This window comes from Phoenix dactylifera, chromosome 13 (assembly GCF_009389715.1).
Source record: "Phoenix dactylifera cultivar Barhee BC4 chromosome 13, palm_55x_up_171113_PBpolish2nd_filt_p, whole genome shotgun sequence".
Taxonomy (NCBI): domain Eukaryota; kingdom Viridiplantae; phylum Streptophyta; class Magnoliopsida; order Arecales; family Arecaceae; genus Phoenix; species Phoenix dactylifera.
The window spans coordinates 374,238-477,634 of record NC_052404.1 but is presented as its reverse complement, the minus strand read 5'-3'; the positions used below and the strand labels follow the sequence as shown (position 1 = coordinate 477,634).

At 39.5% G+C, this 103,397-nt stretch overlaps 5 protein-coding genes and 2 long non-coding RNA genes across 7 annotated transcripts; 3 read left to right on the top strand and 4 right to left on the bottom strand.

The window, feature by feature from the left end:
• Positions 1 to 5,768: 5,768 nt before the first annotated feature.
• LOC120112831 lies at positions 5,769 to 6,715 on the bottom strand. The gene is made up of 2 exons (XR_005514453.1): positions 6,536 to 6,715; positions 5,769 to 6,181 (listed from the first exon to the last, which is right to left on the bottom strand). It is a non-coding gene; the product is annotated as an uncharacterized LOC120112831 (long non-coding RNA).
• A 133-nt stretch (positions 6,716 to 6,848) lies between these two features.
• On the bottom strand, positions 6,849 to 10,155 carry LOC103699689 (putative disease resistance protein RGA3). The gene is made up of 2 exons (XM_039133142.1): positions 7,083 to 10,155; positions 6,849 to 6,999 (listed from the first exon to the last, which is right to left on the bottom strand). Exons 1-2 carry the CDS (start codon positions 10,070 to 10,072, stop codon positions 6,849 to 6,851), a joined length of 3,141 nt encoding a protein of 1,046 aa, XP_038989070.1. The 5' UTR covers positions 10,073 to 10,155.
• A 1,261-nt stretch (positions 10,156 to 11,416) lies between these two features.
• Positions 11,417 to 18,790, top strand: LOC120112830. The gene is made up of 2 exons (XR_005514452.1): positions 11,417 to 11,795; positions 16,567 to 18,790. It is a non-coding gene; the product is annotated as an uncharacterized LOC120112830 (long non-coding RNA).
• Positions 18,791 to 39,221: 20,431 nt separating this feature from the next.
• On the top strand, positions 39,222 to 41,190 carry LOC103695672 (BSD domain-containing protein C22A12.14c). Its single transcript, XM_039132721.1, has one exon. It carries the CDS (start codon positions 39,521 to 39,523, stop codon positions 40,589 to 40,591), a length of 1,071 nt encoding a protein of 356 aa, XP_038988649.1. The 5' UTR covers positions 39,222 to 39,520; the 3' UTR covers positions 40,592 to 41,190.
• LOC120112829 lies at positions 40,602 to 49,207 on the top strand. Its single transcript, XM_039132722.1, has 2 exons — positions 40,602 to 41,031; positions 49,015 to 49,207. Exon 1 carries the CDS (start codon positions 40,646 to 40,648, stop codon positions 41,012 to 41,014), a length of 369 nt encoding a protein of 122 aa, XP_038988650.1. The 5' UTR covers positions 40,602 to 40,645; the 3' UTR covers positions 41,015 to 41,031; positions 49,015 to 49,207.
• A 378-nt stretch (positions 49,208 to 49,585) lies between these two features.
• On the bottom strand, positions 49,586 to 61,803 carry LOC103695673 (RNA demethylase ALKBH10B-like). The gene is made up of 7 exons (XM_039132720.1): positions 60,964 to 61,803; positions 58,292 to 58,422; positions 58,028 to 58,145; positions 51,707 to 51,808; positions 50,991 to 51,106; positions 50,723 to 50,877; positions 49,586 to 50,507 (listed from the first exon to the last, which is right to left on the bottom strand). The coding sequence occupies exons 1-7, from the start codon at positions 61,496 to 61,498 to the stop codon at positions 50,057 to 50,059; spliced, it is 1,608 nt and encodes a 535-aa protein (XP_038988648.1). The 5' UTR covers positions 61,499 to 61,803; the 3' UTR covers positions 49,586 to 50,056.
• A 26,397-nt stretch (positions 61,804 to 88,200) lies between these two features.
• On the bottom strand, positions 88,201 to 99,614 carry LOC120112828 (BI1-like protein). Its single transcript, XM_039132719.1, has 4 exons — positions 99,251 to 99,614; positions 92,000 to 92,113; positions 91,729 to 91,886; positions 88,201 to 88,755 (listed from the first exon to the last, which is right to left on the bottom strand). The coding sequence occupies exons 1-4, from the start codon at positions 99,507 to 99,509 to the stop codon at positions 88,543 to 88,545; spliced, it is 744 nt and encodes a 247-aa protein (XP_038988647.1). The 5' UTR covers positions 99,510 to 99,614; the 3' UTR covers positions 88,201 to 88,542.
• Between the last annotated feature and the right edge of the window lie 3,783 nt (positions 99,615 to 103,397).

The window sequence follows — 103,397 nt, the reverse complement described above, 5'->3', positions numbered from 1 at the left end:
GTGTATATTTATATACAATTCTTTGGAAAGGTCTCTATAATGAATATTTTTTTTTTGTTATATAAGAGAGTCAGTTTTTTTTGTTAAGTTCCGATGGCAAGGGTTTCTTGGTGTACAGCCATCATCATCAGCATCCTAGCTAGGACCCTTCACAGTGTTCAATGATGCAGATTCGCCAGAAGTAAGCTTTTCTCAAAAGCTTGGAGTTTAAACCAGATATGATAGCTTTCTTATCTTCCATCGAGGTCATAAATGCCTATTATATAGATATTCTTCTCCACTTTCCATTATTCTCTAGATATTCTTCTCTTTAACAAATATACCCGCCTGATTTTAGTTCTTGCTCTCTAAAAGAAGCTCCCATGTGCACTGCGCATGCTGTGTTCTTATCTAATAAAACCTGAGCCACCAACACAGCAGAATGTTTGTAGGTCTTTGGTTAACAATAATCTGTTATATCCGAATTTTTGGACTTCCGTTTGACAATCATTAGATCGATAATCCGATAGTTGCAATAAAAGCCAAAAAGATCTTACAGTTTCAGTGTGTATGAAGAGTGTTGACATGTAGTGGTGAAATGATTAGTGCATGCTGACTTACTATGGCTAGTAAATTGAGGTGTGGAGATCTGTCTAGTTTGCTACACAATGGGCTGTCATAGGGTTCCTTCTTGCTTTTTTTTTCTCGAGTTTCTTTTTACTTTTATCTGATTTTCCTTTGTTTTCCTAGGTGAAGATGAGCTACGTGAAGAGGAGAGAGATTAAATAATCAAAAAGATTGAAAGACTTTCACATCTATCGCAGGCAGCCGCTTAGTAAAAGTGTTTTGTATTTGGATGTTTTCCTGTTTTTTTCTTAACCATCATTAAGAAAAAATGGTTTGTTATGTTAAAATCACTACTTGTCCCAAAAACTTAAGCTGATAGAATGAGGTAGATTTATTTATATATTTTATATTTTCATACACTCCTACTCACATGTGGGGCGGACTTTCCTTTTAATGGGTGAGCCCTGTGACATCACCACTTTTTCCAAAAGCTTAAAAGAAAAGTGGTGATTTCAACATGGTATCAGAGCAGAGGTCCTGAGTTCGAACTCTATTTTTGCACTCTTTAACCCCATTATTAAAAAATTTTACATGTTGGGCTCACCCATTAAAAAAAAAGTGGAAGTCCGGCCTACATGTGAGCAAAAGTGTAAGAAAATATAAAATATATAAATAAATCTAGGGGAGCTCACTCACAACACTACTGTAACATGATCTCTAAAGCCTCCCTTGATAACCCTTTCACTGTTTTCGTCCGCTGCTAGGTCTCTATCGTCACTCGAACGCCACCCTTCGAAACAATGCTGACGCCCTTGAAAAGCCCTTCCATGATGCCTGTGCTAAGCCCTTCAGTCTGCCCATCTTCACGATGGGCCCCCTCTTCATCGTCGGCCCAAAGCCTCTCTTTGGCCACGGCATAATGGATGGAGGCGTCGCTGACGCGATAGCCGGATATCGAGTGTGGCTAGATTGGCACTTGTCGGGGTTGGTGCTGTACATATCCGGATAGTTGAAATGGCTATCGGTCGGGGAGGCAATGGGGGAGGCTGCGACGGAGGCATTTGTGAGGGAGGTTGACGGAGAGGGCGAGCGAGGGAGGGAGATATCGCGGAGGGCGAGAAAGGTCGTGGCAATTCCAAAGTTCGCAGGGTCAAGGGGGCATCGCTGAAGGCGCTGGATACATTAAAATGCTAAGGTTGCTGAGGGTGCTGGATATGGCTATGTGTACTATTGGCCTAGTGTACCGCTGATCTGCTACACTAGGTTTAGAATATAATTAGGGGTTGAAGAAGTGGTAGATCTGGATCTAGAATTTTTTGAGTTTTTAATTTGATTTACTAGGTAGAAAATATTATTTTAATCCTTAATTCGCCATATCACAAATTTAAAATTGACGTGCGGTCACGTGACTCTAGAGGACAGACGACATTGAGCTTCGTTTGCATGATTTTTTGATTTTGTGTGATTTCTCAACCTTTTTCTTCTCTTTCTACGAACCAAACTAACCGGAAAGGGCTGCTGCAATGACCCTATTGCAAAGAATCAGTCTTTCTTCCTACCCCGGGATTCATAATAGTGATGATTAACAAAAAAATTCTAGTATTTTTTATTTTATGGAGAAAGTAGAATCAAGAGCATGATAATGTCATTAAGGGGCACTAACTGTTATTTTAGCTCTTATATTGCAGCCATAATTAACAATGAAACAGTAGAAGTCTTAAACAATAGGAGTCCCACATGAGGGGCTCTCTTTTGTATACCAGTATTATATAACTTTAACTACTAAAAAACAACAAAGGAAAAGGTAAAGCCTTCCGGGAAAAATTCGCTTGTTGTGATCCATGTTGATTTCAAATTATTTAAAGTTAAAAATTAAATTTAGCAATCAAACATGATATTGCAATAATATTACAATGCAAAGTTTTTAATGTTATTGCATTTAAAGTATTCCATTCTCATATACATTTTCATATTACAATGATCCAGAATGGTTTCACATCCTAGCTTTTTGTTTCTTTTATGTTCATCTCAAGAATTTGAGCTACCTCCTTCCTTCTTTCTTTGTAGACTAGAAACTATTGGTCAGAAATATGGCGTTACAGGTTACTCAGACCTTTTAGGTCACTCAACGTAATTTCAAGTTATCATCAAGCATAGACATTGGTTAAATAATGATCAAGCAGAAGTGCATTGCTTGTGTGAGCAGTGCAAAGCTGAGGTTCCAAAATTAGCTTCTCTTACAGTGTTGTAGGCATTAACGCATCAAGCTAAGAAAGTATTTATTTTATCTTTTATTGGTTGCTATTTGGTTTTTTGAGTTGGGTATGTTATAAAGGATCATATGACCCTTGGATTACCTTAGCATAAAAGACTACTAGTTATGATGTTAGGATTTTTTTTAATGAAAAAAGGGGATTGCATATGCTACTCGAAGGCCTCCACTATGTTTATGAGTTTTGTTTTTTAATATTTGCATGGCTAAATATTTTCATAAATTTTGAACTCCAGCAAGTATGCATTCGAGGATTTTAGGTACGGGTGGTATGGCACAAAGGAAATAGAGATGATCATATACTCCTTTGGTTTCCTCATCTCTTTTTATCTCTCTAAAAGGGAATGCTCCTTAAAAGATCAACCACCATATTGGTTGCAAGAAGATAAGGAGAGAGAGATGAGACGGAGTAAAGTGGGGGTTGTATTTTATAGAGAGAAGGATGCTGTGCAAATCAAGAATCAAGTAACAAGAGGGTAAAGGAAAGCAGGCGACTCCAGACTTCAGATACCAAGCCTCTCGTAATGGTTTTTATATACAATCCACTGCTATATAGTTTCTCCAGCATTATAATCCAAGGTCCAAGTTAATTTTGTAACCCATAAATTTAATTGAGTTTGTAATTTCTAAATATGTAGCACATTTTGCATGAAGAAAAATTACTGCTGTCCCAAAAACAACTTGTTTCTCTAGTGTTCTATTTTTGAGAGATGCCCTGATTAATGAATCTACAAAAGCCCTCAAATTGAATCTAAGTCCAGGAATTGTGGACATTCCCTCATTTCCATTCAGAAGCATCTTAATCTTAAGTTTCCTATTTATCAAAAAAATTTCATTATTGGCTCACTATTTATTGAACCATATGGATCAATCTTGCAATGATGGAATGTATATTCTATCCACTGAATCATATGAAAGTTCAGCCAACTACACATATGTAATGTATTGTATTTTGCACGTATGAATGGAAACGAGACGGAGGAATGAAAAACATTTTCGAGCAAGTTCGAATTTGCAACAAGAAGAAATGGAAATAAATTGACAAAACATTCCTGGAAAAAAAAATTGTATCACTTCCACTTATGGAGCAAGTTGTCATTGAAAATCTAAGGGTGGATTTCGACTTTTGGGTCTTTGAGTCTACCAGTCTGGATTCAGGTTTTGATTTAATACAACTGTGGCCGGGAGATTGGCTGGCTTTGATTTAATACAAGCTGGTCATTTTGTGTATGATTTTGAGCAACACTAGAACATGAGAAGATAGGCAAACCAGCTGGGATAATACCTAATGGCCATAATCCTACCCTCACAAACAATAAAACAGAAGGAAAAGAGGCTTCTACATCAATCCCCATGATAGGATCTACTCCCATTTCTCCCTCATCAGACCAATCTAATTAAACATATAGCCGTTTTAATACATCATATTATTTAACTTTATGATACATAACACATTACTGAATAAAATTAAGTTATTGAATTGAACTTGGTTATGATATGATAGATTATCTGAACTTAATACATGTGAGACATATAAATTTTGAGAAAAAATCAACTCCATTACATTTCAAAACAGACTCTTTACATGCTGAAAAATTGAATAAAGAAGGATGGTTCAAACCACTAATTAACGGGACTTGCAAGCGAATGAAGATTCCCCCTACATTGCCATAGATTTGGAACAAGAAATCTTCCAAGCTTCATTAAAAAGAGCCTCAAAAGCATTGCCGTTTCCAAACAAAAAGGCCAGTTAAGCAAAAATTAGAAGAAAACGTAGGGTGTGCATGAGAGAGAGAGAAGGTGGGGGTGCTGAATCGTTAAGGTAGCGATCATAGGCCACGAAGACGAGAGAATGTCATGCGCATGCTGAATGAGAAAGGAAGGATATCTTAGAAGAGGTGTAAGGACAAATATTTGCATTTTTGAGGTAGCAATTATGGATTACCATATCACATGTTAGCCATCATCCATTAGTTTACTTGCCTTGGTGAAGATATGGCTATGATACCAAGCATTTGATGTGTCTTCCCTACCATCAGAAAGGCGAGCTAACATAAAACGTCTATTATTATAATAATATATCTAATTTATAATGACAAATTATTTCATAGTGACTTAATTAATATTGTAATTATTGTTATAATAATTTAATAATATTTAATAATAATTTAATAATATCATTATTTTTTTATTATAATTATAAAAATAGTATGATAATTATTATAGTATGATAGCAGGCAGTTCATTGTTTCCAAGGAGGTAACTTTAGTAGATCATGCTCTAAGTTCTGAGCAGAGCGAGCTCACATAACATAAATAGAAATAGTATAATAAATAGAAATAGTGTATAGGAATTCAAAAAATTGCTGGATTTTTATGAAAATCAAATAGAAACAATTTTGGCAACTGTAACTTCAATTGCAGCATTTCTAATTGCAACCTATAATTGAATTACATGCAATAGAGGTGTAGGCACAAAAACAACCCCAAAAGAAAACAGAACATATAACAATAACTCTCTGGGATAGCGAAGCTACATATCCGGAAATATATAAAAGACACAAGAATGAGAGGAATTGTCATGCAATCTACCTTCTAGATTTTACCTCTAGGATCCTCTATCCAGTATCAGTGCCCAAGATCAGAAACAGAGGTGCCAATAACTAAGAATTCAGCTTCTCTTTTTCTTGAAGCTTACCACTTCACTGCTCAGGAAAAAACCAAAGAGTGGCAAGAAAACATTAATGCCTTCATGGCTGCCCTCTTCCAAGAAAATACTCTTTTTAACTCCGTTCTTTTTCCTCCTTCCAGATTAACCAGAGAAGTGCCGAAGCATGTGAGAAAACATCACTAGTAACATTTGCTCATAAAAGCAAACAAGAAAAAAAAAAAAAGGCTAGTGCCAGTAGTATGCTCAATCAAATAGCTTTTGGTACATGAAGCGGAGTGGATGCTGAAATAATTAATAAAGTACATCTCCATCTTTCAATTGTTTTTGGTACATGAAGCAGAAGTACCATCCAAAGTCTTCAAATACAATATCTTTATATCGAAGGACATCAAACAAAATAAGGTTCAGAGAAAACAATCAAAACAACATTAAATGCCAAATGACATCTTCTAAAAGGGAATTAAGCTTTTCTCTTCCTAGTGCCCCTTTAAATGCTTGACAACAGCAAAAGCAAATGTATCAAGAAGATTCACATGGAGACACTTGATCATTGAAGGCCTGGATATATTTAAAAATTTATCAAAGGATTTGTCGTTTCTCCTTATGCTGGAATGAATGCTGAAATGATCCAGAAGAAAGCTGCTTGTACCATGAACGCTCTTAATTCATCCTGAAGCTAAATTTGCTGCTCATCTAACATAGCAAGAGAAAAATAAAATGAGAAAATATGAATGAAAAATTCCAATGTGTATCCCTCCGGTTCCCACTTGACCTCCTATCCCCGAAAAATACTTGTGAGAATCAAAAATTGGTTCCTAATAGTTTATGTGAAAAGTGGTAATCAATGGCATTTCAGGAAGATGTCATTGATTACCTTTAGGAGCTGTTTTAGCGAGCATGGATAAACTGATTTAAAACTTGCCCCCAGATTCCCTCAGTAGGAACAAGAATGTGAGGGAACATAACTAATTGTACTCACTAATTTATATTTCATTTGAGAGAGAGAGAGAGAGAGAGAGAGAGAGAGAGAGAGAGATGGGATTATACCTCGAAAGGACTGGGATGACATTAAAATGTAGATGGTCTTCTAAAGCAAGAAAAGGAAGGAAGGAATGTGCTGAAGTTGCTCCTCTTAGATGATATTTTGGTATTGGGGATGCATGAGATGAGGTCCCAATACGGTCCTCCTCGCTTACACTTTCTCTCGAGGTCGGGGCACCCTTTAATCTCCAGATGTAGAAGGCCGGGGAGTCGTCGTTGTAGGCCTTCTGGGAGTGATGAAAGCCGAAGGCAATTGCTAATAGACAGAGACTGAAGGCCAGTGAGGCCCTGCATCCCTTCTGGCAGAGATGACAAATTTCTACATTGGAAGATGTGCAGAGACTCGAGTGCAGCGAGCTGTCCCAGCCCTTGTGGCAAAGATTCCAAGCCACGAAGCCCCATGATAGACACCTTCTTGAGTGCTGTTAGGTGCCCCAGATCTACTGGCAGAGAAGTCAGGTTTGGGCACCCTGAAATGAAAACCTTCTCAAGAGCAGTGGCATGTCGCAGGCCTTCCGTCAAGGAATTTATTTTGGGGCAGTAGCCAACATACAGTGATATGAGGGAAGCAGGTAACTTAGGCAATTCCAGCAGACCAGCACAATTTCTAATATCCAGCTCTTCCAGGTTTGGTAGGAGCTCTCCATCCCCTGATGATGACGAGGATAATGGCAAAGGTGACGGGCCAACAAACTTCTTGCAACCGCAGATATATATCTTCTTCAGTGAGTTCAAACCACGGAACTCCGTCTCCGGCCAGTAGACCAGATCATCACAATAATCTATGCTCAAAGCTAGGAGAGAAGTAAGGTTCTTCCAAAATGCCAAAGGTGGTGATGATTGCTGTGGTGGTGAAAAAATCCAATTGCAGGATTTAATCTCCAAATAATGCAGGGATGTGCTCAGCCCTTTCGTCTCCTTCTCCTCCTCCAGCAAGGGCGCCAGATCCTCCGATGCGGTAATAGCTAATTTTTCAAGAGATTTGAGATACCTGAAAGACATTTTCTTCTGATTGTCAAGAGGAGGCGACTCTGTACCATTGCTCATTTTATAGACATGAAGGCTAAGGGAAGAGAGTGTCGTCAGACTATAGATCAAGCCCAACTGCATATCAGTTCCTTTCATTTCTAAACTTTTGAGAGATGGTAGCTCTGGCATGGTCATCAAATTTGGGCAATCAATGATCTTAAGCTCAGCAAGGTTAGGGAAAACCAACAGGACCTCTGCAGTTCCTTCAAACTCTGACCACTTCTCCAAGCTCTGCATCGTATGCAACACCAATCTCTTCAGTGAGGGGAATGCTCGCACTGTGTCATTACCTGTATTGTCGTAGATGGTGCTGCCGCAAATGTGCTTGACGTTATGCATGTTAAACAAGTAGAGAAATTTAAGAGAAGGTAGCTGCCATAAAGACGGGAGACGTTGGCAGTCCGTGCAAAATCCCAGGTGGATTTCAACTACATTTTGCAGTAATAGAGAGTCCATCATCCACGTTGGAAAGCTGCCGCCCCCGTATCGCCATACTGTCAGCAACTTTAAGCCACCATGAGGTCTAAGAGCTGCCAACACCTCTTCAGCGTTTTCTGCTGACAAAACATCTTCTTCTTCGAAAGAATGATGGAAACTTCCTGCATAGCAGCCTGGAGGATCCCACTGAGTCATATCCCAGCATAATATTAATGAGCAAAGGTTATGTTTGGAACTAAGATTAGCTTCTTTAGCATCTGCTGCATCCCTCACATTCCTCAGGTTATACAGCTCTAGAAGGCCACTGAGATTTAAGCGATTCAACTCCCTTATACGCCTTCCATCATTATTGCCTACAATATATTTGGTCAATGTTCGCAGGCTGCTCAATTGCCCGATACCTGCTGGCAGCTGCGTCAGATTAGGACATCTGTCAATGTAGAGATGCCTTAGGCTAATCATATTTCTCATGTCTTCGGGCAGCTTACGTAGATACGGGCAGTTTGAGAGTTTGAGAGTTTGTAGATTGAAAAGTGTGCTGGTGCCATCTGGTAATGCTTCAATATCGGTACCAGAGAGGTCGAGGTATCTCAGATGTTCCAAATATGCAATTGCAATAGGCAGTTCTTTGATTTGACATAGTTTCAATGCTCTCAAGGACTTTGGCTTTGATGAGTCCGCAGGAATACTAACACAATATCCCAGGCCCAGGAGAGTGCGAATATTTGGATAATTATTCAAGGTCCTATGAATGTCCAAGTAGACAGATGCATACAGGTGACGGGTTTTCTTTGATATGTCTTTCCACCCGGCAGGGTCCTGTATGGTTAGGCATTCGTCCCCCATAATGGATCGTGCCAGATCGTGCATGAGGTCATGCATCTTGCATGTTGTGTTATAATAAGGTCCAACTTCCTTGATATCCTGAAAGAAAGATCTCCAAGCCAACTCATTAAAAATCTCATGCCCTTTGTCCTCCAACTCCTTTCTTCCATCGGATGGAACGAATCCGTTGGCCATCCATAGTTGAATCAACCGGTCCTTTGTTATCTCATAATCCTTGGGAAATATGGCACAAAAAGCAAAGCATTGTTTTAAATGGGAAGGCAATTGACTGTAGCTCAACCTTAGTGCTGCTAAGATCCTATCTTCACCGTCCTGCATATCCCAAATGTCGCTTTCCCTCACGGACAACCATTCCCTTTCCTGGCTCTTGGACTGCATTAAGCCCCCCAGTGTCTTCACTGCCAGAGGCAACCGACCACATTTCTGGACAATTTCCTTGCCGATGTCTACGAGATTTTTAGGCTCTTCTGCTCTCCCTTCAAATGCTTTCTTCCTAAACAATGCCCAAGAATCATCCTCAGTCAAACACTCTGGGCGATAAGGGCCGAGGGTACCCATTATCGACGATGCCTGCTCACTTCGTGTAGTCACAACAATCCTACTCCCTTCTCCACCAGTTGCTAGTAAAGTTTTTAGCCCATCCCACTTTGCCTGATCCTCGTTCCAAATATCATCTAATACAAGCAAGTACCTCTTCCCACTTACAACTTCTCGAAGGCGGCGTTGTAACAACTCCATGTCTGATAGCTCGCACTCAGCCCCTGGGTCTGAAGCTATTACTGCTTTAGCAAGTTTTGCAACATCGAACTCATCCGACACACAGACCCATATTCTTGGCTGGAAATGTTTCTCCACCCTCTGATCTTTGTAAATCAATTGGGCCAGTGTGGTCTTACCCAACCCCCCCATCCCAACTATGGGAAGGACTGCAACATTCTGGTTGTTATCATGATCAAGTAACAACTTCAGTATTGTTTCTTTATCTTCCTCCCTACCAATGACCTCTGACTCAACAACAAAGGAGTGGGTTTGTGGCCTGCCCCTCTTTTGTGGTTGGGTTTTGACGGTGAAACCAAATTTATGTCCCTCGTCTACTAGTTTCTCTATTTTTTCAACAATAGCATTCAACTTTCGCCCCATCTTAAAACGAAACCAACCTGGATTATGAAAAGAAAAGAAGCTGCGCACCTTTTTTGTCATATCGATCTGAATCTCTGCCTTCCGCCGCATTGCTTCCACATTGAACTCATCCAGTATGTCGTCTGCTTCGTAGGCTGCATTCTTCAGTGATGCCAACCAGCTCTTCACACCTGCTTCCTTGACTTGCCGCTCCTCTGCATCTCCAAGTCTGTCCAGAATTACCGACAGCATTCTTTCCAGCTTCTCTAGCTTCTCATCCATGCCCCACATCGCTCCAAACTGTTGGAGAACCTGGTCGGTTGCCTTCTTGATCACCACCGGTACCAAGGTTGAGAGAAGCACCTCAGCCATTACTCTCCGATTGATTTGGGAACAAGAGTTGATGGATCTGTAGGTAAGAAAGTGACTCGGTGGAAATGCTCTCCCTCTTCCTTCGAGATCTGTAGGTGCTCTAGAAGCTTGTTTTATTTTTTTCCCACCCCTGATTGATGTAAACAGAGGTTACCCAATGCTGGCCCAACCGTTAGTTTAATCAAGTGCTCAGCACTAGAATATTGCAACCACCCGTAATTTCAGCTGACCTGTTTGTTTTATCGAGACATTACCCTCGTTGAGTGCTGAGCATTCGACTCACACAATTTTCTTCCGCAACTTGTCAGTTAATTTTTCAAGTTCAGATCAACCCCCTCCTTGAGTTTGCTGCACTCAGAGCATGTGAACAGCATCCGTCATTGTGCTAGTCAATGAGCTGGTCAGATTCTTGGCCTAAAATAATCACCACATACAGATAAACCAATGTTAAATAACTGTCACCTGCCATTGGTTGTAGCACATCGCACGTTCGGAGAGCTTGTGCACTCTCTTATTTAATTTTTTTCGTACGAAGCAGTGTTTAAATCAATGTCTGTTTTCGTTCCCTCAGCTTTTGGATGGACTCTGATTGGGTTGTCGCACTAACGAGCAGGCGCCCCATGCTGTGCACAGGGAGCTTGGGAAAAGAATTGCCGAGGGGGATGCAGGCCACCGGCGGGGGAGGATACATTCGGAGGTGCGGCGTGGAGCAGCTTTGTTGGATTTTTAACAAGAAAGAGAAATGGAAGATTGTACAATTGAATGGAAACAAAATAGGGGTCCGAATGAAAAAAAAAATCACTTTTTCTCATGTTGTGACATAATTTTCCCGTCTATAGACTGGAGATGGAGTACAGGCAAGTTTGGAGAATAGGATAGGCGAGTAAGCCTTTTTACTTATCAAACTACCATTCAAAAGCAAAAGATATTTTCGGACTCCAGTGAACATAAAAACCAAAAAACTACTAAAATTCATACGAAAAGAAAGATAAAATAATCCCATAAAAATTCAGAATTGGTGACAGCAAGCGTGCTTTGAAATTTGTAGATTTTTTTTGCAGAGTGCCTCATGAAAATTGTTGATAGTTTTTTGGGACTTTGCTCCAAATTCCTATTTGAAAAGGACCTTTTTGCAAAAGGGGCATAATAAGTTATTTCTTTCATGCTTTCAGCTGGGCCCCTCTTCTTTTGGGTTAACAGGTTTTCTTTGGGACCGTGGCTTCTCGGTTCCTTATATAAGGCAGCAAGTTTTTTTTTTTAGGGTACTGTGAGGAAGGACCCTGATCGCCGCCCCCTGCTCTCTTGCTCTCGGTCTTTTGCTCTTGGTGTTCCAGCTTCAAAAGACATCTTCTTCCGCTCGCTGGGGACTCTTCATCTTCAGCCGTGACTCCTCACAGTGGGCCTCTTGTTTCCGTGAACCCTCTTTCTTCTTTGCTGTTCACAGCATATGCAACAAGGGAAGGTATGATTTTGATATTCATTTGATCTACCATTGGAGCCGTAGAAAGGTAGCTTTGCATACTATACTTTTGATCTATCATTGTGGCTGCAGAAGGGTTGATCCGATCAGGTTGTTTTGCCTTATATTTGGTTTATTTTTGCCTCATATTGTGATCATTTGGCAGTCCATATTTTGGGCTTTTATGTATCTTTGTTTGTACCCTATTGGGAAGATTGACATAGTGGATTGCTCCTCCTCCCCGTGGATGTAGACACTTGCTGCCAAACCACGTAAATCTGGTATCTTTGTGCTTGTCTATTCATGCCTGTGATGTGTTTGGTGAAATGCCTGAATGAGAGTAACTGTTAATTGTTAAGCCGGATAGATTAATTATTGTGCCCAAGTAATCACAACAATTAGTATCAGAGCTATGGCTACTGTTGGGCAACAAAATTCATCTAGGGCTAACGATTCGGCTTCTGTTTCTCATTCCACTACCATAAGGCATGAAGTGGCTGTATTTGATGGCACAGGGGACTTCTCACTATGGAAGGTAAAGATGAAATACTTGTTGGTTAAAGAGGGTGTAGCAAAGGCCCTCAAGGGTATGGATGCAATCCCAGGAGATAATGAGGCTGTCAAAGAAGAGATTAATGAGAGAGCACTAGGGACTCTATTTTCGGGCTTGAGTGATAAAGTCCTACGCAATGTTGTGGATCTTCATACAGCTATGGGAGTATGGAAAAAATTGGAGAGTTTATATATGGCAAAATCCCTTACTAGTAGACTGTATTTGAGGGGAAAGTTGCACACATTTCGTATGTCAGAAGGGACTTCACTCAAAGATCACTTGGATGAGTATAATAAGCTCCTACTTGATTTATCAAATATTGGTGTTGAAGTAGATGAAGAAGACAAGGCTTTGATCCTGATCTACTCATTGCCTAAGTCCTTTGAGCATATTACTACTACTATGCTCTATGGAAAAGAGACAATAAGTCTTGAAGAGGTAGAAGCTACTTTGTTATCCAATGAGATTAGATTGAAAGTACAGCTACAATATCAAGTTCAGACTCCAGCTCAAGGACTTATAGTTAGAGGTAGAGATGAGCAGAAGAAAGGTGGACAAGGTAGAAACAAATCCAAAACCAGATCAAAGTCTAGGTCTAGAAGACCAGGTATTTGTCACTATTGTAAGAAGCCAGGCCACTGGAAATCAGAATGTAGACTACTACAGTCTAAGAAAGAGAGGGAACAAAAGGATAAAGGAACCGTCTCAGACTCGGCAACGGTTGCAGTTTCATCAGCAGGTCACAACAGTAATGATAATGATGCAGTATTTACAGCTGCTTGCAGTGTTAGTCATCCTGATACTTGGATTGTGGACTCTGGAGCATCTTTCCACATGACACCCCATAAGGAATGGTTCTCTTCTTTTAGATCATGTGAGGGGGGCACCGTTCTTCTTGGAGATGATGGCATTTGCAAAGTGGAAGGCGTTGGTACAGTTCAAATTAAATCTAATGCAAACACTGTGGTGACTTTGGACGATGTCAGATATATTCCTCAACTAAAGAGAAACCTTCTCTCAGTACATGCTTTCGATAGTGCATGTTTCGAGGGGAGATGAGGTAGAGGATCAATAACTATCAATAAAGGAGTATTGACTTTATTGAAAGGAAAACTGTGTGGGACCCTTTACTATTTGGATGGTAGTACAATAGTTGGACAGGCTTCAGCAGTACAGTCTTCTACTGAGCAGTTGACACACCTGTGGCATCAGAGATTGGGCCACATCTCAGACAAAGGTTTACAGGAGCTGAGCAGACGTGGTTTGCTAAGTGGTCAGAAGGTTGGTGCACTTGGATTCTGTGAGCATTGTGTGTTCGGAAAACAACACAGGGTCAGCTTTTCTATAGGCGTGCACAGGACAGCTGGTATATTAGATTATATTCATTCTGACCTATGGGGGCCTGCCCCAATTACATCCAAGGGTGGATCTAGGTATTTACTCACTTTTATTGATGACTACTCCCGCAAAGTCTGGATATACACTATCAGAAATAAGAGTGATGTGTTTGACACATTCAAGAAGTGGAAGGCTATGGTCGAGAGGCATACTGATAGAAAGTTGAAAACCTTCCGAACTGACAATGGATTAGAATTTTGTTCTACTGAGTTTAATGACTTTTGCAAATCAGAGGGCATTGTCAGACACAGAACCACAGTAGGTACACCTCAACAGAATGGTGTGGCAGAACGCATGAATCGCACACTAATTGAGAGAGTCAGATCAATGCTATCTAGTTCTGGATTAACTAGAGATTTTTGGGCAGAGGCCGCTCACACAGCCTGCTACATTATAAACCGATCTCCAACATCAGCATTGGGCATGAAAACTCCGGAAGAAATGTGGACAGGAAGACCTGCAGACTATTCAGTACTCAGAGTCTTTGGGTGTCCAGCTTATGCATATGTAAGAGATGGAAAGTTGGACCCCAGGGCTAAGAAGTGCGTATTTCTTGGATACGCATATGGGGTAAAAGGCTACAGACTATGGTGCACAGAGCCTAGATCCTAAGGTTTTTTAGTCAGTAGGGATGTGACATTTCATGAGATAGCTACTCCTTTAAGGCAGCTACAGCCAAGTTCTTCTCAGAAGGATCTGGGTCAAGATCAGATGGATAGGACTGTTATGAATATTGATCAGACTATCAGATCACAGCAGCAGCAGGCAAATGAAGATACTTTTATTCTGAATGAGCAGCAACAGCAGACAGATGCAGAGATACAGACTCAGAAGGAGGTTACCATGCAAGGTCAGGATCAGATTGATAGCATTGCCACTTGTAGACCCAGGCGTCAGATCAGAACACCACAAAGGTATGGCTTTGAGGATTCAGCTTGTGTTGGGTTAGTTTATTATGCTCTGAGCATTGCAGACACTATTGGTGATGAGCCGACCACATATCAGGAGGCTATTAGTAGTCCATAGGCTGAACAATGGACCATGGCTATGGTTGAAGAATTACAATCTTTAGAGAAGAATCAGACTTGAAAATTAGTCAGATTACCAGAGGGCAAGAAGGCAATTGGCTGCAAATGGATCTTCAAGAATAAAGAGGGAGCCAGTCATCAGGATTTTAGATATAAGGCCAGGTTGGTAGCTAAAGGCTATTGTCAACGAGAGGGAATTGACTATAAGGAAATATTTTCTCCTGTAGTTAAACACTCTTCTATTCATGTGTTGCTCACCTTAGTTGTTTCTCAGGATTTAGAGCTGGAACAGCTAGATGTTAAAACAGCTTTTCTTCACGGTGATTTAGAGGAACAGATTTATATGCAACAGCCACCTGGTTTTGAGGTTCCAGACAAGGAAGATCATGTATGTTTGCTCAAGAGATCATTATATGGTCTCAAGCAGTCTCCAAGACAGTGGTATCGCAAATTTGATAAGTTTATGATCGACCATGGATACAACATATCTCCATATGACAGTTGCGTATATCACCAGCGGTTTTCAGATGGATCCTTTTGTTATTTATTGCTGTATGTGGATGATATGATGATAGCAGCCAAGGATATATCAGTCATCCAAAATCTGAAAGCTGAGCTTAGTACTGCATTTGAGATGAAGGATCTTGGACCGGCAAAGAAGATACTTGGGATGGAGATCAGTCGTGACAGGCAGTTGGGTAGACTTTTTCTTACTCAGCATGGATATATTAAGAAAGTCTTGGATAAATTTGGTATGTCTACAGTCAAGCCAGTCACTACTCCTTTTGCCAGTCATTTCAAATTATCTGCCAGACTCTGTCCCCAGACTGAGGATGAGGAGAGATATATGTCCAGAGTGCCATATACAAGTGCAGTAGGCAGCATCATGTATGCAATGGTCTGCACTCGACCTGATATTTCACAGGCAGTAAGCGTAGTAAGCAGATACATGGATAAGCCTGGAAAGGCTCACTGGTCAGCTGTGAAATGGATACTTAGATATCTGAAAGGCACTTCTAATTTGGGATTCATATTCTCCGCACAGAGTAATTGCACTGTTACAGGATTTTCTGATTCAGATTATGCTAGTGATTTGGACAGAAGGAGGTCATTAACCGGATATGTATTTACTCTCTCTGGTTGTGCAGTCAGTTGGAAGGCTACTTTGCAGCCTACAGTTGCTTTGTCTACTACAGAAGCAGAGTATATGGCGTTGACAGAGGCAGCAAAGGAAGCTATTTGGTTAAGAGGATTAGTACAGGATTTGGGTCTCGAGCAGGACCGTTTGGATATTAATTGTGACAGTCAGAGTGCTTTGCATCTTGCCAGAGATCAGATGTATCACGAACGCACTAAGCATGTAGATGTCAGGTATCACTTCATCAGAGACTTGGTAAAGAATGGTGATGTCCGGCTTCAGAAAATTTACACTGCTCATAATCCGGCTGATATGTTCACTAAACCAATCACAGCAGTTAAGTTCAGGACTTTCCTGAACTTGATTGGTGTGAGCATTTGTTAATGCCCTTTCGGGCTTGTGGTGAGGAGGAGGTTATTTTTATCAATCCATATTTGATGATAGGTACATGATTTGTCGCAAGGAGGAGGATTGTTGATAGTTTTTTGGGACTTTGCTCCAAATTCCTATTTGAAAAGGACCTTTTTGCAAAAGGGGCATAATAAGTTATTTCTTTCATGCTTTCAGCTGGGCCCCTCTTCTTTTGGGTTAACAGGTTTTCTTTGGGACCGTGGCTTCTCGGTTCCTTATATAAGGCAGCAAGTTTTTTTTTTTTAGGGTACTGTGAGGAAGGACCTTGATCGCCGCCCCCTGCTCTCTTGCTCTCGGTCTTTTTCTCTTGGTGTTCCAGCTTCAAAAGACATCTTCTTCCGCTCGCTGGGGACTCTTCATCTTCAGCCGTGACTCCTCACAGTGGGCCTCTTGTTTCCGTGAACCCTCTTTCTTCTTTGCTGTTCACAGCATATGCAACAAGGGAAGGTATGATTTTGATATTTATTTGATCTACCATTGGAGCCGTAGAAAGGTAGCTTTGCATACTACACTTTTGATCTATCATTGTGGCTGCAGAAGGGTTGATCCGATCAGGTTGTTTTGCCTTATATTTGGTTTATTTTTGCCTCCTATTGTGATCATTTGGCAGTCCATATTTTGGGCTTTTATGTATCTTTGTTTGTACCCTATTGGGAAGATTGACATAGTGGATTGCTCTTCCTCCCCGTGGATGTAGGCACTTGCTGCCGAACCACGTAAATCTGGTATCTTTGTGCTTGTCTATTCATGCCTGTGATGTGTTTGGTAAAATGCCTGAATGAGAGTAACTGTTAATTGTTAAGCCGGATAGATTAATTATTGTGCCCAAGTAATCACAACAAAAATGTCTGCAAGTTCCTGAATGAAGTGGTAGCAAAAGAATAGATCTCTATCGTGGAAAATGTAGACTTGTCATAGAACATCATGGTAGCTTCTTGCTTCTCTTATACATTTGATAGGATCCTTTTGAGCTTATACCATGGGACATGCCATACTTGTGGCCACAGCGTACTTGAATCTAGAGCTTGAGAGAGCAATGGAGCGTTGATTCTTTGTTGCCCAGGATATCACCCCAGACTGAAGACTTATAGCAAAAACAGACGTGCATCTTTTGTCGTCTGCAGAACCAATACAATCACAATCAGTATAAGAAACAAGCTTGAATCCTTTACTTGTCCATATCAAATTCCACAATCCAGTGTTCCTAGGGCATATTGTAGTACTCTTTCAGCTGCACCAAGATGATCCTTTCTTGGATTATGAATAAATCTAGATAACAAGTTCATTGCACAAATAATACCTGTCTTGGAGGGAGTCAAATAAATCAGTCCTCCAATCAAGTTTTCGCAGTACTTCTGGTTTACTTTAGCAAGTCCATCTAAAACAAACTTTTCATTTTTTATTCAAGCGAGTTTTTTACAGGTTTATAACTTGACTTATAGAATGTTATCAATAAATCACAGGCATATTTTTCTTGGAATAAAAATTTTATTAGCATATTGAATAATTTCATCCCTGAAAAGAAAATGTAAAACACCTAAGTTTGTCATTTCAAATTCTAACATGAAAATTTTCCCTGAATTCGTTAATAATTCCCATTAACAAATATCATATAATTAACATAAAAACAAACTAGGAGAATTTTCATACCTTCGGATCTTACAATGGATGTTTGCTCACTTTTACTTTTTCTAAACTTGTTTTAAGGAAGCATCTGTCAATCTTACTATACCGTGCCATGGATTCTATTTTAGTCCAGATAAAGCTTTCTTCAAATTATACACTTGATGCTCCTTCCTTTTTACTTCAAAACCTAGAAGCCATTGAACATACGCTTTTCTTGCAACTCTCCATTTCAAAAAAAATGCAGATACACCTACTATCCCTTTTGTGTTTCCTAGGCTAACACGGTTTTCATGGTATCGATTCCTGCAATAGGAGAAAATGTCTCCATGAAATCAATACTTGGAATTAATGCATACGCTTAAGCAATGAACCAAGCTTTATACCTTTAAAGTGATCGATTAAATTGGATTTGCATTTGTAGATCCATTTGTACCAATGACCTCTTTTCCTTGGGATAGATAATTAGGTCTTCCTATTCTGTTCCTTTCAATCACATCCATTTCTTTATAATTGCATCTTCAAAACAAGTAGATTCCAAAGCAAAACTAGCAAAATCACAAGATTGATATATATATCAACAAGACTTTGGATTTTCCTTACGAGAGATTCTATGTCACTTGAGGATGGAGAATCATGGTCAACAGGCATATAATCAATAGGAGAGGTCTAATTACAAGGTCGAACCTCGCAAGATGAGTCAACATTCTAATCTACAATCAAAGAAGAATTTTCTATCCTATTTCCCAATTCCATGTATCAATTTTGGCGAAATAACATCACGATTGACGATCAATTTTTTATCAACAACATTATAAAGTTTATAGCCTTCTGTTTCATCACTATATCCCACAAAAAATCATTTGATGCTTTTACCATCTAACTTACCCCTTTTTTTCCTTGCTAAGATTTTCTAACTTGGAAAGGAAATATATGTTGTTTATAATAAACGCAAGATTCAAAAATATACCCATCATTCTCAACCAAAGGCAAACCAATCACCAAATTTGTTTTTATATCATATATTTAAACCACCAAAATTTAAAAATGTCCAAATTTTTTGTGCCAGAACCATGAATCACCGCAAGATCTAACATTAAATGTAATCAAGGAGAGTTAAAAAAATGTCAAAGAAAACATTTTTTTATTTACAAATAATCAATTTTATGTGCTTGTTATCATAGATCATGCAGTTATCATTATCAAGAATAGAATAATATCATTTTCTCATCAATTGCCCAAACTAATCAAATTTTGTGCTAAACTTGGTACATGCATCACTTATGAATTAATTTCATACTAGATTTAGTTTCCATTATAAATTTCCCCTTGCCTTAAACTTGAACCTAATTATCGTCTCCTATCCTAAACTGTGATCCGGCAAACTCATCTAGATTCAAAAATCACTATAGCCACTTCGTGAAAACCATATAGGAGATCCATAATTTGTATCATTTGTACACAAAAGTGAGTAAAATTAATAAATATTCTCCGCTATTTTCCACCATCAATTTTTTCTTCATGAAAGTTTTCTTGATTTTTATGTTTCTTCTTCCAACAATTTTTATCAACGCGACCTTTTTTTCCAATTAGAATATTGAGGAACATTGGGGTTTTTCTTTTTATACTAATAATCTTTTTCAATATGACCCGCTTTTTTTGCAATGGAAACACTAGATGGTTTCGTAGATTCCTTCCTTGCAGTTTCTTTGATCATTCGATTTGTCTCTACCCTGAAAGCATGACTTTCCTCATCCTGGCATTTTATTTTTTTTCCTACATATTCACTTTTAGTTCTTTTCTTCGAACCTTTCCTCCATGGAAGTTTCTATAGATCTATTCATTCTCTATTCATGCACTTAGAGAGACTCTTAATATAAGGACAAGTTGGTTAGACATTTAGATTCCTCAATAGTAACAATAACCAAATCAAATTTAAGGGATGAACTTTGTAAAATTCTTCTACAACTGTTTGATCTTTGATATCATCACTAGGGGACTTAATTTTGTTGTACTACATTTTAAAATCCATTTGCAGCCTAATGGAAAGTAGCAAGACAAATTAGAATCTAGGGAGTATCAGGTGGTGATCATGTGGCTGATTGTATGTTAGGACTAAGTATTTTGGACTCATTACCAACCCAACCACTAGTTGAAGTTTGAATCCAACTTGCTACTCTTCTATTGGTGCTTGTGCTTGGGTTTTGTAAAAGTTTTACTTGCGCCTATAAATGTTTAAAATGAACTGGTATATATATAAGATCTGCTAATATGTATTAAGATACTGCTTTCCTTCCTTTTGTTCATTCTCTTATTGCATTTTAAGTATTCAATCGAGTTTTTTTACCAACCCCCTTGTCAGGATTGAAAAATAAAAATATATACTTCAATTGTTTGATATTTATTTTATCATTAATTTTGATTGCATAATATGTAACTTTTCTTCTTTTCTTTGTAGTTTTGGTATTTAAAAATTTTATAATTACTTCATTTGAGAATTAAGTTACTCCATTGTAAGTGTCAAGTTGGTTATACACTTAGACTCAGTGGGAAAGAGACTTGACCCATAAATTTGAATTTGTGGGTTGAGTCATGCAACACTTGAGTTAGTGAGTATAGTTGGACTAACCATTAACTTATTGCTAACTCTGTAGATCAAAAGTATGTTGAACATGTGCAAGCCGAAGTGAGTAGGTGTTGAGATTGGTACAGGCTGAAGGGTGAGGGGTTGGGATGAGGCTAAAGGAAGGATGGAGAGTGAATATTTTTTTTTCCTCTCAAGATAAGTACTACAGTGCAACTAAAAATTTAATCATGTACTTTATTTTTTTTAATGCAGAGGTTAATGTAGTTCCTTTCATTTTATCAAGTGCATATTAAGTTGTAGCCATGAACTATTGGTTATCATGCATAATATTAATTGCTACAAGTACTCAAATGTTTCTTTTGTGTTAACCAAGAGCTTGGATGTAAAGATAGTTTTGCCTTTCATTTAGTTATAGCTAGGTCCAAATATTGCATATCTGTATACATATTTTATAGCATATTTCTTGAACATGAATATTATTTCATTATTTTTGCATGAACCATCAAATTCAAGTTAATTAGAGCATAGAATTCGTATTCAAGACAATCATTTGTTCCTGATGCTGTATAGAAGGCAATCGTTAATATTAATAACTTCAGCATTGTAAGATTTTGTGCCTCTAAATCTATTGTACAACTATTAAATATCTAATTATGAATCTTAATACTAGTTTTATATGTTAAGAAAATTTAATTTTGATTTTATTATTGGGTTCATGTCCAAGTACTCCTAGAGCTAACCTTTTCCAACCCTAGGAGATTTACATGTGGTGCCTAAAGCATCAATAGTTTACAAAGATTTCAAGTCAATATAGGAAACCAAAGGAGCAGCTACTAGGGCTAAAAATGAGTCGAATATTATCTGACCGAATCCGCTTCCATATCCAATTCTAATCAGATTTCGATAGAAATCCTTATATCCAATCGCATTCGAACATAGATATGGATATATTTTATAATTTCGCCAGATATCGGATACAGATTCGGATATTAAGATTTTTTTTTTTTTTGATATCGGATATAGATTTGGATATCCGATTAAAATCCGAATATCGGATACGGATTTGGATAGCCAGTTAAAATAATCCACAACCATCTATAAGGCAAAAAAAAAATCTGTATATCTGCATCAAACTTGAAACCACTTGCAATGTTGCAAGCTACTTAACCATCATGACAACATTAACATGGAACATATAATTATGGTTTATTATACTCATTCAAAACTTGCTCACATATAAAAGACAAACATATTATATATGTTATGCCATTCATATTCTAATAATTCATTATTTTTGTAATAAATCAATCTTCTTCTTTTTAACAAAAAAATAAATATGAATACCTTTATTTTATTCTTTATAATATTTTGAAAACTTTTTTCTAAAATATTTAAAACCATCAATAATTTCAACATATTCCAATATTGTGTAATATTTTTGAAAGTTATTTAAAAAAAGATAATTCGTGATGCATTTTATTTATGTTGCAATTTAAAAAGTAGTAAGGGTATTAAATAAAGAAAACTTTTAATAATTTTTAAAATATATATTATGCAAATAATTTTAATTTTTATTATATTTCTAATATAAATCTGCATAGATTAGTGATCTAAGTCCTTGATTAGTCTGTCTCTATGCAAGTTTAGTAATTACTTTTTAAGCCATAATCTGGTTATGGTGCATCTCTTGCAATCTTCATAGTGAATTTCGCACCTATCCTATACAAATATGCTATATATTTAGTTTTCATTATTGAATTCAACTTGACATCTAGTTTATATTCGAATAATCTCTAACTTATATCCGTATCTATGTAAAACAAATATGGATATGATTAATATCCTATTCATGTTCATATTTGTTTAGAACAAATATAGATACTAGTTTTGGTATCTATTTAATATCAATATTCATATTCATATCTATAAAAAATATGGATATAAATATGAATATACTAGTATCTGGTCTATTTTCAATCCTAGCATCTCCTTATTATTTGCAATGCTAATTTCATTAGACTTTTTTAATATGTACGGATGGGATCATCACAACCATCAATGGTTGAATGCTTTTCTGTTATTTTAACCATGTGGGAGTTTTTTTATTCCTGCTACCGCTCTACAGCATATCTTTTCATATACTTCATAGTCCATCAACTGCCACGTGCAAAAAAATAGAGGCAGTTCCACCTCATTTGGCCTACACGTCCCCACTTTGATCATCATCTTAAAATACTCCACTATTTCTCATCACGTATCTCTCTCCTTCCCTATGTTCTTTTTTTTTTAATAATACAGGCAAACCATCTTAGTGTAAACACGGCCTCTGGCATCTAAAGTACAAGATCCCGCAAATTTGCCTAGGGGCTTCCATATTGGTTTGAAACATGGGAACATCCCGTTAGCTACATTGTTAGCTTCAAGAACAATAAAGTTGGGGTGATCTTCCATATATATCTATGTAAGGAGAGAATAAGACTTTTCGAACCGGATGTCCATAAGAGTGGCAATTATGTTAAGTTGGACCATATATCGATTAAATTGGATAAAAGATGGTTAAAAATCTATTAATCTGTACCAAATTTATTTATTAAAAAAAGTCAAAATTTAAATATGGAGCTGACTATTTTATTAAACACATAACTCAACCTGTCCTATAATAGGTTGAAATTAAGTTAAAAAGATTAAGCGTTGCCGCTTGTAGTTTAGATGCGCTGTATAGTTAACTGACAATCCTAGAATTATCTTTCAGCATAAATTGAATTCCTCTTAAAATGACGGTAGCACATATGAATCCCTCAAATGTGTCTCTCAGCTCCATCATTGAAATTGTGAAGTTGTAGAGATGCAGCACCCCAGCAAGAATCCTACCATGCATGATTTTTTTTTTTTTGAATAAAAATGGCAATTCATATAGCTCTAACATGAGTACATGAAGATGAGAGTATGATTGTCACCATACCTATCCACACTTCAGATCCAATCAATCACCAGAGATGAGTCTCTCTTGAGATGCACCCGCTCGGCGCTGAGTACCCTCCTCGTATAGGATAAACCCTTTCAAGCAGCCCGCATCTCTGCCCCAATGACAGTGAGCCCTAGCATGCGACGACCACTGGCTGCTATCAGCCTGCCAAGAGAGTCTCTGATCACAAATCCCATACCCCCAGAGACACCGTCCACCGACATGCTACTGTCAAAGTTCACTTTGAGATGACCAAGGGGTGGGGGCACCTAAGAAACAAGGGCGAACCTGAGCGCTGTGATGGCGGAAAGAGTACCCTAGATGTCCCTGGCCATCTCAGAAGAGAACTGTTGCCCAAGAAGACAACCCAAGAGGGGGGGGGGGGGGTGAATTGGGTTTGGATTAATTTTCGACCAATTAAAATTATGATTAGTAATTAACTAAATCTATTGCAAGCAAATTAGTTAAGTTACTAGATGATGTGAAATAAGAGAGAGAGAACAACAGCCAATACAAACACAAACCAGTTTATAGTGGTTCGGAGCTAACCCTTGCTCCTACGTCCACTCCCCAAGCTTCACTTGGGAGTCACTATAATCCCTTGGATTACAGCCGGTTGTTTTACAAGTTCACAACCCAACTTATTGTTTTAACGAGATCACAACGAACTCGGTCGGTTTTCACAGGCTCACCGACTGGAACCACCCGATTGTTTTTTCGGGATCACAATCAAACCCTTACACCGTTTGTTTTAACTTCGGCTCACCAACTAACCTTACAACCCTTGATTCAATCCCCTGATTGAACCAAGTAAAAAAAGTAGTGTTTGGGATTTCACAGAGAATGTTTCTAAACAAGCAAATGTGATACACAATAAATGCAAAGTAAAGGTTAGAAGTCCTCAAACAGATTTTGGAATGGAAAGTTGGGACTTCTCGATTTCTGGGTTTCCTCTGGAAAGTACTGAAGATTTGAGGACAGTAGAAGAGCCTTGAAAGCGAAGGAAGTGTTTGTGGGATGGAGTTGAATGCATCTCTTCCTTCTTTTGCTTGTATTTACTCTTGAGAACTCTTGGTAGGTGGAAAATGCCTTTTTACTTGAATGGAATAGCTCTCTTGATGTCTACTACTGTTTACTCTGGCTATTTAAACTGTCCCTCTTGAAAAATAGCCGTTAGACACTAATTTGTGGCTGTTCTGCACAGTCTGCACCTCCTGACAATGTATCCGTTGGGGTCGGAGTCGACTCGCTCGATCTGGAGTCGACTCGGCTGTTGCTGGAGTTGACTCATGCTTTACTGGAGACGACTCCCTCACTGTTCAGAATTTGAATTAAAGTGCTGTCCCGTCCTGGAGTCGACTCGGGCCAAACCTGGAGTCGACTCGCCATGATCTGGAGATGACTTGGCATTTTGGAGACGACTCGTTCTCAAGATTCCAGAGATCTATTTTTCTGCATTTCTCTCTCAAGTCGACTCGGATCCTCTTGGAGTCGACTCGGCTCTCAGAGATCGAAAAACTGATCATCTGTCTTTCGAGTTGAACTGCCTCGGAGTCGACTCGCACATTGTTGGGGTCGACTCGGCTGACTTGGGGTCGACCCTCAAATTCTTGGAGTCGACTCGGCTCTCAGAGTCACTAAGTTTGGTTTTCTGCCTTTCAGTCCGTTTTTCTCTAAGAGTCGACTCTGGCATGTTTAGGAGTCGACTCGCCAGACGTTGGAGTCGACTCGCATCCTTCTGGAGTCGACTCGGTAACAGGGTCTAGAAAACACTTCTCTGTCTTTTTGTCTGTTACTCCTTGGAGTCGACTCGGAACCGTCGGGAGTCGACCCGGCAAGCATCAGAGTCGACTCGAAATCGTCGGAGTCGACTCGGTGACAGGGTCTAAAATTCATCTTTCTGTCCTTCTGTCTGTTCTCAGTCGGAGTCGACTCGTAGTGTACCGGAGTCGACTCGAGCTTGTGCCAGAACCTCTGAAATACTTAAAGTCGACTCGCAATCTTCCGGAGTCGACTCGAGCTTCAGACTTTGGCTTAATTGAGTTCAACACTTAGCCAAATGACTTTGAACAAAAGCTCGATGCTCTTAAAGATAAATTCACATATATTTGCCTGAAACACTAGATTGAATTCATTAGTACAACATGAAATATACTTAAATGCTTTGAGCTCATCAAAATCAAATAGGGGTATAATCAATCACTCCACAATCTTTTCCTTTTTGATGATGACAAAACATTGAGTATTTGTAAAGTGAATTGCTCAACCAACAGGTGATTTATAGTAAAGTTTTGAAATGAATTCAAATATCTAGTCATTTAATTTATCCAAAATTGAAAGGTATGAAACAGTAAATCCTGAAATTAAAGCTCCCCTTTTCATTTGAAATTATATAAGCCTTCATATCATGCAATCAATTGTTTGGCTTATATGTGTTTAATGAAATTGCTTTCTTAAGATTTCAGATTCTCCCCCTCAACATGTGCATTCAATTTTGTTTAGGTTCTCTGAATTTTCTTTTAATGTTTTGAAACTTTTGAGCTTTAAATTCTTACTTTCAGAGAAAAAATCTGACAATTTGTTCTTGAGTATGATTCAACTAATCTCTGAATATCCATTGAATAGATTCTGGAGATTACTCCTGGAGGAGCTCCAACAGAGAGATAATGAGCCTCGAGATATTGAATCCACTAAGAACAAATTACTTTTTGCTTTAAGGATTTTTTCTTTTTAGTGATTCCCTTTACATTTTAGTGATTCCTAGTGATTCTTTTTACATTTAAAAACATCATATTTTCTCCCCCTTTTTGTCATCATAGAAAAAAGAAAGTATCAAAGAAGTAATGTAGAGACATATAACATTCAATTCATTGAAGCATAACAAAAGACACAATGTTCAAATTTTACAGAAAAGGATTTCATTGATTACTAAATTTGATTACACTTTGAAGAGTCCAAAAGGACTTTACATAAAAAAAAAAATAAAACTAAAGTCATTTGGGGGTGGATGATGATGAGGTTCCCAAATTACGCCGCTGAGCTTTCATAACCAAGCTCATTCCTTCAGAGACATTTCCTAGCTGTGCAATGATCTCTGAGGTCGCCGTAGTCTGTGTCTGAGCCAATTGGGTCACACTTTCTTGGAGGATGTCAAGTTTGAAGATTAAGACATTTGCTAGCCTTTCTACACCCTGACTCTGGCTACCCAGCTTTTCCCTGATGCTATTTCGCATCTTCCTCGTGTCATCCTTTATATCACTAATACTCCAGTATTGACCTTGGACTAGACTCCTTATGTTGTACATTTTCTCCTTCAGGTCTGCTACCATCTTGGACACTGCTGCTAAGGAGGGAACGACGTCAGTGGAGGGAGTACTCAGTGGACCTCGGAGCTCTCTCAATATATCTTCTCTCAGCTCCCTCACAATCTCCTTTCTCATCTCCCGAAGCTGCTCAGTGCTGATCCGGACTTCTAGAGGTTGCTGAGGTGGTGGAGCTGTAAATGGTCCAGCTGAAGTAGATGGGAATGAAGGACCAGAAGTAGAAGAAAAAGTAGGAGGAGCTGTGTAGTGGTCCTGGTCATGGTCAGGGCTAGGTGAGTGATGAGTGGTAGGGTCGGATGGTGTGGATGAAGATGTTTTCCTAACCCAAAATTCTCGACTTTATGGAACCCCATTCTATAGAGAGTCCCCTCACCCATATGATCAGTGAACCTAAGAAAGCGTGTGGGTTCTCTCTCAGGGATAGGGACCTCTAACTTCCTAAAAATAAGTGTGAAGAGCATGCCATATGGGAGACTCAACCTAGGTTTATCTAGGGGTTCATAGATATATTTGTAGATGAGTTTGGAAAAGTTGATGGGAGTGTCTTGGAGAATGTGGAACATCAATGCTAGGTCTCTCTTAGAGATGAAGTCAAACCTACCAGTTTGGAAAAGAGAGTCCTAGAAATAATACTTAGGAGAAGCCGCATTTTAGTCAAAAGTTGATTTGCAAACACCTCCTCTATAGGGGATTGAGGTGGGCTCCCTAAGATGGCCGTAAGGGCCTCTGTCCTATCATGGGGATGAGTGGGAAAAATTCCCTCTCGGAAGAGATGGAGGATTCGAGCAATGAAGTCCTCCGAGATAAAAATAGGGACACCCGCTACGGTTCCTTAGATACCACCGCTACCTCGTGCGACAGTCCCATAAAATTCTCTAACTAACCCTGGGTAGGTAGGGAGGTCTAGTGAACAGAAGAACTCTAAGCCTTGAGCCCTAAGATGATGCCCTAGGGTGAACCCTTCCCGGGAGAGGAAGTCAAAGTTGACTTTCCTTCTGGTAGAGACTACCTTTCCAGTGCACGAACGCGAGGGAACCGGCCTAGGCGGGGAAGAAACTGGAGGTGGTGGCCTCACGGGTTCGTTCCGTGCCTTGGACCGTCGCTCGGCACCGCTCGCGGAGAGAGGTCTTTTCCGGCTCGGGACAACGGCTTTCCTAGGCATTTTGACTTAAAAACCGAGGGATGGACAAGAAAAATTGAAGAAAACTTGAGGAAAAGAACCTAAAATGGGTCGGAGATGAGGTCGGAGACGACTCTAGGATTTTAGAACAGTGGCGGCCGAAAATATAAGTGAAGAATAAACGTTTCGATTAGGGTTAAAAAATGGATTCCCGATCTCGAGTCGACTCTGGTAGGTCGCAAGTCGACTCGACCTCGAGTCGACTCCTAAATATGCGCGAGTCGACTCGCCCACGAGCCGACTCTAAAATCTATTCGAGTCGACTCGAACTCTGGCACATAACCAAAAAACTCAGTTAATTCCATGCCAAAGAAGAGAGAGATATGGAAATCTTTATAATTTAAGGAATGATTTGATGACCATAGACGAGAAATCCTATATCCAATATATGCTAATCATCAAAATCAATGAATTATAGGGGAGTATCACAAGAATGGATCAATCACTCCTAACCCTCTTTTAAGAATACAAAATCGATCTTCACTTAAGGGTTTTGTGAAGATGTCAGCAAGTTGATCATCAGTGCAAACAAATTCAAGCATTACATCACCATTTAACACATGATCTCTTATGAAGTGATGTCTTATCTCAATATGTTTAGTTCTTGAGTGTTGAATTGGATTTTTAGTTAGATTTATGGTACTTGTATTATCACAATTTATGGGAATCTTATTTTGTTTAATGCCATAATCTTCAAGTTGTTGCTTGATCCATAAAATTTGAGCACAACAACTTCCGGTAGCAACATATTCGGCTTCAGCCGTAGATAGTGCAACCGAGTTTTGTTTCTTGCTAAACTATGAAATTAGGTTTTCTCCTAAAAATTGATAAGACCCGCTGGTGCTTTTTCTATCAAGTTTACAACCAGCGAAGTCTGAATCAGTGTACCCTATTAAGTTTATGCTTGATTCTTTAGAGTACTATAGACCTATATTTTTTGTTCCTATGAGATATTTAAAAATTCTCTTAACTGCAATTAGGTGTGATTCCTTAGGATTAGATTGATACCTAGCACACATGCATACACTAAACATGATGTCAGGTCTACTTGCTGTAAGATATAGTAATGAACCTATCAAACCTCTATACAGCTTTTGATCTACTGACTTACCTGATTCATCTTTGTCTAATTTGCATGATGAGCTCATCGGAGTGCTGATTGACTTGTTTTCATCCATATCAAACTTCTTAAGCATCTCCTTGATGTATTTAGCTTGATTGATGAAGATCCCTTCCTTAGATTGTTTGATTTGAAGTCCGAGAAAATAATTCAGCTCTCCCATCATGCTCATTTTAAATTCACTCTACATTAAATCAGCAAATTCTTCGCAGAGGTGATTGTTAGTAGCACCGAAAATAATATCATCTACATAAATCTGCACTACTAACATATCTTTATTTTTTCTTTTTAAAAACAGTGTTGTATCAACATTTCCTCTAGAAAATTCATGGTCTAATAAAAATTTGCTAAGTCTTTCATACCATGCTCTAGGGGCTTGTTTTAGGCCATAAAGTGCTTTATTTAGTTTATAAACATGATTGGGGTATTGATGATTCTCAAAACCAGGAGGTTATTCTACATAGACCTCCTCATTAATATACCCATTCAAGAAGGCACTTTTTACATCCATTTGGAATAATTTGAAATCTTTATTACATGCAAATGCTAGTAACAATCTAATTACCTCAAGTCTAGCTACAGGAGCAAAAGTCTCATCAAAGTCTATACCTTCTTCTTGATTATATTCCTTTGCTACTAGTCTAGCCTTATTCCTAATCACGACTCCATTTTCATCAAGTTTATTTTTGTATATCCATTTAGTTCCTATTATTGAGTATTCAGTGGGTCTTTCAACTAAGTTCCACACTTTATTTCTTGTAAATTGGTTAAGTTCCTCTTGCATAGCATTTATCCAATTTACATCACTTTCAGCTTCTTCAATGTTTTTAGGTTCTAAATGTGAAACAAATGCAAGATGATTTTTAAGTTTCTAAGAGAGGCTTTAGTTCTAACAGGTTGAGATGGATCATCTAAGATTACTTCTTTAGGATGACCGCGAGCATACCTCCAAGCCTTTGTAAGCCCATGTTCGGCAATTACATCTTGGCTTGTTGTAGTTTCTTCAACTTGCTCGGGTTCATCCTCTTGTAGAGTCATGTGATCCATTTTTTCCTCAATTATTCCTGCATCATCATCAAATACTACTCTCTTGCTGGAGGAAGCATTATTAGAATCATCAAAAACAACATGAATGGATTTTTCAATTACAAGGGTTCTTTTGTTGAAGACTCTAGAAGCCTTACTTGATGTAGAATATCCCAAAAAGATACCTTCATTAGATTTGGAATCAAATTTACCTAAGTTATCTTTGCCATTATTATGAATGAAATACCTACATCCAAACACATGAAAGTAGTTTACTTTGGGCTTTCTATCTCTCCAAAGTTCGTAAGGTGTTTTCTTTATAATTGGTCTTAATAGAACTCTATTTAATATATGACATGATGTGTTAATGGCTTCTCCCCAAAAATACTTTGGGAGGTTACTTTCACACAACATAGTTCTAGCCATTTCCTCTAGGATTCTATTCTTTCTTTCCACAACTCCATTTTATTGTGGTGTCCTAGGTACAGAGAAATTATGAGTTATTCCCTTTTTACTACAGAATTCATCAAATAGATGATTTTCAAATTCCGTTCCATGATCACTCCTAATAGCTATAACTGAAGTATTTCTTGAATTAGTTACTTTCTTATGAAATTTCTTAAATACTGAAAATGCTTCATCTTTATGAGCTAAAAATATGACCCATGTTTATCTAGAAAAATCATCTACAATGACAAGGCCATACTTGTTTCCACCAAGGCTTGTGGTTCTAGTTGGTCCAAAAAGATCCATGTGAAGTAGTTCAAGTGGTCTAGCAGTAGAGACACAATTTATGGATTTAAAGGAACTTCTAGATTGTTTGCCATATTGACATGCTTCACAAATTTTATTTTTCTCAAATTTTAGCTTTGGCAAACCAATCACAGAATCTCTTTTAACTAATTTTGATATTGTATCCATATTTGCATGACCTAATTTACGGTGCCATAACCAACTTGCATCATTAACTTTAGAATCACTAGCTACTAGGCAACAGCTATTATTGGCGAGATCTTCAAGATCTACTACATACACATTGCCATGTCTTATTCCTTTGAATACTAAGCTATTGTCAATTGAGTTGGTTATGATGCATAGAGATGGCTTAAACAGAACATCAAAATCTCTATCACATAATTGACTAACGCTAAGTAAGTTATGCTTAAGACCATCTACAAACCGTACATTATCAACGAAGGTTGAAGGAGTGATTTGTATTTTACCTATACCAATGATGTGACCTTGGTTGTTGTCTCCAAAAGTCACCGCACCTCCCTCTTTAGGCTCTAGGATGAAGAATTGCTTCTTGTCATCCGTCATGTGTCTTGAGCAGCCACTATCCAAGTACCAACAGTGTTTGTTGACCTTGGCTGCAAGACACTCCTACACAAGAAAATCATACAGTTTTAGGTACCCGAGTTTTCTTAGGTCCTTCAAGGTTAGTAATGTTGGTTCCTTTTGGAACCCAAATCTTTTTAATCATTCTTTTAACTTCAGTTTTTTTGTGGTTACATATATTTGCTATATGTCCTACTTTACCACAACAAAAACAAGTTACATTTTTGGTTTTACATTCTTCGGCTTTTACAAAAAAGTTTTTAAGAAATTTTTGCTTGTTGTTAGGCTTATACCCTAAACTGGCTTTATTAAATACAACTCTTTGATTATTAAGAATTATTTCTAGTTTCTCAGAACTAAAGGTAAACTTCTCAACTATAGGTTTATATTTTTCAAGTTCTTTTGTTAAGTTCAGTTTTTCTGTTTTTAGTAGATTTAGATTTTTTGTAAAGTTATCTTTTAGAGTTCATTTACTGTTTTTAAGTTCTGAAACTTCCTTAGTTAGTCTTTTGTTATCTTTAATTAAAGTATTAGTTTTTGAGTTAGCAATTGGTTGCTTGTTTTAAGTTCTAAATTTTCTTTGATGATAGAGTCCTTGTCCTTAATTAATTTATCGTACTTATGAGTGTAAGATTGATTAGTTAGTTTCAATTCTTTATTTTTAAGGTTTATTGTCTTATATTCATCCATTAGTTCATTAAAAGCATCATACAATTCATTAAAGATAAAATCTAAATGTATTTCAGATATTACCTCATTTTTGTTTGCCATGAAATAAAAATTTGTTTTTTCCTCTTGTTCCTCATCCAATGATGATGATGATTGATCGGAGTCTGTCAAAGTGGAGACAAGAGCTTTCTTCTTCTTGTATTTGCTGCCCTTCTTCAGCAAGGGATAGTCGATTCTGAAATGTCCCAGCTTCTTGCATTCATAGCAACCGATTCCCTCACTTTCCTTTTTCTTACCTTTGTCCTTGTTGTAGGAACTTGAGGAACCTCTCTTCTGATGAAAGGACTTCTTTTGGTTAATGAATCTTTTGAACTTTCGCACGAGAAGAGCCTCATCTTCATCTTCCTCATTGTCTTCTTCTTCACTACTGCTACTGCAAGAGGGATCCTTGTTAGAAGAAGTAGACTTAAGGGCAATTACCTTTTTCTTGTGGGAGGACTCTTCTTCACTGTATTGCTTCATCGTGAGCTCATGTGTCATCAAAGATCCAAGGAGCTCCTCGAGTGGCAGCTTGTTCAAGTCTTTAGCTTCTTGGATCGCCGTTACCTTGGCTTCCCATGACCTTGGTAAAGATCGAAAAAATTTTCTGACAAGGTCACTGTTAGTATAACTTTTGTCAAGGCCTTTTAAGCCGTTGACGATATCAGTAAACTAGTGAACATACAAGTGATGGTTTCATTAGATTCCATTTTAAATAGTTCATACTTATAAACTAGCATGTTTATTTTAGATTTCTTGACTTGATTCGTGCCCTTGTGGGTCACTTCAAGTCTATCCCATATCTCTTTTGCAGAATTGCAAGTAGAGATTCTATTAAATTCATTATGGTCTAAGGCACAAAATAGTACATTCATTGCTTTGGCATTTAGTTGTGCCTTTCTTCTATCACTATCATCCCAATCTTTTTCAAGCTTGGGTATAGAAATGTTATCTACATAGATAGAAGGAATATATGGTCCATTAACTATGATGCTCCAAACATCATAGTCTTGGGCTTGGATAAATATCCTCATTCTAGCCTTCCAATAGGTGTAGTTAGTTCCATTGAAGAATGGAGGCCTATTGGTGGATTGCCCCTCACTAAGAGAAGATCCAAAAGGGGTTGTCTATTTGATCTTTTACTCTTTTAATATAAGAGCTCCTGCTCTGATACCACTTGTTGCCCAAGAAGACAACCCAAGAGGAGGGGTGAATTGGGTTTGGATTAATTTTCGACCAATTAAAACTATGATTAGTAATTAACTAAATCTATTGCAAGCAAATTAGGTAAGTTACTAGATGATGTGAAATAAGAGAGAGAGAGAGAGAGAACAACAGCCAATACAAACACAAACCAATTTATAGTGGTTCGGAGCTAACCCTTGCTCCTACGTCCACTCTCCAAGCTTCACTTGGGAGTTCACTATAATTCCTTGGATTACAGCCGGTTGTGTTACAAGTTCACAACCCAACTTATTATTTTCACGAGATCACAACGAACTCGGTCGGTTTTCACAGGCTCACCAACTAGAACCATCCGATTATTTTTTCGGGATCACAATCAAACCTTTACACCGTTGGTTTTAACTTCGGCTCACCAACTAACCTTACAACCCTTGATTCAATCTCCTGATTGAACCAAGTAAGAAAAGTAGTGTTTGGGATTTCATAGAGAATGCTTCTAAACAAGCAAATGTGATAAACAATAAATGCAAAGTAAAGGTTAGAAGTCCTCGTAGTGTACCGGAGTCGACTCGAGCTTGTGCCAGAACCTCTGAAACACTTAGAGTCGACTCGCAATCTTTCGGAGTCGACTCGAGCTTCAGACTTTGGCTTAATTGAGTTCTACACTTAGCCAAATGACTTTGAACAAAAGCTCGATGCTCTTAAAGATAAATTCCCATATATTTGCCTGAAATACTAGATTGAATTCATTAGTACAATATGAAATATGTCATCAAAATCAAATAGGGGTATAATCAATCACTCCACAAGAACATAACAGTAGCAGCGGTGACCTCTTCCGCATGTAACAAAGCTCGATCCACCACCAACCTCGGAGACGACCTCCTACCCTCAAATAGGCTAGCATTCTTGTCCAGCCATATATAATAGGCCAAGTACGCTCTAAGGATGCCCGCCTCAACAAAATTGGGACTCCGCATGAATACTCTCAGCAGGTGAATCAGGTCCTGTGCCGACTCCACTAAGTGGGGTAATGGAACAAGAGACCTACTCCATATCTTCCTAGCCCTAAGGTACTGCAAAAGAACATAACCAATGGTCTCCTCGGTATCCGTACACAAGTCATAGCACTGAGTAATCCACACACTCCGCCTAGCTAGCAAACTCTTGGTCGGTAGATAACCCTATGCCACCTTTCAGATGAAGAGCGCCACACGCGGGTGAAACCGTATCCTCCAAATCCATCCTTCCTTAATCTGCCGATCTGTCACCCTACTAATCATAGAGTGAAGATCCTTGGCTCGCATCTGCAACTGCCCCGACGAAAACCATACTAGCCTATCAGACTCCTCCTGGGTAGGAACCGGAAGAGTCAGAATCATCTCTGCCAACTGCTCTCCAAAAATCTCCCGAATCAGGCCTTCCCTCCACCGACCCCCAATTGGATCCATCAGGTTGCGAACCCTATATCCAGCCACCTCCCACGCCATCAAGTGGATACTACCTCTACCCCTGCTCCTTCTCCAAATAAAGTTCCTAAAAAGCTACTCAAGAGTCCTCACAAATGCCACAAGGATGAAGGAATTGGATAATAAATCCTACAAAGGACCCGAGCGGCTTGCCGAGTCGCCCGAGCAAGCAATAAATAGTTATCAGCGAAGAGTAGGTGAGAAAATGAGGGAGCCCCCGCCACTAGCCTGTAAACCTCCAACTCCTAAGAAAACACTGCATGTCTGAGAGCTCTGGAAAGCACGTCCGCACAAATAATAAAAAGCAGTGGAGAGAGGGGACACCCCTGGTGCAGCTCTCCAGCAGACTCGAAGAAATGGGATGGCGTGCCATTCACCAAAATGGCGAATAAAAGAGCCCTAACGCATTCCATAACCCAGTTGATCCATGTCTCATGAAAGCCAAACTCCTGCAGCGACTGCTACACAAAATTCCATCTCATCCTGTCGTAGGCCCTCTTCATGTCGAGCTTGATCCCATCAAGCTCCTCCTCATTGTGGCCCTACGCAGGTCAAACATAAACTTCCAGGCAATAAGCACATTATCTGAAATACTTTGTCCTTTCAAAAAGGCACCCTGCTCTGGACTGATCAACCTCGGAAGAATATCCCTCAACCTAATGGCAAGTATCTTCATCATAGCCTTTTACAAGGTCGTACATAGGCTAATCGGACGAAAATGGCTCAGCTTAGTGGCATTCTGCCGTTTCGGTATCAATGTAATAAAGGTCTGCTACCAATCAGTAGACATCGTAGATGTGGTGAAAAACTGCTATATGGCCACCGTCACATCCTGTCCAACTATCATCCAATACCTCCGAAAGAATAATAGTGGAAAGCCGTATGGCTCTGGGGCCTTGTCCCCCTCAAAGGACCAGACCGCCTCTCTAATCTTTCTCTCCAATACTGGCCTAATCAAAGCTGTAGTCTCCTCCTCCGATACCCCGACTAAAGGCGACGGAATATCCGCTATACTCCCACCCCCTGACTGCTCTGTCCACTGAGCCCTGAAGAAGCTCTCCACAACCCTCCGAATCATATCAGGATCCTCCGACAACTGCCCATCCTCACCCCTGATGACTCTGTCCTATTCTGATGCCTCCTAATCACTGTCGCCTGATGGAAGAATCTAGTATTCCGATCCCCCTCCAAAATCTACTATATCCTCGACTTCTATTTCCATAATATCTCCTGCTGTCTAAGGAGAGAATCATACAATGCCAAGTGTGATCTGAGCTCCCCCACCTCCTCCTCTGATAAATCTCCCCTCTGTGCCTCTTGAAATTGTATTCTAGTGATAGCCTCTTTTAGGTCCTCCAACCTCCTAAAAATGTTTTCCACCTCCTCGTGGTTCCACCTCCGCAACTGTCTTCTTGTCAGTTCCAGCCTACGAGACACCCGGTATATAGCTTCTCTCCTGATAGGTACATTCCATGCCTTCCGCACCATCTCTTAGGACTGAGGATAATAGAGCAAAAACTTCTCAAATCTAAAAGGGGAACAAACGGGAATAAGTGTGTCAGTGCTTATCACTAATGGACTGTGGTCCGATGCAATCCTGGACAAATATCTGACATGATAATCGAAAAAACACTGAATCCACCCAGCCGTAGCACAAGCTCTGTCTAGTCTTTCCCATACTCTGGCATGTTCCTGCTGATTATTACACTATGTAAACCTTGGACCCAAGAAGCCCAGATCAACCAATCCATTCGACATAAGGAAATCCTGGAACTCCTTAATCTTCCTCTTGTAAGAGAAGGGCTTCCCTCCATCTTCTGTTGGGGATCAACAATGCAGTTAAAATCACTTGCCATCAATATAGGGTAGCCCTGACTGATCAACTAAATAGTCTCGTCCCACAAGATCCTCCTCTTCCTATAGTCTGTGCTAGCATACACGGATGCAAAGATCCACGGACTTCTATTGTCCTCCGAGATAACCATAATCACCTCTTGATTGCAAACATTAAAGATGTCAAGTTTACAGCACCCCGGAACCCAAGTAACGATGATGCCTCCGACAGTGCTTGAGATTCCACTGCATAGAACCCCCACGACCTCGGTACTGCCCTCCTCGCCTTCTGAAGGCTTCTCCCAGATAACCGGATCTCAACCAAGACACAAATGTCCGGGTTGTGCTGGTGCACCAACCTATGGAAAGCCAGGGCAAAGGACGACTTCCCGCATCGCGGCAATTCCATAGAAGAACTTTCATTGTTCACACGGCAAGTCGGCATGGCCCGCTTCTCCGGGACCGCCACCATGAACTGCCTCCACATTCAAATCCCATCCACTCACCAGATCTTCGGGTCTCACCCCCTTAGCCGAGGCAATCAATTGGATCAGAATCTGCATGTGTTTCCCTTCACTAGTTGCCTATGCCAAACGACACACTGGATCCACAGACCCCACATCAAATACCTCTGAACTCCCCTGCTGCCCTCTGGCACCAAATTCCCGACCACCATAGTTGAATTCCCCACATTGAGGCTTCTCCAAGACTGACTCTGCCAAGAGAGGGGGGGTCATTGTTAGCCCGAGCCAAATAGCACACCTTGCTAGCTGAGACCACCACTGTGCCGCCTGAGACCATCTCCATCTTATTGGAGTTGTGGTTGTCTTCCACCTTAGGCTCGCCCAGTCGGTTCACCGCCACCTCCTTCGGTGTTGCTTCGGTCGATGTCGCCGCTCCCAACTCTACCAGGCCTGCCGCCACCGAGAGCGCCCGAGCCAGCTTCCGCCCTTATTTCTAGCACCCCCGACCCGATTCACATCTCCAGTGCCTCGGATCTTGGGCTCCCCCCGAGGAGGCCAGTTGCGCCCCACCGACAGGGGCAGAGGAGAGCTCCTGCTCCTCCGGCGAGCATTGCCTTCCGGCCTCCTCGGCTCCACTGATGGCTTAGGTCAGAGCATGCAGGTGTTGACGCCGAGTTCTGCCTCTCCCCTAACTCGGTCGTCTCCTTCCTCCGGCTCGATGCCTTGGTCGTCCACTAATGTCAGATACGGTTTGTAACCAGCCATGGACCATAAATCCCCTGCTCCCCCGATACCTCTCCCTCCCCATCCGCCTACACTGAAACCTTCGAATGAACCTCCCCGGCAAGATTCTTCCTTGTGCCATGACTCTCCACCGCTTCAACCCCCACCATCGTCGGGGAGAAGAAGTCGCATTCCTTCGTCAGACGACCAATCCTCCCACACTTGGAGCATGGGGCCGGCATGTTTTCATAGATGAAACTCTGCCAAAATTTCTCCTCAACCCCCTCCGATCTCCCCTTCACAAAAGTCCCCAGCTTTAGTGGGACAGAGCAATCCAATTCAATCTTCACCCTAGTAAAGCCAGCGCGCCTACCCTGCTCTGTGAAGCCATCCATCGCCAGAGGGTTTCCGGCCCTCGCAGCTATCTGAGAGATGGTTGTCCTCTTCCAATAATCCAAGGGTAGCCCCGGCAGACGAAGCCAAACTACCATTGTACCAACACCGCCATCACTTGGAACGAAGTTGGGGCGCCACCGATCCATGGCAAGCAACTGCCCTACTACCATCCAAGGACCATTCAGCAGAGCAGCCTTTCGATCTCCTTCATTGGCAAACCTAACTGCGATGAAACCATTCATCAGCAAAAAATACTCCACATTGTACTCCAACCTCCCCACCCATCAGATCTCCTTTGCTACCCAATCAACCGGAACGCTTTTCCCCAGGCTCCGCACAATGACAGTGGTGCTCCTCCACTCCGATCTGGTCCCCTCCAACTCTTGATCCGGCACCTCCATGACCTCGGTGAATCTATTTTGCAATACCTCTAGCTCACGAGGAGAAATACTGTGGCTTGTCCAAACGGGCTGTCTCAGAATATTCTTCGCCACCTTTGCCCATGGAGGAACCTTTGCCGCATCCCAGGGACAAGGTTGCTCGGCCCACTGGACTTCCCCGACACTGGCGTCGTTGGTGCACTAGCTCCGAGTTCAGCCATATCTCACACCCAGCACCTGTTCGACAAAAACCCCTTATTCTCTACGTGGTGCACGAATCTTGATGCATCCGCCCACACTCGCTGGCACCCGCTCACCATATGGGTGTCGTGCCCAAAAAGCTCTGACAGAACCCCTCATGCACGGTTACCGTAAAGTACCGTATATTGCTCGATAGCCTCGTAGAGGCGGACGGCTATCAACTACGGCGGTCTTGGATCCATCGATACATCACATGTCGGTGTTGATAATCGTTCATCTTCCACGTGTAGCTTTCAAGCACTCCACCACGGCGGTTCATTAGGCGCGCACCGAAGGGGATCTGCGTACGTCACGGCCACCTTCAAGGTGGAGGCCGCACCACTCCCCTCTTCTTTGCCTGCCCACCATCGCCGAATCTTTTTTCTTAACCTTCATATCCATGAAAACTCTCTCATATATTCCACCCAGCAAAACCCTCTAATATCACCACCCAAAGTGGCAAACCCACAAATTCCGAATCCCACACTCGGACACCGATGCGAGTCACATTTTGTGGTCCTTTTTTGAAGCCCTAGTTAAGGATCGCGTATATAGCGATCCTCTACGCGATCTTCTCGCCACCACCGACTTCCCTTCGATCCTTCTCTCTCCGAACCCTAACCCTAAACTAATCCTCGCCATGGATTTCTTCAAATCCGTGTTTGCCGCCGATCCCGATCCCTCCCCCTCCGACTCTCCCCGGCAGATATCCCCGCCGGACTCCCCCCGCCGTCCACCTGACGAGGAGGAGGAACGGGGCGGAGAAGCGCCGGCAACCTGTAGTCCTGACCCTAATTCCCCTACCACCGGCGGCGGCGGCGGCGGTAGCGAAGCGTGGAGCTTCGGGGGGCTGATCAAGACCATCGCCTCGAAAAAGGAGCTCCGCTCCTTGATCGAGACCTACCGCCGGGACCTGGAGGAGTTCGGCTCCGGCCTCAAGAAGGAGACGGCGGCGATCCGGGAGGCCGCCACCCGCACCGTCCGGGACCTCCCGGGATCCCTTGAGTCAGGCGCCTCCGTCGCCCAGGAGTCCCTCGAGTCCGTCGGCCAGGCCATGGACGACATCGGCGGCTCCGTCTGGCGAGGCACTGCCGATATCATCTCCCAGAGCAAAGAAGCCCTCCTCGCCATGGAATCCGACGCTAATTCCCCCGATCTCTCCTCCATTGACATTGGGACGCAGAACCAGGCCGGTTCTTCGAGGAGGTACAGCCGGTTCGAGGCGCAGGTCCTTGCGATCCAGTCTGATCCGAGTACATTCTCGGAGGAGCCCGAGGATGCCGAGGATTTCAAGCAGTGGAGGTTGCGGGTAAATTTGGCAGAAAAGGAAGAGGAGATCGAGAATTTGTGCTATGAGAATGGGGCTCTGGAGGGATTTCTCGGAAAGCTTGTGCCTACCGTCGTGAATTATGATACCTTTTGGAGTCGGTACTACTACAGGGTTCATAAGCTCAAGCAGGCAGAGGATGCCAGGGTGAAGCTTGTCAAGAGGGTGATTTCTAGAGAAGAGGATGAGGATGATTTGAGCTGGGAGGTTGATGATGATGAGGAAGAGGAAGAAAATAAAGAGGAACAGAACGAAGATGAGAAAGAGGAAAAGCAAGATGAAAAATTGAGAGTGCCTAAAGAAAAAGAAGTTGCTGAAGTAGAAGAAAACAAAGATGAAGTAGAAAAAGAAACAAAGAAAGAAGACACTACCACCTCAGAATAGCCAGAGGAGAAGAACGAGGTGTCTCAAGATGAGAACTTGGGAGCATCGGCAGCGATGGCTGAGAGGGAGGCGCCATCAACTGCAGAGAAGACAGAAATTGCGGGATCAAACAGGGAGGAATTGAACTCCAAGGCAGATTTGAACTCCAAAGCACATGATAACCCATTGCCAGAAGCAAAAACAGAGAGTGGAGGTTCATGCAAGGACAGTGATGTTTCAGTGATCTCAAGGCCTTCTATGCCAGAGGAAGATGATCTTGGGTGGGATGAGATCGAAGATCTCGGGGAGCATGATGATAAGAAAATTAGTAATTCAAGTGGTAGTTCTTTTAAGGTGGATCTACACAAGAGACTGAGTGCTGCTGAAGATGATGAGGATCTGAGTTGGGATATAGAAGATGATGATGAGCCTGCCAACCCTTGATTCAAGGGCATAATAATGTTGGTATCAAATTTATTATATTCCTTTATGCTTTTAGGTTTCTTGTGCAAATGTTAGCTGCACTGCCAATAAAGATTGCTTGTGTTCATTTAATGTGAATATTTATTTGTGTACATTTATATTTCAAGTAGTTTGTTTCTTTTTATTCACTCTTCAAATGGTGTAGGTTTTTATTATGATGTTTAGATGAGCATTATCCATTTGTGGTTGTTTTCTTGCAGCTTAACTATACATAGAGGGATGTGTCAGTTGAAAAGAAAATTCTATATTTTGCCTTCTTTAGTTGTGATGCTTCTCAGATTCTACTGCTAAAAATATTAGATGTACTTCAATCCTGTCTTTCCATTATCTGTCTAGTGTTGATATGGGATGCCTATTGCAAGTGAAGTTCCTGTTAATGTTCTTTTACACTGTGAATTTGTGGACTGATTTTTTTTTCATGTTATAGGTAATACTAGACCTACACAACCTATGTGTAAGTTGGGATGAACGAATTCTGAATGGCATAGAACATGTTTCTAGTACATATGCTTTTATCTCTTTTTGTTGGTTTTCTGCTTGTTACTCTGTAGGTTTCAAACCACAGTGCATTTGGCGGTCATGGCTGAGAAATCAGTTTTTGATATTTAACCTTCAGTTGTTTAGTGTATAGGCAAGTGAACTTTCTATTGATATTGTTGTACACTAAATTATATTAAGTAGTTTTTTAAAATATTTTTTTTCAATATAGGACCTGTCCAACAGTTAAGATGTAAATTATGGCAAATGAATTCTGTATGGTACAGCACATGTAAACTGCAACACTTTCTTTCGTGCCTTTAAGGTTCTACTTGATATTTTGTAGGTATCAACTACTGTGCATTTGATATCTGTTGTCTGTTGAAGACTCTCTCTCTCTCACACACAGACAAAATGTGGTTCTTTCATGATTCTTAAGCTTTATTTTTTTTTTACTGGATGCACATGTTTACATACCATGAGTACCCAAGCTAAGTTTGGTACGCATCAAGGGATTGGTAACACACATCATGTGATCATGGCTACACAAAAATATTATTGGTCTTGTGTTTAAAAATATTTTTTTAATTTGAATAATTTCTCCAAGATAAGAAATGTCTGCCTTTTCCTATTTGACATACAACTGCCGCCATCACTAAAACTACAGTGACAAGCACAAAATTAGCAGTTTTTTTATGAGCTTTGTGCAATCTGTACCACCAGTTATACACAATGACTTCATAGTTTAGTACCACTATATATATCTGTAGATGGTGCTATTCAGCTGGTGTACTTTATGGTAAATTGGTGCTTGAAACTCAAATATTTCTTTCCTGGGTTTTTTCGTTCAAGGTAGTTATTTCAAGCTAACCATTGGTGGTTGTTTTCTTTCAACTTCACTATAAATAGATGGATGTGTGAGTTGAAAAGAAAATTCTATATTTTGCCTTATTTAGTTGTGATGCTCCGATTCTTACTGCTAAAAATATTGGGTGAACAGTGATCCTGACTTTCCATTATCTGTCTAATGTTGATATGGGATGCCTATTGCAAGTGAACTTGCTGTTAATGTTCTTGTACCGCGTGAATTTTGTGAATTTTACTCGTTATAGGTAATACCGGACCTACCAAATAACCTACATGAAAATTGTGATAAACAAATTTTAAATGGCATAGAACATGTTTCTAATGCATTTCTTTTATTTCTTTTTGTTAATTTTCTGCTTGTTACTCTTTAGGTTTCAAACTATATTGCATTTGGCGGTGATGGCTGAGAAATCACTTTTTGATATTTAACCTTCAGTTGTTTTAGTGTATTGGCAAGTGAACTTCCTATTTTTATTGTTGTTCACTATAGCATATATTAAGTAATTTTTTGAAATAATTTGATTCAATATGCTGGACCTATCCAACAGCGAAGATGTAAATTGTGACAAATGAATTCTGTATGGTACAGAACATGTAATTCTTTCATTTCTTTAAGTTTCTTCTTGTTATTATGTAGGTGTCAAACTACAATGCATTTGATATCTGTTGAAGACTCCCTCTCTCTCTCTCTCTAAATGTCGTCAGTTTCCTGAGAAGTCAGTTTCTTGATTCTCAGAATGTTTAAATACCATAGGAGTAGCCCAGCTTTTTTTTTTTACTACGCATCAAGGGATTGGTAATGCACATCATCTGATCATGGCTACAAAAAGATATTATTGGTCTTGGGTTCAAAAATATTTTTAATTTGAATAATTAATGCCTGCCTTTTCCCATTTGATATAGTTGCCACCATTAAAACTATCGGGCAAAGCACAAACTTAGCAGTTTTATACGAGCCATGTGCAATCTCTACCATCGGTTTTATGCATTGGCTTCATAGTTTAGTACCACTGTGGATATCTCTCAATAGTGCACTTTATGGTATATTAGTACTAAAATATTTCTTTTCTGATCTTCATAAAGTTTATCTTTGATTGCTGTAACTTTTGGTCTATTGTTTACGTGTTTATGTGTTTTAAATTGTTCTTGTTGTTTCCCCTGCTAGGCAATAGTTGTTTGATGACCTTACCTTTTAAAAATGGGGCATTAAAATGCTGATATCATTCAGTTCTTTGTTATAGTTTCTTTGCTATATTTTACTTCTATGTTGGTTTAATTTCTAGGAATGTTATCAAATAATTTTAGTATTTAAATGAACCACATGCTGTGTTTTGGCATTCATATTATATTGATGCTTGATGTAGTTTCATATCTTAGAAGTTGCTTTTAACAAATGGAATTGTCATAGACCATACAACAATAGCAGCAGCAATAGCATATCCAGTCATTGGGTCTACAAAGCACCAGATACAAATGACTAACATGTGCTGATCATCATGGCTATATGCAAGTAACATTTATGTTTGATTGCATTGTAAAAGTGAGTATAGATGTTATTCAACGTAAACAATGCTGGTCCAATGTCAGTAAAACTTATTATAGTTTATTCTTAAAAAAACTGCTTTAAAGAGAAGAAATTGAATTCTCAGTTATCAGAAGATTACAGTACTCTGATTTGATAACAAACTAGTTTTGTAATGTAAATACAGTGAAAGATATTTTCTTTAACAAATATTCTGACAAATTTTTGGGATTAAATATGCATCTTTTCGACTTTTTCCTGTTAGTAAATGGATCTCCAAGAGATTTAGGACAAAGGGAAACATTTACCTTTCTAATTTCTCTACTATATAATATGAAGAGTAAGAAGTGGAGGTTGCACTATATTGTAGGATTTCATTCTGTCAAGAAATTTCCGACTTATGAGTGATCTTCGATGCTTTGACTTTTACATATTGAGATCTTTAAAGGTGACTTATATAACTTATTTTGCCAAAACCTTCTTGACATTAATGTGAGGGACATGTTGGCAAAGGTTGCTGCTGGCTTTCTTGGCCAATCTGTTAACTAAGCAATACATATTTGACTATTGGTTTTGAAAATGAAATATTATATACTTATTCCTCCTGTCTTTTGAGGTGGTATGCGCAATTACATGCTATGAGCCATATTTAGCCTATACATATACTCTATGGCTTATAGCATATTCGGATGGGTGTTCTATACAAGATTAAAATACTCAAGAGTACGCATGAAGGGTGGAGGAAGGAGCCTATGGAGTTATTATTTAGTTAATTTGGATAATATGTATGGTGGGACAAAATGGTATAACCTTTTATAGTTTGGGAGTTTGGAAGGGATCAATAAAGCATTAATAAGAATGCAACTGGGCAGATCTCATGGCGGGAAGAATGATGAAGATTGGTGGGAGATTATGGAGAGCTACTCTTTAGGGTAGGCATCATGAGGCTGTGGAATTTAAAAGCACAAGGGGACATTTCTACGAAAATGCTTGAATGCATGTTTTTTGCTGAATGCTGTTTCCTATTTGTCTTTTAATATTTTTCACTCAAAATGCAGCAATCATACAGATTTGCAATGGGGAAGGACAACTCTACTTGAGGTTCATAGGAGGGAAGTTAAGGCCCTGTTTATATAAGTCGAAGCCTTGATTTTTTTTCGTTCTTCTAACCTATATGGGCCTTGTTTCCTAAGAGTTGGTTGTGCTAACCTATGAGAGTTGTTTCCTGAGGGTTCTTCTAAGTTCTAACCGATATTGGCTCCTGTAGGATTTTCCCGGGAGTCAAATAGGCCTACGAAGCTTTTAGAAGGTAGAGAAAGTGAAATAGAGAAAGAGGGAGAGAAATGGTGAGGTGAAGAAGTGGAAGAGATGGGGATTTGGAAGGATATAAGGAGAGATATAGGGGGATGGACAGGGAAGTTCAAGAGAAGGATTGGTGACACTGAGAGGTAGAGAGAGAGGCACAAAGGGGGAAAGAAGGAGATGGAGAAGTGTCAAGGTCGATTGTTTCAGACTGACTTTCAGCTCTAGCCTATTGATGATTCAAGTTTAGTAAACTTGTTTATTACTAGTTCATTTGTCTTTATTGATTGCACTTCTATATCTTATTCTAGTGCATTCTCTCTTGTTAACGTGATATTGCGCCTCCATGTGCATACTTCTAGCATAAGGTACCGAATGTTTTTCGAGTCTTATGGTCGACTGGTTGGCACAATGCGATGGCATTGATTATTTTAATTTTTGATGTAAATTCTCTTACTTGCATTAACCAGGTGCTCTCTTGTACTGTCTTATTGATATGTGCCTTGCCTCCTTAGATAATGATGCTGTGTGTCACTAGGTTGTCTCTAGGTGCACAAGGAAATGATCCCAAACCCTATGTTGAGTTTGTTGTAATTAATCAGCATGTGCTGTGATTTTCAACATATGATAGAGTAGAGTGAATAGGTGGGCACCCACAGAATAGTCCAAATACAATCGGTTTTGATTGGATGATAGGAGACTAGAGTTGATGATCCGAACCGTTGAATATAATCTGTCTTTTTTGAACTTTATTATTAACAATTCATATGATTTGAAGATCTCTGATCTATGCATTCAATGATCAATATATATGTATTTATTTATTTTTTAAAATTATCCATATTTAATTACTGGATATGTGACAGTCTAGGGATTTGAATCATATGATTTTCTGACAGTAAGCATTATAGAGATAGCAGATCATATCGAATGGCTTCGATCAAAATCTATGCATTTATATTTTTAATCATATTATCCCAGTAATATTGTAGAGCAGCTATAAATCTATATTGATTCTAGTAGATTATGCTATACTTGTAAGTAAATATTATTCATTCCATAATAAAAAAATTTCAAGATTAGAAAAGCCAAGGGTTTTGTTTAGGTTGGAATAGCTTGGTTTAGGTATGACATCATCACTTTGCTCTGTGCAGAAAGCTCACGATTACACTGGGTCAAATATGAACTAAAGGTTTAGGTTACAACTTTTATTGAATTGCTCAGTCCTAAACATGATAATTAAAAAAATTCAGCTGCAGCAATGATAATTGTTCGAGGCAAAGCAACATGTATCTAGAGTGAGGCTATTTGATTTACAACTTAATTTCTGTTCTCCTTAGTCCTACTGCATGTTTATATGTATGCCTAAGGAAAGAATTCAGGAGGATTAGCCCTGGTGTGTGGTATGCTGGGATGCTTCGAGTACGGAAAACACTCTCGGGGGAAACGGTTGGATGCCTAGTTGAGGTATTGAGGAGGTAATGGTTAGAGTCGGGAATAGGAGTGAAATTCTACACCAAATAAGGTGATCTGTTGGACTCCCTTTCTCCTCCTTTAAGGTGATTTGTCTAGGTTTGTAACATAGAACAAATTCTTTTTGAAGCAAAGAAAATCATATGAGGTGTTTACCCCTTTATGATTAGGAAAACTAGCGAACTACTTCCTCCAAACAGCCTTTTTCTTTTCTGCTTTTCCAAAAGTATAATCAAGCCTTGCAATTATTTGGTTTTGCATTACAAATGCTTTTCGGTCAACCACCCGGTGTTCATAAGCCAAGATGCTAAAGCTGGTAGTGCTCATAAGCCAAGATGCTAAGGTGAGTTGAGTTGCTTGATTGACGTCAAATCATAGGATGTAGCTGAAATTGTGAAGTTAAAATTCTTCTTTCATTTCCATCTGTAATGTAGGCTTAGACGATGATGTCCTGGTTAGGGCCCGGTCTGCTTGATCGGCCCAACTAGGCTTCGGCCCAGCCCAAGCTTCCATCAAAGACTCCATTAGTCTGACTCCTGGCCCAAGCTTCAATCAAAGACTCCTGTCCGACTCCCGGTGAGGTGCCGGAGGCTTGCCTCCTTTATAAAAAAAAAGGCCCCTCCCTTTATGACCCTCCACCACTGAGCAATAGCCTCATTCTTTCTCTTTCTCCCTTCAAAATCTGGAAATCAAGGTTGGAGAGCTCGCTTGAGCCAAGGTAAGGCCCCAGCCTTTTTTTCTTTTGCCCTCTCCTTCTTCCACGGCCTCGAACCATCACCGCCGTTGAAGAGACTGCCGAAAATCAGCCGAATTCCACTCCTATTTTTTCCGATTTGTTCCGATTTGTTTCTCCCTTTTCTAATTGCTAGTCGCCACTGCCGATTGCCACCACTAGCTACTGGACCTCAAACTGCATTGTCAGCCCTCTGGCATTGACCCCCACCAGGATCACAAGCCCTTTGATCCCCTATTTTGCCAAGAAAGAAGAAGAGGGAAAAAAGGAAAAAGAAAAAAAAAAAGAAGAAAGAGAAGACCTATCTCTTCTTTCTCTCTCTTCTCCCTCTCTCTTTCTAAAAAGATCTATGGAGCGAGTCTCACCTTCCTATCCTATAGATCCGAGTTGACCCCCGCAAAGAAGTTCTAAACCACCTTGATGCTTGAGCAGCTTGTCGGACCGATCATTCCGGCCTTGTTGAATGTTCCTAAAATCTATCATTATGAGCTCTGTCGAGCAATTTTGGCCTTAATCGAATCTTTGCTTCATCCTTCATTTATCAAGTTGCTTAGACCTGATCCACCTTGAGCTGCCAAACACTGTCATCTGGCCAATCGTCCCTATATTTTGTATTTTAATTCTATCAAGCCATTGAATAGAAATTAATTTTGCTTTTAATGTTGTACATCAAATTTGCTTAATGAAGTTTGAATGTCTAAGACGAAAGAGGTAAATAATCGTGATACTCGTTATTAGTTTTAAAATTTTCATATATTTTTTATGCTTATGATTTATATAAAAATATGAAAAATAATATTTAATATTGATGATATCATATTTTGTAAAAAATAAGGATCGAGCATACGATTTTATGGAATTCATAATTTATCACGAAATAATGATTCCATGTCTCTAATTTTTATTGTTAATGATCTATGGACTATGAACTCAATAATGTAATTTAATGCTTTTTAACATATTTATTTATGTATGATTGAAGAGCATATGGTTTGAGAAATCATGAGTTAAGAAAATATGATTTAATGAAATATAACTTGAGCAAATATGATGGCAAAATGCTCTTAGATATCTATGTATGGCTCCTAAAAATATGGTAGATCGACATTTAGAGCTAGTTCTATACATCTCTGCCAGTGGATAATAGTAGTTGACATACGATCCTGCTAACGGGTAATAGTAGTTGGCATACGATCCTGCTAACGGGTAATAGTAGTTGGTATTTTGTCGATTACGGCCTTGTCATAGATATAATAGTGATATTAGCTTTTAGTCTAAAAGAATTATTAAAAATTATGATATGGCAAAACGAAAAAATAATTTATGACTTTATCAAGATAACATGGTCTATAATTTTATTTATGCACTGGAAACCATATCTATGTAATTTGCATGATTTGTGCATATGGAAGAGCATGATTGATTTATGGTTATACTGTTATATTATGAAATGTTTTATTTTCTAATAGTAGTTATCTTCTCTAATGATTTATTGATGCATGTACAAACTTATGCTTGATCCGGTAAAATAGTGAAAGGTTTACTTACTGAGTTGTATAACTCATGTCTCTTATTTTCTCTTTCCAGATGAATAGGATCATTAGGAACGAAGAATGGTACAAACTTGAAGTTGGTGCGATTGTATAGAAGAATTTTAATATTTTTAATTGACTATAAATTTATAGATGATGACTTTTTGAATTTTGAGTTTATAGGTTTTGGATATTTAAATTTGGATTTAATCGTTCTAAATCCACTCGTTATTTATTTATTTACTGGATGATAGATTTGGATTATTTTATTATATTTTTATTTGAAGTAGATTTATATACAGATTATGTTTATTGATTTTATGTTACCGTGGGTGGTATGTCTTGATAACATGGCATAACCATACCAAAACAAAATTGAATTTATCTTAGAAGCATAAACCCCACAATCACGACAGAAGTCACAGCCAATTGCACAATCTTTCAAGTAGCTTCCGAATGCATGTTCTGGTTCTGTACAAAAACTGATCTGTGCCCGAAATCTTCACTGCAAGTTCTTAATTTCGAGTTTTCTTTTTAGTCTCTTCATTCCGTCCTGCATGAAACTGGTTTGTAGCGACAGCACCTCACCGATTCCATGTCCTACTCACAAAAGCAAAAATAGCTCCTTTCCTCTTAAAATCTCAATTTAAATTAGAAATCCATCACAATGCATTTGGCATTAAAAGCTCTTTAATCAATACAAGAAATTTCATCTTTGCTGAATAAAACTCAACAGCAATATTACAAAATTTTGTCCTTCACTGGAGGGATTTCAAGTCCCACAGCTCAACCATCCTAGCGGCTACACGGCAGTCTAAGAGAAACTAGCTACACTAAAAATCTGCTGAATACCTTCTCCATAACTTGTTGCCAACCATAACTAAATGCATCCCATCCAGGACCTGACAAAGAAGCTCCTGCGAAGACACTCAGAAAATGTTGATCTCTTTCTATTTTTTTTTTTTTTTTTGATGTAATGGGGACAGGGCCTAGATCACTCTTGTTTCAACATAACTAAAATCAAGAACTTGTTTCATAACCATAAAGGATCCTTTGGCAGCCAGTGACACCTTGACATCAGAAACTTGGGGCCTCTCCTACACCTGTGCCTCTAGTAGAGATGGCAATGAGAGGAACCTTCTCTTCTGAATACGCGGTGGGAGATGCTTGGTGTATTTCTTGGGACCCACTGCCCAAGGTAGGAATACACCGGTGCCACTTCGTGACATTCTCCTACCAGGAGCCATGGCCATGGGACGGGGTGATGGCAGCACGACGACCGGAGCAGGAAGAGTCGCCCCCCATGCGGCTGGAATCACGCCATGAGGCCCATAGGCAATGAGTCCACCACCTTGCATTTGCTGGGGTGGTGGGCTTCCAGGTTGCCAGAGAGTTATGGCTGTAGTTAGCGGAGACATGGTAGAGGAATCAGTTTGGTTGTTCGCAGGTCGAACCTTCACAAAAGTGATGCTCACCCTTCTGTTTGGGGATTGACAAATGACATGCCTCGCCATGTCAGCGCTGTTCCCACGCATGACTAGTAGCGACCTGCAAATTAGATAGTTATGTCAGTCTATTAGGTAGCAGAAATTGTAAAGTGATAACTTAAGTAGGGGTAAGCCACTGTTAGATAATCTCGGATTCAAATAGTTAAAAAGATAAATGTTTGCCTATGTAATTTTGGATGTTGTAAAATATTAACATAAAGCAGAGTAAGAAATAGGAGTAAATGACATTACTAAGAGATTTAATCCAACACGTACCCTTCTTTCAGTGGAAGTGTGAGGGAGCCCTTGTAGTTTCCATTGTTATCACTGACAAGCACCCGTCCGAAAGCTGTTGTTGTCTCGGAAAGGAAAAGCGTGGAGATTGGATTGTCCAAGTGCGGAGGTTTGAAATATGGCTGTGAGTATTCATCCTGCAGAATGAGTTGTAGAGGTCCACAAGAAACTCAGTTTTGGGGATTGATGATTCGAAAGGTAAACAAAGGGAGCCTTTTCTGTGCCGGACATGCTTCAGATGGAGAGATACCTCATCAAAGAAGTTGATAATGCAACTGTTTGGCCTTTTGTTTTCTGGTATTACATGCCATTGAACTAGGTGATCGATGGCAGTCTGCAAGATCGGGGGAATCGGTTCTATATTACCTACAGAACAAAGATAGCATTGTTACTTAAAGCTCTCTGTTGAGCATACCAACATAAGGTAAAGCAAGTCTGCCACATCTCATTTGTAAATCTCTGACAATATCGAAAACAAACTTCATCATTTTTCCAACACCCAACTAAATTACAAGGTACATGGTTGTAAAGATATTAAGAAAATCTTCAATTGGACTGAAGTCCAACCTATTTCTTAGAATGTTTAATTAAACTTATCAGAGCATGTTAGAAAAACAAAAGTAAGACTAGTGCATAAAACGCATGCATGCATTCCTGCATAATGCTAAATTAGAGTCTGGGAGATCATTTATACACAAGACGGATCATTTTAAGAATACTGTTGGATAGTGTGGAAAATTACTGAAGTAGCTGTATCATGGGATGACTTGTAATGACTGAGATTTGTAACATAATTTCTAAGAGAAATAAAGCACAGAAAAAAAAAAAAAACATGTTTCCCACTTATCAAAGAATTGAAGTGTTGACATTAAAAAAACTACGTGCATAATTAAGATGGATTCAACCTTGTAAGAAACATGATAAAACTAGGAAGATAGTGATCAAGCTCATAAATTTAGAATTTACTTGATGCCTCCTCGTTAGTTGGTTGAAACAATGGAACACCAAGCTGAAGGATCTCTCTCTTGTTCCCTTTTATCTGTTTGTTGAAGAAAATGAATGTTTCACCTGTGTGGAATACAAAAGCATTGGTGAACAATGACAGAATCTTGTGGTCAGATACATAGAACTTAAATGACATCCATAATGTGGGTATATTTGATTTTACTTTATGTATGTACCGTAGAAAGACAACCTCGTTAACTCCTATATATTCATGACTTTTGACACTTTTATCACAAGATAAACAGGACGAAGTAGCATATTGAGAAAAAGGTTCCAATTTTGTTGAACTAGACAATTTTAGAACTTTCCAGAATCATCAGAACATGCATATCAATGCAGTATCTAGAAGAAACCTCTCATTATGTAATTAAATAAAACATGTTAAATTATTACCAGATTTTCCTATCCAAAATCCAAATTAAGTGCCAAAGGTAACTCTAACGTCAGTAACTCCCCACCACGTAGCAAATCACACCATGGTTGAAACCATGGTGCTCCTTATTTTAGGTTCATGAACTGTGTCACCATACACAGTCTATCTTAGAGAATGGTCTTTTCATGATTTTCCTTATCTCCGTACCAGTTCCTTTCGGGTTTCTGAAATTTTTCATTTTTGAGATGGAATTTTAGTTTCCTATCAGTCCCCCAACCATGTAGCAAATCATTTCATGGTTGAAGTCACGGTATTTAGGTTTGCGAACTGTGTTAAAATACGTAGTTTTAGAAGGTGGTGCTTTGGTGGTTTCTTGATGACTTTTCTTATCCTCCTACAAGTATGTGTTCATATTACCTTCCTGCAAGTACCTTTCATTATGATTTTTTTTTTGAACTGGAATTTTAGTTTCCTGTCAGCCCAGCAATTGCCTTTGATTTAAGACCTTGTACCGTCAGATGTTCCTCTATTGCTTTACAATTACAAAGCCACTCATCTCTGTCGCTTTAAAATTACAAGCCACTCATCATCTTTTCTTAATCAGGTGAAACCTGAATAAAGGTCAACGACTCTCTGCACAAAGATTAATAAAAGTAGGTTCTCTCAAATTCATCAGTTGAAAATGTTAAAATCCATATGCACTGAGCTCAATATTTTCTCATGTCACATTTCAAATTATTCACATGAACGTGAATGTAATAGAAAAAGGCAAGCCCTCAAGTTTCCTCAACAAGAAAACATAGTATTATTTGATCTATTTGTTGGCATCAGTATTCCTTATTTTATGATAATCTCTATATATGCCTCATGTTGGACATAATGGCCATGACACCAAATTTTGTCAAGTATTAATTCATCCAGAACTCCAAATTCATAATATAACTAATGCTCAAACTGCAACATGAAAGGATACATGTAGCTCACAAATTTTGCTTGCATCGGTATGGAATATTCATCCTGCTGACAGTTCATGCTTTTCACCAAACGGCAGTGCATTGTAGAAGCCACAAATATGCATTTATACCTTTTGTCAAAGGGTGAATATAGAAGAGAAGAAAACCATTTTTTTAACAGCCAAAGCTTGGATATGACCTATGTCTTGACATTCTTCATAAACTAGTGTTTTAACTCTATCTTCACCTGGAATAAACCCCTATTTACTGCATCCACAAAGTCTTTGTTTGTCTCCCTCTTATCTTTTCTGATTCTTCATCTAATCTGAGATAATCCCTCATAGGAACCTTTCTTGGCCTCAATTCACATGGACAAACCAACAAATTTCCTCACCTTGTCTTCTACCCTAAACCTATTGACATATATAAATCCATCTTTCCAGGTTTGCTGCACATTCATGCCAAGATTCTCAACTTTGCAATTTTATACTATACAAAAACAGATCTAATCATTATTTGAGAAGATCTCCTTATGGCTTAAGTTCTAAGGATGAACACAAAACTAGGACGGTGGTCCACTTCTTTCACCCTTCGCAACTGATGTAAAGCATACCGGGCTCTCTCCTTTTAGGGTGATCTTCTCTTGATTCTACATGCAGCATTACTCCCCAAGTATTTTCATTACATGCATTTACAAATATTTCAAATCACTAAATTGCACCCTTCCTCCCATTTATGAAGTTCTCCCTCTGCTGATCTCATCAAAGAACACAATAGCATTTGCAGAATCACTACCCTCTCTCAGCCTGTGACCTCAATTGGTTATGGAGTGTTGGTGCTCATCCAAGGATTACTCTGTTCATGTGGAAGGTTGCACGGGACCAGCTCCCATGTCGCAACATTTTGTAGCAAGTGGTCTTTACATTTCAAACCATGGTGATCTTTGTCCTGATTCTATGGAAACTACCTCTCATGTTATTCTGGAGGGTAGGTTGGCGACTTAGGTTTGGAGGCAGGCCCTTGTTCCTAACTCATCGACTGTCTCCACAATTTCATTTGATGCCTTCCTCCACGCTATTAAGGAGAGCTCTCTCAGAAGCATGGGGAGGACCGAAGGTATCTTGATATGCTATATTTCTTACCATATTTAGTTGGCCAAGAATGAGCGCATTTTACAAAGCATGGTTTAGAGTCCCAAATTGATTCTCATGGAAGCCACCATCTAGGATCAAGAGTTCATCCAGGTGACTACCCCGAAGCATCTCTAACAGCATGGGAAACCTATGGCTTCTCTTCTGCAGGCTTTGCATTTACACATGTGATTTTTTTTTCTTAGGAGCCACCATCTCCTGCTTCCTCAAAATCATCTTTGATGGTAGTGTGCAGAATAGAAATACTTATGGTAGAGAAAACTTCCTTATTAGGAGTCACAGTGGTTCTTTTATCGCTGCTGGTAGAATCTGCATCTTTGATAGCACGATTCTGATGATGGAACGGTGAGCTGCATGGGAAGGATTGCCATGTGCTATGAAAACCTTGAGGACTTCTCACATCCTTCTCGAGAGGGACTCCTTGACTATCATTAAGTGGCTATCGATGTCGATATCTAGAAGGCCAATTTCCATCCCTTGATACAGGACTGTTGAAGGATGGCGGATACCCTTCATGCCTTTGAAGTAACACATATTTGCAAGGAAGCAAATTCCGCTAATTAGGTGGCGGCTTATGTCGCCAACCACACCGGGACTACATTGTGGGACTTTGTGTCCGTTGCTCCTACCCAGCTTTTGGATTTACCATACTCTGATTCCCATAGATGTATCTATACGAGGATTGCATAATATAATGGCTTAGTAAAAAAAGTTAAAAAATGGGTAGATTGATACCAACTTAGACATAACTGATGGTGAAGCCCTATAGCTAATAGTAATTTCCTAGTCATGCATGAGTCGTTATTGCATTTATATTCTCCCATTCATGTGCATTTAACATTCTTGATATACTTGTTATATGCCTCTATTGTTCATCACCCAAAATATGGCTTTTAATGCCATATTAAATATTTTATCAAATCAGCAAAACCATGATTAGACTTAAATAAATCAACTAAGATGGATTTGTTGGCACGAAACTAAATGCTTCCCTAGGTAAGAAATTTGCTACAACATTGAACAACAAAAATTCCAAGCATTATTTTCCTAATCATAAATAGAAAGTACAAAATTGTCTAGATTAACTATACCACTATAAAAATATTATGCATTAACTCACTTATCGTATGTGCCTTCTTTTAATACCACAAAATCCTTATAATTACAATAGCACAAAAACATGATGGCAGGGGTTGCTAAATGGAATTAGATGGTCTAGTTCGGAGCTACCGACCAAAACTGATGTGGAACTTGGTTGGTTGGGCCTTTCGAGTTGATAAGTGGCCCAAACCTCCCTGAACTGCTTCGAACTGTGTGGAATTGGATTTGAATTGAGTGGAACTACCTAGTTTCACTTAATTCGAAGTGGTTCATGGTAGTTCGGGCAACCCCATGACTAATAAGAGAGGAGCTCTTTTCTCTTCAGAAATTCAGCTTCCGACAATGGGCTTTGTGGGAGAAAAATCAGGGAAGAGGGATGATTTATCAATTTTGAGCCCAAATCCAAGCCAAATCAAGTAAAATCCCGTCCCTCCTCTTCATTCTTCCTTTGTTCTTAATTTATATATCTAAAATAGATAAAAAAAAAGGTAAAGTCATCGGAAACCATGCCAGAATTTTATAATTTGGTACGATTTCATGATATGTTATCAATCTAAGAATGATCCATACGTTGAAAAAAATAATGATTTTTCATTAATAGTGTAATTTGCTTTGATAGTACGATTGTCGATACCAAGATCAAGAACCTTGCATGATGATATGCTATACATACACCTCCCCAGGTTTCAAGTACCAATGATGTGGGAGTGTCAATTACTTTCCAACATATGCCATGCTGATATATTTGCAAACCGTGCAACAACAAGGAAATTAGAAAAAATAAAAATAACCTTTTATAGTCTTATTAAGAAAAGATTTAATTCATCCCATGCCAATTGTTCTAGTGCTAGTATTGGCCAAGCATGGAGCAAACCTGAGAGTAAGTTCTCAACTCAACGATGTTCCTTGAGCGTTGATGGTAAGCCATTCTTGCACCCTAAGGTATCCTATCGGAGCATAGCTACTTTTGTTTTGAATAAACAAAAAGTACTATATTTTATATTTGAATAGATCATATTACATTTTCAGTCAATTTATAAAAGCATAGCGTTGAGATTTTTCAAGCAAAGCATCATCATCTATGTGGAATAGGCTATAGAATGTCGAACCATACTCAACCAGCTGCTTCGGGGCATAACAAACCAGACTTGCTGAGGACTAGCAAGATTCTAGCATTTAAAACTAGATGGGGCTTGATTCGTCTAAACCTCCCTCTCCCTCCTTGATTTATTTAAACCCGTCACGATTCACTTAGAGCCAGTTCAATTACACTTAAATTCCCCATGCCCACACTCAGTTCATTTCCACAATGCTTCGAGAGGCCCCGCTCCCCTATCGAGAATAGTACTCACCCCTCACCCCAGCCGCTCGCGATGGGTGGAGAGAATCCCCCCAACCCCGATAAGTCCCTCCCTCCTCCCTCTTCCTCTCCCTCTCTCTCTCACTCGCTCCGAGGATCAAGGTTACTCTGAGGATCAAGGTTAGGGTTTCATCTCCCTCCCTCCCTCTCGCACTCCCTCTCCCTCTCTCTCCCCCTAGCTCCCTCTTCCTCTTTGCCTCCCTCCCTCTTCGCCTCCCTTTCCCTCTCCCTAAAGTGTCAAGGACAAATTTCAATGATCTCTAAATTACCAAATGACTTGCAGAGTTATTCATTTGCAATATAATTACCCCCTAATGTTTCCTAACTACAATCATGCATATAGTCGAACATCATGCAACAAGTGAAAAATATATACAAGCAGCAATGGGATGCTTATCCAGCATGTTATAAGAGGCTAAAGCAAGGTTTGCTACCTTGGTACTGAACCCCATATTGGTACCATGCTAGTATAGTGTTGGTACATCCAGTAAGGAAGCCGGTTCGGCACCCTGAGACTCAATACGTTTCTTGTATTGAGTCTCGGTTCAGTACCAGTAGGTATGATATGTTTAGTACAAGGACATACGCATCGGTAAGAAAAACCATGGGCTAAGCATATTGCAATAAGTGAAAAACATGTACAACAAGCAGCAATAAGATACATATCCTCCATGTTATAAAAGGCTCAGCAAATTGCAACAAGTGATAAACATGTATAACAAGCAGGAATAAGATACTTATCCACCATGTTATAAAAGGCTTAGTACGTAAAAACGACAACATCAATCAAAGCTATTTCCCATCAATTTTGATTAGGGCACACAGCATACTCCATGGAAAGGATTGAACAGATTTTTGCACTAGCTGTTAAGCTTATCTCAACGCTCTAAGCATCGATGCAGAATGCCAGACAAGGCAACTCTAGGAAAGACTGGTCTCTATCATGAAGAAAAGATTGGTATAATGGGAGGGTTCTAGGTGTGGATTAAGCTCAAGCCAAGAAGTAAACCTTCGAAACTCCCAAGAAAAGGCATACATAAATAGGGTACATGGAAAGGATTGGTATAATTAATTGCGTTCATGACCGAAGTAGGAATATTAAGCCAAAGAGTCAAACTGAAATATTTTCCCATGGCCTCAATATTTAGCAGTGGCCTCCAATAGCATCCTAATGTTAAGAAGAAACAGCATCCTATCCTAATGTTACCAAGCCATCATTTCAATTAAACAGTGATGCATGTGGCTTTTAATAACCGTCAACAAAATCTTTTGACAATAGATCCTCTTAGTTTGTTCTGAAAAACAACATATGACAAGCAAATGCAATTGAGAAGATGAGCTGACCTGATAGTTCTCCCCTTCGACCTGAAAGACGGAGTTCATTTATAAATTCAGCAAGCCTCAGAAGCTCTGAGTTTGTGAAGATGTCCTCATACAGCTTCAGACCTTTTACAACATTAACCTGATCATGCATTATAAATCCCTTATTAAAGTCAGATTTTACAAGAAACTCAAAACCAAATAACTGAACAACTGCTAATTCTTTCAGCATCTTCTATTGCATGACTATACAGAAATTTTGCTGAATGGTGTAAAGGTCGAACTCACCATATGCCCTTTCACTGCCTCCTTGGCTACAAAACCTTTCAAGATCTTGATACTGTCAGGACGTGCCACACAGTGCTCATGATCAGAGCATATCTGGACATTCTCCACAGAAGTATGCTCCCCTTGAGATCCTACAAGCAAACAGAAATATCGGATATTCAAAGAAAATCCACTTCCCTTCTTTTATTAAGTATGAATCATGCACCAATTCAAGAAACAAACAAGTGAAAAACAAAGTAGACCACTTTCAACTTTATAGCAATGTAGGAAGCATAAAAAAATCAGTTTGAAGTTAAACAACATTGAACCAAGGGGTCATGTAATTCTCCTTATTTTTATAGCATGATGTTGGATTGACAATTTAAAGTGAAAACAAATAAGCACATATTTAGTAGCAGAGTAATTGTTCTCTTCGCATAGCTAAGTGAAAGATAAGAATGCTATAAACCTGCATTACACTAATTGTCTGAAAAAGTGTAACCAAGCAACTGCATCTGCAATTCCTAAAGAATGGTGAATTTTAGCATGTGTGTTTAACTAAATGTTCACTGCAAATAATTCGACTATAGGGCATCACATCATATGACCAGCAGCAATATATGGTAACATGCATTAACTTCAGCATAAAACACTGTTACTATACTCCATATTGGACCTCCGACAGGCCAGGTTTGGAGCTAATGTTGACCTTGTTAGAAAAACAGCTGATTTACCTTCTTGTCATATATGACTTGACCACTAATCATAATTGGAGGTTGGAAGTTTTAGGCCCTGTTTGTGATTGTTGTTGGTAGTAGAGCCGTTAGAAGTAGAGTTTTTGCTAATAGAGCTTTTAATAAAAAGCTGCTTGATGTTTGGCAACTACTGTGTAACTTTAATCGATGTTTAGTTGAGAAAGTGCTTTTAGTATGAGAAAATGAAAATAAAGGACATTGTATAGTGGTTTCAATTTTTTGACTCCTTGAACTATCAAGAATTATTATTATATAGTATTCTCAATTTAATATTTTTTTATTTGAATAGCAGAATATTGTAATGTGATAGTAATAAATATAATATAATACAATATAATATAATGTAATGGAGTATAATATTTGCATAATATAGTATAATAATATAATACATTGTCATACTATTAATATAATAGTATAATATAATAAAATAATATAATAATATAATATAGCACAATTCAATATAGTATAATATCATAAAATAAAATATAATTATTCTTACATAATATTGCATAGTATAATATTATTATAATATATGAATGTGACATTATTATTTTATTATAATATTATTATATTGAAATATTATTTTTATATTTATATTTTTTATTTTAATCTAAATATTTTAATAAACAATATAATCGTTTTTAAGCAATGTAGTAATTACAAAGTTCAGGGGTATTTTGATCACACAAATAGTTTTCCGACAACTTCAGAAAGTGTTTTTAGGGAGAAACTCTAAATTAGAGCTTTTGTCGTGGAGAGATTTTTCAGCTTTTGGAAGAACCAAAAAGTTGTTTTCTGTTTTTTACCAAATAATCATATACCACCAGAACGGCATGGTTTGGTTGACAAGATGGCATGAACAAGAAGTATCCATCAACAATGAGACGTAATCTCAGTTTGGTTCACATGAGGTGGCCAAAACCTCGCTAGCTCAATGCTGTGTAAATCTTGACTAATTTATCTGATTTTAACTTGTGGCAAGGCTCCATCTTGGGCCAATGAGAGCGCTATGGCCCAACCTGAGACAATTGGTCCTCTTAAATGGCCCATGAATGAGGCCGTCCATTATAAACCACCCAGACTGTTGCTATCTACGCCGCGACTTGCGTTCCTACCGTTCGTCTTTGAGAGCAACGAGACCCCGCCGTCTATTTCCGCTCCTATGTGGACCCCAGAGGAATAAATGGCCGGGCCCGCCACCGCTCAGCGAGTTTGCTGTTCCTAATGGAACACCTGATCATGCCGCGAGAACCTCCTCCGGATTGACCCGAGGTTGTTCGGCACGTGCCCCGACCCAACCCCTCTCCACCAGCTCCGGACGATCTTCCCTGTCCGTCTGATCATAATCCGACGGTCACGACAAACCACCAAACTCAGATTTCCAGTCTCCAAACCCTACCCTACTACAAAATGATACATGGGGGATGCATGATGCTTTCTAAACCCCTCGAAGTTCGGAGACGACAAAACTAAACTCGGCATTTCTCCGCACGTTTTACATTATAGAAATAATAGAAAGAGCTAAAGTGCAGCTGTGAATTAACCGCGTGCATTTATCGATTCCGAGGGAGAAAAAAAAACACGAAAGAGGACTTTCAGATGGCTGTCCATGGCTCCGTTCACGGGTTGAAGAACGCCGTTCACTCACGGCTCTTGGATGGCTAAAAACAACTACATGGACACCATAGACCCAACAACAGCCGTCCGATCTCCCACGCAATCGCCGAAATAGCAGTCGAATCGGAGAGATCGGTGAGCGGCGAGGGGAACTGGAGGTGACTGGACTCCATCTTGGGTGGAAGCCGGTACAAGGTTGTTCCAAGCCAACCGGACTATAAACAGCAACCAGATCTAAAATTTCTAACTATTACGAAATAAACGGGAAAATTTAAGGGAAAATTGAATTAGAAATTTAGAATCAAAAAAATTAAAACTCACCTCCATCGACGTCGCCTTCTTCCGAGACTTTCTGATCTGAGGAATCTCCGTTAGAATCTCCGTCCTTGACCTCCTCCACGAAGGCCCCGACGACTCCGCCGCCATCTATCGATCTCTCTTTGTCCATCTCCTCCTCCTCCTCCTCTTTCGGAGAATCTTCGCTGTACTTCTCCTCCTCCGTCGCCGCCACCTCCATCTCCTCCTCCTTGCCTTTCTTGATCTCCGCCTCCTCCTCTGCGGCGGCAGCGCGCTGCCGGCGGGAGGCGACACGGCGGAGCGCTCCGCCGACATCGGCAATGGAGAAGTACTTCTGCATGTGGAGCACAGGAATCCAGTTCATCCGCCGCCGGTGGATAGCCGCGAACACCTCCTCGTACTCCGATCCCCCCTCGATCTGCGCCAGGTGCCCGCACAGTGCGTCGATGATCGCGTTCGCCGCCGCGAATTCCCCCCGGAACCACGCTATGATCGCGTCCCGAGCAAACGCCTCCGCCCCTGCCCCCGCTGCTACCCCCGCCACCATCGTCGTCATCATCGGAAACCTACCACCTACCTCAAAATAGCCGTAAATATCTTCCGGGAAAAATTCCCCCCTCCCCTCCCTTTTACCGAGGGAAGAGAGAGAGAGAGAGAGAGTCAGAGAGAGTCAGAGAGAGAAAGAGAAGCCTCTTTTGGGAAGCAGGAGGACGACTGGGGGAATGGGACGCGGGGCTCTATAAGTACATGAGAGAGATGACGTGGAAGATGACGTGGAGTCGCGGACCGAACGGAGACGGAAGGGAAGGTGGGGGATTTGACCGGCGAAGGGAAGCTACCCCGATCTGACGAGAACGCCGTTCCGTTGGAGCTCACTTATAGCCCGAAAGCCAAGCGAGATCCCGTCACCCCTGTTCCTCGGCTCACCGGCTTACTGGAGTGAGCGGACCTCTTTAGATGCCACGGGTCCTAAGGAATATACCCATTTCCCTCCGCGGCATGGGTCCGGTTGTGAACTCGATCAAGCGTCACCGTCCCCACCGTTGCTCCAATGGGCCACGATCCGTAAGCCCATGGCCGTCTGATCAGTAGATCAATAGTCAACGCACGAATGGACCGTTACAGAATCTCATCACGAGGATCGGACGGTGCTGATTCGTGGAAATTATTAAAGGTATACGTTACGGCGTGGGGGGTGGCGCTGGTAGTGACGTCAGCGAGCACGTCCAGGGAACACCATACGAGTATTTTATAGCCTTACGTCATGCGGATGAAGTTGACTGTTGAGGGCGGGGTCCACGCTTCTGGAAGGTGGAGATGCGGGGCCCACCTTGGAACACGAAATGCGGGCGCCTGGGACAGTACTGGCTACCAGCCCGACATGGATCACAATTTGATGTTAGTGTGTTATTTGGGCAGTTATTTGTGAATAAAAATGAACTTGGTCGGTTCCCAATGGTCAATGGGTATGGTTTAATTGTCAGATGGTTCATGATGTACGTCAAAGGGTCAAATATTATTTCGGCGGACCAAAACGTCTAAGATTGCATTTGAGTTTTCTTGTTTAGAAATAAACTAGCTTATTTTTGTACCGGAAAGGAGAAAAAAAAAGAAGAAGAAACAGCTTCGTTTGCTTGGTTTGAGATGAATCTCTGACTTGAATCAAGACTGTCATGATCTAAATTGTAGTCAACATCAGCTTAGCCTTGAAAGTTTCATAACTGTATGTAATGCTGCAGGGGGTTAGGCAGGTGTGATGTATCAATAAACAACATACTTTTTTTTCTTTTTTTTTGGATGATAACAATAAGACCTCCATGGATCACTGTATAACCTATCTAAATTCTTGGAGACCCCTACTTGATTTGAGATCTAGAATCCACACAAATAAAAAGGAGCTACATCGAAGGTTGATGGCGCGTGTAGGCATCTCACATGTTCGCGTGTAGATCATCTTTCTAGCCACATGAACAACGAAAGAGTTGTGACAAGTATATTAGGAGTTCTTGTCATTCAAAGATATACCTGATGAAAAATAATCAAAGATGTAATACATCTGAGATTTGCACCAGAGAACTCAGAGTATGTTCTTGCCATTCATGTTCCTAACTATTATTTTCCTTCATGGCGTACATGGTTTTCTCCCCATGAATCTTCTCTTGTAATTTATATACATACAAAACAATTAGCTTTCAAATAATGCTATCCAGTTGGGTTTGATTTGGGGTCCACCAAGAAAGACTAGTCCACACATTATATATATAGATATATATATATACATATACATATATATATATATATATATATATATATATATATATATATATATATATATATATATATATATATATATATATAGATATGTATATATGTATATACATATATATATATGTATATATGTATATACATATATATATATGTAGATATGTATATACATATATATATATCTACATATATATATGTATATATATGTATATACGTATATACATATATATATATATATATATATGTATATATGTATATATATATATATACATATATATATACATATATACATATATGTATATATGTATATATGTATATACATATATACATATATGTATATATGTATATATGTATATATATATATATACATATATGTATATATATATATATATATATATATATATATATATATAATATATATATATATATATACATATATACATATATATATATACATATATATAATATATATATATATATATATATATATACATATATATATATATATATATATATATATATATATATATATATACATACATATATATATATATATATATATATATATATATATATATATATATATATATATATATATATATACATACATATATATATATATATATATATATATATATATATATATATATATATATATATATATATACATACATATATATATAATATATATATATATATATATATATATACATATTAATATATATATACTAACATATATATATATAATATATATATATATATCTATATATACATATATATACATATATATATAAATACATACATACATCTATATAATATAGATATCATAGATATATATATATATCTAATACATATATACATATATATACTACATATACTATATAATACATAATATCTAATACATACATACATATATATATATAACATATATACATATACATACAACATACATACATATATACATAAATACATACAATACATACTATATATACATACATACATACAACATACATATCCTACATACATACATAACACTACATACATATATACATACATACAACATACATAACATACATATACATACATACATAATACATATAACATATCAACATACATATACATACTACATATATACATACAACATATCTACATAATACATATATACATACATACATATATATACATACATATATATATATACATATATACATATACATATATATATATACATATATATATATATATATATATATAGATAGATTTGTATTGCTTACGTGGACATCCAAATTTGTGACACTAAAACTGCGCAACGCCCAATGCGATGCCATGGGGGAGAAAGGAACGGAAAAGAGGAGGGCGAAGCATCGAAATATTTAGGATATGGTGAGCAATAAAGTAGCTTTTCAGACTCGATATATATTTAGAGAGGCTAAGGAAGCCGCAGATTAGATTGTTTTTTATATAGTCTCCGAAGCTACTTTATAGGTTGGAGAGAGAGAAAGTTGCCCAAAATATTCTGAAACTTATCGTTCTTTGATTTTATTGGGTGTATCTGTAAAGCACTCTTTCTAGCCAAAAAAAAAAAAAATCAAAGAGTTGGCTGGTAAGCTAAAAGTATACATATGTGCGCATGTTAATGTTATATAACCATTCCCACCGGGGGTCTGGTCACCGCTAAACGGAACGGAAACGGATTCTTCTTTCCTTTCCGTTATTATTCGGGTTCGAAAAGTGCGTTGGGAAGGACAAACGAGCGGTGGCGGTGAGCGGCATTGGGTAACAAAGGTGGGACAGCTCAGCCGGCAGCCGGTTTGCCGTGACATGGCTGTTTCCAAACGTGGGTCCCAGGCCCATTCCCCCGTGACGTGGCTGAATTGTGTGCATACCCTGCTAATAAGGAAGTTCTCAAATGATTAGTTTGATAGATTCAGGCCTCCTGCCCTGGATGATGGCAAGGGTCCTTTAAGAGATTTACTATAATTATAGGTTGCAGGTTTTGACATCCCTTTGTTTAGCTAAAGATTCTACTCTTGATGGTATATTTTCAAAAATCTTGACTTGGATAAATACAACGCAATGAAGTCTCCCTCCATATTACTTCAAAACGATTGCAATCTACACATGTTAGTTTTAAGCTTTAGTGAAGTAGAGCAGATCATGGACCAAAATTGGAGACAAAAAATGTCAGATTTTAAAAAGCCCGGCTCAAAACTCGGCAAAATGAATATAGTTTGGGCCTGTGGCTCGGCTTATAATTAGCTATGGTGTTGAAGAGCAATAGATAGGACAAAATTTTGATCCAAAATCTACTTATATAAAAATTCTAAATTCATGATTCAGATAGATAAAATTTTATGAGAATTGTCAGTTTTAAGGGGTTGGATTTGAATATATATTTGGTGTTATTATTTTTATTTTTTATGTTTAAATTTATTTTTTATCTAAAAAAATAAAAGTATGAAATTTTTACTTCTAATATTTCTAAAAATAAAAAAGTTATATTTTTTACCACCACCATCAACACTGTCCGTACCACCACTACAGATGTCTATGCCGCTATATACTACCGCCTTCAATGCTACATACTGTCATCGTTGGTACTATCTCCACTACTGCCACTGTCATCCTCTACCATTGTTATTGCGATAGCCTTTGCCACATTAAAAGTGCCTCAACTATCTTCACCATCACTCTTTTTACTATCATCTTTATCACGTCTATCAAAAAAGTCAAATTATTAACAAATCAAGTAATTAAATAGTAATTAATTATTAAAAATTAATTACTAATTACTAAAATAAAATTTTTATCACCTTCAATGCAATCACTTCCATCATCGCCACTTCTACATCTCGACTGCAACTACGACGACCTCCACAACCATCGTTATATTTGTTTTAAAAAAGGTAAATCCGGTATATTTGTATTCCTAAAAATTAGAAAAAGTGGAAATAAAATTTTTATTTATATTTTTTGAAATTAAAATAAAATGAAAGTGATACCAAACACTATCCGAACATATTTATATTTTAAAAATTCAAAAAACATTAAAACAATTTTTTTATTTTAAAAATAAAAAAAAATGAAAGTGATGCCACAAAGTACTTTAAGATATTCTCCAAGACTTGGGCCCTGTTTGGGGGAGCTTTTGGAGGGCCAGAAAGCACTTTCTGGCCCTCCAAAAGTACTTTTAGATGAAAAACTGTGTTTGGTAAATTTTTCAAAAAGCTGTTTCAGCTTTTGCGGGAAGCTGAAAACAGCTTTTGGGAGGAAGCTGCAATTTGGAGCTTTTGGGAGGAAGCTGTTTCAGCTTTTTCGGAAAACTGTATTTTTGACAAAAATGCCCATATTAAAATAACATAATTACATAGTTTGTCCCTTTATAAACCTAAAAATCTGCTGGAGCCAAGAACCCTAGCCGTCAGACTCCCTTCTGTAAGAAAAGGTATTTTTCTTTTCAATTTTTGTATGCATCTCTTGAACCACATTTTAGAAGAAAAATTTTTTAATCCTTTTCCATACCTTCCAAAATCAATCTATTATTTTTTTTTTATCATCAACCTCGCGGCCCACGCTGAGGTCCTCCTCGAGCGTGGACCACGAAGAAGAGCCCCTGGACCACGAAAAATTATTTTATGGGAAAATATGGGAAATTATTATGGAAACTTATTTTATACTAATAATTATAATATTTTGTACCTTTATTTTTTATTATACTATAAATATAATATCATATTATATTATATCATAATACATTAATATGTTATGTTAAATAATTTAATATTATGTTATATTATGAAAAATTAATTTATACTAATAATTATAATATTTTATACCTTTATTATTGTATTATACTATAAATATTATATTATATTACATTACATTATAATACATTAATATGTTATTTTAAATAATTTAATATTATGTTATATTATGGAAAATTAATTTATAATAATAATTATAATATTTTATACCTTTATTATTGTATTATACTATAAATATTGTATTATATTACATTACATTATAATACATTAATATGTTATTTTAAATAATTTAATATTATGTTATATTATGAGAAATTAATTTATACTAATAATTATAATATTTTATACTTTTATTATTGTATTATACTATAAATATAATATATATTACATTATATCATAATACATTAATATGTTATGTTAAATAATTTAATATTATGTTATATTACCAAATATTAATTTACTCTAATAATTATATTACTATTATGCTATATTAACATAATATTATTTTATATTACAATAATATTATACTATATCGTATATTTATGTATTAATTTATGTTATGTTTTATTATGTTCTGTTGTATAATACTATGCAATGTTCTTTATGGTAATTTTGTCATACAAAAGTACTTTCTCAGTTTGTTTACCAAACACAAAATAAAGTACCACAGCACTTTACGAATGTAGTTACCAAACAGCAAACAGCTTTTTATAACAGCTCTACTTCAGACAGCTCTACTTCTAACAGCTCTACTGCCAACAGCTCCCCCAAACAGGGCCTTGATCATTACAGGCCTTCTTGTTGAAAAAAAATATACATGTTCCTCTCTTTCTAACATGTCCACATTGGTGCTATGCAAGATCCATCAAATGTTGCCTCATACATTAACTTCTTAAAATTATTAAAACCAATTGGATCCATATATATATGAAACCGTGGGTCACCTATAATCTACAAGAGGGCTTGAGCAAGATCATGAGGGAGAACGAACTTTTGCAGAATTCAACCAGATGTGATCCACAAGGTTTATAAGTGATATGTTTTTTTTTCTTTTTTTTTTAAAATATGTCAGAGAGGAGGTGAGATAGTTGATCTTGTTCTATTCATATCAAAAGAAATAGGTCCTCTAAATTATCAAAACATCCATATTTTATAATAAAAAAAGTGAGAACACAAAATGGAGATTTTTTTTTTGCTTTCAAAATTGATGCCTTCATTTTAGCTTAGGAAAAAAAAAAGGTGGAACATCCTTCCTATAGCACTTAAAACAATCAAAAGGATAATGACAACCAAATGGATTAATTAACATGATCAACACCAACAGCATAAATTTATAATATGATAGATTTCCAGCATAGCACATTAGTTTTAAGGACACAATATATAACAAGAACTATCTAAAAACTATATTTTTAAAAAATTTATTATCTATAAGTTCCCATAGCCATGTGTATGATAATTTATATTTTAAAATAATAAAAAAATTATATTGATATTTGTTAATCTAGGAAAGGTTGATGGAATAAAATCCTAAAAGAGATTGAAAAACAGGAAATACATAGTCAAGAACATGAGAAATATCTTATTATGGATCTGTTTAGAGGACTGCAAAGTTTTTCTTTTCAATTTATAACGTTATTTCTCTTCTCGTGACTTCAAAAAATTTCATTCTCATACACAGGCCCACCAATGGATTCCAAAACCAAATGGGAACCGTATCATAATACCAAAATGTGTAATAATCTTTATTAAACTGAATATTTATTACTTTCTTTTTATACATGCTGCTTAGGTAAATAAAATGTCCAAAAAGAGAGCATGGAGATCATAATTTTTAAGATGGATTAGATAAGAATCAATATATGGTTTTATGCGAAACATTCAAATTTAAGATCTACTAGCCACCTTGTCAAGGAAATTTATGAAAATCGTGCAATCATTGATCCAATAATGTATATACCTAAAATTTTATCTTAATTTATATAATCATAAGTTAATGAATATATACTATGGAGGTCACATACTACCTAGAGGGCAAGCTAGAGGGGAGCCCAAGTGCGAGGGAATTGGGAGGTGAAGGTAGAACGAGTACATAGGGGAAAATATATTTGTAGGGTATGGCACTCCACCACCCCCACAAAGCATATACCCTTATGTAGGGTCAAATCAAGTCCAAGTTTCAAAGCCTTAAGAACAATCCTTCTTTTAGTCCCTACTGATGATGCGTATTTATACACATATGCCCAATATTATATACACCTATGTTCGATCTTGTTCTATATATATTTGTAAAGACTAAAATGTAAATGGGGAGTAAAAGTTTAATTCTACAAACCTTAACCTTAATTAGCATGCTAAGCATGAGTTGAAGCTAAATTTGCTTATTCAATTTCTATCTAAAACTAATAAGAATGACAAATGTAATGAGATAAAAGAGCTGCAAAGCCAATAAAATTATGCCATATATTGCAATTTATAAAAATTTTGGGTGAGGAGCTATTCTTTTGTACATATACTCGATCTGGATCTACTAAAAGAGGAATGACTGACTTCGGAGCTTACCATACCATTTTGCCAAAAAATTATTGAAGAGAAAAGATTCCCCATTCTATATTTCTATAAATATGGAGCCGACCGTCGCAGTTGAGTACCTAACAAAGACCACCACCATCAATATGGTAAAGGATTTCTAGAATTGTGCATATCCTCTAACCTTAATCGGATGTACAAAATAAATTTAAGGTTATCAAGATGCCTTGGCATAAACCTAAGTGGCTATATGGAGAGGGTAGGCTATAGTACAGGCCTTGAGGAAGGGGGAGAAGACGAAGGAGAGGGGCAACATATTGCAGCATAGAGGTGGAGAGGGGACATCGCGAACACGGGAAGTGGGTAGGGGTGGATGAGGATATGGTGGTTGGTCATAGATGGAAGAGGTTGGGAACAACGAAACTACTGCGGTGAAGGCTAAGATGTAGGAGGTGGGCTGGGCTGGCAATGTAATCAAGGGTAGCAGTAAGGAGGGATTCGAGAGAGGGGCAGGGGTGAAGAGGGAATGGAAGGAGAAGGATAGGACAAGGAGAGGCTTGGCAATGCATGACTAGGGACATTCTACATTGGGCATGGTTGAAATGGGGTATGGGGAGGAGATAAATGATGACATAAGATATGATGCTAAGATTTTGATGAAGATAGAAATAGTGAAAAAAATATTTTTAAATTAAGACACCTACTTGTGCAGTAGAAACTGGTGTTAGCCTAGATGCACAAATATAATTAAATATTTCTAATATTCAAAAACAATAAATAAGAAGAATAAACTAGCAAATAACTAACTTGACAATATAATAATAAAATGAAGAAAGAGAGAGAAGATGGCCTGTGGATCGAAGCACGCTGATGCGCTGTTCCAGGAAAGTTTATGCCCCCCACGCACGGGTCTGCTGGCACAGATCTCCTAGAGATACGACGACCCAATACAGAACCACGTCTTCCCCGTCAGTGCGCCTCCAGGGAAGAAAGAATAGCACGTTCACGCTTGCAGATAGCTCAAAAGAAACTTAGAAAAATTATGAGGAGAAGAAAAATTTTCTTTATTTCTTTTCTCCCCAATGATCCCTAGAGCCTTTTTTATCTAGACTCTTGGAATAGGAAGAAGAGAAAATTTTGATTGTACTTTGAAATGATCCCTAGAGCCCTTTATATAGGCTCAGGCACGTCAAAAGAAGAAGATTCCCCTCCCGCAGATTGATGACGTGTCTTCTTGTGCTCCTTTGATTCTTCGGCTTATTGCATCTTGGCCGTTCATGCTTCCTTCCTTCTTCGAGGGGCCTTTCCATGTTTGCTCCTGCGCTGGATACATGACACTTGTCATGGTTTGCTTTCATTAGAAATTCTTCCATGTTTGCTCCCTTGCTTGTGCACGGATGCTTGCCACTTGGCTGTTAACCAATTTTGGTTTTCAAATTTTTAAATTATTTGATTTAATTCAACAACTGGTTCTATAGTCATTTTTCCTACAAGTTAACCTATCATAAGATAGCCCTAAATTGTAGTCTAACAAGCAATTTAACTTTGAAAATTTATATTGCAAGCATCCAAACGAGCTGGCTCACACCTACAACTTGAGCTGCATGTGGCTGCAGGTATAGAAGTTCAAATTGTCCCTAATCGTCACTTGGACTTCTGGTGCCTTTTTTTGATATCACACTCAATTCATTAAAATGTCTTTGCAATGACTTAGGACCTAACTCGAAAAATCTAGCCAAAAAGTTATTGGTTGGGGTCTTTGTTCTTATTTAAGTACCTAAGATATCCCACATGCACACTTAGTATGTGTTTACTCCACATCCAAACTAATGTTGTGATTCATTAAAAGGGTAGAATAGACCGATGGCAAAAGTTGAAATACCAAACACGTAATAATATGGCAAGGGTGCAAACTGATACACCAAGAGTGCAAGCTGACACACTAAGGGTACATACCAAATAATTAACATATGGACCGTAGAGAACAGGGGCTATCAGCTAAAGGTGAGGCAATTAATAAATGGAGTTTAAGGATGGCGACTAGTCAGTAAATGCCATTACCCATAAGGTGGAATAGGTAGGCACACTATTTGAAAAGGGAGAAGGATGGTAGCACTACCCACTATGCATGGTAATAGTAGGCCATGCAGCATATCATGGTTAGGACAAGTACCTCTCTTCCCACTACCGATGATGTGAGAGGTGGGTTAGTATCACCTATCTATTTACATTCCTAACTCAACCACTTAGATAGTGACCATATGTAAGCGCCACGTGGATGAGGTTAACGGATCATAGCATCTGGAAATCATGTGATCCTACTAGATTTAACTAGATTTGGCCTTGATAAATTGACTATTTATAGAACATAGAACAAAGGATGGATCTAGGCCAAGTATATGCTGGTATAGGCCAAAGGATGCTAGTTTTATTTTGAATAGGACTTGGCTAGCGACTATGCCATATGTAGAATCATGGGCAAGCCTTCGGAACTGTTGAAGATTGTGATAATATGGACAGTTGCAGGAGTTAGCGGTTATTTTGCAATTGTTATTACTTTGTAGTTGTTATTAGTGCATTTTATCTTATCTTAGCTACCTTATCAGTAGTCCCTTCATCCTACAAGTAATGCTAACTTAGATTTCTACTACCGTAGCTGAGGGTACAAAACTATCTCAATCCGAATTCATCATCTTCGAATAGTGGTGTACTTAGACTCACATTATTCTTGTATCCTCACTTTGATCATCTTCTTTCTAGCTAATCTAACATTGGTGGCATCCTTATGCTCCTATCTATCCTTTTTTCTTCTAATTTGTCATCCTTATGAACACAAGAGCCAAACAATTTTTTTGTCATGACCAGTGGGGACCACAAAAGGCAAACAGCATGGGACTTTGAACAAATGCTAGCATCGGTCCTTATACATTCCTCCTATTTTAGCCCAGCATCTTCATTAATGAAGGATCCAATTAGAAACAAAAACACCGAGACCAGCTCACACTCAACTCGATAAAGGTTCATGTTGTGGAATTCTCCAGTCAACTTGGGAGATTGGAAGTCTAGCTAGACAGTTATTAATCAAGATCCTTAGTTCTACTTAAGTATCCAAGATTTTTTCTATACAAAACCAATGTAGGATTAAAGATGTGCCCACATGAATCCTCACGTTCTTCTAGAGTAACTTCAGAAGAGCCTGTCTTGAAGTCGCAACACCTAGAGAGGTAATGACAATGTAGGCAAAGTCATGTTAGCAAACACATATGTTTATTCAAAAATTTCAGTTCAACTCGCAAAAGACAGCAGTATATGAAATATTTACAGAAATTTAGAGCCTTTGCAATATATAGGACTTGTTGGTGTAATGGTGTCTCTAAAACTTCACTCACACACAAAATATGAAAGAAACTAAATTTCTAGAACTATTCTGGTGCTTTAGCTTGAACACTTTGGAGTGCCATCAAATAACTTCTTGACTAAATCAACTCGAATTAAGGATATAAATTCTGAATTAATGGCCAGGGTTTTGCCATTAAAAGAACCTTGGATTGTTAGGTGATAGTGATGGGTCCAATGGACTGGGCAGCACTAACAAAATGTTTGATGATTACTTCATCTGGCTCAGATTGAGGTAAGTCGAGTTGCACCGGAAATATAACTCCATACAACACACAGTGGAAGTGGTTGGTCTCGAAAATTTTATTGGTGCAGCTTTTAGTTTCTTGTAGATTAAAACGTACTACCACTACAAAGATTGGACTCTTTGAGCGCCTTTGAATCAAGACCATATATGGTTGGGCTTAGACATCATTTGAGAGAAATTTCCGATTGCACTAGATCCACTGCTCAGCCGGTGGAACAGTCCAACTATGAAGCAACACACACAAAACACATGCATAGCTCCATTTCTTTTTTTTTTTTTTTTTTGCTAAAATGGATGATTCATACGTAGCTCCATTTTCTCTTTTATCTATTTTGTTCATATTTGTGAAGGATCATCCAAGTTATTTTCGTCTCCCCCAACTTACTTTCAAAATATCATTTTATAATTACTTTCTAAATCATATCCAGAAAATTTTACAAATATTATTATTTTATTTTCTAAAAAGAAAAGTTTTAGCGTCATGTTTTAGGGAAAAAAATTCAGTTCGTTCACACCTTTTTGCATTGCATTACGATGGTCGTTGGAAGGCCAAGGTACGAAACTAGGAATCCTTGTTCGCTGCCCTCGTCAAAGTGGCCAGTCTTCCTTGCCAACCCACTAGTAAGAATTTCGATCGCACGCAGTACATGTATGCATAAGGGGTTTAGGATTTCTTTTTTTTTTTTCATATGGATCATGAAGGGTTTGGACTAACCATCCTCTGTGGTGTATTATTTGCATTGTAGAATGTTATGAAACACTGAATCAACCATCAAATAAAGTGTGCCGTGTGGTGTGTAACATATAAGACGCCTTGTTTGATGGCTATCCATTTTTTAATAGCAACCATCGAATGCTGCATAGCACTCTGCGCCACAGAAGATCCGAGCTCCAGGGAGTTGTCTTTGTGATTTTTTCTCGAACATTTCGCTACAAAACTAAATTGTTGATCGTCCTCGCAGGTCGCCAATCTTAACGTGGATCGTATTGCCCCTAACATGGTTTGGTTTGCTTTTAGAATCCTACAAATTAATTTGTTAAACAAAATTTCTTCTCCCATGAGTAGCCCTAACCGGGCCTAAGCCTGACTAGCCTTAGCTTCCATGATGTAGCACCGTTGGACAATGATCTGAACAAAACCATTCAAACAAAATCAGTACTTTATTTCTTGATGGCATTGGTTGAAAAAAGGAAACGAAAAGAGAGAAAACCAATTCAAACTTTGTTTAGGTTCTTTAATGATTGCTGACCACCTCTCCTGTTTTCTTGGGGCCATCTGGTTGTTGCAGTCAAAGTTCAATACATTGGACGGGCAGCGATTTTGGCTTCTAGAGTTTCAATGGTCGTCCCCTTGAAGACAGCGAAAGGAGCTGTTGTCGGTGTTCACATCCTATTCTGTTTCAACCTAAGACAAATGTAAACCATCTAAAATATAAAACGTTACGCCCAAGGTTTTTTAATGTTGTAATCATCTGCATATCATGAGCATATAAAATATTAGCTTTCTACCAAACTCTCGAAGTTTCAGATAATTAGGACTCATTTAGTTCAAAAAAAATGTTTAATAGAAAAATAAAAAAAATACTATATATTTTGTTTGAGTATTCAAAAGAAAGAGATGAAAAAATAGCTTTTTTATAAATAAAATTTTCATATTTTGTGTAAAAAAAATCAATATAGGGCATGAAAAGTCTCTGTATACGACCTTAAGTTTTAGTATTTTTTTAAAAAAAAATATCTTTAAGCTTTTAGATATAATGAGATAAAATCTTTCTCTTTATTAAGTGCATAATAAGTATTTTACACAACGTTTATAAGCTACTCTAAAATATATCATTTTTTTATGATCAACCATATATATAAAAACTATTTTTTCAGGCATCATATACTCAGATATCAAGTTTTTAGAAAAAAATATTTCAGAGAAAAAAAGTTTTTTCCATGAACCAAACGAGCCCTCTACCATGTATTTTAAATAATGCTTTTTGATTTTTTTATTCAAAAAATGAAAGGTTGAAGTGGTTCTTTGAAATTGGAGTTGAAAAGAGGAAACAAAGCCCAACTTTATGTTCTTGATTTTAGGCAACTTCACACCAGGTCGAGCAGCAGAACTTAATTTCGGTGTTGGAAATCCAGAAAGTCAAGTTATCAAGGTGTTCTTTGTGTGTCTTCGATTTGTTGCCTTAAGAAAGGTCGTCCGTTTGCACTAATTACCTTTTTTTTTTCTTTTTGACAATTGTTTGGTCTTTAAGAACCGTTTGCATGACTTGAATTCTTTAATGCCAGTTGAGGTAAAAGAGTCTATTCTCTCTTTTTGGTAAAGAGGAGAGACATGTTCAACTGTAACAACTCTAAACTTGGTTTATTTACATCCTCATGTTTCTGCGATATATCTCCACACTATATGAAACAAGCAATTTTAACCAGAATATTCTTAAATTAGCATCCCATAACATTCTTAATTTTTGGGAATTATTTGTTGGATGATTTTGTTAGATACTCAAGATCTCACAGTTATTTTACACTGCATCTTATTATTTGTGATGTTCTCAAAGAAAAAATAAAAACAGAAAAAGAAAACCCTTCCTTAAATCTATGAATTATGCTCTCAACTCTGTAAGCTTCTTGTTAATTGAAAATATTTTTTGATGAATAATTTTATATTTTTTTTGAAAAAATACAGTGGGAATGCCGACTAAGGGATGGTTGCTCCAAGACATCGAATAACAAAATTTTATTTTTGAAAAACACCATCATTATGGAAATATAAATGCGGTAGAAATATTACGTCAATCTATTGAGATATGGTATGCTACAAGTGAATATTTGAGACCAAAAATGAATCCTAATTTTTGAAGGACCGATCCTTCTCATCCAGTCTATCTAATGTCCATTTCAAGAGCGAACGAAATGCATCTCATCTGAGATACACCAATTAGTAAGTATGAGAGGATTAATATCAGATCCTCAAGGACAAATAATTGATTCATCCATTCAAAGCAATTTGAACGAAGGATTTCTTCTGGATTCAAATCCGGTATGGGCACCAATCAGTTGAGCTTCGTAAAGTTGACAATTAACTGGTGAATATTGTGAGACCCTGGAACTGGGCCCGATCCATTTGACCAACCCAGCCCAAGCTTTTGACCTCATGTGCGACGCACATGAGGGCGCGGGATGAAGGGAGAAATTCAGCCCAAAGAAGCCGGAAATTCTGGTGATTTTTAGGGCTCCTTCCTCCTCTCGTTGAGGCAATTTGAAGAGGAGCCGCAAACCCTGAGTCCCCTCTAGTTTGGGGCGATCTTCTTCTTCGTGCTGCCGGCCGAGAGAGAGGGAGAGAGAGAACCATTAAAAAGGTGGATCTTCTTCGGCACGGGTTTCCTCCTTGGTTTGCCACTGGAGAGAAAGAGTGCCGCCGGATCTTCACCGGGGTTGAGGTAAGGATTCCTAACATTTATTTCTTTGCTATACAATTTGAAAAAAAAGAAAGAAAGAAGAAGAGAGGGAAGAAGGAGAAGACCGACCACTGCAGGTCTTCTTCTTCTCCCGTGTGCATGCCTCCTTCGCGGGAAGAAGGAGAGGGTCGGCCGCCGCGAGCGCCGCCAGCCTCGACTTGACCTCTCCCAAGCTCGCCGACCTCCATTCGCGGGAGAAAAAAAAAGAAAGAAGAAGGAAAGGGGGGAAGGAAGAAAGAAGTCGGAAGAAGCTTCTAAAGAAGAAGAAAAGAAAAGAAAAGAAAAAGAAAAGAAAAGGAAAGAAAAGAAAAGAAAAAAAAAGAAAAGAAAAGAAAGAAAAGAAAAGAAAAAAATAATAATAATAATAATAAAATATAGGGAGGAGGATGGTTTACGGGTATGAACCCGAATCCGAACCCCAACCCGGGGTGCTAAACACTTCTATAGAGTCGGCCTTGGGAGGATGTTAAGATTTAAGTTATATATATATTATGATGAATTTTAAAAGAAAAATATGATTTTTGGATATTAGATTCTGCGAGAAATTTATGAGATTAAGTGGATTTATTGTGGATCGCGTTCAATGTAAGTAATGAACTGCCTTTTCTAGACTCTTCATTTATATAATATTTTTGCATCGAATAAATTGTTAATGAATTTATATGTGATTTATGAATTTTACGAGATGATGATTTGAATGAAAAATAGATATGTGAATTGGAATAATAATTTTTCGGACTATTGTTATATTTACTGTTCTTGCATCGTATATGCATATTTAGATCGGATTATGATATATTTATTATGTTACAAAAAGAATTTCGATGTGCATCAGATTTGGAACTCTCAGCCTGACTAATTCTGGACCTTGCCAATTGGGGGTTATGCATTGGCAACTCTGGCCCCACCATAGGGTATAAGTGCGGTATTCTGGCCCACTCCGCAGGATATAAGTGCGGTATTCAGGCCCACTCCGCAGGGTATAAGTGCAGTATTCTGGCCCACTCCATAGGGTATAAGTGTGGTCGTAGTTAAAGGCTGTTGAGTTGAATGTGATTTGTTTCGAATCAGATTTATGATTATGTATATGGATATTTGAAAGATACGGATTGCAATGAATTTGTGTTTGAAAAGAAATTGATTATGTTATTATGTTGATTCATCGTAATTTGTATTTATATTTTATGTTATTATATGAATTGCCTAGTTAAGGTGTTTATTACTTACTGAACTGTCTAGCTCATTATACAATTTCTTACTGTTTTTACAGCTCCGAAGAATTAGCTCGATCCGGAATTTTACATAACGGGAGAGTGATTAGAAGAACTGAGGCACAAGTTATCTTAGACTAGGATTTATTTAAATTGATGTTTTATTATAGACTATTGTTAGACTATTTAAGAACTGTGAGACTTTATACCTTGAGTTAGTCAATGGAATAAGATTGTATTTATTCAGTTAAATTATTTTAAATTTATATAATTGAGATGTTTGGTTAAGATGCCTTGCATGCTCGTGGGGAGAGTTTCCTACGGGTGTGCAGCGGTTGGCACGACCCCCGGCTCGCGATCTCGGATCGGGGGCGTGACAAATATAGTAGAAAAGTGCAAATCTTTCTGAAAATAATCTCTCTTTTGTTCACTTTCCTTGCAGAAGATGAAGCTACTCTTCTGTTTATTAAAAAAGTACAAAAAAAAAAAAAAAAAGGTGGCATTGCCTCGCTGATATTTCCACACGTTTGCATTGGGGCGAGATACAAAGGCGATTGCAAAGCAGGAGAAAAGCCTGCAAGGAGGAAGCTCAACCATTAGAACTGTGTCCCATCTCAGATGCCAAGAGTGGGGTAAAGCATGATATCTGTGTTCCCTCTCTTATTCCCTTCTGGGGCGTGATCTCGTACACAGGTTAAGGCCAAAAGAGCTTAACGAGTGGTGGAGGTTAAAAGTATAGGGGCACCAAAGCACGCCATCTGAATGGCACCTGCACCTGGATTGCTCCACAATGCTTTCCATTGTAGTGGTCACACATCCACTTGTTCATAGCCAACTTTGATAGTTTCTATCCAATAACATAACATAACATAACTGTTGGGGGAAAAATAGACCACCCCACAAATACAATTAAAGCACCCAAATCCGACAGCAAGCCGAGCTCATCCAGGCTGCCGAGCTCAGAAGGCTATGGCCCAGAAGGCCGAGCATAGAAGCTGTCGAGCTCATCCAGGCCGAGCTCATCCAGGCCGCCGAGCACAGAAGGCTGCCAAGCTCATCCAGAAGGCCGCCGAGCTCGCCCAGGCCGAGCTCATCCAAGCTGCCGAGCTCAGAAGACTAAGGCCTAGAAGGCCAAGCACAGAAGCTGCCGAGCTCATCCAGACCGAGCTCATCCAGGCCGCCGAGCTCAGAAGGCTAAGGCCAGAAGGCTGAGCACAGAAGCTGCCGAGATCATCCAGGCTGCCGAGCTCAGAAGACTAAGGCCCAGAAGGCTGAGCACAGAAGCTGCCGAGCTCATCCAGGCCGAGCTCATCCAGGCCGCCGAGCTCAGAAGACTAAGGCCAGAAGGCCGAGCACAGAAGCTGCCGAGTTCATCCAGGCCGCCGAGCATAGAAGGCTGCCGAGCTCATCCAGGCCGCCGAGCTCAGAAGACTAAGGCCAGAAGGCCGAGCACAGAAGCTGCCGAGTTCATCCAGGCCGCCGAGCATAGAAGGCTGCCGAGCTCATCCAGGCCGCCGAGCTCAGAAGACTAAGGCCCAGAAGGCCGAGCACAGAAGCTGCCGAGCTCATCCAGGCCGAGCTCATCCAGGCCGCCGAGCTCAGAAGGCTAAGGCCAGAAGGCTGAGCACAGAAGCTGCCGAGCTCATCCAGGCTGCCGAGCTCAGAAGACTAAGGCCCAGAAGGCTGAGCACAGAAGTTGCCGAGCTCATCCAGGCCGAGCTCATCCAGGCCGCCGAGCTCAGAAGACTAAGGCCAGAAGGCCGAGCACAGAAGCTGCCGAGCTCATCCAGGCCGCCGAGCACAGAAGGCTGCCGAGCTCATCCAGGCTGCCGAGCTCAGAAGACTAAGGCCAGAAGGCCGAACACAGAAGCTGCCGAGCTCATCCAGGCCGCCGAGCACAGAAGGCTAATCATAGAAGGCCGAGCTGACCTCAAAAGGCCGACCTCATCCACATGCTGCGGCCATGCCCTGCAGCAGCCTTACCACACCATGCTTTACTTGCCGGCCACGCCATGGCATATCAACCAGGGACCATACCCTGCTACGACCGCCAACAATCATCACGCGTGGCCTCTCCAGACCTCCAACTTACTCCACAATTAATGCGCACGTCGCCTGCTGCCTACGGATCTCTAGTTCTCCACGGCAAATCAGCACGGCAGTGTTCAATCAGCCGGGACAATTCCCTGACTCTCCCACTACAGCATTAATTCGCCTGATTGTGCGGCATGCTCAAACTGTACGACGACCTCGCTCCATCATCTCACAGGTAATCCAGTACCTCTCTATAAAAGGAGAACCACTCCATTTTAGAAGGGGCTGGCTGGTAGGCAGACAAAAAACTCTGATTCATACTATTCCCTCTCCTTCTCCAAAATTAAGCCCCCTCTGACTTAGGCATCGGAGGGCCGGCGCCGGAAAAGCCCGGCCATCGGCTTCTTGCAGGTCCCCGGAAGGAGCCGCACGCCGACGATCCACTGCCCGTCGTTCTCGCTTGCAGGTCTCCCGGAGGGCGCCCCGCACCGACGGATCACCGCCGATCACCGCCAATCTCCCCGGAGCTCCCCCTTCCTGGCCCAGTGGTCGCCCCCGGGTCCAAATTCCAGCAACAGTTGGCGCTAGAGGAAGGGCCCGAGTCGCGGCCATGAAACTAAGGAGCAGAGGAGTCTTTAACGCCTCTCAGCATCATGCTCCAAGTCCCAAACACTCAGTCCAGAATTCACCACCAAGATCTCCGGTAGATCAAGTTCCACAAGTCCAACTCGAGCACTTCGATGCGCTAGTGCAGCAAGTCCAAGCGCTAGCCATTGCAGCCCAAAGCCTGCAACAAGTGAAGGCCCCTCCTGTGCCGCCTCCACGGGATCATGTTAAGCAGAGGAAGAAACTTTCTCCCGAGCCATCTCGAATCAGGCATGGCTCCCGCTGCAATGACGTATGTGGGGGCAACCAGTGAGAAGTAGTCCAAGTCTCACGCCAACGAGTTGGAGGGAAAGAGAAATAAAAGCTGAGGTATGGAGAAGGAGAGTTATGGAGCTTTAAAATGGGATTGTAAGCCTCTGTGACAAAAGGACGGTGCCCGCGACGTTGCTCCCCTTCAGAGCGTCGCCATCACAGAAGCCCCCTCCGAGCTCATACAGGCCGAGCTCATGCAGGCTGCCGAGTTCAGAAGGCCGCCGAGCTTAGAAGCCCGAGCGCAGAACACCTACCAGAAAATCGAGCCAAAGAAGGCCGATGCTGAACCAAGTCCTGAGGAACTTCGAAGCTCGAGAGCCATCAAAATATTTCCAAAAGGTACAGGACGCCACTTTGGCTTCAAATAATTTCAATATTTTATCTATTTTCAGGTCGGAGAATCCAAAAAATGACCTACGGGTATCTCTATCTCCAACGTCGCCCCGTTTCGAATAAGGGCGCACGATCGCTAACGAATGAAGTCCATCGACTAATCGAGCTCGGCTCGATCTCCATCGACTAATCGAGCTCGGCTCGATCTCCATCGACTATCGAGCTCGGCTCGATCTCCATCGACTAATCGAGCTCGCCTCGATCTCCATCGACTATCGAGCTCGCCTCGATCTCCATCGACTAATCGAGCTCGGCTCGATCTCCATCGACTAATCGAGCTCGGCTCGATCTCCATCGACTATCGAGCTCGACTCGATTTCGGCTCAATCGCCAACAGACAAGGCCAAAGAAGGCCGCTGAGTCAACCTGGAGCACTTGACTCCAACTGCATTAGAGGTATACCCTACTTGGCATATACATCTCCATATATATTTGGCTATATTACAGGATGATCGACGACTGGACTACTTCCTTCGTCCGAGCCAAAAAGCAGCTCGAACTCGGAAGTCGGAGGGTAGTGTTGGGGGAAAAATAGACCACCCCACAAATACAATTAAAGCACCCAAATTCCACAGCAGGCCGAGCTCATCCAGGCTGCCGAGCTCAGAAGGCTAAGGCCTAGAAGGCCGAGCATAGAAGCTGCCAAGCTCATCCAGGCCGCTGAGCACAGAAGGCTGCCGAGCTCATCCAGAAGGCCGTCGAGCATAGAAAGCTGCCGAGCTCGCCCAGGCCGAGCTCATCCAGGCTGCCGAGCTCAGAAGACAAAGGCCTAGAAGGCCGAGCATAGAAGCTGCCGAGCTCATCCAGGCCGCCGAGCTCAGAAGGCTAAGGCTAGAAGGCTGAGCACAGAAGCTGCCGAGCTCATCCAGGCTGTCGAGCTCAGAAGACTAAGGCCCAGAAGGCTAAGCACAGAAGCTGCCGAGCTCATCCAGGCCGAGCTCATCCAGGCCGCCGAGCTCAGAAGACTAAGGCTAGAAGGCCGAGCACAGAAGCTGCCGAGCTCATCTAGGCCGCCGAGCACAGAAGGCTGCCGAGCTCATCCAGGCCGCCGAGCTCAGAAGACTAAGGCCCAGAAGGCCGAGCACAGAAGCTGCCGAGCTCATCCAGGCCGAGCTCATCCAGGCCGCCGAGCTCAGAAGGCTAAGGCCAGAAGGCTGAGCACAGAAGCTGCCGAGCTCATCCAGGCCGAGCTCATCCAGGCCGCCGAGCTCAGAAGGCTAAGGCCAGAAGGCTGAGCACAGAAGCTGCCGAGCTCATCCAGGCTGCCGAGCTCAGAAAACTAAGGCCCAGAAGGCTGAGCACAGAAGCTGCCGAGCTCATCCAGGCTGCCGAGCTCAGAAGACTAAGGCCAGAAGGCCGAGCACAGAAGCTGCCGAGCTCATCCAGGCCGCCGAGCACAGAAGACTGCCGAGCTCATCCAGGCCACCGAGCTCAGAAGACTAAGGCCAGAAGGTCGAGCACAGAAGGCTGCCGAGCTCATCCAGACCGCCGAGCACAGAAGGCTGCCGAGCTCATCCAGGCTGCCGAGCTCAGAAGACTAAGGCCAAAAGGCCGAGCACAGAAGCTGCCGAGCTCATCCAGGCCGCCGAGCACAGAAGGCTAATCATAGAAGGCCGAGCTGACCTCAAAAGGCCGACCTCATCCACATGCTGCGGCCATGCCCTGCAGCAGCCTTACCGCACCATGCTTTACTTGCCGGCCACGCCATGGCATATCAACCAGGGATTATACCCTGCTACGACCGCCAATAATCATCACGCATGGCCTCTCCAGACCTCCAACTTACTCCACAATTAATGCGCACGTCGCCTGCTGCCTACGGATCTCTAGTTCTCCACGGCAAATCAGCACGGCAGTGTTCAATCAGCCGGGACAATTCCCTGACTCTCCCACTACAGCATTAATTCGCCTGATCGTGCGGCATGCTCAAACTGTACGACGACCTCGCTCCATCATCTCACAAGTAATCCAGCACCTCTCTATAAAAGGAGAACCACTCCATTTTAGAGGGGGGCTGGCTGGTAGGCAGACAAAAAACTCTGAACTCTCTACTACTACTGTCTCCATTCTTACACTTGCCCCCTCTGACTTAAGCATCGGAGGGCCGGCGCCGGAAACCCCGGCCACCGGCTTCTTGCAGGTCTTCCGGAGGGCGCCCCGCACTGACGGATCACCGCCGATCACCGCCAATCTCCCCGGAGCTCCCCCTTCCTGGCCCAGTGGTCGCCCCCGGGTCCAAATTCCAGCAACAATAACTCATCACATTATGATATGATGTCCAAATGTATGATTGCCCATAGCAATCTGATTGCCCATAGCAATCTCAATTTTGGCACAACAATGAAATGATGTTAAGAACAAAAATATGAGGATTGTCAAAAGCTGTCCATTTAGATCAAGTGCTGATAGAAAAGTAGTTATTGTCTTTTCTAGTTTGAGGTCTCGAATCTCAAAAGATTTTCATTTATGTGATCCAAGACCCCAAGATTTAGTTCTAAATGAAGCATAAATTTTTTGCTAGTGAGTACATGTATAGAGAACATGAGAACCATATCCAAGTTGACTTATAACATAGTAATGAATACTTTGTGTTTGAATTTAAATTGCCCTTGTTCCTTTTTGAGAAGTTGAGGCCGTCTAAGATGATAGGTAAGGGAAAACAAAGAGTGAGGAGAGTAGCATGGAGTGTGTAATATCTAGTTGTTGAAAAAAAATTATATAGAGTAGCGGGCGGGGTGAGGGAGTGAAGAGAAGAGTAGGGTGGCGGGCGAGTAAGATTGCCATTAAGGGATGGTGGAGGGGGCGAGCGGTGTCGTTGGAAGACATACAGTGGCGCAGAAGACGAGAGCAAATTGAGAGTTCTAATAAATTTTAAATCATGTGATGGTCACACAAACCTTCTACTAAAATTATTTAGTTAGACGAAATGGCCACATTGTAATTAACAAAATATTATCTCGAGGTCTGTTTTGAGAATTTTTAGAAATGAAGGTATGATTATGTAAAACAGGCAAATTTGAAAGCATAAAAATATTTTTTTATATATATTTTTTCCTGCATCATGGATCATTTTCCATAATATATAATTTCTAAACAAGAATTCATTCACTTGTGTCCATCTTCTTTTATTTTCCTGGCAAATATCATCTCATCCATAAATGACATTGCTTTCCTCTTTTCATGCATCTTTATATTTTATATTTTCATTTTTCTTATAAATATCATTATTATATGTATATATAGATATGTAGGTAAACAGGAAACTGCGATGGCAAGAATCAATTCACTTCTATTCTATTCTAACAATACTTTGTACTAAAGAGCCTTCTTTTTTGCTCCCCTGACGCTCTGTTTTTAATAGATTTGGGTGGTGTAGAGTAGCTCCGACAGGTCACGAGAATGATTGGTACGTTATAAATCCAGCCATCGGCATAGCTTTTTGGTTGGAAAGGCATGGGAATCGGATCCTTCCTTTCCCCCTGACAATCATAAACGCGCGAGGGCGTGGCCTTCTTTTTTTTTTTTTTTTTTATTGCCAAAGGAAGGGCGTGGCCTTCTTTGGGTGCAGGCAGTGGGGAGCAAAACACAACCCACGAATAAGTTTGGCGGCCAGCAAACGCCAACCATCCATTTGTTTGGCCTGGAACAGTGTCTCTGAGATGAGGCACCCCAGGTGAGTATAAAGCATCGCGTTTGTTATCTTTGGAGACGAGGGTACATCTTTCCTCGTGAGGAATCCACCGTTGGATCGCTCACTGCACTGATTCAAAGCTCTCCAAACTCTGATATTTATCCACCTGAATAGATCTCAAAGTGACTCATGGATGATCCAACAATGGATTCGTGCGAAGAAAGATGAATCCTTCTTTCGTAAAAAAGATACAACCCTGATCCTAGTTTAGAGGGCTTTTTTTTTTCTTTTCCTTTTTGGTACAACGGCGACACATTGATTATTGCCCTTTTAGGATGCATCTAATTCATGATCGGAATCGAAGTCAGAAATGGGAGTGGATTGGAATGGAAATCAGAATGGTCATATTTTATGACTTATTTGGTTTGTGATTAGAATCGAAATGGAATTTGAATACAAGAAAAGAATCAGGTTTGGATTTTGTGCATCCGGGTATTATTCACATCCCTCTTGGAATCAGAATAGAAATGGAATTCCTCCCAACCAAACGGTTAGAATGAGAGTCACTTATTCACAGTTTCATTCTAAAGCCAAACTCCTTCCAACCAAACATGCACTCCAACAACAATTATAAGAATTAACATCAATATCCACACATCAGGGATCACTAATTCCTATAACATGAGTATATGATGTGCAACTCTCAATCTCCACCAGTTCATTGACTGCAGAGAGAATAGTGCTACAAATATAAGCACGTATGCAGTTGCTATCTCATACAATTCAAATGCATATAAATTTTTAATTTTGGAATGATGTGCAACATTAATTTTGAAGGTTGCGATGTTTATATCATTTTCAGTTTCATTTTCATTTTACTAGAGAAATGAAAGAAAAGAAAAAAATTGTTCAAAAGCAGTTTGGATCTCTAAGTATGCACGCGCTTTTTAACTCTACATCCCTCCGTAGTTCTACATCTCTATCTTAGAATGACAAGTTGAATTATACATCCCCCCCATAATTCATCTCTGCCTTGGAATAACAAGTACAATTTGTCTATTTTGTTTAGTCTCTAAGTGCTTCCACTACTAGTTGATACATGCGGAATGAATAATTTTTTGTTAGTTAATCCATAGGTTATTTCAGTTGGAACCCATGCACTTGGACCTTATATGTTGGTTTCGCTGGTCATTGCTTAAAACACCAATTGAGCATTCTAGTTGCTACTTGAATTGATCCTAGAACTATGCCCTTCAATGTGCAGCACAAAGTCTATTCTGTGTAATATCCTATCATAATAAATAAGAACTCTATATGGTTGTCATTAAAATGTTAACCAAATAAATTATGAAAAAGGGGATAATGAAACATCATATTTCTATGTGGAAACGAAGATCTCTATCTAACCTCAAGTTGTGGAATATGGTAGACCCGTGTCAAGTCATCGTATACATCGACGCATGCCTATATCTTGAGCGTTCATGATTAACCACTATCTTAATTGGCAAAATCAAATTATATATACATAATAAATTATAATGTCAGGAAAATGTAATTGTCCAAAATCAAACATGCATGATGATCATCATGTCAGGAAATGTATAACAATCTAGAGAGTTTACCAAATTCCATTGACGAGTGCTGGGCTGGAAGTCCAAGTTGTAGAATTGTCACCAAGACTATCAATACACGATACAAACTTGTAACTTGTCTACCAGCCAATACCATGATTCTTATTTCCATCTTGAACCCAAGATGGAAGGCCTTATCAAGTTCGAACTAAAATTGGAAAAAAAAAAAAATGAGGCCTATGATCCTGATTTGACTTAAACATATGAGAATAAATCACAGCACATAAGTCTACCTCAAAAAAACTTGATTGGTGAGATCATAAGCATCCATCAATCTGTTCTTGTTCTATTGATTAAACCATGTTTATTGAATGTTACAAGTCGTGACTGCAAACCTGAGCATCCTTCTATTGTAGCTCTCATAATGTGCATACGAAAAGTTTTATCAACAGGATTGGTTGGAGGAGGTTAGTGCAAAGCATTTGATGAGCCATTCAGCCCAAGAAATTGATCTCCAAAAAAATCCAACCAAAACTACGTTAGTGTTTTTGTCACTAATTGACCAGCTATGGCTCCTCTAAGGAGCATGAGGACCCCCAGAGCCTGTGATCCAGGAGGACACCAGCCTCTTTGGAGATCACAAATAAGAACTACTCGATTAGAGTCTCTCTAGAGATCAGGAATGCCAATCTTGTAAGAGTGTTCTAAAGCAAACATGACATGGGACTGGTAAAAATTAGGAAGAAAATGCATGGACTAGTTTTCCTCATTCTAGAGAAGCAAGACTGTTGAAAACCTGGATTCCAAGATATTGGTTGCCTATTGATGATAAGTGGCTCAAGCCACTGCACCAACTGCTGTCTCCCCCAATTCAATAAAAGATTGTATTTTTCAGTTTCGTTGTTTTATTTCCAATTTCTAGTTATCCAAATTCTGTTAAATTTAAGTTTAATAAATTTGCTTTTTTTTCTTTTTTTTAATCCAATCTCATTTTCTCTCTAGGCGAACTGTGCTTGAAAGCACAATTAGAAGAATGCTCGGGCACCAAAATATCTTTTGAGTTGCTTGGCTACCAAACCTATTTATTTTTCAAATTCACAATTTTAGTTGCTTGCCAGCTAGAGAAAATTGAGTCTCCTTTTGCGGATCTTGTAATCCCATAAATGTTCCATTTCATTTGCAAGCCAGCATCTTCCTAATTTTCTCAAAATTAACTTTGATGATAGTGTCTTAAATGGATGGAACAAATCTTGTTATTAGAAGTACAAGAGGTGGAATAGTAGTAGCAGGAGATGTCAGATTATTTGATACTCCAATTCTTATGACATAAGTGCATGCTGATCACATAAAAAATAAGAGCAACTCTTCAATCTTATGAAGTGAAACATGTCTATAGAAAAATTAGCAGTGCTGCGTAGACTGGACAACAACATATGTTACTGCTGATCACATAGAATCTACCCTATGCACAGCTGCGGTAACTATTCCTTCTGAACTGTTAGATATCCTAGTTTCTGATGCCCACGGATATATTTACTCTCCAATTTACCAAAGAAAAACTATTTATCCAAAAAAAAAGAGCATATATTACGACCTTTCACATTGGACGCTTCACCTTACAATCGCTGTTGGACCAAGGCGCCACTCACTTAAAGCCACATTTCATTTTGATTGCCCGAGAACCTGTCCAAGGAGCTCCGTTGGATTCCCAGCATGCGCCTCATTGATAATGTCAAAATTCCAGGGTGTAGCAGGAGGGTAGAAAACAAACATGGAAACAAAAGCAGATCTTGAATTACATCATACCAGCCAGCAATATCACAATTTATTACAGGTTCGAAAACGAAAACACTGCAATGGATACGTAACCATGTTAAGTGGCATGCAAGGTGCCCAGTAACTAGATAGCTTTCGACCTGCGCCGAATAATATTCACTATGATATTGGGAAATCATGATCAGCTAGCATACAGGGTTACAACTGACCAGAGAAAACAAATTAGAATAAAGAAGAGCCCTCAGCTAGCTCTGTTATTTGCAGAAATCCTCCATATACAATATACCACCCCATAAAACATTGAAGACAGACATCACATTACATAAAATAGAAACAGGTGAAAGTTGTACTCAGATGAACTTAATTCAAGTACCACCGTTTTCTCTTATCTGTAACCTCAAAACAATTCCCTCCTACCCATCTGACTGCATGCCTCTCAGCAAGTTCAGAAGGGAAAGGAACAGGTTGAGGATGTCTAGGTAGAGAACAACTGATGCCCATATGTACTCATCATAGGTGTAGCGCTTTATCAAGTTGTCAGTGTCATAGACAAGAAAAGCAGAGAATATGATAGCTCCGAGCCCGCCAAAGATAGCAACTGATGTGGACCCAAGTGGAAAGAATATCTGCATTAACCAACATTCACAAGCATGATTGTTAGAATAAGCGGAAATCCAGCCACCAGGTTCAAAGCAAGAGGCAGGTCACTGTGTAAGATGACAGCATCAAGTCCAGAAAACCATCAATTATTGCATGAGGAAGCCTTGGCAGTCAGAGACACCATCGCTAAGAGTAGTAAGGCTGTGAAGAAATATACAGCTCCTAGTTCTTTCCCCTTTCTTTCCTTTTCTTTTTCTTATGAAGTGGTTTTCAGATATCAGGGAGGGAAACAATCACTTTAGTAGAGAGCAGATGAAGAAGCATAAACTTCCTGGGACTATTATTTTGAAGTGGTTTTCCATATTTTATTAATAATAAGTTATAAAATATGCTACTCAATGAAGAGATTTTAGTTCCACAGGGATTGTTGAAACTCGAAAGCTGAATCCCTTTACATGACTTTGGTAGGTACAACAATGATTTGCTAGTGAACTCGCAGGGGCATTCTTTTGCCCAAGTATAAACCTAAGCAGTGCTTTGCGAACTTTGGATATTCAAGAGCTGCTTAAGGTTGGCTACAATATTTTCCACATGGCCCGTCTGGCTTTTGTATAACCACACAAAAAAATATCTATAAAAAAGTAATTTAGTTGATAAATTTGATATATTACCTCTAAAACATTATAATATCTATTATGTCCCTCCAATTCTCAAAAGATGAAAACAGCTCTGCATGGAGGCAGCAGCCTGCAATTCACAGGCAAGTAGAATCCACCGAGGAATGCCATCCATCCTTTCTCTATTAGTAACTAAAGATAATTGTATCAAGCTTTATTTGAATGATCTGTAACTTAGGAGCCTTGATTTTTTTTTTTTTTTTTTTTTGCTTTTCCTTCATATTCTCTTGCAAGCTCACTGCTTTGCTTCTATAAGTGCACTAAAAAAAAAAATGTGCTCATGAAATTTCCCTCATCAGACATTAGGACTGAAAATAGATCGGATATAGATTGGAGACCAGATACAAATATAGATGCGGATATTAAACAGATATCACAATTAGTATCCATATTTAGTCTAAATAAATAAAAATATGAATCGGATATTAACCATATCCATATTTATGCTAAATGGATATGGATGCAAGTCATATATTAGTTATATCCATATTTTCTCTATACAAATACGGACATAAGTTGGATATTATTCAGATATAAATCGGATTGTGAGTGGATTTAATAATGAAATCAAGATAAGTGATGTAGTCCTAAAGAATAATGATGAAATCCAATATCAAGGTTGCATATGATAACATAGCTAACTGGATATTGATCTAAATTATAGTTATTAAACTCACACATGGAGACTGACCTGGTTAGGGGCCTAGATCATCGCTCCAATTGGATTTTTATTAAAAATATATGAGAAATTATTTTTTAAGCTAAAAATATATAACATAAAAAAATCAAATATTTATTTTATTAGAGAACTTGTAAAAAAAATTATGTATAGATATACATATTGATATTTTTAACTTAATTCTGAAATACCATAAGAGAAAAACTGAAATGTTCCATATTTTTATCATAGTGAAAAGGATTGATTTTTTATCACAATAATAAATAATATATGAAAACTGCTATTTTTATGAACCGAACAAGTCTTAAAGAAGTATAATAAAATGTCAATATAGAGTAGGGGCAACCATTGTCTTAGTGGGTGGGTGGGTGGTTGGTGACTAACTCAAAACACACAGGTCGATCCTTGACAAGAGTGGTATTTTAGATGATTTTTTTAGCGGATATCCAGATCCTGATCTGGAAAAATTCATGAATGGGCATCCGAATCCAGATCCACATCCGATCAGATTCAAATATTTCTATCCCAAACCGATCTAAACCAGATACAGAAGGGGATCTGATCAGATAATTTCGGACCCGTTTTCAGCCCTATCAGACAGGTGAAGTCCACTTCAAGATTCAGGCACTACATCTTCAGCTGCCTATTTCAATTAATCTGAGATGGCTTCAAGTTCAAAGGATCCAAAGAGCTCATAAAGCGATGAAACCAAATTATAGTCGGCATTGAATAGAAAGACTTATAAGGACTAAAGCCATAAACCACCCCAGATTCTATTAACCAATTATTGTGTTGTTCTTGAACTAGCATTAACAGCCTGACCGGTGCTCTGTTCTTGTTGAACCCTCAGTTCATTGCATGCTAATCATAATTCAAAACAAACTCGAATCATCTACTGCATCCTTACCTTCTTTAGCTTTATTTTAAATATCTAGAAGACTAGATCTTACTCAACATAGTTGAGCACCAGGAATATAATTATGAGGTGGCCTTACAAATTTACTTAGTTATAAAAGCATTTGCCATATTACATCATACTTAATGTTTCATAGTACTATTCAGTTTTATATTGGTTGGAGGAGCAAGAAGAACCCTGAGATTTGAATTAGTTGCCAAATTTGGGAGGAGTGCTGGTGTGATGAAGTGGATATCTAGAAACAATTTAGGTAAGGAAGCATTTAGGAAGTGGGTGCAAGTTTGAGATCTCAGGAAGATCCCAACTCCCAAGCATGTATATTGTCCTGGGTAGAAAATACCAACTACTAAAGGGTGTCACAACTTGGTTTCAATTTTAGATACCAATCCAAACAAGTTTTAATTTCAGCAATTTTGGTAGTTCTGATTGAAGTTTTAGAGTCTCAACTACAAAATTATTAAAAAAACGAAAATTCATAACAATAGAAAGTAAATAAAGTCAAGAAGATTGAAGATACATCACTCACCATTTTAGCATAAAATTTAAACTGTTTTGAACCTTTGAATAAGATAAAAATAACTTTGACACACTAAAAAGTTTAAAAATTGTTAAAGTTTATTGTGAAAAAGTCAAAGCTCAAGAAAATATAGAATATTATACATTAAAAAAAAAAGATTGAACAATTCCTGATCACTAAATAAAATTATTGATGTTGATTAAAACATACCTGGATAAAGCTCGTAAGAAGAAGAACAAGAAGACCGGCAAATAAAATGGGTCCAAGATAGCTAAAGTCCTTGCCCTTCTTCGAAGCCCAGAAAGTATAGCCAGTTAAGGACAAAACAACAGCTGAAGTTAAAACCAATGCCTCGAGCACAATTCTACCTGAAAAAGAACAATAACAATATATATATATATATATATAAAAGAGCATATCACAGAAATCTCAACAAACACTAGACTGGAATAATAACTCTAGAAAGCAACCGGTTTTTCACCTTGGGTATTTGCACAAGCCACACCCACACTCAAGCTTAGGCACACAGTGAACAGCCCAAGAAATATGAAATTCAGTGGGTGCTTTTGTTGATAATGATACAGTGGGAACATCACTGTAAAATAGAGACTTTGGTTAGTGTATCACTATTAATGGTACAAAAGAAGAAACTTTGAGTTACATTTCTTTAGCATGAAAACTGCAAAAGAATGTCCAGAAGAGTCATTTATTACATAATTTCCTCCATCCAGCAGTACAAAATGAACACAAGCTAACCATAAACTTTAATGGAAACCGATAAGAGGAGGAAAAAAAACTGCTAAAAGAAATTAGCAACGAATTTCAAGAGTATACATTACAAATGCAATTGAGAGCAGGCTTGGTCAAATTGATGCTTAAAGCTGAACAATGGTAAAGCACTAAGAGATATAGGAATGAAGAAAAGAGCATAGCTAATCTCAAGTATAATATAATGTTGAATGCAATTGTTCCATTTAAAAATTAGGCATGATCCAGAATGGATTCCAACCCAGCCTGCACTACCAAGCAAATTGGGTGCCCCAATTACTGGGCTAGAGAAGGCCAGCAACCTGCACATTTGGAAATACATGCCTTCATGCTTATCTCTTAATTACTAAAATATATCAAAAACAGTTTGTGAACTGCTCTTACTATATAGACCGACCAACATCGATATGAAAATAATTGGAAGATAAATATAAGTTTCTGATTAAGGTTTCCAATGCATTCAAATCAAAAGAAGAAAAGAAGTCAAAAAATTAGAGATGACATGATGCATGGATTTTTCATCTCCCAACCAAGCAGCAGCCTCTCTTGCCACCAACATCCTCTCTTGCCACTATCAATGTGGTTCATAGGGTCATGCATCAGATATTAAATATGCTTTTCACTACTGAAGTTGCCACCCAAGAAGGCCTAGTGTCATATAGCTATGACATTATTAGAAATGTCAAAACTTTGTTTACATTATTTCAGAAATTGATGACAACATATGTTCTCTAAGCTAGCGGCAAGTGTTGCTAATGATTCATGTAATCTTCCAGAATCCTGCCTTTTCACTTACATAGCAATTATGTTTTTGTCCATTCTTCCCTTTTTTTCTTCTTTTTTTCCTTTTGAGATGAGTTTGGTAAAACCATCAAATAAATTTTCAGTGAAACACAATAACCTAATTTTAGGTATGAAATCATTTTCTTCCAACTCAATTCATATTAATATATTAGGTCCTGTGTGAACCACTTTGTCTAGGTGATTTTCCACATGACACATACCATGGAATTTCACAACCACAAACAAGTCTTCTTCTTTATTTTCAAATACTTACCTGCTTTGGCACTTTGCCGCCTAGACAATCCTGTCAAAATCATGCAACTTTTTTCTAGAATTACTCATTTATCAAGCTGTACACCCATACATGGAACTTACTACTTTAATCAGCTATAGCCTTAAAACTTTCAATCTCAGCCCTATTATGATCCACAAAAATGGAAAAAATTACAATCAACCAATCTATTGTCTTGCATGATTTGGACCATGTCCACACTTTAGTTGGCTGTCATGCATTTCAAAAATCAAATTGCCATCAGTACCATCTTTATATATGCAGATAATGGACACACCTTCTATGACCCTTTGATTACAGCAAGCCATAGAAAGTCAAGGGACTAACCAAATGTGGTCAAAACTACATTAATTTAAGATAAAGCGCAGATTCTGTTACACAATTAACCCAATAAACAGGTATTGAATTCAACAACCAAAAGAACATTAATTTACTAGAGCAAACCAACCTAAACCCAGAAAAAATGACACAAAAAAAATGCTAGACTGCAATTAGATTTCAGATGAAAAGAAAGTGGAGATGCACGAAGAAGGGTTATCATACCAAAGATAGGAAGGAGGGCAAGGCCAAAAGCGAGGCTGTAGCTACCCTTAACAAGTTCATTAATTGGGGCACAAAGAATGGATATGGCGGAGACTATCGTGGTGAGAATGATAGAGATGGTGAGTATACCATAAACCTTGCGGACAAAGCCCCACAGGAGCTCATTTATGTTGTCAGAGAGTCCTTGGTAGGGCATCCCCACCTCCAAATCCTCTTTCTCCATGCTCGCATGCATGTACATCTCCATTTTTCTAATCCTTCCTTGCTCTAAGTTTCTACTTCTGCTCTACACAAACGCAGGGGAGAAGAGGAGATGTGGTCTTAAATATCTATTGTCACATAAACGCCAAAAGGAAAGTATGTTACATATAGTTTTGTCTTCATTGTGGAAACTGATGAATGGACAGCTGGATGTGATTGGAAAAGTTTGGATGTCGCAAGGTCTTTGTCAGTTAACACTATTACAAGGGGCCACCAACCATGGAATCGATTCACCGACTCCCTACGAGAAGATTTCCATTAAAAATCTTACAGAATAGTTTTGGCTTGATTATGAAAACTGATGAATGGATATCTAGGTATGATTAGAAAATTTGGGAAGTTACGAGTTCCTTATCAGTCATGACTTTTACAAGCAGTCACCACCCATGGAATGGATCCACTGATTGTTACGATGAAAATTCTCTTAGATCAAAAAATAACTTGACAAAACATCATACCCTTGGCCAAGAAACAAGATGAGGGGGTTATATATACATGTCTTAATGATCTAATGGACACCAAAAGGATTGGCATGTTGCAAAATAGATGACAAAAGGATTAGTATATTACAAAATAATGTTGGATTGGTCATGAGAATTGACGGATGGATGGAAGGATAGATGAGTGATTAGAAATTATGAATTTAAGAGGTTGGTTTTGATGCCATATGATGGATCCACAGACTCCATGAAGAAATTTCTTCCAAATCAAGAAAATATCTCATGCAGCATCACACCATTCAACACCTACAAATTTGGCTGCATGCAAGTGAGAGGGCATGACGCTAATGGTTACTTAAAACTGGGTGTATTAACCTCGGTGACAGTATAAAGGCGATGCCATCGAATTTTAGTCTTGGCCTCCCTGGATATACATGCAGCAATGCCACTGTAGTTGCACCTAGCAAGGTCCAAGTTGATAGCCAACGGAGCATCCAATATCTAAGTAAGTGATAAAGATGTTTCCTTGCAGATGTTAGCTTTTCTCCTCTTTCTTCTGCAGATTCCATGTACAAATCTTCAAATTGAGAGGATTATGGTTATGTATTAGTGATGATTTTGATGAAGCTTAAAGAATTTCAAGTGTTCTGGCAATAAGAATTTCACTACATGCAAATGAGAGGGCATGACACTAACTGAAACTACTTAAAACTTAGTTGATTAAGCATACCTATTGATATCAACAATTCACTTAAGGGAGTGTTAGTTACTAAAGAAAAGTTCCTTCATTGTTATTAGGTAATGTGTTTTAGAACTAGGTTGGATAGAACTAGGATGGAAGATTAACCCATTTTGGTATCTAAGTCATGAGTCATTGGTTCAAAAGCCGATCGTGCCACCTAGCCATTGCATATCTTGGGATTTTGCCATGTGTCCACCCTAATTCAGCATGATATGCATACCACGAGTGGGTGTGTTGCAGACACAGCTAGGTTAAATGAAGAAGTACAAGGAAAAAAGTTGCAATCAAGTATCTCACCCTAGCTGATGAAGAAAAAGGCAAAAGTAAAGTGAAGAAAAAGGAAAGAAAAGGGTTTCCATTAGCACAACTTTCTAGTGTCTTGTCAAGGACAAAAAGAATGAGAAGGAGGGACAAGATGGGGCTTCCATCAATACCAATTCTTGTGTCTTGCCAAAGGGAGAAAAAGGAAAGATAAAGAGGGAAGAGATGAGGTTTGAATACTTCTTGGTTGTGTCAATCACCTTTGAAGACAATCAAGGCATTCTACTCTTTCTCTCGTTCCCTTTCTTTCCCCTGCTTTTCTTTTCTTTTCCATTTCTTAGCTAGACCAAAGAAAACCATATCACCAAACCAAGCCCCTCCCCTTTTGTATGGGATCATTTACTTGTTACTTTCCATTGTTTGCCCTTTTCCTTTCAATGTTGTGAAGTGCTTCTTTTGTCTTTTCAACATAGCACCCCCTATAATCTCCCCGCTTCACCTACAAAACTTTTTTTCCTTGTTTTATGTCACACGGTTTTTGGGTTAGACTACCTGCTAAATGTTAAGAGCCTATTTGGCATCATTTTTATTTCTCATTTATTACTTTTAAAAACAAAATCATTCAAACCAACACGAAAACATGTTTTTATTTTCTATTTTTCAAAAGTCATCTTCATTATTTCTAGAAAAAATGAAAGTAAGGAATTCTTACTTTCACTATTTTTAAAAACTAAAAACTCATGTCTTTTACCACCGACACCACCTTCACCATCAGTGTCATCACTGCCACCACAATAGACATCGTTGTCTCCGACACCACCAGTGCTGCTGCCGCCACCACCGCTACCTCTGCCACATCATTGCTACCACCACGGCCTTTGCCAGGCCACCTCCACCATCATTGTCTCCACCACCACAATGTCAGTGTCCCCACCACCACTGCCACCATTGCCACACTGTTGGCACCCTCTCCACCATCATCACCACCATGGCCTCTACTGTCTCCAGCACCACTATTATTGCCTCGGCCACCATCATCATGTTTATGCTATTAAAAATAATTGACCATACCAAGCATATTTATACTTTTTAAAAACTTAGAAATAAAATAAAAATAAAATTTCTTCTTTATTCCTGAAAATAAGAAGAATGAAAGTGATGCCAAATAACACCTAAATCTTTGAGAAAAGATTTAAGTTTCAAAATCAATCACGAGCCCTCCATATTCAAGATCCACATTATAGATAGTGTTTTACACCACTGAAAATACCTATAAACTAATCATCTTTTGGGCAGTCTCCAACCTACTTATCCACTGGAAAAATGAACAACTTTAATTGACATGACATAGTGGTTTGCGATGACCAAGCATCAAAACGTATTATGTTCTATTTTCATAGGTTTAAGATTGGTACATTATAATCAATAAAGTGGATATTCAATTTAAATTCCATATAGTTTAATACACCAGTTTAATAGGTATCGTCCATTTTTGAATTCCTTTAGAGCTCAATTAGCGTTCTCCAAAAGGTAAGATATTCTATTTCTAGGTATTTTCAAAGTGTAGATCAAAATCAATGGCATGGATTTTGGTTTGGACTTTCCTATCAATTATTTTTATCATTAAATATCACTGAGCATGAAGTCCAACTCTCCCCTTATCAATGTCATCATGCCCACGTGCTTTGAGTTTTTTTTTTTGTATTGCCTTGTTAGATTCTTCAAGTGGACACTAGCACTTGCTACCTATGTCTAGGCAACAATAACCATCAACAAATCACAATTAAATCTCTTAATAAGGCCTTTTCCCTTCTCAAATTCTCCTTCTTCATTACTATTTTAGGCGTGAAAGATATATTATATTAACTTTATTCACACCAATAAATGCATTATTATATGTTTTATATCTAACAAAGACCACCTTTCAAGCAATTTCTAACCTTATCAAGCATTCAATAAACATAATTATGACTGCCTTCTACTTTCAGAGTTACTTAAATGCTTTAGTTCCTTTTCTAGATGCTTAAGCCTTATGACCACAATAACCCATTAATCAAGCCAAACAACAATATGTGGAACTTAATTAATCACTTTAATTAACCAAAATGCATTTCAAGCACTCCAATATCATATAGGCTTAAAAGGAGATATCAAGCAACAATGAAATTCTGCAAAAAAACAATGCAAGCAACATACCAGCATGACAGATGAAGAAAGGCAAGCCATTATACAATACCATTAATAGTAAGAAAGATAAGCCTCATGACAAGAATCTCTAAACACATAGAGCATAAAAGGATGATGCACAAACCATGGTTTCAAATCCCGATGGGACATCCTATGGAATGCCGGGACAGGGTACCATCCTAAGAGTCGAGATGGGATATTATCCCAAGTGTTGGGACAGGATCCACCCCGCCATTGTCCAAGCATCCCGATCAGCACATCTTGGGACATTCTCCATCCCTAGTGTTGGATGACGACACATCCCATTCCATAGAAAAATTGGGGCGACCACATCCCTCAGGATTTAAACCTCACAAACACTGATGTCTTAGCACTAGAAAGAGCATTTTGGATAGGGGCTGCTAATTTAAAAGAGCAAATACTTATTGTAGATAGGATAAGGGAATGCCTAGTCAATCTTACTATAAAGAGACTTGCTTAGCATGCTTGGCATACCCAACCAGAATAATGCCATAAAGTCCATGAGCCAACTTCAAGGAGTTAGATGATGAGCAAAATAACGTGAACCCTAAAAGACAGCAATGAAAAATGGCAAAACCTAGCTGATCCAGTAGCATGTTAGAAAGAGAGAAGTCTTGACCAAAAAATACAATATTGGTTCAAGTGCCAATGAACAGCTGAGTTAACTAGAAGTTAAATAACAAAAGGCCCCAATTTTATCAGGCAAAGAAAATGGAAGCTCAATCAAAGGAAGCCACATGAACCTACGACAGAATAAAAGGAGAAAATCTTGTAAAGATTCAAAGATTGAGTCTCCACTAGGTGCCTGCTACTGCAACAAAACAGGAATTAGCCGCAAAATAATGGTACATAAAACCAAAGAATCCAGATAGAAAACCAATTTCAAAGAAAATCAAGGATCAAGGGGAACAACTGAGAGTTCATCAACCAGAAAATGCAAAATGGAATCCACAGAAAGATGGAGCCCATTAAAGCCCTAAGAGTACGCATGAAGAACTAACGCTACAAAGTCAAGTATGCCTCAAGGACACAGGCGCAGACCTCGTTCTTTTCAACAGCTTACGATGCAATAAAGCTTGCCTCATCGGATGATCCCGAACAAACCCCATAACTGAGATGGCAGTCATGCATTTCCAAAGTCAAGATTTCCTTCCTTGCATATCTTTCTAACTGATCCATTTACATCTAAAAATATACAAAGACCAATCAAACAAAAGGGCGGAAGTTCAAGTAAAAAAAGTTCAGTAAAATCGATGCTAAAGCCAGATCCACCCAAACCCTAGCTTTCAAATCAAGAACAAAAGATCATTAATTCAATAGAAGAGAAAAACAACAATAATAACACAAAAAGACGAGGATCGGACCAAGAGAACAATTCAAGGCCGGAAAAAAAAAAGAGTTGTCGAAAGAAAGAGAAGAAGGAGAGGGTCATACGGAAGAGCGGAAGGATGGCAAAACCAAGGGCGAGGCCAGAGCTTCCGGTGAGGAGGTTATTGATGGAGGCATTGAGGACAGTAGCAGCAGACACGACAGTAGTGAGGACGAGCTGGGCGGCGAGGATGCCGTAGACCTTGCGGACGAAGCCCCACCGGAGCTCGCTCTCGCCGCGGGAGAGGCCCGGGTACAGCGTCCCGGCCTCCAAGTCCCCCGCCGCCGCCTTCTCCACGCTCGCGTACCCGTACATCTCTCCCATCCCTCTTCGAACCTTCCACTTATTCGCTCCTTCCTCTCGGTTTCTTCGCTTCTGCTTCTCGGAAGAGGTGGAGACCGGGGCGGGGACGGGTTCGATTTATGGCGCTGGTAGCGCATTCCAAATATCACCCTAACCGATGGATGGTGGATGGGCGGATGCGATTGAAGGATATATTGAGCCTGTTCGTCTCCTACGGCGAGATCCAAAAATGGGATACATCCAATTCTGTCGAGGAGTTATGTCCGTGCTGCTTCGGATGGTGCCGTGGTTTTGGTGAGGTGTTCTTGATGCATTTGATGAAATGTGGCTACATGGTTGAGTGGTTGGTGCTTTACTTGGCTACTCCTATTTCAATTAATTGTATACTTGATTGTTAGTATGTTTCTATCATTGGTATGTTTCTTAGTCTTGTGATTTTTGTTGCTGATTTGTTGGTTGATTTTGATGGCCCAGCAGCGGTGACTGTTTCGAGGATTTGGTAAGGTGTTTGGATTGGATCGTTTGATAAATTTTGCATCCTACCATGATTGCTCTAAATCAAGCACAAATGAGGGAGAAGGCTTAGGAAAGTGAGAGAGAGTGACGATATCATTAGAAAATGATTGAAATCCAATCGTCCGATGGTGGTTGTGGTTCGAAGGCATCAAGAATACAGAGACATGTCCTCAGAGAAGGCGACAATACGCTACGTATGTATATCAGAAGACGAACGGTGCGGCAAAATGGTTAGTTTTTTTTGTAGCTCATCACTCTAGAGGTTTCATTTGGGCAGACCACGGATTTGTGCCAGAGCTTTATTATAGTGTTTTACTTTTTAATTTTGTTGCCCGTACTCACATCGGTCGTATGAGCCTTCAATGTACCAAAAAAAAAAAAAGAGCGAAGAAAACATAAAAGGTTTCCAACAAACAGGGGCGGCCCAATACATTTGGGGGCCTAGGGCGAACTCACTAAATGAGGCATTTTTTAAAATAATAATAATAATAATAATAAATTTTTAATAAGTATAAAATAGAAGTGAAAAATTATAACAAAATTATAGAAATTGCAACAAAATTAGGGGAATTAAACGCTGGATGTTGAAATTTGAAAATATAATTAAAAGAGGATTAGAAGAATCACACTCAAAAGGGGATTAGAAGAATCACACCGTGTATGCCCACTGAGTCACCGTCACAGTGTCAGACTGACAGCAGTGATAGGCTCAGTCTCAGAAGTCAGACCGTCAGACGTGAGGGAGGGACTGAGGGGACGGACGGGCCCGCCGGGGTCACGGCCTCACGGGACTACGGGAGCCGGGGCCGGGGAGGGAGCCTCACGCCGTCTGCCATCACGGCCTCACGCCTCATGGGAGTCGGGGCCGGGGGCGAGCGAGGAGCGGAGGAGGTCACAGCTCACGGGAGACGGGAGTAACGGCCAGACGGGGTCACAGGAGCCGGGGCCGGGGAGGGAGGCGACTGGCGAGGAGGTGGAGCCGTGGAGCGGTGGAGGTCACTGCGGCCTGCGGCATTGCCTCTGCCTCACTGGTCACGGGAGACGGGAGGCGGGAGCCGGGGCCGGAGGCCCGGGAGGGAGGCGAGGAGGTCGTAGCCTCGCAGGATCGCCAGGATGCTGCCGGGGACTGGGAGGCGCTCAGGCGGAGCCGTGGAGGAGACGACCTCGCCGGCTCGCTGGATTGAGTCGGACGGGCCGACGGGGTCACGGCGACACGGCCTCACGGGAGCCGGGGGCCCGGGAGGGAGGCGAGGAGCCGAGGAGGTCGCGGGCGGTGGGACCGCCTGGATGCCGGGGAGGCGGGCTGGCGGGGACCGTCGCGGGATGCCGGGGCCCGGGGAGGCGGGGACTGGGAGGCGGACTGGCGGAGGCGCGGGAGCACGATGAGGATTTTAAAGAGAGCCAGAGACCCAGTCGAATAGAGTTACAGAAGTACAGAACAGAAGAGGATTGAGGACTGAGGAGTGGAGGAGAAGTGGAGACGATGAGGATTTTAAAGAGAGCCAGAGAGGAATGATGGGCGATGGCCGATGGGAGTGGAGCACCCGCGTCTTGTCGAGGTAGCCGTTGGCTCCTGCGGCCTTGCCTCTACTCTACAGACAGTGACACTGTAGCTAGCTAGGAGCGGGAGGCCGAGCTGAAAGGCTAGGAACCTAGTAGCCTACGAGGCTACGATGCCGTCGCGCGGGGCCACGGGGGCCTTCTCTTGAGCCGGGGCCTTGGGCGACCGCCTAGGTCGCCTAAGGCTTGGGCCGCCCCTGCCAACAAAGACGTAGCCCAACTCAAGGAGAAATTTATAGAGGTCCATCTCCCACTTCGGTAAGTTTCTTGGGGCTAGTTTCTCCTTAGAGTTTATCTACAAAGAGTTAAAGCTTAGATAGAAAATCTCCAATGAATTCCAAGTTATTCCCCTCTCTAGAGGCCACCTACTTTTCCAATTCCAGCTTGCTAAGGATCAGGAATGGATGGTTTCGAATGGTTCTTGGACTATTGTAGGACAAGTGTTGGCCTTGGAGAAGTTGTGACTAAACTTTCGACCTGGGATTGACTTCATCAGACGTACCTCTATTTAGGTGCGATTTTCTGATCTTCCATTAGAACAATGGGATCAAAGGATGTTATTGAAGATTACTGCTGCTGTAGGCACTCACTTATATATTGACAATTGGACTAAGAACGTCATTCATGGTAAACATGCAAAGGTTTGCGTGCAAGTAGACATCACAAAACCACTCATCTCGTAGTTGATAGAATTGCATAGGAGAAGAAAAAATTTTCACTTTTATTTTATCATAAATTATAAAAATTATTTTTAAAATAAAGAATAAAAAAATAAATATTTTTATATTAAAATTTATATTTTAATCGAAAGACATTGCATACTACTGCATTACAGGCGAAGAAATGAAAAAAAGAGGCCGTAAACAGACTATTGATCATCCTTTGTTCCCTCCGGCCCCGCGGTCCCTCTGATCTTTTTTTGTTCCCTTTTTCTTATTTATTCTTTTCGAAAACGAAGAAGCAAATTTATTTCGCCTCCAGAAAAAAAAAGGGAAATAATCTTGGAAATTTTAATCCCTCCTTTCCGGAAATTATTTGACTTGATTTTCTTGTCCCATTTGATCAATTTCTTGCTCGCTTCGATGTCGAGATCGTCGTTCAGCGAGCCGGAGTCGCCGGCAGCGTTGGTGGAGGGGGCGACGAGGATCAAGAGGACGTCGTCGGCATCAAGGACGTCGCTTGTGGAGTCGTTTCGGGCGTGCGGGATCGGGGGGGCGAGGCTCGACAAGGAGTACCTGCGCCGAGGATCACGATCCCCGACCGCCTCCGGGCCGCCATTGCCGAGGCCATCCGGTCCAGGACCCCGGAGACGACGACGTGCCTCGGGGTCGTGTTCGCCAAGTCACGCAGCGGCGGCCGCCACGGCCCTGTCCTCAAGAGCCGCCTCCAGGAGTTGATGCGCGAGGAACAGGTCCCCGATCCCCATTCTCCTAATACTTCCCTTCTCTCTATGGATTTAGAATAGAAGGAATGCTGTTGTCCCGTTTTCAGGAAATGCAATGGCTTCTCTTCGTCCTCGAAATACATTTAAGAGAAACATGCAATGGTTAGGGTAGCCACGCCGCGCTCCCCCGGCTTTGGGTCACCGGCATAGGCTTCGGTGGCGATGTGGTGGCTGGGAGAGATGGGTCGCGGCGTTGGTAGGGTTGGGGAGGTGAGAGACGAGTAGGGCTTTGGCTAGGGTCTGGGATGTTAGGGATTGCTTCTGACGCGTCCAATATTCATTGGGCTAGTCTATAGCTGACGTGGTGGAATCAAATGCTTTGCGCATTACCTTACACTAGTCCGACAATAAATTTAGTCTCAAATCTCATATTTGTTCATGGGATAGAT

Excerpts from the sequence above, each read along its gene's own strand:
- LOC103699689 (XM_039133142.1), bottom strand. The coding sequence starts at position 10,072 with ATGCGGCGGAAGGCAGAGATTCAGATCGATATGACAAAAAAGGTGCGC. Across the intron at positions 7,000-7,082 it reads CCTGCTTCCCTCATATCACT|GGTGCCCAAACCTGACTTCT; the intron begins GTATGTTGGCTA and ends TTTTCATTTCAG.
- LOC103695672 (XM_039132721.1), top strand. The coding sequence starts at position 39,521 with ATGGATTTCTTCAAATCCGTGTTTGCCGCCGATCCCGATCCCTCCCCC.
- LOC120112829 (XM_039132722.1), top strand. The coding sequence starts at position 40,646 with ATGGCTGAGAGGGAGGCGCCATCAACTGCAGAGAAGACAGAAATTGCG.
- LOC103695673 (XM_039132720.1), bottom strand. The coding sequence starts at position 61,498 with ATGATGACGACGATGGTGGCGGGGGTAGCAGCGGGGGCAGGGGCGGAG. Across the intron at positions 58,146-58,291 it reads AGGCAGTGAAAGGGCATATG|GTTAATGTTGTAAAAGGTCT; the intron begins GTGAGTTCGACC and ends ATGCATGATCAG. Across the intron at positions 50,508-50,722 it reads ACACTTCCACTGAAAGAAGG|GTCGCTACTAGTCATGCGTG; the intron begins GTACGTGTTGGA and ends TCTAATTTGCAG.
- LOC120112828 (XM_039132719.1), bottom strand. The coding sequence starts at position 99,509 with ATGGGAGAGATGTACGGGTACGCGAGCGTGGAGAAGGCGGCGGCGGGG. Across the intron at positions 92,114-99,250 it reads TGCCATCCTTCCGCTCTTCC|TGATGTTCCCACTGTATCAT; the intron begins GTATGACCCTCT and ends TCTATTTTACAG. Across the intron at positions 91,887-91,999 it reads GGCTTGTGCAAATACCCAAG|GTAGAATTGTGCTCGAGGCA; the intron begins GTGAAAAACCGG and ends GTTCTTTTTCAG.